Genomic DNA, 144,179 nt, shown 5'->3' with positions numbered 1-144,179 from the left:
TGTTATCAGCACACCAGCCAGCTGTGTCCGGGCTACACAAACTAATTACAGCTGATCATCTACACCTGGTAGTGTGTGAGAGACAGTAGAGGTGTTATCAGTGTGGTGCAGCAGTGTCGACGTCAGCGTGATCCCATCAGTGTTATCAGCACACCAGCCAGCTGTGTCCTGGCTACACAAACTAATTACAGCTGATCATCTACACCTGGTAGTGTGTGAGAGACAGTAGAGGTGTTATCAGTGTGGTGCAGCAGTATCGACATCAGCGTGATCCCATCAGTGTTATCAGCACACCAGCCAGCTGTGTCCGGGCTACACAAACTAATTACAGCTGATCGTCTACACCTGGTAGTGTGTGAGAGACAGTAGAGGTGTCATCAGTGTGGTGCAGCAGTGTCGACGTCAGCGTGATCCCATCAGTGTTATCAGCACACCAGCCAGCTGTGTCCGGGCTACACAAACTAATTACAGCTGATCGTCTACACCTGGTAGTGTGTGAGAGACAGTAGAGGTGTTATCAGTGTGGTGCAGCAGTGTCGACGTCAGCGTGATCTCATCAGTGTTATCAGCACACCAGCCAGCTGTGTCCGGGCTACACGAACTAATTACAGCTGATCATCTACACCTGGTAGTGTGTGAGAGACAGTAGAGGTGTTATCAGTATGGTGCAGCAGTGTCGACGTCAGCGTGATCCCATCAGTGTTATCAGCACACCAGCCAGCTGTGTCCGGGCTACACAAACTAATTACAGCTGATCGTCTACACCTGGTAGTGTGTGAGAGACAGTAGAGGTGTTATCAGTGTGGTGCAGCAGTATCGACGTCAGCGTGATCCCATCAGTGTTATCAGCACACCAGCCAGCTGTGTCCGGGCTACACAAACTAATTACAGCTGATCGCCTTTACCCCACCTGGGATGTTTACCTTAAGCAAGCTTATAAATTTGGTTATATTTTAAGTTTCGCTTTATATAATCCTAAGCTTTATGTTTTGTTTAACAACTTAATTGCTCAACGTTGCTCAACTTGTTTTATAGGTTACAGTTTATAATTATAATAATGGTGTAAAATTTCGCTTGCACTTTATGTACTTATCGTCTTCTAAAGTTAAAGCAAATTTTTATTTGCACAATATAATACAAACAACCCAATTTAAGTTATGTGGTCCCAAATAAAGCCTCATTAGTAGAGCTTATCATGGAATTATTAAAATATTTTTATTCGTCCAAAACATGGATTTTCTCTGCTATCTATGATATTTGTAGAATAGTTACAAATGTTTCTTGAACTTATGACTTTGACAGCTCTTTCTTGTCAGCACTAATTTGATTAAAAACTGAAACCACCTACTTTCAAACTAAACAAAATCTAAATCATACCAAACATCTTACTTTTCACACATTTCACACACCTTAGCCTAAAAACACCCCATCACCATTATTTCTGATATTTTGAATCCAATCTACGATATTTGTACGATTATGAACACATTGGAAATTGGTAACGCCTAGAAATAAAACACTGGTTGATCTGAGATCTTCATTCATCACCATTCGAATATTATTATGTTCAGTCAGGTCCAGACTTATTATTGCGCACCTACAGGTGTATATTGAGCACATCCTCGCAGTCTGTTCATATTGTAGATTGCAGGAACCAGATGGTGACGACTGATACAACGGCAGGTGCAGCAGATTGGTTCAGTCTTATTTTAGATCTACAGTTTAGTTTACAAAGGTCTAGAAACAGCTTCTTGTCTCAGTGATAAAACTTTGTACATTTTTTCATACATATCAATTTGTTTATCTAGGTCGTGTTTTTGTTGGATCCTAATTTAGTTTGGTTAAGTAGGTCATTAGGGTAATGTTGGGAAAAAGTTAAAATTCGCTGAGAAAGATTTAGGATGTGCTACATATATCTGATTGCTATGTTGCTAAAGTACTCGCAAGGTAAACTAAGGTCATTGGTTCTGTCCAACGATCACATAAGACTTGACTGTGGTCTTATGTGATCGTTGGTTCTGTCCATAAATTAATCCGTAGGCCTAGTATAAAATATTTTGAAATTGTAACTAGCCAACTTATTTTGTTGGTCTTCAAATGAATGGTTATAAAAAATACCCCCGCCGCAGCAAACCTGCCGACTAAGCGAATTTCCATTTGTCTGAATTGATTTTCAGTTAAATATATTTTAATAACATTAGGTTTAACGAGTACCTAGGTTTGCTGCTACAAGGAAACTAATAAAGTGTGTTTTTGAGGAAAATATTGAGAGCTTAGTACAAAATAAATAAATTTGCCAAGTTTGATCAAAATATATCCATAAACAAGCAAACTACAACATTTGACAATATTCTCCATTTTAAATTTACAATTTTTTAAATTTTCTCCGTTACTAATAATCGAACAAAAATACTTTTATATACTAAATTATTTGTTTTTTTAAGCTCTTTAAAAAGGTCTAAAGAGAAATCGGGAAATTTTGTATTTTGAGGGTCAAAAGTGAGAAAAAACCAATTTTTACCCCATAAAACCCCCCGTAAAGCCCCGTTTCCATGGTCCGATCGTGCTGGTTCGCGAACTCATTCAAGTTTATCCCGCTTTACACCTTTAAACCAAATTTCATCAAAATCGGACAAAAATTACTCAAGTTATCGCGTTCACGGACGTATATATATATATATATATATATATATATATATACCAGCTGACCCGGCGAACTTCGTATCGCCTAAGTTATAGGTTTCCCCTAAGACAGACCGATGGAAAGAAAGTACCGTTACGTTTAATTTTCAAGATGATCTCGTTCGCATCGCTCAATCACGTCCTGGTTGAAGTTCGTTCGCTACGCTCACTCACCTTTGGGTTGGAGCTCGTTCGCTACGCTCACTCACCTTTAGGTTGGAGCTCGTTCGCTGCGCTCACTTGCCTTCAGGTTAGCTCGTTCGCTACGCTCACTCGCCGTTGCGTTTAATTTTCAAGATGATCTCGTTCGCATCGCTCAATCACGTCCTGGTTGAAGTTCGTTCGCTACGCTCACTCACCTTTGGGTTGGAGCTCGTTCGCTACGCTAACTCACCTTTAGGTTGGAGCTCGTTCGCTGCGCTCACTTGCCTTCAGGTTAGCTCGTTCGCTACGCTCACTCGCCTCCAGGTTGAAGTTCGTTCGCTACGCTCACTCACCTTTTGGTTGCAAATTAGCTGTTGTCATAAATGTAAAAGAAATAATAGTGCTGCACCCTGTTGGTAATCCTTGTAACTTTAATGCTATTGAACATCATAGAACAGAACCAACTTGTTTAATTGAAACAGCTGTTAAGATTCATTAATTCCATTTCTCATAAGGTTAACATGGGAAACTCCAGAGCCACTGGGGCGGAGCCCTTTTAAGAATTTCGAAACGGGAAATAGTTTACGTCCGATTCGCATACCTACAGAATTTACACACCAAATTTCATAACGATCGGTGAAGTCGTTCCGGAGGAGTTTGCAGACAAACACTGTGACACGAGAATTTTATATATTAGATATATATATATATATATATATATGTCTATATATATATACATATATAAAAATTTGAACGAATGGTGTTTTTGGCCTCTGGGGACATCAAAATGAAAAAGTAAATCGGTCCCGGGTCTAGGTCTTACCGTGCCACCTACGGTAATAGCTACTTCCCTATAGGGAAATTCGCTAAAAATGGTTACAACATAGGCATTTTTTAGGCTGTAACTAAGATTAACAAAAAGCCTCTCCCATCGACCCGGTCTTGATTCGGAAGTTACTACTTTCTCGTTCAAAATGTAAAATCATGATAGGGCTCAATGTCAATTTCTATTGTTTCTTTACAATAGATGGATTTAGAGGTTTTGAGAGTTAATTTTAATTCTAAAACTTTGATCTATGTTAAACCGAGGAATAGCAGTTTTACTCATTATGACAAATAGTAAACGTAACCTGAAATAAATTAGATGTCAAAAACAGGTCTCAAGAATGCCTTTAAATTTACCCCAAGGTTGTCTTTAACATCTGCTCCCCCCTCCCCCTCCCCCACCCCTTCCCCTCCCTGAGCCTCAGGGTCCTCCAATGGGGAAGTGGTTCATGTCAGCTGCAAACTTTAGTTTTGATTTGTGATAAAATTTGGTATGAAGAGTTTACCATCTAAGATTCAACTTCATAAAAAAGGTTAAATGGTATCGAGGTTGAATAATGAGCTGCTATTGAAAAGCGTTTCGTCCTTGTATGTTGTACTAATTTTAGTTGTGACATTGAGGCACATCGCAGTACTTAAAGTAACAAGTTAAATTGTTAAATATTATGTAAGGGTGTTTACACACATCCCATGGCATCCAATGTATGGAATGAATGTATATTTAAGCTATGATCGAGTAAATTAATTATAATCTACATAGATACGGTGAAACCATATGATATAGCTTCCAAATTTTTAATTTCCAAGTAAAAATGTTCACAGGATACAAAATCCTGATCCAAAATTGTCCATGTAAAAATAATATTAATAAAAACCTTTAGTAAAATTACTATGTTTTCATAAGTAAAAACATCACATTAGGGATAACCTGACGTGAACCATAAGATTTGTGCATTGGGTTGGTGGCAAACGGAGGCAGTGTAATCATAAATAACAGTATCTGAGCTGTTAGTGTGTGGACACAGGTAATGTAAACATGCTATTGCACATTGTATGTCCTGTGTAAGGGATAGACATAAACATACAGTATTTCCTGTAAATGTAAATGCAGTTTAAATTTATATCGCTTAACGGTTCAGTTCCCTTAAATGAGAATTTTCAAAAAGATACTAAGTTACATTATAAGTTTTTGTTTTTCTTTTGAATATTTGTGGTGATATGAATCATAAATGGTTGTATAATAAAATTGTTAAACTGTAGAACAGATTTTCATAGAGGGAGACACAAAGTAAGTTGAGCTTAAATAGTTATTGGTGTAACTAGTGGGCGATGTGGCACTTTTCTCCTCACGAGAGAAATGATTACGCACGAGCCGTAGGCGAGTGTGGAAGGTTTCTCAAGTGTAGCAAAGGCAGTTTGCACTTGCGGTACAAATTATATTTTTCCTACAGCTACTATAAAGCATATAAATAAGTAGTCTTTCAAACACTGTACAACACGTTTTTAGGTTAGGTTAAATCCAAACATTGAACGAAATGGGAAACGCTGCACCAGATGATCATAAACGTAATATCTTTAAGTATTGCTAACTTATTTTCAAGCGTACACGTTTTACGTGCCTAATAAAAGCACGCTGTTTTGTGCTGTTTGGTTGGAATTACTGGTGTGTGGAAAAAACAAAAACTGTGCGGCAAAAGTAAAAAGTGTGTGGCAAAAATAAGTAGATGCAGCAATTAGCAACTTTCTGTAATCAACTGTTCTGTTCTATAATTAGTGCAAGGAATGCCACTTTATCAGGTGTCTGTAGGAAAAGAATTTTTAGTTTGATAGCTGGACCTAAGTAAGTCTTCTTACCATCCAACGCAAACCTTTTTGTTAGAAACCATCTTTAATTTATAGCCCAGTATCAAATACAAGCAAGTGCAACAGTCCTAGTGCCTTCAATTTGTCTGATGCAATCCAGAGGCAGTACTCATATTGCGTCACGTATAATGAAGGCGTTGCGTTATTTTCTATAATTTTTTAATATTGCTACCACTTCTTATGAACTCAAAAGGGATTACTGTACTATCATTCAAATACTATTCTAACCAGTATTTGTGGAGTTAATTTTATTAATGTTTTGTCGAAACATGTTAACAAATCGTAAAAAATTTGGTTTTTTTTCTACGAAATCAAATTTAGTGAGGAATTTTCATTCCTGATTACTAAAAACTGGACCTTTTTTGTGTGGCAAAATCTATAAATTCCCAACAAAACCAAGGTATCTAGTGGTTATAAATTAATGACTCGAACAGTGTGGTGCGGTGACTTAGGTAACAGGTGAGCATGTTAGAACAGGATGGTGTAGTAGACAATGGATTCATGGCTACGTGTCTACAAGTACCCAACTTTACTTTTTTTTGCATAAACCTATTTTATTGGTTGCTGTAGGACCAAGATCACTTTAACCAAAATACCTTTGAAGTTTATTATTCGAGGTTATCTAAGGTATTTTATACCAAAATCAGTTCTCCTTTTTGTTGGTTTAAAAATTGGTTTAATCAATTTGGTTTGAAAATTGATTTGAAATTTATTTTAGGTTTTGATAATGAATGAATATTTAAAAGCGATTGTATTGGTAAGTCGTCGTTATAAGTTATCAGTAAATCGACGGATTTAAAAACCAAACGGAGCGAAGTTGTGGGGTCAATATTTTGTGCTGCAACATTACCAAGATTGTTAAACATCATACCATACCGGAGCCTTGCTTTGATTCATACCAAAGGTCTTCAAGGCACGTATGGACGGACACAAGTAATGAACCATCATCCACTTCAAAAAAGTGTAAAGGAGAGTCTCTACTAAAAATCCTAAAATCATTATTAAAGGTAACTTTGAGTATATAACCATGTATTATACTTCAGATGGACCTAAAACCACTATACCCAATTTCATTTAATTTAAAAACATTTAGAGGGCCTAAAATTCAAGTTTGCCGATTTTTTCAAGGTTTAAAAAAATCGTTATTCCAAGAAAAGTATTGGACCTACACAATTTTCAAAGGTATCATTTTGTTCAGCATAAAATTTAGTTAAAATCACATATTTTTAGTTATGTAAGCCAAAAATTACTATTTTACATTTCCTTCAAAATATGTACTTTTTCAAATTTTTTATAAAATTTAAGTTTTTTTCATTTTTTCCCACTGATTCAAACTTATTAAAAATACTTTATTATTTAGATAACTTACTGTAGATAATAAAAAAAAGAAGACCGTCACTTTAGTCTTTTTTTTTAATATCAAATGTTATATGCTAGATACAGTCAAAATGCTACTTTCGGTAATCGCGAGTTTTCTAAAGAAGTGTATAATTCATGGAATTACATAACAAAATTAAAAAAAATTATTTATTGATACATTTACAATTTATATCATTGTTACATATTAAATATGACACAGTAATAATATAAGAATGTTAAAATAATTTGTTTGAAGGCTAAATAATATTATTTAAAACTACCATTTTGTACGGTAAATACGAAAACCCCGATTTTTTTTCTGCATAGCAATATGAATATGAATTTTATGCCATAATAAAGTTATCAAAAACTATGAAATGTGGTTTTTTGTATTCAGGAATAAACAGGTAAAAATTTGGTTTAAAAATTGTTTAAATGTTCAAGATTTTGGCAATTTTTTGTAGAAACTCCCCTTAAAAATGACAAAATCATTTCAGTTGTAAGACAGCATAGGGAAAAATAAGCATGTTCATCGTTTCCACAAAACGTAATACAGAAGACTTAAAATGAGGAAACATCTGTTAGACATATAATTAGAAATTTGCTAAAAATAGACCTTAATAGTCCGCAGCCATCAGCAAACTTAACACCTGTTCACATTGTGAGAATCAATGCCGCACCGGACTCAACAGATGATATTGTCTGGGAAACATTACAGAGAAGTATTGTGCTTTATATGAACCAGAGATAATAGAAGCTCTTTGTTGGACCTCTCTCTCTCTTTCTCTCTCTTGTACATTCCCCTTCTCTCTCATTCACAGTGTCACTTCTATTTCCACTCTGGGGTTCACAGAAGAATGGGAATAATCAGAGGTGACACGGTGAGGTTATGTAGATATAAACTAAAACACTTTGATAACTACTTAGATCATCGTTGAGATAAAAACCGTGTTTTCAGAGGTGAGTGTAACACTTATATGAAATAAAGAATGGGGTTCTAAAAAGCAAATGTTTTTGTCCAAGGAAGAGTCAATCGATTAATGAAATCCGTTTACTGCTACAATAACACATAATTATGTGAATGAATCCTTAGTTGTTGCACTATTGATACAAAACTACAAACATTGGAAACACCAGGGTTTGAGAAAATTTTCTCTTAATGTTTCCGTCTAGGTTAAAAATTGAAGAACCAAAATCCCTATAACTTAAATGCGAGCTATTTTTACAGACCAGTTGTTTCTTAAGCCCAGAATTGGATTGGATTAAACGTACGAAGCCGGCACATCAGGGTGCGTATTTAAAGATGAAAATGTAGGGGGGATGAGTGTAGCCAGGTGGTTCATAATCCAGGGACATTTATTAAAATCCTAGTGATCAAAGGCAGCTTGATCCAACTACAGAGCATTAAAAAGCTTTTTGCTTTTCTCAAGATCGAACCGCCAATTTATGATTTACCAATGATCAATGGTCAAGAAAAGCTGGGTTCAGTTTCAAACCGTTGCATAGTTACTGAACGAAATTGACGACCTTCTGATTTGTAGGTGAGTACTATAATGTCTCTGCTAGTTCATTGATCGGAACATGCTTTACAGCATTAATGACAATTTCCCAGCATTAATGACAATTACCCAGCATTAATTACAGTTACCCAGCATTAATTACAGTTACCCAGCATTAATGGCAGTTACCCAGCATTAATGGCAGTTACCCAGCATTAATTACAGTTACCCAGCATTGATGACAGTTACCGTTATCAATTGAGATGATGACGTCACCTATGAGCGTATTTTAACCCTAATATGAGTGAAGGATGAGTGTAGAATGGTGTGAGATGATTTGTGCAGCTTTGTTGAGTAATATCAGCTGTTTTATCAGTCAGGACCTATTGTTGAATGATCAGGAACAGCTGGGTCCAGTTTCGAAACATCAAAACGACACTGACTTTTGCGAGCACTTTCACCACTTTTACCCAGCTAATCAAAAGGTTTTTTGTTAAAAATTAATTTATATACGTGGTTCACATTGCAGATTAACGTAAGTGGTTTCACTTAAATTAGTATGTTTAATTAAGCATCATGCAAATTACCTATTAAAGAAATTATTTAGGGTGAAACCAATCTCCAACTCCCCAGTATACATATATACCAATACAGTGACAGACCCTTTTTACTTTGTTTATAAAAAAAATATACTACGAATATCTTTTGAATATAAGAATATTTTAGATTTGTTTAAAGGACAATAGTTTTAGCAGTATAAGTCAGAAGACATGCGAGTGGATGTTTTATCAACTCGATGTTTGTGTATCACTGAGTTTTGGCGATGGTTTATTTTGGTTGCGGCGGTCAGAATAACACAGCTCGTAGAGTGGCAGTCTCTAATGTTTATATTGTATAATAACTACAAACATATTGTGTTATACAGGGAACTGAACAGCTGTGGACTCGTTGCGCTCGGTTGTTTCAAGTTGATTTTAAAAACTACGACCTGAGAAATTAATCGGAGTTTTTCAATTATTTTAATTTCGTGTGAAGTTCAATGTTTTGACGTGAATTAATCTAAGTAGAAGTTTGTAGTTGGTAAAGTAGGCACAGCGAGAAAATACTACAACGTAGTCATATAGTGGATATAGCCCTACGGGAACGAAATTGGCAACTTTTGACTATCCTCAAGCTAGAAAAATCTCTAGAAAACGTTTATTTGTAGCAGGACAAAAAGAATTAAAACATACTGATCAAGCTTAAAAACCTCACTGACTCATCAGCGTTAAGTTAGTATGTTAGGATTTTTCAGTACTTTTTTGTAGATTACTAACCCATTTTGTGCCCCTTGAAACTTGAAACTTAGTTAGGGTCCAGCCTAATTCATCACCTAAGTATTGGTATAAAGGTCTAACAATAGTTTAGAAAAATCATTTAGTTAGTTGGCAAATTGATTGTCACTTTCTCAATACATTTACTATTTTATTTATGTCTAGTATGACTAGTGGGGCAGCAAGAAGCTACGTTTTATTAACAAGTATAGTTTAAGCTAGGACCTGACTTAAAAACTCCAGTGCGTGATAGTACATAACACCATTTACACAGGTCAAAGAAAAAATGACTTGGTATACAATTACTTATATAGTTGCTGAAGTTTTACTTTGCGTTGGTCCACAGCATAATCGTACCAATTTCGCGATCTATTGGTAAAGAATGTACTCATACTTTTTTATACTCTATCGAAAATGTATATTCAGTTGTTTGTTTATTTTGCTTTCGCTGGAAGGGAGTGTTGGCGTGAAAAGATATTTATGCTAAATTTTTTCATGTTCTTAACGTTTTTTCATGTTTTGTCAAGTAGGCTAAGGATGCAGAAATCCGTCATGTCTTTGGGCGAAGCTTAAAAAAATTACTTACAACAGTTACTGAAGATTTGATCAAAACTCCGTTAAAACCTTTCCACATTGCACAGCAAATAATAATCTTTGTTCCCAAACCACATTATCTAACACTCTTACCAAAAGTCCTTTTTGGCATTAAATGCTTTAACAGATTTTGTTTGGTCGAATGCATAAAGAGGGGTTTCATTGTGTTTTCACCCCATTTTAAAATCTCTCGTAGTATCAACGGTATTACCTTCAAATGGGCAGCAGTATGAAAGGTTTCGAGGTATAATCTGAGAAGCAGTCCACCTGTAGTGGTGAGAGGGTAAGCCGTGAGTCGAAGACACTATTGTGTTCAGAGTAAGAGTGTGGTGATAGGGAACATGATAAAAATGTATTTAAAGGTTGAGACATTTTTCTTCTCAAAGTAGTTGTCCCTTGCGAATCTGTTTAATTATTTTTTTCATTCATAAAACTACTTGGTAAATTTCAAAGTTACTTATCAGACTACTGGTTATAGTTTTAAAAAGACGTATAACTGTTATTAGAGGGAGATCTTAATATTAGAGATAGTTCTCTCCTACAGAGAGCTTTTTAACATTAATAAACAATCAAAAATAACAAAGGTCGACCCAATAATTGACAATTAACTAAACGTGTTGTGAAGGTAATAACTAATAAGGTCCAAACGTCTTAAGTGGAACGTTTGATAATTACATACGCCAACATATTGTTTACTGCTTAAACAGAGTCTCGGTTACTTCTTCAAAATTCACATGTGAAATATAAATATAGGTCGAAGAAAATCTAGAAGCACATTACAAACAAATAATCTGATATACAGAAGTGTCTTATTTCTTCGATAATTTGGTTTAAAATAATAACATTGGTCTAAAAAGTGCTAGGTGAACATTTTAAAACTAAGAAGCAGATTTATATTAGAGTCTTTTTTCGATAAATTGGTTAAAAATCAAAATATTCGTCCAAGGAGTGCTAGGTGAACATTTTAAAACAAGAAGCAGATTCATAAGTGTATCTATATATTAATAGGCAAGCATGTTTCTTTAAAACATTTTTTTCATTTCGTGTGTATCGCAAACAAAATCTACGCATACTGTTAGAAATACATTTTACATTTTCCTGTAGATATGCAGAATCCCTTTATAAATTAAAATATGTTCAAAAATAAGCTCAAACATTGAGTTTAAAGTTAAAGAAAATTTACATGGGCCTTATGGGTTTCCATGGTGACGAAATAACAACGAAATATAAACAAAAAATAAAAAATGGAAGTAATTCCAATCACGTGTTTTATTTACAGTGTGGGGTTGAAAACGAGAAGTCTGTACATTACCTCTAGTCTTATTTATTCGATAATTCGGTTAAAAATAAAAATATTGGTCCAAGAAGTGCTAGGTGCACATTTTCAAACCAAGGAGCAGATGTATATGGGTGTCTTGGAATTGGCGGTAAGACTAAGGACATCTATATCGGCTGTCACTAGCAGACTATACAGACCTTTGGAAATAATGTTCACCTGAGAGCAATGGCGACGCCGATATATAAAAATAACCCGCAGTTTTTGACGATACAAAACATACAAATAGTTGTGACTGTACACACGCATCATCTGTTTACTTTGCAATTGAAATACATAATTGTTAAACGAGTGGATTTCAATTATGGGTAGACTTGTGTTGTCAAAAACAACCGAATGATAATATCGATCGATATATCGATTATTGTATTCGATATATCGTTTGGTTAGTTAGGTTTACCTAACCAACCAAACAAAATATCGAATGAACCAATTGAATTCAAAATATTCCAAATTTTCATTCGGTTTTTTTTGACAACAGATACGGAAGTCTACCCTCAATTATTTGTTTACTATCGTAATTCAACCGTAATGTGGACATAACCATCAAATTTCCAAGTAAAGTTTAATAGTTTGCGGTTGAATTAAGTCTCACAGAGCCTAACTACTGACAGTTATGTGTTACGGATTCCTATTGTTTACCTCAACATTTCAGCCAAGCTGAAGTCTCAACTATGTTTCATCTGAACTAAAAACTGAAAAAGCTAGGTACACATAGATTTCTACTCGGTTTTTGTAAGTCAAATATTCAACTACTATCAAAACACCAAACTAAACATCGATTGATCTGAAGTAACATTATACTGAATCCGTATAATCACAACTACTGAACAATTACTGTATCCGTTGTGTTACGGTTGGAAAGTTGTTAACTTATAAACATAATCAATAGTTATAATCAATATTTAATCTTCAAACATAACCGGTTAACTTATAGGCAATGCTTATTATCTACTTACTGATTGAGACTTGGAGTTGGAAAAAGGTTTAGAATTTAAAATAGAATTTGCGTGGTAAAACGCGACCCCATCCCGAACACCCGAACTACTTGTTGGTGAAATTCAAGATGAATACTCAATGTATGCGAAAAATTTTCTTTTTATTGGAGGTCCTTCAAACAACTTAACCCTTTATCACCAAAGCCTTTGGTTTTGGTTTCTCAACTCTTCTATTGTGAAATAATTGATGCGAACGCCAAAGACGCCAGTTTCTCGGCTTGTCTTTGGGGCTTTTGTTGGAAAACTTTCTTCTTTGTTTAATCCTTTTGTGTTGGGTACCATTGACACCTATAATGCCGCAAGGAAAGGGCGTTTAAAGGTGGAATATTGTGCCATAAATTGTTTGTGAATGACTTGTCGGGGACAATTAAAGTGTTTTTCCTTAAAATTTAATCAGACAAGGTTGCGCCAAGCCCAAAAAATTTTCCTTAGTTGCGCCAAGTCCAAGCCAGGTGGGGGTGAGTTGCCGGCAGAAGGAATGTCTTTGTTTTCATGTCATCCTAACCTAACCTAATCTAACCTAACCTAACTTAACATAACCTAATTTAACCTAACCTAAACTAACCTAACCCAACCTAACCTAACATACTCAATTATACATTCAAAGAGAGCCGCCACTTGGTGCAGTTAATGAACGTATTGGGTGGCTCTCTGGAGTAGTTGGCGCAATTAATGTCCGCCCTCAGACAAGTATGAAAATAAGAATGAAAACATGCATGGGTAATGAAAAAACGCACACTTAACGAGTATATGAAGCAACTTATAGTTATCTCAATTTTTAAATGTTACCCTGAATGCATCAGTAACAAATACACCAGCCAATAAAATGCAGAATTTTGATTATCTTTCAATATTAAAATGTATACGGACATTCCAATGGAAATAAATTATGACTTGGTTCAAGAATTTACAAAGTGAAAGTAAATGAAGTTTTAAAGTGAGAAAACGAGTATAAAATAGTTATTTGTGCAACTAGTGAGAAAAGTGAGCAATTGACTCACTCGAGAGAAATCCTTACTCACGAGCCGTAGGCGAGTGAGGAATGGTTTCTCGAGTGAGGCAATTGTACTTTGAACTCGAGTTGCACATTATACTTTTCCTACAGTTACCATAAAACAAATACATTTGTGAAGAAACATAACCTATTTTTACACAGAAGTGAACTTTTAATATAACATTTAATGTGAAGTGACAAATACAACAGTACAACAGCTGACCAGCTGATTTACAGCCAGTGCTGCCAACGTATTTCGCGCGCATACGACGTTGCCTGCATGTTACGCGCTCACTATTTCGTGCCTTCACGTTGCAAATCTGGAGTGAGACAAAGTAATTAGAGTGAGACAATGTTAACATTGTCTCACTGATGAGCGAATTGGTCACTTTGCTTTCTCAAATCAGTGAGAGAACATGTACATTGTTAGGTAACTGTAGGAAAATAGTATTAGTTTTAAGTTAATTTAGTTAAGTACATACTAGAGAAAGATTAAATCAATTTAACTAATTATTAAAACATATAGCACTTGTAAAAGTCGTATTAGAGTTGGTAAAGAATATAAGACATATTATTAAGATACATATTTAAATTAAACAAACTCAACTCAAACAGTTTATTTCAACAGTATCAACGTTTGTGGAACGAAGCTGAGGTATTATAGGAGATGTTTAGATTAATGGCACCATGGCAACAGAGATGGTTAAAAATAACAGGTGTTACTACAGATGGTTGGTTCACATTAGGGGAGGGAAGGGTGGGGGGATGTTTTCAGATGCTGAGGTTTATATTGTACTAGCTGTTGTACCCGTGCTTTGCAACGGGAAGAGGACACAAAATAGAAACATTTTAATCTTTATCTCTTGCATATAATTGTTACACATCCGCCAACGCTTTTAGAAACAAAATTCAAATTTTATGGCCTTAATAGAATTGTTTAAGTAATGACTTTTAAATCTGGTAAGTAGTGGATATTACCATTTTGGTTTTGATTAATTTTAAATCTTGTTTAGGCTGATATGAGAAAAACTGACCAAATCTTCGAGTAAAACTTTTAATTTATTATTGACATTTAAAATTTCAATTTTGAAGTTGCAAAAATACTAATTATTAAATTTAAATATCTTTATATCAAACTCTTCTTTATATTAAATCACAAATCCTTTCATCTTCAGTTTTTTAACTCACAATAAATCAAACTAAGTCAGCTGTTATAAACTTTAGAAATATTGCTGTGCCTTATCAATACAGTCTTTTGAAATATTAAAGAAACTATATCTATAGGTAGGCCTACTATAAAAAATGTCAAACAACTAATTTAGCATTAAAGACAGCAGACAAAACTAATATGATTATCAAAGCATCAAGGACTAAAAAATGTAATAGCATATACAGTATATGTTTCATTGCATCTCTGATTCTACTATACAAAAATATCAACAAACAACATATATACAAACCAGTTCTTTTCATCAGTTCCATCGTCCATTGCCTTTACATTTTCACACTTACCATTAAGAAAACATAGTAACAGATATTTAATTGATTTTAGAAACAAAAGAACACTGTGTACTGCTTAGTTTTATGATATTTTCCTTGGTTTAATTTAATCAGTGGTGTGGCAAAACACAAATAATAAATGTATCAAATAAAGTAAACGTGAACTGAAACCTGTGTTAAGATAAAATAAGAGTATTTTGTATTACCATTTGATAATTAAATATAGTTACACATATACAACAGATTTAAAAAAACAAAAATCAACGACAATTTAGTTATTGATGATATTCTTTAGTTTAATTTAAGCATAGGTTTAGCAAAAACCTACTCCATATTTATGGAATATATTATACTAGCTGTAACCCGCGGGCTTTGCCCCGTTTAACTTCTTAATTTTCAAGATTATCTCGTTCGCATGGCTCAATCACGTCCTGGTTGAAGTTTGTTCGCTACGCTCACTCACCTTTGGGTTGGAGCTCGTTCGCTACGCTCACTCACCTTTAGGTTGGAGCTCGTTCGCTGCGCTGACTTGCCTTCAGGTTAGCTCGTTCACCTCCAGGTTGAAGTTCGTTCGCTACGCTCACTCACCTTTTGGTTGCAAATTAGCTGTTGTCATAAATGTAAAAGAAATAATAGTGCTGCACCCTGTTGGTAATCCTTGTAACTTTAATGCTATTGAACATCATAGAACAGAACCAACTTGTTTAGTTGAAACAGCTGTTAAGATTCAATAATTTCATTTCTCATAAGGCTAACATGGGAAACTCCAGAGCCACTGGGGCGGAGCCCGAAAGGATTTTTGAAATAAGAATATGCCTATATGTTAATCGGGAATGTGAGCTATCATCATGCCAAATTTCAGCCCAATCCGACCAGTATTTTTCGCGTTCACTTGTCACAAACATACATCCATACATCCATACATCCATACATCTAAACTTTCTCATTTATAATATTAGTAGGATTAGTAGGATTTAATTTCTTTGTATCAGCTGCCTAAAATTGTGAAATATGCAGATTAGCAGTTCTTCTTGTTTATATTTAAATGTCAAAGCAAATGTAAACAAACATTGTTAGTGTTCTCATCACAGCCTTGGAGACCAATCAATATTTACTTTTAAAATGTTCACCTCAGAACTTTTAAAGCCAAAGGGGCAAAGCCTATGGTCAGTATCGAAATGTGAATAGTCCTATAATGGTCCTTGGTATGGTAGCTATATTTTTGTAAAATTTAAGCCCAGTTGGTTCAGTAGTTTTTGCACCTATTAGTAATACACATACAGACACCATTAGATTTTTATATAATAGTATAGATTGTTTATGTTGTAAAGGTTCATATTGTATTGTTGCTATATTTTTATTGTGTTGTTTGGTTATCAATAGATACCTTGATCAAGCACAATCAGTTTATCTGAGAATTGATCAAACAAATTAAATTATTGATATACTTGTATGTCATAAAGAATTGTATTTTTCAAAACTTTAAAAACTTAGTATCTGTAAACAATGTTATAAAATAAATTTAGGTCTAGATTTTCTCAGTGAATCTGTTTGTTTCAGGTGGGATAAAGCAAAGTAGCAAATCGTGATCATAATAGTATATTACGTTACTAGTCTGGCAAACACATTTTGGACGAGTGACGTATGATATTTTTCACCATTGACTATGGGATGGTTAAAGAAACTACTCATGACTTCTAATATAGGTACCTAATGTTTTAGTTTATAACCATTCATTTTCAATTATAATCAGCTGGTGTACGGTAAAGATTCATTACAGGACAGTTCGTAATTAAAACGCCATTTCATTAAGCAAGCAGCAAAACAGCTGTTTTCTGGGCTTAATCCTTGTGTGGAAGTCCATTAAAACAGTGTAGTGTGGCAAAAAATAATGTATTTTAAAATATTGTATATTTTGCGTTGCAGTTAAAGGGATCGTTAAGTTCATAATACAGCTGTTATTTTTTTATTAATGTAAACAAATATTATGACAAAATTAAATTTTAAAAATCAATCAGATTTATTTTAAACTTTAAATTTTGCTTAGGTGATATAAAACTCATTGTATAGACAGTAAATCTATGGTATGATACATCGTCCATAATAAAATACCGAAATTTCAATTACAAATTTGGACTCGCAGAATACTTTGCATTAATTTGTCCTTGAAGTCTAAGCTTACTTAGAAGGGTGCCCGCACCAGGTGTATACAGATGGGGGCACCACCATTGAGAGGGTACACACGTTTGTTGAAGAACTTGGCAAGATTGTTTTTGAATATCTTGAAATGATTCTTTTACGTATAGTAGCCTAATTATTTCTCAGCAAACTTGATTTGGGGCTTTGGGGATAATGACGAGACCAATCGTTCATTGTGAAACCGTTAAATTTACTAGTTCACAACGTTTTTTGGGTCCCATTATTATTACAACTATTGCCAAGTTCGTTGTCTTTTTTAAATAGCATAATTTTTGACCAAATTGGCCCAAGAAACAGCTGATCTTAGCGAGTAACATGACATACTCGCTAACATCGCTAACTTCGAGTAACATAGCTATGCATGTTTACTCACTCCATTCAACTCTCATCCTAATTATTACATATTACATTCCATGTTGATACAAAGATGCGATAATAACCATGATTATTGCCAGTAACATCTTCACTAAAATTAGAAAAGTAACTCTTGAAAATGACATAGCAAAAAACTATTTACATATAAAGTGTAGTTGAATGTACAAACCTTCTAGTCATTGATTATACTATTCATAATTGAGATGATGACGACAAACATCTTAAATAAAAATTTCAAAATAACCAGTAACCTTATAAAACAATTAAAATTATCAAGATAAATATGGGTGCATGCTATTAAACTATTACAGTGATACAACAATGCCATGTTAATATTCGTCAAGCAATTTTATATTGTTATTGTTCGCATGACCGTGCATCTGGGGGATGGGGGGTTGGTTTTGTTGACGTGTTATGACTGGTTTGAAGCTTGGCCACCAGGTGGGGATTTTCTCAGCTTAACCCCCCCCCCCTCCACCCTTACCACAAGTCTGCTGCGACCCCCTACAACCATTTGAAAATAATCGGACTTTAAAGATTATACGAATTCAAAGACTTTTAAAACATTATACAAAACTTATCAGTTTTGGTATGAGAATAGATAAACTTAAGACTGAGAACCAAGTTGTTTAATTTGCCAGATATTTTTAGTTTTGAGTTTAGTTTATGTGCGAATTGTTTTGATAAAAAACTAGAGTTTAAGATTGATGATTTTTATGGCAGATTTGCGTGTAGACAAATTTACAAGTTACCAAAGTTACCAAGCTACTAAGTTTGTAGGCTCAAGTTTTCTCAATCCACAAGTGTTTTTGCACTATGACTGTTTCGGAGTTTATTTGTCGTCGAATGAGAAATTTACACTAAATTAAATGTTTTGTTTTACATTTCAATGCAAATACAAAAACAAATTTTGGTTACGACTACGCACGATAGATTAAATTTCGAAATGGCTGTAGTGCAATATATCTGAATTGCGAAGACAGCAAGTAACTTCTAGGTTTAGGGCCTAAGGATTACTAGATCAAGAGAAAATCTATTCCCCATACCTGACAGCCGTCGTAAGACCAATTAATTTTTTCGAGAAAACGTTTTAAATGGTTTGTTTTTCCTTTTAGAGCATTAGTTCATACGCCAGGAATTCGCAATTAAAAATTATGAGCGTTATATAGAACCTTGGGAAAACATAGTAGTGATATTTTGTTAAGTGAATAAAAAAAATTATAAACAAAAATAGACCAAAAACAATTCAGTATTCTATACCCAGAACATCATTTTCGAGTTTTATTCTTTTACAATTTGTGCTTCCAATCAAACTTACGCAACAGGGAGTTTTTCATTTTTCGAACGGGTAGCCTCCGGATTATCAAGATACAATTAATTAAAATGGTAAACCCACAACCTGTAATGATGTTAAAACTAGTTTCGGCTCACAATGGAGCCTTCTTCAGGGTTTCCCAAGGACATTGTCGCTTCTTCTGAAGGTCGTCAAAGTTCATAAATATTTACATAACATAGAACACATTTAAAAGCCACCACTGTTTTAGACGTAAACTCCCACCGGTCGCATCGTTAAAGCTAGGCCTAGTCTTGTGTATTGTGTGTTTTAAATGTGTTCTTGTTTTGTAAATATTTACGAACTTTGACAACCTTTAGAAGAAACGACAATGTCCTTGTTACCTGAAGAAGGCTCCGTTGTGAGCCGAAACTAGTTGTAACACAACCACTTGGATTATCATAGTTGCAGGTATTCAAACCACTTTAATTTAACAGTTTTTGTAAAACACGTGTGAAACTTTGATGGATCTAACGTGTTTGGTGCGATAAGTAAAACACTGATGCTGATTGAATGTTTATACTGAGGGATGTTTTAACATTAAGGATCGATGCGGAACGGACACATGCTTGTTGGGAACCACGGCACCTGCCGTAGGAAAACGCTGTGTAAAATACATTAGCATACAACCTTTGTTAATTCAAATATTAGGTTGGAATCAATCAGAGAATATTGTGAATACACTAATTTCATATAATTTTTTAGGATTACTATTGTAAAATCTTTTGTAAAACACCTACACATGCACAGGTAATGGTTTATGTTAGATTTATTGTAAAACATACGTGGATACTCTACTATGCTATAAAATGACTAGGTTAAACTTTTTTTAAATTTTAACTTTATTAAGTACTGCAACGATTTTCCTTACAGGCTTAGGAAAATAGCCAAGCTGTGATTTTGAAATGACACAATTAATTTACGAGTCCCATGGCTGAAACTACTTGACGTTTGCCTACTACAAGAAATAGCCATCATCTAAACTTACCACTTACAAGACTTACACTTACACACAATAGCTACAAATATCTTAGTATAAAATTTTTTAATAAATTGCCTCCTTCTGCACTAACGATTCCAATATCAAAACATTCCTTGATTCATGGTTAAAATTCAAATATTTTTACTCTTTAGATAAGTTCTTGTCCTTGGAGGTTTTAGATATAAGTTGTTAAATAATTTAAGATCAAGGATCCTGTTATTTATTCTATGACTATGTTCAATGCTTTAATGATAAGATACCATTCGACAATGTCAATTGCTTTTGTAGAGCTGAAAGACTATAAAGAGATTTGATTTGAGTTGATTTGCAAAGTTAATAAAAAAAAAACGTTGTGGTAATTAAAATAAGAAGTTTGTGGTTTGCACCAGCTATTAATGCAAGATTGAAGTTTATGTAAAAAAAAGGAACAAACAGAACACCTAATTATTATACAGTAAGATGTTATAAGTTTTATTTTTAGGAGATCTATAAAAATTTAGTATTGCACATAAGATATGATGGGTTTGAGCATTATTAACGCAAATGTACCTATAACGATTGGAGTTTTTATCGTTCCCTATTAAAAAAATAACTCAGTTTAGTACAATTACATAAAAGTAAGCTACGCGGTCACTCACGGAATGATTTGATACAAAAATCCTTCGTAGGCGTGGAGAATAAAGTAGAGGAGATTATTAGAATCATCACAAAACCGTTAAAACGTTTTATTTTGTTGTACTCTATGATGAGTATAACGAAGGTTGAAACTGATTATGTGTCAGTTGGGGGCAAAACAAGTTGCATTACCTGATGAACAACAAGAGATTGATCGGGCTTAACTTTTTAAAGCAATTTTGTAATTTTAAACTTTTCTCAACAATTATCGTCACTGATTGAAGCAGCTGAGACTGAATTTAAAAATCACTTTTAGAACAAACTTGGTAATAGACATTCAGCAAAATGGACGGTCTTTTAATTTGTTTGTTTCTTTAATTTAGTTTCCTTGGTAATTTGTTTTTCTGGAAGTGATTAATTTTTAATAGTTTCTGTACTAATACTAAACACATGTAAAACTAGAGCAAACATCCATGACTTGTGGAACAGGAAACTTGTTGTGGTAAATTTTATTCGCACGTTAAGTATCAATATTTTTGGAAAAGTATCTTTTAGAAAATGACTTAGTCATGCTTACTTGTCGCTCACTTAAAGCCACATAATCAAAGTTAAATAGCAACAACTTTTAGAAAATTCTCAAAAACTGAATTAGTTAAGGAGCACAGAGAATGCTATTTTTTTACCCTTAATGTTCAATAACCCTAATAAATTTAAATCGAATTCGGTACAAAAGTGTGATAAAATATCATACATTATCAAATAATTCTTTGATACAACGACGCACACTAAGTATGAATGCAAAGTGAGTTTGTAATAAAATAAAGACAAGTGTTTCATCAGTAAGAATCATTTTAAAGCCTGATGATCAGGGACAGCTGGTTTTAACCCTTAGCTACCCAGGTATATGTTGATCAATCAGCAAAAAATGGTTATGTTCAAATATCCAACGTCCACAACAATGGAGAAAAACGTTTAAGTTATCGTCTTTGTACCCAGAAGAGATTTGGCGAAATGCGTCGATTCCAACAGCCGGTTGCCGATAGCAAGGATTAAGACTTGGGCAGACTGGTCCTTTTAAACACATTAATTAATGCTTCTTTTGTCAAAACACGAAAAATAAATAAAAGACAGCTTTGGGGAGCGTTGTAAAGGAATGTAGGGCGGTTGCAGGTGGTTGGGTTCACAGATTACTTAGAAGGACGAGGGGTTACCCGTGTTACCACTAGCCATGGACACACTGTGGCTCACGGCTATGCTTTGAATTACGTAAAAATACATACACTTAAAGGCTCAAAGGTACTTTGGTATTATACCAACCACACCGATAAATCAACTTCCAAATAAGATTTTAATTAGTTTAAATAGCAAAATCTTCCTAACCTAAGCCAACCTAACTTAAAACATAGTTCTCTCTTAGGTTGGATTAGGTTAGGTTATAGTTATTAGATGTGGTCAGTGTAAAATTAAATTACCGGCTTAAATACATATGGAGAATGTAATAATTACAATAAACTGTCACCTTCATCTGCATTTTATGAGCCTTGCGTTGAATCAATTACTTCCAGATTGGTCTGAAGCATCCAACAAGGATTACAGATTTAGGTGGGCTAGTGAGTTCTTTGACCTAACCTAAGTTTTGATTGGAAACTTTATTAAATGAGATGAAACGTAGTTCATTAGGTACGTCTTCGGCTGTTTTGGCATAACCTATCAATAAACAAGAAACTAGTGTTTTTAAAGAGCCAAAAAATAGTTCAGCACGTTTTTAGCAATTTAGACTATCTTCGAACAGGTGTTTAAGTATGCACACAAGGGTAGAAGTTGACCAATTGCTTTCCAGTGATTTGTCACAATGATATATAGATAACGCAGCAACTCAGTTCGCCAAGATTCCGGTGATATTTAACAGATCAATGCTAGTGTTCCAACCATACGAAGAAAGACAAAAAAGTGATAGAGCTACACTCAATACTGCCTCTATGATAGTAAGTCCATTGCTATGGACACTGTCACCGTGATAACAAGCCAGCTACCATTCCTACTGGCAATGTGTTAAGAAACAAGTATGTTGCGATTTATAATACAACTGTGATTAGGATCAATCCGTTGCCACTGCCATCGTCCTTAAGAAATTACTTTACCACTGCTAACATGATAAGAACATTTTGTTCTTCTTTTACTGTCAATATGATAAAAGAAACTTTGTTGCCATCACAAAGGCCACCAAGATAGTAAACAAGTCCATTGCTACTGCCATCTTCATAAGAACGTCAGTTCTATTTCTACTGCCACCTTGATAATAAGAAGTCCATCGCCACGGTGTAGCGAGCTATCTATCGAATGTCGCGGTGCCGAGGTTTCAAAACGGGGCTTAGTTTTGTGTTGCGCCGCCAGGTGTCGCCGCTCCCAGATTAACCCCCCCCCCCTTGATGGGGCTTTCAATCCCTAAACACACAACACCGATGTAATATATCATAACCCTCCTGACCACTCCGACAAAGTGTGTTTTATGGCCTCTTATTCATTGTAGTTTCTGCATACCTTTGGTTTAACATGTGTCCATCAGTAGACATTCTCATTAGGAATTTGTTGATTTTGAATTGTTTTTGCCGTAGGATTGTAGATATATTAAAATGTCTGTGATTGAGCTAAAGATTAATTGTGTCCACGTAATATAATAGACATAACTTGAATTTGTACTCGTGTTGTCTAATAGTCAAATGGAATGGTTGGTCTAAAAAAAATCACTTTTTTGTTTCCAACGCCAGTGACATTTTTTACGTTTTGAAAGAGAACGGTCCAAACCCTGGTCTTGCTTCTATCGAGTGTCGACCTTTTTGTTAGATAGCATCATTAATTCATAGCCCAATGTCAAATAGCATCTGGGTCTGGAAACTCTCTTGGACACTGATCTTTAGTTTTAGATTTTGTCTATAAGTACAACTTTGTAACTTTGTTTCAGTTTGTTGTAAGAGAATTTTTTTACGCCATTATGCAATGTGTAACTGTAAAAAATAAAGAGACTTGATTTGGACTCGAACCTATGATCTTCAGATTTGAAGGCGAACACTATAACCACTCACTACCCAGGCAATATTGGACAATTGTTTGGCGTCTTTTGTGGTTGTTTCCCCCTCTTTGGTCAACACCTTTTAAATTAAGTTAAATGCCCTAATAAGTGTGTTAACCTAACAACAATATAATCAGATAAGATCATGAATAAGGCTCATAACAGCAAAAAAGTTAGTTTTTAATTATTTAGATATTCCAAATAAAATCATAAACTAACTTAGACAGACAAAGTGTCAACCATTTTTAAAACAACGTTATAATTAAAATTTAATGATTGGTCAAATACAATTTACAAACATTAGAAATCTATTTTGCTTTTTCTTAAGCATTTCCATTCATTTTTAGGGAATTTCTCGATTTATAACTCAAATGAACTTTGGCAATTACAGGGTATTTATGACATTTTTCCTTAAAAAAGTCTTTCAAAACAGGATAGTGAATTTGTAAGTTTAAAGATTAAAATACATATTTAAATTAAAAGCAACAAAAAATGTATTGAAACTGTATATAATATCAAAACTACAACAAACCTTAATATCTATTTACAGTGTGTGGCGGTTGTATAGGTGAATGTGTAACCGATAACACATGTTGCGAGGGATTATCCCCGTGTTCACGGTTACAGCATTGAGCATCGTCAATGATCTGTGAATTGTAGGGCTACATACACAATCAGTCGGGCTGCATACACACAAGTAGTAGGGCTACACACATAAGTAGAATGGCTACATACACACAAGTAGTAGGGCTATATACATAAGTAGAATGGCTATATACACACCAGTAGTAGGGCCACATACACACAAGTAGTAGGCTACATTCATAAGTAGAATGGCTACATACACAGGAGTAGTAGGGATATATACAGATAATATTGTTACGTTATTAACCGAGATGGTTATATAGTCCACACATTTCCAACTATAGTAGGAAACACACAAATTTAGTGTGGCTACATAGACAAACTTTATTACAGGCACAACTAGTAGGCCAGAGGCAAATGTAAACAAATATTAGTGAACAAGCAACTAGTTGCGTTAAGTACTGAATTTGTAGAGCTACATATTCACGTTGAATAAAACAATATGACTTATTCGTAGTTTGTATTCTGGATCAATTGCGTCGTATTATTATAACAATATCCGCTATTTCGTCTGCGTTTTATATCCAAGGAATAAGCTGATTTCCAAAACTAAGATTATTAAAACATTATAGCCAAATAACATAAAGTGCATTACATATAAATACACTAAGAAAACAATATTCAAAATATCAAAATATGCATATGAGATAGTATCTAACATCTAAAAGCGTTTTAGGACTTCATATTAAGGACTTTACAACGGAGTGCCCGAGGTTATGTCCGATATATATTCATCCATAAGTATATATTTATCCAGATTGTCTATTTTAGTATTTTGATATAGTGTGTTATAACAAAGATTCCTACCTTTGCGACATCTAGGCTGTGTGACGGACGACACCTCCTTGACCACTGGAGTCTCCGGGGCTTCCTCCTTGATCGTCTTTGTCTCCATCGACTCTGGAACACAAGAAGTTATTGTAGTTTGATAATGTAAAACATATACATGGTTGGAAACAGTCCCGGGTTTAATTTCAAAAACTGATAAAAATAGAGCTTTAAAATTTGGTTCACAGTTACTGGGCATTAATAGTACAGTAGTTTACACAACGATTGCGTAAAGATAGTGTTAACGACACGAGTAGAAAATTTAAAGCATTACAATTTTACTTATTCTCTCTTAACCCTTGAACCTCATTGGTCCGTTACCCGTGTTGTTATGAGTAAAGCTATGCTGTTATGAAAGTAAACAATGCTGTTACGAGAAACTTTTCATTTCTAAGAACTGAACTGAAACAGCAACTTTAAAAAACAGTCGTTGGTAAAATCATCTTAACACATGATTTAGTGATACACTACCTCTTCAGGGGGAGAAGTAGTAGTAGGCTTACTAATTACCAATATTTTGTACCAGCAAAGCTACATAGTATTTATGACCAGTTCAAGTGTCACCGTGTGTGTAGGGGGTAGGGGGGGGAGGGGGTCGCCCCCCTGTGTTTGTTCTCCCTGGCCATGTCAGATAGCAGGCTGTACGTGGCCGATTATAACAACCCTGGATATACTTTAGTCTGTTTGAATTTTAAATTGATCCCCTATTTGTAAATATAGGGTTGACGTTAAACCTAATAGCGTTGAATTGGTATACCTAGACTTTAGGCTGTACGTAAGAACCAACAAAGTGTAACATTGCAAAACAAATATTAAATATTTTATCACTGTAAATAATTTATCAATGTGTAAGGTAAACCTATTCTTGTTCGATTCGGAATTTAAAATATTTGTCTTATATTTATCCATAAAAAATATTTTCGCACAAGATCTGTTTCTGAATTTGGTTGGGAAAAATTAACAAGTCACATGTAAATGTAATCGTAACATATAATGTTTTAAGAGATAATGACTTACAAAAAACGAATATACATACAGTAAATTTAGCCTTGGAAACTGATATGCAGTCGAGTGTACCCAGAGAAATTCCTTAATTAAAATTTCCATTAAAAAATAAAGTAATGAATGAAGCATAAGTTGAAACTTTCTCTGCTATAGACCTGGTCATTAGGCAACTAACCACTGCTCCACAACTATTGTAAGGATATGTTACGTCAATAACAATTTTAAAAGTGTACCTATACTAAAAAAGGATTCAAAAATCTATTGAGAAATTACGTCGAAACAGCATAAACACAATACGTTGTGCAATGTATGGATTAATAATAGTTTGCCGTATTGCGAAAAGTTCACATCAAAGCAAGTCTTTAAGAAGTCTTGGATCGAAGCCCGCATTACTGGAGCAATTAGGAAGGCAATATGACGACAGCTGGCGGAACAGTTGTGACCCGAGAGTAATATCAGGGCGCTGTCGTAGGCAGCAGGTGGCGCCGTGGCGCCCCACACTACAGGTATAGCTGAGGGCGCCCTTACACATACATTGTATTATGTCACACTGTATGCAACATTAGGGCGCTGTCGTATGCAGCAGGTGGCGCCGTGGCGCCCCACACTGCAGGTATAGCTGAGGGTGCCCCAACACATACATTGTATTATGTCACACTGTATGCAACATCAGGGCGCTGTCGTAGGCAGCAGGTGGCGCCATGGCGCCCCGCACTGCAGGTACAGCTGAGGGTGCCCTAACACATAACTTGTATTATGTCACACTGTATGCAACATCAGGGCGCTGTGTATAGGGGATGTGTAGGGGACATGCATTGTATACTCTCACTCTGTATGCAACATCAGGGCGCTGTCGTAGGCAGCAGGTGGCGCTGTAGCGCCCCGCACTGTAGGTACAGCTGAGGGCTCCCCTACACATACATTGTATACTGTCACTCTTTATGTAACATCAGGGTACTGTCGTAGGCAGCAGGTGGTGCCTTAGCGCCCCGCACTGCAGGTACAGCTGAGGGCGCATCTGCACATGCATTGTATACTGTCGCACTGTATACAACATCAGGGTACTGTCGTAGGCAGCAGGTGGTGCTGGGGCGCCCCGCACTGCAGGTACAGCTGAGGGCACCCCTACACATACATTGTATACTGTCACTCTTTATGTAACATCAGGGTACTGTCGTAGGCAGCAGGTGGCGCCGTGGCACCCCGCACTTTAGGTACATCAGGAGCTGCAATAATTGATTTTTAATTACGTTCTTTATAATAATATTTCAAATTTCTAAACCTGTTTTAAGTCAACAAAGTCAAGCGTAAGCTTTATTAATTTACAAATGTTGAAATTCTATATTAAGTGTCTACTTTAATTATTGTCTTTACAGTTGATCGTGTTTTATTTGTTATTATTTAGGCTTTTTCCAACAAACTTATTTTGAAATCTTAATTATTATGTGTGCTGTATTATATTTTCTTCAACACATTTACAATTTTTATTAACACCAAAACAAAAGTACATATGTTATTATTTTCACTAAAATAGGGCAAAAGATAAGCATAATTTCTTTAATAAAAAGATATGAAACAAAGGCCATAAAATCCTGTATTGGAAACTGGTCAGATCCTAATGTAGGGGCGCCAGCTGATAACAAGGTCGTATGAAAAGGACGTTAGTGATAACAGCTGTTGCTAATGACGTCACAGCCCCAGCTGACTGCGGTCATCCCGTTACACAATCTTGGGCGAGGGGAGGGGTAGTACAAATACTCAATATCTAGTTATGACAGTCATGTGGTCAATGGGGGCTAGAAGATTAGCAAAGCCCCCGTCACCGCAAACCTGCACACCGAGCGAATATCAGTTGCTGCACCAAATGTTATAAGTTATACGCTTTACTAATAAAATAAAATAAAAAGTGTTAACTGTGTAATTCAGAGAGTTTGAACTACCCGGTGTTTTATTCACTGGTAACATAACCTAAAATAAATTTACAAAACTTCTTGGTACTATTAGAATGGTACAGTGAGCAGTTTTACTAAATTGTATGCATTACTTGCAGCTATTTAGGTTCAAAGTTATTATAAATGATTCCGCCAGACTTAGTTTTTAGCCGTAGCATGGAATGTGTGATTGGAAATTGACATAGTTTCATCGTAGTATCTGCTTTAGTACATTGTATCTGTTATTTTGCTTATAAATCAGCTGTTGTAAATGATACTGACTTTTTTTAATCAGTTCTGAGTTATAAGTTTTTACTTCTGATTATTAATTGACAATATCAGTGACGTTTTCAGATTCATAATTTATGATTTTCAATTTACGATTTCTGATTTTATAGTTTTATTTTGATATTTCAACCTTAGAAAACTTAAATTGACTGATTATGGACTTATAAATATATACAGAACACAAGTCTTACTCAATATTTTAAGCAGCGACTTTATTATTTGGTATAATTCAGGGAAATAGTTTTACCACCTTGTGTTTAGTAATTAAGTTATTATATGTATCCAAGCCCACTATTAAAAACAAACCAACTACCACAATTAAAGTAAATTTTAACACATCACATATAGTGTTTATTAAGTGATCAATAATGTGATTATCGTCTGTGATTGAACCGTCCGCGACGCACGTAATCGTGATCGGTTATATCGCTCAGTTGGTACCACTGGACACTAATGGCTGCAGATGGAGCTCCATTACATGCGCCAATAATATTTAAAACCACAGATTGTTTCCGTTTTTAAATTTACTGCTGCATTAGCGCAGCGCGTGACTCTTTTCTGATCGGAACCCTAATGCGAAACCGACTCTGGTTCGATTGGGGTTGAAAAAGATAAAAAATATGATAAAATTTTATTGGTGGGCAATGATTTTGTGATTTTTTTCTAGTTTAATTAACTACTTAATGGATATTTTTTCACAATTTTAACATACGTACGAAAAACTACTACACAAATCTTTGGACTTGTTAACAAAATTTATTACGAACTAAGAAAGTGTTCAACCACTTAAAATATGGTGTTTGGCACTAGACTTTCAAAATAAAAATGTGCCACTAACTAAACGATTTTAAATACTTTACTTTTTTATTTAAATGCGAGTAGAATGGTATTACAGTACCACTTGACTTTTTTTGAAGTCGCAATATATAGGCAACCTATGTTAAAAGAACCGTATATACAGTTTTTTAGTTGTACATCAGGCACAGTATCGTCTTATTACAGTACGTGTAAGCACAGAAAACATACTAGTAGGACTAGTAGTATTACTAGTAGTACTAGTAGTATGTTTTCTGTTGTGTAAGGTATTGTTTTGTTGCTAGTATAAAAGTTGTCGTTTTAAAACCAAAAATATCTAATGTACAGACTTATCTATTATATCCCTACATTGTAAATAAAACATGTGATTGGAATTTCATCCATTTGTTTTGATTTCCTGTTTATATTTCATTGTTATTTCGTCACCAAGATGACAATAAATAAGGCCCATAATATATTTTTTTTTTAATTTAAATTAATATTTGTGCTTATTTTTGAGCTTGTTTTAATTTATAAAGGGATTCTGCACATCTGCAAGAAACGAGCTGCGTTGTAAACGAGCTGAGAAAAAATGTTTGAAAGAAACATGCTTGCCTATTAATAGATTTGCTATAGGGATGGGGTTTTCAAAATAATTAAAAAACACATTAGACATTAGGAAAATCTGATAGTTTGGGACAAGGCATAAGTTCGCAATATTAAAACAGTACATCTGCAATATAAGTTGATTGACAACAATTTCTCTATATGCTACGTATAAGGGAGAAAGTAAATATAAAAACACCATATACAAGAAACATTAAAATCTAACATTAAAAACTATCTTTGTAGTTAGCATTGTACGTGTTATTAATTTTACTTAAAGTAAAATTAATACATTTAATCACCCTCTTGAAACATATGTCTTACGCTTTTGGGGTTTGATGATGATTGGAGCGTACAATCAAAATCGAAAACCACTTACCATATTTTATACATATTAACCGTATTGTGAGTTTACAGTGTAATTGTAAATATATGTTTTGAGAGTGTTATTACACGTATTTTTATTTAGGCCTTCTTGCAGTAACATTCGACTATCTTGCAAACAAAATTTACGTACAGTTCAATACGATTTTATACGTTACTAGTGTACATGTTGCTTGAAATCGAGTAATTGCAAAGAAGTACAGGAGTTATTTATAAACAAATAACTTGTTTAAAAATGATAACAGTCATAATTTCCGATGATTTTAAAACAGTCAACTAAAAGATTATTAACTAATGGAAATACTCACAATTTACATAACAGTCCTATTCCAGTTTAAATGGTTAATTTATAACAATCAAACTGCCGATGGACGGGAAAAAATAAGCTTACAATTTAAGTCAACGTAAAAAGGCTGTCAGCTTTTATAAAATACCGTACCAAAGATAATTAGCCAATTTGTAGACAATAAGGTGTAGGCTACTTTAAACTCTACAGGACAGAGTTAGGCAAAAACTGGCAGAACTCTGAAATGGTGTTATTTGTCACAGGCTTACTCATATGCCAAATCCTTAAAATCAAAATTCTATAATAATTAATAACTTACATCATTAAACACAAACCAACATCCAAAACTATACACATTTTTAATACAACATAGATAATTTACACATTGGCTGTTTACAATTAACATATGTTCTTCTTCTCACTTTTAATTTTTCTTCGCAACGGGAAAATCCGTTTCATAATCATTGAAATAGATTTATAATAAATAATCTTACTAATATTGTAAATATGTGAAAGTTTGTGTGTTTGTTTGTTTGTTTGTTTGAAGTTCAATCACGCATTAACGACTGGACGGTTTGGGCTGAAATTTGGCATGATGATAGCTTACATTCCCGATTAACATATAGGCATATTCTTTTCTCAAAAATCCTTTCGGGCTCCGCCCCAGTGGCTCTGCAGTTCCCCATGTTAACCTTATGAGTATTCATATTTAAATGGAATGAAAGAATTTAGTCAGCTGTTTCAACTAAAAAGTTGGTTCTATGATAAGCAAAAGCATTAAAAAGTTATTAGATTTACCAACAGGGCGCAGCACTATTATTTTGGTTGCATTTATGATAACAGCTTATTTGAACTATAAACAGCAACAAAAAACTGTGATACGCAATGAGAACTGTCAAAGTAGGATTGTTTACAGTTATGTTTATGTTTTTCATTGCATGAATAATTTGTTATATTTTGCAAACTTTTAATAATTTATTTTTCTCTATTGTTTAGGTGAAGTGGTAGAACATTATGGCTATGTTAGATGTGTAATACTATGGTATATGGTAAATTTAAAGAAGCAAATTTTATCAAACTGTGTCCTCCCCTATTGCAAATGCTCGAGTATAACTGCAATAAGGGGTTTATACGTATATTCCGTCCCCGTACGAAGGACGGGTACTCTGCTAGTCTATCATAAAGTATATGATTAAATAAACCTACCACATAGTTGTTTTATTTTTTCTTTGGATCAGCTGTCTGAAATTGTGAAAATAGGCATTTGACAGTTCTGGTTGTTTAAATCTATATGTCAAAGCAAATGTAAACATTGTGAATTTTCTCATGCTTCCATGGAGACCAATTATTAAGTGAGGTTTAATTTCTGACAACAGCTGAAGTTTCAAAACAATGTTTGTTTCCCATGTTAATCTTATGGAGAAATACAAAACTTTAAAGAGTCCCAGGGCCTCACTCTCTAATTATTTACCTAAAAAGAAAGTTTCCTGCACAACTTCACGTTAAGCTCTTTCCAATGACACCAAAAACATGTCAATCGGTTCAGTAGTTTCGGAGGAGTAATTGTCACAAAAATCCTGCTTGCGTATTAAATAAGTATAGATAAGTGTATCTACTCATGAGTGTTCATCCAAATCAAAAGAAATAAATAAATAATCTAATTTCCATAACTAAGATTTTCAGAAGAATGTAAAGTATGAATTAAATTTTAGGTTATTCAAATTGCAGTTAAAGTTTCGTTACCGTTTGGATAAGTTACTAACGATTTCCAAATCTTGCACTAGCTCAAAAATAATATTACAATAAAAATTTGAGATAAAAACTGATTGGTTTTCACTCATGCCATCTCCAAATGAAGTCAGAGCGGAAGTGGGTGTCATGTTCTGATGTGTGACAAAGTTTAAGAAATGATACGCCAAAAGAGGGAGACTTAGCTGGGAGAAGTTTAAAAGTTAATCCAAAGTCAGCGTTTACCGATTTTCCACTACATTTGTGGCGCGTTTCGTAGCCGTTGGAAAAACTTAAAAATCTCTAAATAGAATTCTTTTTGACGACAAGTTGTAAATATACTGCTATTATAATGTAAAAAGTGTAAACGAAGCTTTTTATTGCAGTTCGTGTACTTTTAAATTAAAAGAAGATTTAATTTTTGTGACTTCATGATATCTCTTTTTTGCAATTTTGATTTCAATGACAATTTCCCACAAACCTAAAATATAACAAAAAAATACAATTTTCTAAAAAATGTCCCAAAACATAAAAAAAATTGTAGTATGTTATAGCATTAAATTCTAAACTAAATGTTATAACTCAAAATCCTGTAAAAACTACGGTTCAAAAGTTATTATATCTTCCCATAAATTTACAAAAAAATGATTAAAATTAGTATGTTATGGCCCTTATAATTCTAAACAAAATATTGCCTCATTGCTGTAAAAAATATGGTTCAAAACTTATTGCAACTTTTGTGATTTCCCCTATAAAATGATAAAGGTTTTTGACAAGCTAACGGGAGAAAGCATGTGTCAGATTGCTAATACCATTTATTTTACATTTACATTCAAATCTAACATTTGGTGACAACTGATCCAGAAATATATTGTAGTATTTGGAGTTATCTTAATTTCAATTATTTCTTTGGTGAAACTAACTGTAAATATTGTTTGTATGGAAGAGTCATTTCATATTATATTGAATCCATTTTAGTTTAGTTTCGCATTGCGTGAATAAATTTAATTTCAATCTGATGTTTAGAGTAACAAAGTTTAAATAATACGAATCAACTAATGATCTGTAAGTAAGTTCAGCGTATTTTATAAAATGTAAAATATTTCCAGTACACAAATGTTGACCAATATTGAATCGATTTGCTTACAGGTTCATACTAAGAGGTGAGATTACACTTTATCTTGAGCAAAGCTTGGCCCCCATGTACAATGCCCCAGTCAACTTCTACATGTGTTAACAGACGCCACATTCAACATCACATTCCTTCCACAAACTTGGCAATGTTACACTCAAGTCTTTGTTGGTCGAGGCAGGTGACTACAACTGTTAGCCTTTGTCTCAGCTAAATCTGAGCTAACTGCTAAACGGTTAAAAGGACACATTTTGATTTTGAGATCAAGCATTTTAAATTTTCTGTAAAACTGCTGCAAGATAAAGTTGTTTTTCCTACTGTAACCTCAAAAAGTGGGCTTCCTTGAACTGATTATAGTACAGAAAATTGCTAATATCTAATACATTTAGATGATGCCTATGTCTGCTAGGGCGGGCATTAATTGCGCCAACTCCCATGAGTCAGGTAGTCGGGTATTCCTGAATTGCGTCAACTACTCCAGGGAGCCACCCGATACGTTCCTTAACCTAGCCAAGTGGTAACCCTCTTTGACTGTATGAGTAGCCTGAGTAGGTAAGGTTGGTTAGGATAGGTTAGGTTGGATTAGGTTAGTTTAGGTTATGTTAGGTTAGGTTAGGTTAAGTCAGGTTAGGTTGGATAAGGTTAGGATGGCACTTAAACAAGGACATTCCTTCTGCCGGCAACTCACCCCTACCTGGCTTGGATTTGGCGCAACTAAGGAAAATTTTTTGGGACCTTTTGAGGGCTTGGCGCAATTAAGACACGATCGTCTGCTATCATTGTGGACGTTTTCTATCTTATAATAGTTCCGACTGGTAGGATGCATCACCTCTTACACTTACCTAAGTGCATTTCGTTGAGTCTGCTATAATTGCACTTTATGACTCAAGGTAAGTGTGCAGTTACGACGTAGAACGTGTTACAACACGCCTCAACACGTGGTGGACTCAGGTGTGCCAACCTCGCCTTCCAGCGTTGCCAACATTAATTACTCTAGCTCTAGACGCAATACTTGAGAAAATTTGAGATTGTTTGAAAACATGATGTGAAGAGTTTTTATTAATTTCTGCTATTATTATAAGGTGCTAGAAATTACAATAAAAGACAAATTGGTAAATGTTGAAAACATCAATTTAGTCTAGTTGCTCGTAGATATTCTAATTATGTGTTTATCAAGATTAGTATTATTATGATGTGCACTACTTTTTAATTTTATTTATGTACACTACGGTTTTGTTGCTTAATTTGGTATATTTGAGTGGCTTAATTTTTTTAATTAAACTGTGTGCACTATCTGTAGTTCTGTGTAAAAATGTATAATGTAATTTTCAAATAGGCCTATTCATTTGAAATTTTTTCGTCGAACTGAATAAAGGTAGAAACTTATTTTTTTAATTTTCCTACCCGTAACTCTTTGCAGTTTAATTCTTGACCATTTTTTCAATCGTGTTGCTGCTTTTTCAATGCATTTATTATATGTACTGTGATTTTGTATAATACAGTATATATACACTTCAATTAGGCACTAAGATTAGTAGGGTAAAGTGAATTGATTTCTAAGGTATTATTTTTAGAAATTGTCATAAATTTTTTTAGCTCGGAAAAAGTTCAATAAACACAATATAAGAAAACAAATTGTGTGTGCTATGCACTTGAAACAGGGGAGTTTGAAACCCAAATAATTTGTGGTGAACACAGGTGGCGCACTCGAACATTTCACGTTGTAATTGATAGCAAAATGCCGGTTTTGTGGCACATTTTGTTAATGACCTTGTTTTGCAGGTTTATCGTCAATATCGTGTCCAATGTTTGTATTTGCAGTTTTAATCCGCCACAGAGCCATGTTTGGTTTTATACGTTGTGTATGTACGAGGGGTTGGTTTTGTAGTGTTACAGTTGTATGTTTGAACCGTTGGATGTGATTACAATTAATAATCCTATCCTATCTTTTTAGCTAGTTTGGAGTACTTCTACCTGTTTGACCTCATACAATTAAAAAAAATTCATAAAATGTAATTTTGAAATAAAAATATAGGTTGTAAAGATAGATTTAAGATAAGTTACATGATTTTATTCTGTGTACCATTTTACGTACTTAAGAAACGAAATGATGTTACTTTTTTATAATAATTAATTAATGGAGGTAAACATTTTTATTTAACCAAACCTGATTGATGAGAATTAGTCTCTGATCATATATTTACAAGTAAACTTAATTAAAATCATAATAAGAACCAAACATAAATAAATGAGTTACTTTGCACCAGTACTGTATTGGTATTTTTTTATGAACCAATGTGCCAAGTAATTGACGATATGCACAATGATAACATTTTTGTGTAGTTTAAAATTTAATTTTGGGTAGAGAGTTCTATAAGATATGGTGGAACACTCTTTTCAAGATATTTGATTTTGGTTACACATTTTCCACATAGATTAAAGCTAAGTATGATCTATACGCCTAGAAAATGTTACTACTGGTCTCTTTTTGAAAAAAAAAAATAAATCAATAACACCTAGCACTTGGCATTGAATTTGTTTAAGTAAAATAAAAGCTAAAATGAAACTGAATGCGCACATTAACAAACCCAATCATACATTTCAGTCCAATTATTTATTCTTCTCAAATATAGTCTATGCATTAGTTTGACCACATTTTATTTTTATCCTGTACTAGACCAGATTTTTTCAAATTTACTTTGTATTTTTAAGTATAGGTCTAAATAAAGCGGTTTCTATGGATATGAATCATGTTAGTAATTTTTTAACGAATAGTCTACTGTAAGTATTTAAATCTGTGCTCCATTTGTTTACTAAGTAAATTGAATTACTTGAATTCAATTAATTACGAGCTGTGCTTCGCAACGGAAAGAGACCCCAGGAGAGATTAATGCTGTTCTTTAGATCTGCTGTATAAAATAGTACACGTATATTATTCATTTTAGAATAAAAACTTAATTTAACCTCTGAGTGGAGCAACATTCTTTTCTTTACATATAGATAAGAATTTAAACTTCCTTGACAGTCATAACAGTGTATAGTGTATTAGTGGTGCTTACGCGTGTTTAAAAATACTCTGATTTATTTTGAAAAGATAAACTCATTTGTGTGTAAACCTTCTTACTTTCAAAACTCTACCTATACACATTTGGCTCCTTATTTGATGTAAATATATTCAAAAGAATCTAACAACATACCTTGGTAAAGTTCAATTTAATATTGATTCTTCATGAAAAATATGTTTTACAATAATTTTTCAATTTTAGTGGAGACGATTTTAAATAAAACTGTGGAATATTATAGAATATTTTGTACTACGTTTCTTTTAACCAAACATAACCCTTTTACTGAATAACATAAAAATTTACAAACATCTTTTTGAAGTAAATAAACAAACACCAGGTAATTGCATCGACCAGCTGTATCAATCAATTAAATCAAATCATTTAGATTTTGGAAACATGTAAGACGTAGCCCTTTTGAAATCTGCCTGTTGTAAGTCAGAGCCCTTAGGAAATTTGTTCATACTACTACTTGGCTATACCTGCGTTCGTATGGTCACCATTTCAGAATAAAGTAATTAAAGTACTTTCCGGCAAATCTATATTCTCTAATAAGCTTTATTTTGATGTGACATGCCTATAGTTGATTTGGTAAAACACAAATTTGAGTGTATCACTCTATTTAATAAATATTGCCTTTAGCATCTAGATTCACTATTGTGTATTATGAATCCTCATTCAATATGAATCATTTCACCAGAGTTTTCCTTCATTTAGATATGCTGGACCAGTAGGGGAAGGGAGGGTTTATACAGGTTATAACATTGGCACACCTGCTGTCTGCAGGTTTATAATAGCTATAACGTTGGTACTCCTTCAACACCTGGTACCAACTACTATTTTTTCATCAATTTCCATTCTGCTTTCATATTTGCCAATATTGTACTATTGCATATATAAATAACTAGCAGTAACCCGCGGGCTTTGCCCCGTTTAACTTCTTAATTTTCAAGATTATCTCGTTCGAATGGCTCAATCACGTCCTGGTTGAAGTTTGTTCGCTACGCTCACTCCCCTTTAGGTTGGAGCTCGTTCGCTACGCTCACTCACCTTTAGGTTGGAGCTCGTTCGCTACGCTCACTCACCTTTAGGTTGGAGCTCGTTCGCTGCGCTCACTTGCCTTCAGGTTAGCTCGTTCGCTACGCTAACTCGCCTCCAGGTTGAAGTTCGTTCGCTACGCTCACTCACCTTTTGGTTGCAAATTAGCTGTTGTCATAAATTATGTAAATGTAAAAGAAATAATAGTGCTGCACCCTGTTGGTAATCCTTGTAACTGCTATTGAACATCATAGAACAGAACCAACTTGTTTAATTGAAACAGCTGTTAAGATTCAATAATTCCATTTCTCATAAGGTTAACATGGGAAACTCCAGAGCCACTGGGGCGGAGCCCGAAAGGATTTTTGAAATAAGAATATGCCTATATGTTAATCGGGAATGTGAGCTATCATCATGCCAAATTTCAGCCCAATCCGACCAGTATTTTTCGCGTTCACTTGTCACAAACATACATCCATACATCCAAACTTTCTCATTTATAATATTAGTAGGATGATGATTCTCTAGGATTGATTGTGAAAAACATACAAAACAGTGGTAAAAACCTTGGAAATATACAAATAAATAAGGGTCGTGCAGTAACAAATCGTAAAATTGTAACGTGATTGTAATTTACATTAATTTTACTTTCTGAAATCCCAGCGGTTCCATGGAAAGGGTCCGGTCCGGGTTGAAATTAGTCTTATTTAAGCTATAAAGTTGGCACACCTGAGTCCAGCAGGGTATAACAGCTATAAAGGTGTTACACCTGGACGTATCACCTGTTGCCAACCACTTGAAAGTTCCATATTACAACGACATACTTAACCTCACTCGTAAACTTAGACCGTAAACGTCTCTCACTTAATGGCTGAAATATTCTTAATTTATTTGGTAGAGGAACACGGGTTTGAAGTAAAGCAGTGCTTATCCGTGTTGGAGTAACTTAAACGTGTCTGAAGTTAAAAGATTCTAAGTGATTTAACATGTGTATCTAGGTTTTAGGTGGTTTAAAACTCAATGAAGATATATTCCAAGGTTTGGTTTGAATTTTGTGTCTTGATGCATCCGTTAAAGTGTTGAGAAGAATTTTAAACAAACCATTTAAGTATTCAGCAGTTTGCAATATATTTAACTAGCTCAGATGTATTTATTTAAGATTAAAATTTACATAGCCTGATTCAGAAACAATTTCGCTAAGGTTTTACCTGCTGACAAAGACTTATTGAACGCGAACGAAAAATATTTTAAAAGTAAACAAGTCCTTGTATTGTTCAATCCACTGACGTAATTCGTTTTGAAGTGCAACTCAATTTCTCTAAGTAATCCTACTACGGTTTAATGAATGTATCAGTTGGCATACAGCAGCAGATGTTAACATTTCAGCGACGGCGTGCTACACTGATTGAGGACGTAGAAACAGCTGCTGTTGTAGACATTACCGACAATGCAACACATGGGGCTGCTGGCGTGATTAAGACTCTCCTCTCAACAGCTGATAATTTGATATCTTTAATTTACTATTTCGCACATATATTTTTGGTAACTATATACACGGTATCAGCAAACTAGTATCACATACATTCTAGTATAAGATTTTTCAGAATTTTAATGGAGTAAGCGGTAAGAGTAACTATGGTATATAATGGGGAAAATTACAAACATTCCAATAAGTTTTGAAACGCAATTTTTACAACATTGAAGAATGTACAAAATTATTTAGAATTTAAAGGACCATGATATATTGAATTACCTTTTTCTGGCTGTTTCAGAGCATATGCTGTAATTTAGAGTAATGCACAGTCTGTTCCACAGCAGGTAGTGTAATTTAGTTTTCAGTGTAGTGCACAGTGTGTTCTTCAGCAGTAGATGGTGCAATTAATGTAGTGTACACTGTGTCTGTTTTACAGCTGGTGGTGTAATTTAGTATAGAGTACACTCTGTTTCACAGCAGGTGGTGTAATTTAGTTTTGTATACATTCTGTTTCGCATCAGGTGGTAGGTGGTGTAATTTAGTGCAGTATACATTCTGTTCTACAGCTGGTGGTATAAATTAGTATAGTGTTCTGTCTGTTCCACAGCAAGTGGTGTAATTTAGTGTAGTCTTACATTCTGTTCCGCAGCAGGTGGTGTAATTTAGTGTAGTGTACATTCTGTTCCACAGCAGGGGGTGTAATTTAGTGTAGTGTACATTCTGTTCCACAGCAGGGGGTGTAATTTAGTATAGTGTTCTGTCTGTTCCGCAGCAGGTGGTGTAATTTAGTGTAGTGTTCTGTCTGTTCCGCAGCAGGTGGTGTAATTTAGTGTAGTGTTTCTGTTCCGCAGCAGGTGGTGTAATTTAGTGTAGTGTACATTCTGTTCCACAGCAGGGGGTGTAATTTAGTATAGTGTTCTGTCTGTTCCGCAGCAGGTGGTGTAATTTAGTGTTGTCTTACATTCTGTTCCGCAGCAGGTGGTGTAATTTAGTGCAGTGTACATTCTGTTCCACAGCAGGGGGTGTAATTTAGTATAGTGTTCTGTCTGTTCCGCAGCAGGTGGTGCAATTTAGTGTAGTATACAGTCTGTTCCACAGCAGATGGTGTAGTTTAGTGCAGAGTATACTGTTCCACAGCAGGTGGTGTTGTGGTTCCAATGCACTAATGCAGTGATTACAAAGGGATTCAATTCGTCTGAACCTCGCCACGTCACGTGATTTGAGGATAAACAGCTGGTCTCTATCGACCCTACGGTGACGATACGTACTACCACCATGTGTACAATAAAATTCAACTGTAGACATCCAAACAATAGACTCAAGTATGCATTACAATTTTGTTTCTTATACATTCATTATATGTAAAACTGGGTTGACGGTTCAATTTGTTTTAAGAGTTTGTTACAGATCTTTGCCACATACTGCGAAACAAGTTTCAACTATATTGCTGCAGCAACCCCTTCAATTTTATTAACGAGTTACACCAACGAAAAGTGCGATTTCATGTAATTAAAAAACCTTATTCTGCATGCTATAAAGATGTCCCATAAATACACTAACATTAACTTATCCACACTACTATAACTACACTAGCATTTTTTATAGCTGTTATTTAGTGGTGTATACACATAAAACAGGTTAACTATTTGCCGTTTACCCTTGCGTTACTACTTTTAAGTTACTTAATGTAAAAAACCAACGCCGTGAGCGCATACGGAGTATCGCGTAGTGAAAATATTGTGACGGGAAGCGAAAAATTAACAAAAACACGACGTTCAAGCGTCCACGTGGCGCTTAAAACAACAATGGCGTAAAAACACGCTGTTATCACCAGGTTGGCAAAGTAAGCTTGGCCGGTAGCGTTTTGAAATTAGTGATATAAATATTACTTTAATAACACGTTTGCTTAACTTAGCTTTGACCCCTTGGAAAAGATTAATCATACACACATATTTTCCTTCTTATTAGGGATAAAAAAACACACAAAGGTTGAGTGTTGGAATAACGATGTGATAGCTTTCTTAAGGCAAACATCAGCGGGTTTTTAAGCTAGGACCGCTATGTATTATAAAATTATTTATTTCAAACATTCTAAACGAAATTGTCTAGTACATAAACTATGTTTAAACAGTTTTAGTAGTCATTTCATCTTGTAAATGATGTAAATGATTTTATATTGCAAGTACTGTATTTGTAAAAGGTGGCAGAATGATTTTTCCCATGTCGATTTGAGTTACCTACCCATATTATTTCATAGAATAATTTAAGTGGATATTTTACCATACACCTTTTCAGTAACAAAGATACACAAAGCTTTTTTCGTTAATATACTTATACATCATGCATTTAAAGTCAAACTAGTGTTGTGCCCGTGCTTCGCAACGGGACAATAATACTTAAGAGAATGTAGGTCTCCAAATCTACTGTAAAAAACACAAACAACAAAACAAAACAGTTACACACACTTACCATAGATTGAACAGGCAAATCCCCATCAAACTTATAGCTTAGGCCTATTTTAATAAAATCTCTTGTGTATTTGCATTCAAGTATGTAACAAAATCTAAAGAACTCAGAGAAAAAAGTAAACAAACCATGAATCAAAAGAAATTGCAATCAAAACAACAGCTGATTGCATCTTAAGTATTAAAAAAATTTGATTAAATACAACTTCAATAATTGAGGTTTGTTCCTTTAGGAGAGGTTTGGAAAGTATGCGGTTGATAGATACGTGACGTACGGTTTTCCCAAAAATTCCGGATCCTAATTAGCTTTATTCATGTTAAAATAAGCCTAGCTGGGTCCCTTAGTTGGCAATCATAAACAGACAGAGAGAGATTACATCTAAATTATGTGCAGCATTCTAATCAACAAAATAACTCGTTTTACTGATTAATAACAATAACTACCTTAAAAATGCTGAGAGAATATATTTACCTAAACACTTGTACAATTAAGGGTTCGAATTTCTACCTAAAATGGGAAAATTCCGCGAAATGAAAGAAGTGCACACTTGAACAAAATGCAAGAAACCGTTACAATTGCGGTAGTTTAATAAAACCCCAATATGTGGTACTGGACCAGGGTGTAGTCGACGTACAGCCACAGCTGTTTCTACTTTACCCCCCCCCCCCCTCACCCCTGGGGTGGTATGAATCCTATATTGGTCAGCTACTGTACCACCTGCCACCACTCATTTAAACACTCCTACTGCCCTTATATTTGTGAAATTTTATGTAAAAAACCATCAGTTTCCAGGAAAGTTCAATATCGCCATTGAAAAAGGTTAGTGTAGATTTGCAGAAAAAAAGTTGCAGATAAAAAGTTATACAGATCCGAAACAATGTTTACATCATACTTCACAGAAACAGGTACTTTTCCATCAGTATTGATAGGCTGGAAAGTTACCCTTTACCGTGTATAAACACGGAAAAGTAACGTTATGTGCTTTTACTGTGCACTGTACAGTCAAAAATGTGTACCGTGCACTTACTCAGCTGATGAAATAAACAGCTAACTGCAACGGCCTATTTTATTTATAAAAATATTATAATTTATGTTATGTCCTAAATAAATTGTGTTATGCGTTTACTCACTGGGCTAGTTACGTAATATACTATTAAGTCATACAGCACCGAAAGGATTTGAAGTTATGGGATTCGGAAATAAATATTCATTTTTGTTCATTTTAAGAATTATTATTAATTCGGTACTGTAAGTCACTGTGAATGTTTATTCAGCACTTTGGTAATTCATAACAAGTTATTCGGGGCTGTGACACAAAATATCGTTTGGGGTTTGGGTGAATAAGATTTTTAAATTATATAACACCAAATGAATTAAGACTCGTCACTGTGGCTATATTGTGATTAGGGACTACGTGTTCTGTCCCCCCTCATGACACAATCTTGAAAATGTCCTTTTAAAAATATGTTAATTCATTGAAATTTGTAAAATTCCATACAGCTTGTTTATTTTTTTATACAAGTATTTTCCACCATGGACAATTGATTGTAAAATTCAATAAGCAAAAAGAAAACAGCTGACTCGACTGCTTTACTGATTATCACTCTTTTTAGTGATAGAAAAGGTAAATTTTAAACCACCTTTGCCCGTGATTAAAATATTTTATACAGACCCACTAATACCGATGTGATCGTACTATTTACACCAATTAACCAAGAAAGAATTTTAGTGATTTATTCTGTTATCGCTCATAAGTTAGCGAGTTTGTTGATACGGTTTATCCGATGTAATGTTTGAGCACCTGAGACCGCTGGCCTCTGTAGCGTGTTTAACTAAAACAAATAATGATTTAGGGTATAACTGCACACCGTATTGTGACCGTAAACACAATAGATGATTTATTGTCACTTCGCTCGGGTTTTTAAACACTGTATAATTAGTATATATTATTTTTGTATCATGATCCGGTGGAAATGTAGTATAGAACCTTTGATAAAAAATTTACGGTCAAGTTAAACCGTATGCTGAAATTATGATATTTTGTTTGATTAAAATCACATAAATGTATAGCCTATTCAGTTTACTTATCTCGTCTTTTAATCGATTAAGAAGTTAAGCTCGGGTATGGAAAATGGTGAATAATTAGGCAATTAATTACCAACACAAATTGCTTGGGTTAAAACATTGACCAATGGAAATGTGTTTTCCAGGAACAACATTATATTGGAATATAACTGAATCCGTGTTGTTAATGCATTCTGTGGCTTACAAAATCATTGATTTATAATAATTTACAAGGTGTTCTAATTCCGAAATACTGTATGCACTTATTCGTCTTCATCACAATTAGGGTTTCTCTAAAAGACACCTTGGTGGTTTAAAAAACTGTTTTATTTTACATCCCCACAAAATGTACAGCTATATTAAATTTCAGAAAACTCAAAACATGAAACATTACAACTCTTTTTGTCCATATTTCCTATCATCATTTGAAAACGTGTATACTAATTAATTTAGTAGGCCCATTTAGTATAAAACGTCGTCATGCAATGCGTTAAATTGTTTAGATTATGAGAACATTTTTTGAAAAACATCTATTATAAGTCAGTATTACCTATTAATAAATTTGGGAACACATATTCTTTAATGTTGTTCAACATTCATAAAAACATCCCTACACTCAACTCCATTAATACTTGGCTTAAAATACCTACGTAAGATCGCCATTTCAAAACGTATTTTAGTAAAGTATCTTCGGAAGAGGAATCCAAAGCGAATAAACAGTTAATGTAACAGTAGTTTATGTAAATTCGAGTAAAATTCACGAAATGCTCACAACATTCTAGCGCAGGTGGGACACTGGAACATTTCACGTTGTAATTGATAGCAAAATGCCGGTTTTGTGGCACATTTTGTTAATGACCTTGTTTTGTAGGTTTATCGTCAATTTCGTGTCCAATGTTTGTATTTGCAGTTTTAACCTGCCACAGAGCCATGTTTGGTTTTATACATCGCCTCGGTCGTGTTGCTGTGAGTTTGTAGGGTTTGTTGTTTATGTCCTTTCTGCAAATATGTCCACCAGTGCCGTGTTTACAATTCTGTTACAAAAGGTAAATACTTTGTAGGAATTTGAAATTGATTTGATTTGATCGCTTTGCTTGTAGCTTAATCGAATTTTTTATACTTCTGAAACATAATTAACGGATATTTGACTTTCGTTATTGCAAGTACAGTTGTTACCCTATTTGAAAATCTTTAAGGTTTGGTGCATGTGTTTTGTCTGGTTTTGTTTCAAAGTACTGCTATGCATTTTTTTGGTGTATAATTTACAGTCTGCACTTTATCTTTTAGTTATCATACAACAGGAAGAGCAATGTGTAAAAAATAACGAGTTATTTGATAAAACAGGTTTTCTAAGTGGTACCTATATACTTAATGCTGGCTAAGGCAAAGATAATAAATTTATTTTGTGTTTTATACCCCAATGAAGTTTTTACGTTTTAAAAGGGAACGGTCCAAACCCTGGTCTTGTTACTATAACGTCAACCTGTTAGATAGCATCACTAATTCATAGCCCAATGACAAATGGCATCTGGATCTGGAAAATATCCCTCTTGGATTCGAACCAGCAACATTATTATTATTATTATGACAAAGTCTCTAAAATTTAACATTACTGGTTTGTTGAACGTTAACTGGTTTATAAATATATTAGTTTATGCTTAAATTTCCAAAAAAACATTCTTAGAAAATGTGTGTATAGTGGAAAAATAGTTACGTTTTTTCGTTGCTCTAGTTGTTACGGCGTCTACTGTCATTTTCTAGCGTCACTGACAGACACACAAACAGATTCATAGAAATTGTAATTTTAGTGCCCTCATAATATATCACAACAAAACAGGCAACTTAACGTCAAAACTACATACTAAAATTCGCTTCTTCCACATTAATAGATAAATCCTGTTATCAAACATTACTAAAATACAGTCTTATAATCATGACAGCAATTAAGATTGTAACCGACCTGTATTCAGCCGCTGGATGAGCCTCCACTAACCGCTAGTGTATTGCCTGTATCACTGTCTGTCAGCCACCTGTACACAACAAGTGTGGACCAGGTGCGATGTCTGGTGGTATACCAACTGTGTCAGCCACACAACGAACAGTTACAATACTTGTGAAACCTTCCAATGTTCATTCCGATCATGTTCACATACGATCGTATTAGCGCTGATTTAGTAATTTACTAGCGAGAACCAAAAATTAGCTGTGGTTAGAAGTCTAGACCGAACTTGGTAGTTCTAGGTGTCGAGATCGCTTCGGAAAACATATCAAGAAACAAACACAACACACTCCCTCACTATTTGAACATGTGAAATATTAGTATCGGTAGAATCACTATATGAGTCAGAACCCCGGTGTACGATTCCCTATTTGAAAATCTGAAATTGTTCAAACGTTTATTTTAGTTTTTTTCATATCGAGGTTTTAGTAAAAAAATAAATAAACTATCAACACACGTTTTAACATACAAATTATGTCAGGAACAATAACAAAAACAAATAATGTGTTTATCACTCTAGGATCAGATGGTTTTGTAAACATTATAAATACATTTATGAGGAAGTATAAAAGAAAAGATTGATAAAAAGAAATAAAGGAAAATAATTTTTATATACTATCTCAAATTTAGACCAGATATTGTTTCAGATGTTAGTACGAGTATTAACATAGACTAACCAACAAAAGTAGAACTGTCATCCTTTTGTAAATTTTGAAGCTCGTTTTTCGTGTCAGTTCATGTCTGGTGACACTGATCACTAGTGTCGACGACATTTTGTTTCTATTGTTTTAGGGATAATTTCATGATTTGTGGCATTTGTGCGTTACTGTTAGTTATATAACTAGGCGATGAGTTATTGTTTATGATTAGATAATTTTATTTGGTTAAACTATGTTAAAATGACTGAAATAACAAGAAACAAATTGTAAACAAAACACGATCTCTAAAGTGCACCGGGCAGAACTAACAACAAAACTGTCTTTAGCTGATCCACAAGGTTGAGAAATCTACTAAGGGAGTATGTTTTTATCTACGATATTAATTGATAACCTTGCTGTCTTAGTTTTATGTCTGACGCGTCTTTGGCTAATTTTCTAATTCCTTTTAGTGAATAACACCGTTGAAATGTTGAGAATGCTCTCTCGCATGAATAGCCATAGGTTTTTGTATATCAGGATTTTTAAACCATAGCTGTGGCCAAGAGCATTTATGTTTTTGCAATGTGCGGACAGTTATTGTTAGTTATATTTAGTATATGCAGTATTTTTAGGACAGTTGTTGCATGAAATTTTGTAAACTATATTGGGCAATGACTAGTAAATTGACATTTTACCAGCAGCCAAACTATAAATCATGATATACATAGGTGATTACCAATGACATTTTGTTTCGTCTATCTATTTAAAGAGAGACAGAAGTGCCTACATTTCTAGAACGCCCAAACACCCCTTGTTCATTTGGACATGGTGAATTTCCTTGAAGAATCTACCTTAACCTTTATGCATAATTTAAGTATAAACGGTAGAAGTTTTTTGCACAAGCAGTATTACACACGCTATCTGCTGCAGAAGGTTGGCCCAGCCTGAGGCACACCGCTGCCGCTGACGTATCTGCTTTTACATTGCTGCTCGCTGTCTTATGGTCAAACGTACTTTTGAAGTGGTTGTGTAAGTATAATTACCTCGTATACTGTATATAATGAACACAAACGTTATGGGAATGTAGCAACTTTATGAATAAACGGACTTTATGTATATACATAAATGATGTGTGTTATGTGGATCTACGAACGTTATGTGGATAGACAAACATTCGGATACTCAAACATTATGTGGATACACAAACATTATGCGAATACACAACCATTATGTTAATACACGAACATTATGTGTATACACAAACCTTATATGGGTACACGAACATTATGTGGATACACAAACATTATGTGTATACACAAACCCTATATGGGTACACGAACATTATGTGGATACACAATTTTATGTGGATACACAAACATTATGTGGATACACGAACATTATGTGGATACACAAACATTATGTGGATACACAAACATTATGTGGATACACGAACATTATGTGGATACACGAACATTATTTGGATACACAAACATTATGTGGGTACACGAACATTATTTGGATACACAAACCTTATGTGGGTACACAACATTATGTGGATACACAAACATTATGTGGATACACAAACATTATGTGGATACACAAACATTATGTGAATACACAAACATTATTTGGATACACAAACATTATGTGGGTACACGAACATTATGTGAATACACAAACATTATTTGGATACACAAACATGATGTGGATATACAAACATTATGTAGGTACACAAACAGTATGTGGATACACAAACATTATTTGGATACCTTGTTAGAAGGGGCTAGATCAGTACTTAGTTCCCACTCGATATGCATGGATTATTGCTGGAATTACATTTTACAGTATCCGCAAAGTATCAAACTGTATGGTTTAAAACATTTACCTAAAGTGTGAATATGCTGTACGGAAATAACAAAATTAGAATAGTATACTAACCTTTCCGTTTTGCGACACAAGCGATGAATAGAAGTTATAAACTAAAAGCTAAACAAATATTTTATATGTTTATCAAATTTAATTCAAAATAAATGTTAAAATCTGGGATCTTAAAATATTCTATAGCTATTTATGTACATCCAATAGTCAAAAGTACAACCTTATGTTACTTGGATAAATAACAGGAAACTAGTAAACACGTTGCTCGAAATCGAGCAATTGCAAAGAAGTGAAGTAGTTATTTAAAAACAAAGAAAAGTCATCATAATTTCTGATGAGTTTTAATGTCTTTGAATTGAAAAATAAATAACTGCAGATAACTTATACAGCTGATCAAAATGTAAACAATAATGTTATTCATAAGGATAACATGGGAAATTTAACAGCCACTGGGGCAGAGCCCAAGGGACTTTTTTCAAAATGTAAGGTCAGTTTGCAAATCTACGCGACACGCTCTTTTTAATGAGACGTCAACGGATATAATCGGCTAAAAAATGGCGGAGGAGTTCAACCGACGAAGTTTCGTGTAGCGTATTAATTATATAGATAATCACTACTACGTTTGATTATTGAATCGATATGAGAACATACATTTCACATTGTGACATTTAATGGTTTGGATTTTATCTACATCATGTAATAAATAGTATGATGAGATAGGCATCATCAACATCTTTAGCTTGTACATGCACTGTTAGGTTGCCCTGTTGAGGATCATTTTAAGAGTGAATAGCACAAAGAAAATCATTGTTCTTTAGTGAAAAACTTGTTATAACACTGACGGATAAATAAACAATAAAAATTAATTTTCATTCAACCGATGGTTATTTCAAATGGCCCTTGTTGTCGTATCTATTATGGGTCTTACGCATTAGAATAGTAATAGTGATTAAAATAAATAAAACACTATAAATAATACAAAGAGATACTTTAGACACAAGAAATGTCCGTTGCACTCATCATGCGTTGTCGAGTCTTTGAGTATTCAACGTACGAAGTGACGACATTCGCAGATTCGCCTAAAGCTTGGCAGTTTCTTTGACTTAATCTCAGGTACAACGTAACGTACACAAATCTCCAGGAAACACGGACATCTTTGGGTTGGTAAAATCCATGAGGATGTATTGTATTAAGATGAATAACACACAGATAATTTAAGTGATGGTTAACTAGTTGCGCTCGGTTTTAACTTTACTTTTGGTGCTAGTTAAAAGTTACTACTTATGCGCGGAAAAGGTGAGATTCAGTGTGTAAGTTTAAGGATGTACTATAGCTAGGCATAAAAGCTCTTCCGTGAATTTGTCATTGTTTTGTTATGTCCATCAATACTTCGTTATAAAAGTTGCAAACCGAATACAGAATAGAATAATAACGTAATCGTCGCTTCGTATGGCTTACAACTGCCATCGAGTTCTGGCAGATATTGCACTTCTAAGGTGAAATGTAGCCATTCTACATCTAAAGTGTACTTTCTTGCGTAGTTTTTGTCCACGAGATGTGATGAAAAGGTTGCCCACTTTTAAATATTTTTACTGTAATTTACGAATAAAGTTCGATTCACCACATCAGTTTTGACACGTTGCAGTCCAGTTACTTCAGGCACGTCACAGTTAATAAAAATATTCTTTAATGGATTTTCTATTCCGCTATCTAATCTCATCCGTTGCAGTTCCGTCAGTCACTCTGCCGGCGTCCGTCAGTCAATTTATAGATTTCTTTTCACCGATATTTTTGGATTGTTCAGACGCCTGACGGACGTGTTTGAGGATAGAAAATAGTACTTTTAGCGAATTTCCCTATAGGGAAGTAGCTATTACCGTAGGTCTCATGGTAAGACCTAAGCCCGGGACCGATTTACTTTTTCATTTTGATGTCCCCAGAGGCCAAAAACACCATTCGTTCAAATTTTTATATATCTATATATAGAGATATATATATATATATATATATATATGAACGAGCTAACCTGAAGGCAAGTGAGCGCAGCGAACGAGCTCCAACCTGAAGGCAAGTGAGCGCAGCGAACGAGCTCCAACCTAAAGTTGAGTGAGCGTAGCGAACGAGCTCCAACCCAAAGGTGAGTGAGCGTAGCGAACGAACTTCAACCAGGACGTGATTGAGCGATGCGAACTAATATATAAAATTCTCGTGTCACAGTGTTTGTCTGCAAACTCCTCCGGAACGACTTCACCGATCGTTATGAAATTTGGTGTGTAAATTCTGTAGGTATGCGAATCGGACGTAAACTATTTCCCGTTTTGAAATTCTTAAAAGGGCTCCGCCCCAGTGGCTCTGGAGTTTCCCATGTTAACCTTATGAGAAATGGAATTAATGAATCTTAACAGCTGTTTCAATTAAACAAGTTGGTTCTGTTCTATGATGTTCAATAGCATTAAAGTTACAAGGATTACCAACAGGGTGCAGCACTATTATTTCTTTTACATTTATGACAACAGCTAATTTGCAACCAAAAGGTGAGTGAGCGTAGCGAACGAACTTCAACCTGGAGGCGAGTGAGCGTAGCGAACGAGCTAACCTGAAGGCAAGTGAGCGCAGCGAACGAGCTCCAACCTGAAGGCAAGTGAGCGCAGCGAACGAGCTCCAACCTAAAGTTGAGTGAGCGTAGCGAACGAGCTCCAACCCAAAGGTGAGTGAGCGTAGCGAACGAACTTCAACCAGGACGTGATTGAGCGATGCGAACGAGATCATCTTGAAAATTAAACGTAACGGTACTTTCTTTCCATCGGTGTGTCTTCGGGGAAACCTATAACTTAGGCGATACGAAGTTCGCCGGGTCAGCTAGTATATATATATATGTGTGTGTCCATCCGCACGATAACTTGAGTAATTTTTGTCCGATTTTGATAAAATTTGGTTTGAAGGTGTAAGGCAGGATAAACTTGAATGAGTTCGCGAACCAGCATGATCGGACTATGGGAACGGGGGTTTATGGGGGGTTTTATGGGGTAAAAATAGGTTTTTCCCATTTTTGACCCTAAAAACACAAAATTTCACAATTTCTTTTAAAACCATTTTGTAGAGCTTAAAAAAACAAATAATTTAGTATATTGAAGCGTTATTATGCGCCTAATTGTTACGGAGAAAATTCAAAAAAATTGTTATTTTTAAATTTCCATGCTATTCTTATGGAGAATAAGTCAACTGTTGTAGTTTGCTTGTTTATGAACATATTTTGATCAAATTTGGAAAATCCATTAATTTCTTACTAAACCGCAGTACCTTTTAACATTTTACATAAAAAAAAACTTTTTTACCCTACCTGTTGCAGCAAACCTAAGTACTCATTAAACTAATTCTGTTTAAATAGGGAATAAATGTGATAGGTATTTTTAAGGAGACATTTTAGTTTAAATCCAATCAGGCAAATGGAAATTCGCTAAGTCTGCAGGTTTGCTGCGGCGGGGGTATTTTATTTAAATTAGGTTGAGATATAACAATATTGTGTTTTAACGAAACATTTTTTCTGCAACAACACTGCAAATAAAGTGACGGAAGAGTGACTGGAATGAAATGACTGACAGTATAACTGAGAAATTACAGATGCAACTGTGACTGGACTCTAACGTAACTGTGATTGGACTGATATGTGTGAATCGACCTTAAGTCATATAGTAGTTGTAAAATCACGACTTTTTTGCAATATAATTACAAACTGATGATTTTGTTAAGTGACGTTAGCTCCGTAAAAAAGAACGATGAATGGACAACGTAGAATGATACTTGAATTTTGAAGAAGAAAAATTCTTCTCAATCGAGGAAAATGACTTATGAATTAATCATAGAAAATACGTACCTTCAAGAAGTACATAAACGAAATCAAGTTTTCGTGTTTTGTGTGAACTGATAAGAAATATCAAACCCATCAAAAAGTAATGAGAAAATCAACACTTATCTCAAAGAATCCTAACTTCGTTACAGTTAACAAAAAGTTCATTAGGAAGGCTTCGCAAATTTATTTCAGAATTATAAAGCAGGGGGCAAAAGGGAAATATATTTTCAAGACGTAGAAGTGTTTTACGACCAAACAAGCTGGCTTCTGTAATTACGATTCACGAGCTGCGAGCTGCGACACTGTAAATGTTAACGTCAATCATCTGTAGAGTTTATAACTACAACTACTGGTCATAGGACACCGGTGGCGGGCGTTAAAATATCGTGGACACGGCGGAACTACAAACTTGGCGAATTTACCTTTGATAAAATACCAGTGAGTGGCTTACTGACTTGTATTAGTCAGAGAGTCTTCAACCAAAAATTACACCATTATCGTCGTATTTATTATCATCTATCTATAATTTTAAGATAGTAAGATTTTGAACTTTTGAGAAAACGGTACGCCGCACATAATCAACCGCATAGTTGAATGAAGGGGTGTGAGCTGGTCTAGTGGTTAAAGCGCGGGACTTCGGTTCCCGAGTTCCCGGGTTCCAATCCTGTTAGATCACCAATGGATTTTATCTAATTGATAATGCCACAACCCCTAGGTCTAGCCTGAATTAATGTGAAAAACAATCCCAGGCTCGTAACTATGTGCATAGCGTCTTAGGACAAAAAACATAAATAACTGAATGAAAGGTCTTGATGTGAAACTTCCCCGAAAAATATAATTTATTCTATAAACCCTCTCCTAAGGGCAGGAATTTCAACCAAACGGCTGTATTTAATTACATTTAAAATATTGAAGATGTTTCAGCTGTTAGATTTGTTTTGGTTAGTATGTTTGTTTGCTTTTCCTTGAGTTAACCTTTTGATTCTAGTATGATCTTGATTTCTATATTATTGCATCAAGGGAATTCACAGTAAGTTTTCTTATATTGTAGGATAGTGCTCAAGTCTTTGAATTCTGTTTCAATTACTTGAAATAGTTCAGTACCTAAAAGTAGTATTTTAAAATAACATCAACTGATGTTGCATACGTGTTTAAGGGACACAAGAACCACATAGTTTGGAAGGAGACTTATGTGTTCCAACTGGAAAAAAGGCAACTGTAGAATATTTTTCCTCGTGACATGGACATTGACAAAATTAATTTACCTACAAGTTTGAATTGAACAAGACAGTGAAGAATCGCCATATCTTCTCTTTTCTCTCCCCGTGGCAAGGCACGGGTAGAACAACTGGTATATAGTATAGTTATTTAGTAACCAGTCATAGTGGTTCGCACACGAATGTAGCTGGTTATATACTTTTGTCTTGAATAATCAACAATACTCTGACCACCAAGGCCTTACATGGCCTTAACGTTCCCTTTGTCATGATTCTAGAGGTTGTCAAATGTAATGTAAATCATAGTAAGAAACAGAATGATTTGCCATATAGTGTAGCCTCTTTAAACATTTTCACCCAATTGTTTACTTTTCCTGCAGTAGCCTGACAAAGTGAGTTTCCTTGCACCGATTATAGCACAGCAAAGTAGCTAAAGGCTGCATTTACTTATTTTTGCCGCACTCATTTTTTGCCGCATTCCAGTATTCCTACCAAAGAATAAATAAGTTTTTATAAGAATGCAATACGTGTACGCTTGAAAATAAGTTGGCAACACTTAAGGATACTACGACTTCGATCAGCTGGTGCAGCGTTCCTCATTTTGTTCAACGCTTGGATTAACCTTGCCTAAAATCGTGTTGTTTATTTAAAAGACTATGCTTTATAGTAACTGTAGGAAAAAATCTAATGTGTAACACTACAACAATATTATCTATTTATTAATTGATATAGATTGTTTATTCTACCTTACTACCTTTTCTCTCAATTGTGACATGAAATTATTACTCTCGCAAAGACCGCGTGTTTCCTCTCGTCAGTTCGACACCAGATGCCCCGACCAGCTGGTACACTTCCGGACCAGAACCTTTGCTGGTAAATATAGTTACACTAGTTAATTGCTGCCAAAATAAACCTTGCATTTATCAGCTGTTTAGTATCAACTTTGTTATTATTCTTCGGATCAATGCAAATCTTGCACTTCAATGTGAAAAGCTTCAAGAGGGGTGAGATTTGTGAATAGAAACTTTCCACTTTCAACTTACATGATGAATTAATTCCCTTACAGGAAATTCGTTATTTTACAACTAAATTATGACTCATTTGTAAATTACACTAAAAATATTTTAAAGTGGACAATCTTTTCATCACATCTCGTGGACAAAAACATCGCAAGAACAACATTTGCATGAAGTCAAGTACACTTTAACCAAGACGTAGGACGGTTACATTTCACCTTAGAGGTGCAATATCTGCCAGAACTCGGTGGCAGTTGTAAGCCGTGTGAAAATTTAGCTGGCCGTTAGCGATTCATTGGAAACTTTGGAACTAGTATTGGCAAAGTAACGGCTATTTGTCATCAAGCCTGTCTAATACAAGATCGAGTACATGTTAGAGCTGTGAATTTTGCTGTTACAGGTGTTGGGAATTGGGAAACCAGTTTATGAGAAATATCCTTAAATAAATATTCGAATAAAATATGAACTTTTAATCGTACCGTCTGTGACGATAAGTCAAAGGTGCTTTGTTAACATACCTCTCAAATTTAATATTAGTTATAATATATTTTTGGATTGGAAATGGAACATCTACAGACAGACAGTTTGGAAAAGTTTTGTAATCAGCTATAAATACACGGCAATGTGCTGGATACCCACACTATACACTATACGCAGCTGGTTGTGTGTTTTATAAGAACATCCGCAGACAGACAGTCTGGAGAAGTTTGGTGAACAGTTATAAATACACGGTTGTGTGCTGGATACCGACACTATACACTATACGCAGCTGGTTGTGTGTTTAATAAGAACATCCGCAGACAGACAGTCTGGACAAGTTTGATGATTAGCCATAAATACACGGTCGTGTGCCGGATACCGACATTATACACTATACGCAGCTGGTTGTGTGTTTGATAAGAACAAACGCTGACAGGCAGTCTGGAGAAGTTTGGTGATCAGCTATAAATACACGGTAGTGTGCTGGATACCGACATTATACACTATACGCAGCTGGTTGTGTGTTTGATAAGAACAAACGCTGACAGGCAGTCTGGAGAAGTTTGGTGATCAGCTATAAATACACGGTAGTGTGCTGGATACCGACATTATACACTATACGCAGCTGGTTGTGTGTTTGATAAGAACAAACGCTGACAGGCAGTCTGGAGAAGTTTGGTGATCAGCTATAAATACACGGTTTTGTGCTGGATACTGACACTATACACTATACGCAGCTGGTTGTGTGTTTTATACGAACATCCGCAGACAGACAGTCTGGACAAGTTTGGTGATCATCTATAAATACACGGTAGTGTGCTGGATACCGACACTATACACTATACGCAGCTGGTTGTGTGTTTGATAACAACAAACGCTGACAGACAGTCTGGAGAAGTTTGGTGATCAGCTATAAATACACGGTTTTGTGCTGGATACCGACATTATACACTATACGCAGCTGGTTGTGTGTTTGATAAGACCAAACGCTGACAGGCAGTCTGGAGAAGTTTGGTGATCAGCTATAAATACACGGTAGTGTGCTGGATACCGACATTATACACTATACGCAGCTGGTTGTGTGTTTGATAAGAACAAACGCTGACAGGCAGTCTGGAGAAGTTTGGTGATCAGCTATAAATACACGGTAGTGTGCTGGATACCGACATTATACACTATACGCAGCTGGTTGTGTGTTTGATAAGAACAAACGCTGACAGGCAGTCTGGAGAAGTTTGGTGATCAGCTATAAATACACGGTTTTGTGCTGGATACTGACACTATACACTATACGCAGCTGGTTGTGTGTTTTATAAGAACATCCGCAGACAGACAGTCTGGACAAGTTTGGTGATCATCTATAAATACACGGTAGTGTGCTGGATACCGACACTATACACTATACGCAGCTGGTTGTGTGATTTATAAGAACATCCGCAGACAGACAGTCTGGATAAGTTTGGTGATCAGCTATAAATACACGGTAGTGTGCTGGATACCGACACTATACACTATACGCAGCTGGTTGTGTGTTTTATAAGAACATCCACAGACAGACAGTCTGGATAAGTTTGGTGAACAGCTATAAATACACGGTAGTGTGCTGAATACCGACACTATACACTATACGCAGCTGGTTGTGTGTTTTATAAGAACATCCGCAGACAGACAGTCTGGACAAGTTTGGTGAACAGTTATAAATACACGGTTGTGTGCTGGATACCGACATTATACACTATACGCAGCTGGTTGTGTGTTTTATAAGAACATACGCAGACAGACAGTCTGGACAAGTTTGGTGAACAGTTATAAATACACGGTAGTGTGCTGGATACCGACATTATACACTATACGCAGCTGGTTGTGTGTTTTATAAGAACATCAGCAGACAGACAGTCTGGAGAAGTTTAGTGAACAGTTATAAATAAACGGTAGTGTGCTGGATACCGACATTATACACTATACGCAGCTGGTTGTTTGTTTTATAAGAACATCCGCAGACAGGCGGACAAGTTTGGTGATCAGCTATAAATACACAGTTTTGAGTTGACATTTTGAGACTATACAGCCAATTTATAAACTTCAGGAATTATTTTTTAATGAACTAAATTGTTTTACTACATTTGTTCAGCGAGTACGGTAATCTTTGTATTTGTTGTCCATTCCCGTAAGTACTTAATAAATAATCTTCCATTATTTTTACGGATGCACGAAACGATATTTTACTTCATTGGTATGCATCTCCACAATTAACTAGGCCTAGAATAATTCCTCTGAACCTCTTATCCATCATAACAAACATGCCTTTCCTTATTGATTCTTAAGTATCTTATTTGTTATATTCTTACTAAAAAGCAGTTTGCGTATGTAAGTGTCATTTTATCAATCAGAAATAATTTAGTACGAATTTAATTTGATTTCTAATAAAATTTGGTTAGGTGCGACCTGCAGTTTACCCCTGAACCAACCTCACAAACAGAATCTCATCAGTGATTCTCAACTGGAACAATTAGTGACACAAAACACAATCCTATTATCTGTTGCCAGGAACTCACCTATGTGTTTGGAACTTGTGGTGCAATAGTTGAGCCATCACCATCCGAGGAAAAAATTTTAATTATAATTATGTTATCACTAAATAAATGGTATAATACTTGATCATCTATGCGATGTATGTTTAGTTAGCTAGGGAAAACATGGCTCAATTTTACATTAGTATTGAACAATTAATTGTAGTTTTATAAAACGCAGTGGGTTTTTGTTTCTGTGTAAAATGTTAAAACTTTTAATAATATTAAATGAAAGTCATAACATGTATATACCATTCTTACATTCCGTGAAACCATTGAATAGAAATCTTATTTTTTATCCACGGTTGGAGGGATTTTCAAATGTCTTACTTTCTCAAACTTTATAAGGTTTTTGAAACATATATGTATCAATTTATGCTGATAACTATATGAAGTTTTTACTACAACCTAATGCTTTAAAAAATTAAATCACAAGTACTGTAATATATTTGGAATGGAATAGAATAAATTGAATTCAAACTATTCAGAAACATTATTAAAGGTTTGATCATTTTCTCGTCTATAATTTAAAGGGACAACTTGAAAAGGTTTACCATAGCTATAACGTTGGCACACCTGCCACCTGTGCTCCTCCACTGGTACCAAACTACCGGGTTAAATTACAAAATGTGTGTATAATGTGGTTCTAAAAACATTAAAATATATTCTGAAAATTTGACATTCTGAATTAGTCTAGTAATATTTAAACTACTTTGATTAATATTAAAGTTAGCATAATAAATTTTCCAAATTTAGCATGTCCAGTTCAAAAAGTATTATCAGTTTTTCTAGTAAATTTTATAAAATAGTGAATAACCTATTAACGTATGATGCTTTTTATAGTGCTACCAATTAATTATACTGTCTATCTAGAAAACGAATGTTAGATAGTAAATAAAAATACCCCCGCCACAGCAAACCTGCAGACTAAGCGAATTTCCATTTGCCTGATTGGTTTTACACTATAATGTCTCCTTAAAAATATCACATTTATTCCCTTTTTAAATAACATTAGTTTGATAAGTACTTAGGTTTGCTGCAACAGGGAGGGTAAAAAGGGGTGATTTTTTTGTAATATGTTAATGGTTTAGTATGAGATGAATGCATTTTCCAAATTTGATCAAAATATGTTCATAAACAAGCAAACTACAACAGCTTACTAGTTTACTGATTCTCCATAAGAATAACATGGGAAATTTAAATTTACAGTTTTTTAGAATTTTCTCCGTAATTTATAGGCGCATAACCACGCTTCAATATACCAAATTATTTGTTTTTTTAAGCTCTACAAAATAGTTTGGAAAGAAAATGCTAAATTTTAAGTTTTTTGGGTCAAAAATGGGAAAAACCAATTTTTACCCCATAAAATCTCCCATAAACCCCTGTTTCCATAGTCCGATCATGCTGGTTCGCGAACTCGTTCGAATAAACGTAGGTTTACACGTTTGTCCCAAATTTCATCAAAATCGGATGATTTTTGCTCGAGTTATCGCGCTAACAGACATATATAAATATATAGGCTATATATATATATATATATATATATATATATATATATATATGAATTTGAACGGATGGTGTTTTTGGCCTCTAGGGACCTCAAAACGAAAAAGTAAATCGGTCCCGGGTCCAGGTCTTTCCATGAGTACTACGGTGGTAATAGCTTATTCCCTATAGGGAAATTCGCTAAAACAGTATAGAAAAAACTTAAGAAAGTGCAATAGCATATAAAACACACACGCAAAGTTATTTAATGTTCTACATGAATTACAAAAATTTAGATTTAACATTCGGTTTTGACAGATACACGTTTTACCCAAGAGTCGCTGCCGGGTAGCAGCATAGGGGTTGTAGTCAATAGGGGCAATGTTCAAACCATCATAGTATTGTATCATAGACATAGAGTCAACAAAGGTCTGTACTATTACAGCCTGGGCCGCAGAAATGTTGATACAACAAGGACTTGGTCACTGTCTGTTGTGTGATGGTTGAAAATCAATTAGGTATTGTATATCGTTGATGCAGCCGGTTTTTAACTAAAATAGTTCAGAAACTAACTTGGAGTAGGAGAGTGAGAAGTATTAGGTAATCACACATTTTGTACATTTTAAACAGTTCTTAAAATTACATCTATCTATACTTCTATACTATTATATAAAAATCTAATGGTGTCTGTCTGTATGTGTATTACTAATAGGTGCAAAAACTACTGAACCAACTGGGCTTAAATTTTACAAAAATATAGTTACCATACCAAGGACCATTATAGGACTATTCACACTTCGATACTGACCGTGGGCTTTGCCACTTTGGCTTTAAAAGTTCTGGGGTGAGGATTTTAAAAGTAAATATTGATTGGCCTCCATGGCTGCAATGAGAATACTCACAATGTTTACATTTGCTTTGACATTTCAATGTAAACAAGAAGAACTGCCAAATTGCATTTTTCACATTTTAAGACAGCTGATAAAATGATATTTAATATAATATTTCATACAATTATGTGGTTGGTTTATTTAATCTAAAAATTTATCAAAGATCATTTTTTCAAAAACTATGTCAATGATTATAGAGTTTTAAAAATATTCTAAAACCATTGCTGCATCAACTCAGGCTCTACTTTCGATTTTTAAGGTGTCTTGAGTGTTATGAAAATAATGTTATTGATATATTTTCATGAAAAAAATAAGAAAATTACAATGTTTTATATGAATTTGGAGTCTACTTTAAATAAATTCGAACTGCTTAACATGTGTTAGATTAACTTAACATAACTTCAACATCACATTGTTTTTTTTTTTTTTTTTTTTTTTCATAGCCTATGTATATTTAGGTAAATTTAGTTATTGTGTTTTGCTAAACTAAAGAATATCATCAATAAATAAATTGTATATCGTTGATTTAAATACTCTTATTTTATCTTAACATAGGAAGCTTTCAGTTCACATTTACTTTATTTGATAAATTTATTATTTGTGTTTTGTCACATCACTGATTAAATTAAACCAAGGAAAATATAATAAAACTAAGCAGTACACAGTGTTCTTTTGTTTCTAAAATCAATGAAATATCTGTTACTATGTTTACTTAATGGTAAGTGTGAAAATGTAAAGGCAATAGACGATGGAACTGATTAAAAGAACTGGTATGATATTAAGTTGTTTGTTGATATTTTTGTAGAGTAGAATCAGAGATGCAATGAAGCATATACTGTATTTGCTATTACATTTTTTTGTCCTTGGTCCTTGATGCTTTGATAATCATATTAGTTTTGTCTGCTGTAGTTAATGCTAAATTATTTGTTTAACATTTTTTATAGTACAGAAATAGTCTATTTAATATTTCAAAAGACTATTGATAAGGCACAACAATATTTCTAAAGATTATAACAGCTGACTTAGTTTTGCTAATGATTTATTATGAAGAAACTGGATATGGAAGGATTTGTGATTTAATATGAAGAAGAGTAAAATTAAAAAAATGTTCATTTAAATTTAAAAAATTGTATTTTTGCAACTTCAAAATTGAAATTAAAAATGTCAAAATAAAGAAAAAAGATATGTAACAAAGGGCGATGAAGGTAAATCATGTATGTGAAAGTTTTATTCGAAGATTTGGTCAGTTTTTCTCATATCAGCCTACACAAGATTTAAAATTAATCAAACCCATAATGGTGGTATCCACTACTTACCAGATTTAAAAGTCATAGCTTAAACGATTCTATTAAGGCCATAAAAGTTTAATTTTGTTTCTAAAAGCGTTGGTGGATGTCTAACTGTATTACATGCAACAAATGTAAAGATAAAAATGTTTCTATTTTGTGTCCTTTCCCCGTTGCAAAGCACGGGTACAACAGCTAGTATATTTATAAATACTACAAGATCGTGCCACTCATCCTGCATTTATCCTTCACTCATATTTGGGTTAAAATTCGCACATAGTGGCGAAACACATCTAAATTTTACCATAAAATGAATAGCGGCAGATGAGTAAAAAATGCTACTTCATTTCTGTTCCAATATATCTTTAATTAAAGATATTGTCCCTGTATAACACAATTTTAAAATACTATTTAATCACACGCTCATTAATTTAGTATTAACATAGCAAAAAATAAAAGAAAACAGCATACTGAATCCTCTTAGTCCATAAACGAAAAGTAGCAATTTCGCAATTTATTGTGAATCTTTGCAGGCACGAATGTAACAGAAACAATCATTTCATCGAACGTTCAGATTGATATCTAGTAAATGGTTTTCGTGGACATTTCAAAACGATAAACCTACGTTAGATTACATACCTTTTGTTTCGTAAATTAACTAAACCGTATACAATCTTGCGAATGGCTATTTTACTGTAATAATTGTCTGGTTATTTGAGCTGCCTGCTATTGTATATTTTTTTGTAGAATGTGTATATTTAAAATTTTCTTCTTGTTTGAATATTTGACGTACAAAGTTAGGTTTTAAATATTACGTACCTAATGCAGATTTGTACTACACTGAATCATAAGAATGTGTATATTAAGGTGAATATGAATAAATGCTAAAAGGGTTGAATGAATCGGGAGCTTTGTTACTGACTAGGATCAGCGTTTTTTTTTTTTTTTTTAGCCAGGACCAATAATTTCACCGAAATCCCAATCAAGACTCGATTAAGAACAGCTGAGTCCAATTTCGAACTGGTAAAGCTACTGACTTATCTCAAACCACCAACCATTTGAAAAAAGTAAGTTAATTAGTTTACTAAGCTAATTACTATCAGTTTTACCAATTACTTAAGACGGGGACGCCACTATGTGCGAATTTTAACCCAAATATGAGTGAAGGATAAATGCAGGATGAGTGGCACGATCTTGTAGTCTTATTAGTGACTCAGGCCGACATGTTCCTTAGACACAACTGTTAATAGCCCATACAGCCAATGGCAAATAAGGGACCTATAGTTTATAGTGGAATCCGAACCACAATTTTCCTTGTAATTAACGAATTAGTCTAATTATCAGAATAGTATGAGGATAGTCGTAGTACTCACTAGTGCGGACGTTAATCCACCAGGGAGCATCGCATCCAAAGTAACTATCCCAAACATTCACTTTACCTGTCTATAAGGATATGTTAAATTTTAACAGATGAATTTCATGAGTAACTCACAGTTTAATAGTCAAAATCTCAGACGGCCTCCTGCTCACTCCCCTTCCACATACCATATAGAAAGAGTCTAGAGGTCTTACAACTCTGTCAGAATTATTGTCTTTTACTTCTGACTTTAATTTCACTTAGTTCTCTGTATAATTGATTTTTCTCACCTTTGCTTTTTTAAAGCCCGTAGTTCGATACGGATTCTGCATTGATAATTACTGTTGAAACAGAAGGGAAGGTTCACAAAAGATAAAAGGCCCGTGATGGACAACCCGATGTCAATAACAGGTACTGGGCATCACTGTGTGTAGTCTATGACGAGCGAAACAGACTGTACTTTGGTGACGTCATTCAAACAACCAACGTCCAAAGTACACGGTCAAAAGTGACCGAATCAGATACCCAACGTTGCCAAAGCATGCTTTTATAAAGTGACCTATTTATTTTTACCTTAATCTAATAGTTATTTTACCTATTTGTTGTTTTAGTATTTAGATTAATTCCAGCCGCCAGCCAAAAAGAGTAGCCTATCAGTTATATGTTTTTATTATGTTTTTACCTTACAATTTAAGAAGCAAAATCTTTTTTACTATTGTTTATTTCCTAAGTTATTTCTGTTTTGCTTACCTCTAGTTATATGAATAACATTTTAAAGTATTTTTGTGTTCCCTCAAACAGTTTTAAGTATGTTGGATTCATTTTTGTATCGAAAAATTATTGCCAACTATTTTTAACATTTCTTATATACAGATAACATACGTTTATATAATTAATCGTGACTTAAACGGGATGGAGATCAGCTTTTTTTCATGGCTGTGTTTTAAATAAGTGGCTCTAGCTAAAGAACAGCTGATCTCAAGACATCTCATTATTTTATACACTCATCCTTCTGTCATACTTATATTGAGTCTTTTTAACCACTAATATGGTATTTGGTGTTTTGTATGAGAACTGTCCAAATGGTATTCATAAAAGGAAGGAATAGTTACTTTTACTAATCAGGAGGTTTTATTTTCAAAGTTACCATCATGACCAGCATGAACATAATGTTTTCGATTGGTACACCTTCTGTACACAATTTCTTATAAGGCTGTGTATGAAATAAAACATTTACTATGATAAAACATTAAGTTCACGCCTTTAGAAAAATGTATTAACTTGAAGATCGTGTGGAAGGGCAAATGAGTATTTTCACCAAGCAAAGCTTGATCCCCAATCCTCAGCTGTTTTATAGCTTGTGATATTTCTGACGAAGTGACAGTGACAGGCGCCTACTGCGGCAGTCTGGGAAGTATCAGCTGTTGTCGACGTAGAACAGACGTCGTCTGCTACTAAATGCCAATATTTTATTGATTAAAACCATGTAGTTTATATTTAAAACAGTTAACATATAATGGAAATAAAATTAATGTAATAAAACACTATTTGATATAGAACTTGTATGTTTTAGAGTTGTATCAGTATTGTTTGTATGCAAAAATTTACAAAATTACATTAGGAACTCATATTTTAAAGCCTGAACTTTAAAAACGATTTTGTTACCATACAATTAATAGTAATTGTAAAAATTTACTATAGGATTTTAACCAAATTAACAATACCGGAGTTGAACCGTCTTATTTTAAACCGTTATAAAATATATCTTACGTCGAATCATGTTGGGCGACTTTTGTGCAAGCTAAAATAATAATAGTTAGATATCCTGATCTGTTGCGATATAAATTATAACTACATCTGCATTCATATTGAAGCAACGGCTTAACTATTCCAGGTAAGTACATGTTTGAGATAAGTAAAAGGGGTTTGAAATTTACATTTTAGAAAAAAAATATATATATATTTATATAAGTATACAGGGTGATTGATATAAGTGTGCCAGCCGTTTTATTCGAAAACCATAAGAGATATCAAAAAAAGTTAAATGGTAAGTGCCTTGGATTTTTTATTAAAAAAATTATAGTGAAGTAAAAAAAAATATTTTAGCCACCATTTTTCCAATATGGCCACCAACTTTGATTTTTCTTATGGAACACCCTGTATTTCATGATGTATTCTGGTAGAAAATGTAATTTTAAGACGATTTTATTCTTGTAATTTGTTTCATAAACCTAACCATTTCAACGATAATAATGGTTAAAGTTTTGAAATTTCTGCATGAGAAAGAGTTTCGATAAAGGCCTAAGCAAGCATGCCAGCTGTTTTATTCGAAAACCGTTCAAAATTTCACAACTTAAACCATTATTATCTTTGAAACGGTTAGGTTAATGAAAAGAATTACAAGAATAAAATCGTCTTAAAATTAACGTTTTCTACCAGAATACGTCATGAAATACAGGGTGTTCCATAAGAAAAATCAAAGTTGGGCGCCATATTGGAAAAATGGTGGCTAAAATATTTTTTTTTGACTTGACTATAATTTTTTAAATAAAAAATCCAAGGCACTTACCATTTAACTTTTTTTATATCTCTTATGTTTTTCGAAAAAACGGCTGGCACACTTATATCAATAACCGTGTATATAATATATTTATTGATATATGTGTCCGTTAGCGCGATAACGCGAGCAAAAATGATCCAATTGTGATTAAATTTGGTACAAACGTGTAAACCTACGTTTATTCGAACGAGTTCGCGAACCAGCATAATCGGACAATGGCAACAGGGGCTTATGGGGGGTTTTATGGGGTAAAAATTGATTTTTCTCATTTTTGACCCTAAAAACTTTTAATTATTCTAAATTTCTCTCTAGACCATTTTTAAGAGCTAAAAAAAACAAATAATTTAGTATATTGAAGTGTTTTTGTTCATTGTTCATGTTCATTGACTATGAGAAAACAAACAAAAATTTAAATTAAAAATTCCCATGTTATTTTTATGGAGAATAAATAAACTGTTGTAGTTTGCTTGTTTATGGATATATTCTAATCAAATTTGGCAGTTTGGTTTATTTCATACTAAGCTATCAATATTTCAATAAAAAAACACACACCTCAATATCTTCCCCGTAGCAGCAAACCTAACATTTACTAAAATTAATGTTAGTTAAATAGGAAATAAATCTGAAAATTTATAGGGAATATTTTAGTAGAAATCAAGCCGGGTAAATGGAAATTCACTTAGTATGCAGGTTTGCTGCGACGGGGGTATTTGAATATGTGACGGAATTTGCTTGAGCAGTTGAAATAAAAAGTTATAGCCCGTCTACAATCATAATACTCATAAACTATTATCGGGGCGAAGGTTTGTTTATAATGCGAGCACAACCAGATGCCAATATCATTATGACTACCTGAACTTTGAAGGACCACAAAATATGATATATTTGAACCTGATAACATTCTTATGAATACGAAACTGCATTCACTGTAACTGATCGTTTTGCAGGAGAATACGATTTCAAGCTAGGTGAAATAAACTTCCCTTTTAATTGTATGAATTGGTTATTTCATGATTGAAAGACGCTTTTTGTAACTCACTAGGAATACAACGATGTCTTATAGTGAAATAAAACACTCGAAACACTGAAAGCTTACATTATAACTGCTTAGCTCAAATATCAACAAAATTTCGAATTGTTGATAAAAACCTCGTCTATTTCAACGAGTTTTTGTCTTCTCACGAGAACCACCCTGTCAGTCCATCACCAGGTTTGGCGAAAACATCACCATTATATATCAAGTAAATCACGCTGAATATTTGACAGCTGTCGGGGGAATGCGTTTGTGGGGTTTAAGTTTAAATGACGTTGTCATTCGGGTGAAGCCAACTTTGGAAAAATGACGCCTGTCAATCTTCAGACTGGGCAAATGCATCCATATCAGGCACTCGCAGGGTTGAAATGTGCAGTCAAATGTGATTAAAAAAAACCCTTGGTTATGTAAATTGGTTATAATGTTTTGATTTTTGAATTTGTTGTTGTTGCCAATGAATATGGATGGAATCAGTCATTTCATTTGGTAATTTACTACCCTGTTTTAGAACAAATGGAACTACTGTATTTAAACTAAGCCACTGACATAGCTTGATGTATATTACCGATTTCCGCCGAATCAAGTTTTTAAAATCTGAATGGACAACTTATTGCAAACCGTTACATCGTTTATGTCACATTATTGGTAAAAACCAAGAGGAAATTTTCCTACTTACATTTGATTTGTTGTGATGAATTTGCCTCAGGGGTTCTATACAGGGTGATTGATATAAGTGTGCCAGTTGTTTTATTTGAAAGATATAAGATATCAAAAAATGTTAAATTGTAACTGCATTGTATTTTTTATTTTTACAAAATTGATAAAGCTGAAAAAATAATTTTAGCCACCATTTTTTCAATATGGCCGCCGTCTTTGATTATTCTAATGGAAGACCCATTAGAATAATCAAATCAAATATATTTGATGCATTATAGATGAGTGAACGAAGTGAACGAATCTATGTATCGTGTATAGCGGAGTCGGAGAAAAGTTGTCCGCTGGAGTATGTGTGTGTGTGTGTGTGTTCGCACCTAAAACTCAAGAACCGTTGCACTTATAGCGTTCAAATTTTGCACAAATAGTTATGACACCAGTGTAAAGACACCATTAAAATTCTAGACGATTCCGCTCAGTAGTAATTATAAAATACTTAAAAAACATTTTTAAATTTGTCCCATAAGAATAACATTAGGAGCTACCTTCTTCTTCTTTTTAATTGTTTACGTTTTGCGACCAACAATTTTGTTGTCTACTTAAGACAGAGAGAATGACTTTTACTCTAAGCTCTTACATTCATGGAGTAAACAGTTTGGCGTCTATGAATATATATCATTATAATTTCACAGCTTTCAGAATAATGTTATTTAAGCTAATTAAATTTCACAACTTTCATAATAATAAATTGAACTTAACAATATTAGTCGGCAGTTATATACCGGTTATGTTCAGTATTAAAATTTCGCCTTTTAATTAAAAGTATATAGGTATGTATGTACTTGGAACAAAGCAGCTTTTTACATTATTCAATTTAATGTTGGCATTGATTATTAAATATTCAAAAATGTTGGTATATTTTTATACTAAAATGCTATGCGAAGGGGGGGGGGACAGGTCCCCGACATAGAGAGTAGTAAAGAAAGCGGAAAGGTGAGCAGTGAAAAGAAAGGAGTACGGAAACCCTTTATGACTGTTAAATTAACGTATCTGTAATACTTAAATGCTATGGAAAGATAGGGAAACAGATCTACGATGTAGGAAGTAGTGAAGGAAATAGTGAAAAAAGTAGTCAAGGCGAGCGCTGCGGAGTGTGGGGGACCTTTATGACAGTTAGAATAATGTATCTGCAATTCTAAAAATGCTATGGGAAGGGAGAGAAACAGGTCCACGATGTAGAAAGTGGTGAAGGAAGTAGTCAAAGTGAGCAGTCGAGAGTGTGGGAAGCCTTTGTGACAATTAGAATAATGTATCTGCAATTCTAAAAATGCTATGGGAATGGAGGGAAACAGGTCCACGACGGAAGAAGCGGTAAAGGAAGTAGTCAAGGCGAGCAGTCCGGAGTGTAGAAACCCTTTGTGGCAGTTAGATTAATATAACTGCAATTCTAAATCCAATAGGAAGGGAAGGAAACAGGTCCATGACGTAGGAAGCGGTGATGGAAGTAGTCAAGGCGAGCAGTCCGGAGTGTAGAAACCCTTTGTGACAGTTAGATTAATATACCTGCAATACTAAAATGCTATAGGAAGGGAGGGAAACAGGTCCACGACGTAGGAAGTGGTAATGGAAGTAGTCGAGGTGATTCTGGAGTGTAGAAACCCTTTGTGACAGTTAGATTAGTGTAACTGCAATTCTAAAATGCTATAGGAAGGGAGGGATACAGGTCCACGACGTAGGAAGTGGTGAAGGAAGTAGTCAATGTGAGCAGTCCGGAGTGTCGGAAGCCTTTGTTACAATTAGAATAATGTATCTGCAATTCTAAAAATGCTATGGGAAGGGAGGGAAACAGGTTCACGACACTTAGGAAGTGGTGGAGGAAGTAGTCAATGCGAGCATTCTGGAGTGTGGGAACCCTTTGTGGCAGTTAGATTAATGTATCTGCCATAATGAAATGCTATAGGAAGGGAGGGAAACAGGTCCACGACGTAGGAAGCGGTAAAGGAAGTAGTCAAGGCGAGCAGTCCGGAGTGTAGAAACCCTTTGTGGCAGTTAGATTAATATACCTGCAATACTAAAATGCTATAGGAAGGGAGGGAAACAGGTCCACGACGTAGGAAGTGGTAATGGAAGTAGTCGAGGTGAGCATTCTGGAGTGTAGAAACCCTTTGTGAAAGTTAGATTAGTGTAACTGCAATTCTAAAATGCTATGGGAAGGGAGGCAAACAGGTCCACGACGTAGGAAGCGTTAATGGAAGTAGTCGAGGCGAGCATTCTGAAGTGTAGAAACCCTTTGTGACAGTTAGATTAGTATAACTACAATTCTAAAATGCTATAGGAAGGGAGGAAAACAGGTCCACGACGTAGGAAGTGGTAATGGAAGTAGTCAAGGTGAACAGTCCGGAGTGTGGGAACACTTTGTGAAAGTTAAATTAATCTATTTGAAATTCTAAAATGCTATAGGAAGGGAGGGAAACAGGTCTACGACGTAGGAAGTGGTGAAGGGAGTAGTCGAGGCGAGGAGTCCGGAGTGTGGGAACCCTTTGTGACAGTTAGATTAATGTATCTGCAATAATAAAATGCTATGAGAAGAGAGGGAAACAGGTCCACGACGTAGGAAGTGGTAAAGGAAGTAGTCATGGTGAACAGTCCAGAGTGTGGGAACTCTTTGTGCCAGTTAGATTAACGTATCTGCAATAATAAAATGCTTTGAGAAGAGAGGGAAACAGGAAATACATTACGTGTATTACCAATGACTTTGGTTAATTAATGGACGAGAAGTTAAGATTGTTGTTGACTGAGATTTGGTTTTTTTTAAGAGGTTGATCCAGCCTCTTTTAACCTCGCCCGTGCCTGGATCGTTTACAGCAAAGCAATTGGTGAGCCGGTACAGTACAAAGGTGAACTGTACTGATAAAATTTAGTGGCAGTGACCAGGATCCGAACTCACGACATCGCTGCCTTGGACCCGAAGTTCGCGTGACGCTACCGACTTGAGTCACCGACTCACCATTATTTGCCCCGACCCATGGGTTGATTTGCCCATACAAATAACATTATTGTGTACACCAGTGACACCGGTAAGTGTGCTAGGTGTGGGTGGACTCTTTCATTATTGCGCTCATGTTCACTCATCCTGTTACGCGCAGAATAAGCGTACTACTAGTTTAGAAAGAAAATGTGGGGAACTTCACCTCAACCAGTCTAAATCTTATTAACAAACTTTTTTAAATAGAAACTCGATCAGCTGGTTAAGTTAATCAGCTGACTTCAATCGTTTTACGATTATACTCTTTCTGCTCTTCGAGAAATGGAAGCTGGTAAAGTGATGCTGGTACTTCCAACAAAGACGTGCTAGTGTTGAGTTCTGCACCTGGTGTTCATCTATTTTCATTAATGGTTTCAACAATCTGTCTTCGCCGCGCGCTGACGAACACTTGACAGCTGCAGCAGCCGTGTACAAACTAGAAATACTACACTTTGGTATTTGATTATATGATAGATGTTTCTACTTCCTAACTTCAATCGGTGTCTTAGAAAACAACCCCCAAAATAAGTTAAAACCCTCTATTTGGAATTCAGAAACGTTATTTTAGATTAACTTAGGAAGGATGAAACCAGAACTAATACTTCAAAACAAAGAAAATTTTGTATTTACTTTATTAAATAAGAGTTGAACGAAAGAACCGAAGATCTGATTTTTTTGTGATTAAAAGTTATTTTAAAAGGGATGTAATCTTGGGAATTTAATCTGTATTTACCATAAAACACACATTACTCTCATTTATTAGCTTTTATCTTTTATAAGATTTAAATGTGCTAAGAGTTATGAATTGTGAGAGATCTTTTTCGACCCCTATATTGTAGCTATGTTTGGTATATTGGTGCACTTTGGTATATTAGAATTCGTTAACAATAGTGGTATGATTTGTTGACGATCACTTTTCTTACGCTGACTTGGTACAATTTGAAGAAGGTATACACCATAGTTAGGTTTATACCATAGTTGTATTTTCTTACGCTTAATTGGTTCGATTTGAAGAAGGTATCGAAGAAGGTACGATGTTCGATGTTGTATCAATATGATTGATGGTATGATTTGTTAACGATACATTTTCTTACGCTGATTTGGTACAATTTTAGAAGGTATACACGATGCTGTATCAATATGATTGATGGTATGATCTGTTAACGATAAATTTTCTTACGCTGATTTGGTACAATTTTAGAAGGTATACACGATGTTGTATCAATATGATTGATGGTATGATCTGTTAACGATAAATTTTCTTACGCTGATTTGGTACAATTTTAGAAGGTATATACGATTTTGTATCAAGATTATTGATGGTATGATCTGTTAACGATAAATTTTCTTACGCTAATTTGGTACAATTTTAGAAGGTATACACGATGTTGTATCAATATAATTTCAGTTTGATGGTATGATTCGTTGACGATCGATTTTCCTACATGCTCTATTGAAGAAACGAGGCGTACACGATTGTAGCGATATGGTTGCTTCTTCAGTATCCACTCGTGTCGTGGTACCACGTGTCCGTCTGTCTCGTGCCGTGTACAACACGTGTTCCACAGCTGTCTCATCGCCTCCCTCGCCCTCACGACGATGATATTTATATAGCAACACGACAGCACGCGTGTCATAGTAGCACTGCCGCAACCGCTGCCGACAAGACTTTTAATTTCGCATGCCTTTTAGATTTGCACGATTTTTGATTTATTTGCTCGAATAATCTACTTGCATTTTGAATTAACCCCCCAATGTAAGCTGAGTAGCTGAGTGGTTGTGCTCACCTGGTAAACAAAAGCTCACTGGTTCAACCTGAACCCATGGTGGACCCAGCTGTTATTGATCATTGGGCTTTGAAACAGCTGATCTTATTCAGTACAATACAAAGATTATCTCACACCATTCTACACTCATCCTTAACTCGTATTTGGGTTTACGAACCTAGGTGGCGTCCCAATCTCAATTAGTAGTAATAAGATTGCAACAATTTTTCTAAAAATATCAATTCAAAGGTCTTTCAAAACAGTCCTGATATTACAGAGTCCTTGACTATCTGCTACGATATTTTATGATTCTACAGAATACATTTGATGTTAGATGTTGTATTTATCAATTTCCTTAGGTGTTTACTGAATAAAAAGTATCGGATAGAAAAAATGTTGGATAAGAAAAGTACATTAAACTCTTTAAAGATTTTGAAACGACGTTCAACTTATAATCCCCGAAATATTGAATAGAAACTTTTAAAAATAAATCTCTCCCCTGTAGAACATTAAAAGAGGACTAACCAATTACAGGCTTCGAACCACTCCAGGTATTGTCTAACAAGTTAACTTTTGATGACTAGAGAAGATTTCAAACTTTAACTCTTCACGGATAACAAGCACGTGGTTATTTTAACTCGGAGATTATTTAAACCAATAAGATACCCTTAAAACTTAATACATTTTTAATAGTTTACTTACCTTTGACTGGCTTTCAACCTTGCCAGATTAACATGCGAAGATTTAAATTGAAACTGTAAGATTGCATAGTAAGACAACGCGTGGTTTACTTTAGGCTAAACATTGTCTATTTTGCTCACTAACAACCTAAACAAATATTACTTCTGTAACTTAAGAAAAGTTTTTTAAGAGTGAACTTTGACAGGTTTCCAGCATTTTTTGATTTCACACAATAAGTTAACATTGGGTAATTCAAAGTAAGATACATACATACAAATATTCAACTACAACACGAGTTTTACAAGCCTACTTCTACTATTCTGGTCACTAGAAACTTTCACTAGAATTTCTACTTGTCGGCTTAAGAATAATCTTACCAATATTTTATTTATTAAAGGTAACACGTGGTTAACTTAGACTCTATACACAGACTTGTGACCACTAGAAACATTCACTAACAAATTTCCTTTACGTAAAAATTATAAGTGAGTATTTTTTAACAGTAACTTACTTTGAAAGGCTCCGAACCTCTCCAGATTTTATCTAATAAACATTCAATTTTAGAAATAATTCAAACATAAACATACACACGTGGTACATCTTTACAACTCTACTATTCCCTCAAACAATTCTCAAATTTACTTCCGGTAAAACTTAATAATATTTCTAGTAAACTTACCTTTGTCCGGCTTCCAGCCTTTGCGGATGAGTAGTTTAGCCACTCTCGCCAAGTGTGACGACCGCTCCGGTACACTAGACGCGGGGAGCGCTGCGGCTACAGACCGACTGAGCCGCTACCGAAGCCGCGCGGCGCCGACGCACACACTCACCGCTCAACCATTGATTGATGCTGGCCGATGTAGGTTTAATTGAATGCAAATAAAATATCGCTTGTTCACGCCGTGCCTTAGACCCCGCCCACCCACAGTGGACGATATGCTTGTGTTGTTTTGGTGCGCGTTTGTCAGCATAGTTGTAGCATTTTTTCTTTAATTGATTAAGTACTTCTTTTGGTATTCAATTTACAAAATGTAGTAGCCGATGTAGGCAAAACGCAGTTCTCATAAAAAAATGTTGTAGTTTGCTTGTTATGAATGGTCGTGCATTAATTGCGCCAAAGACTTCGTTAATTGCAAGCCCTCAAAGGGTCCCAAAAAATGTTTCTTAGTTGCGCCAAGCCCAAGGTAGGGGTGAGTTGCCGGCAGATAGAATGTCCTTGTTTAGGTGTCATCCTAACCCATCCTAACCTAACCTAACCTAACATAACTTAACCAAACCTAACTTAACCTAACCTAACTCAACCTAACCTAACTTAACCTAACCTACTCAATTATACAGTCAAAGAGGGCTGCCACTTGCGGCCCCGTTAATGAACTTATCCGGTGGCTTCCTGGAGTAGTTGGTGAAATTCAGGAATACCCGACTACCTGACTCAGGTCATTTGGCGCAATTAACGCCCACACTTATGAATGTATTATGATCATGCAAATTTATTAATTTTATACTAAACAATGCACAATAGGCCACAACACAAACTTAACGTAATTGGGTAGCAAATCTAAGACTCGTCAAATTAAATGTTTTTTTAAATAAATTTGGTTGAAGGCAATATTTTAGTAAAACTCCAACAAAATTCGCGTAGTCTGCACTCTGCAGGTTTGCTGCGGGAGTATTTTGGGACATATTAGGTCTAATAAAAGTTTTAAATGTTTATTTTGTAGCTACGTATTTTTATCAAAGATTTGTGGTCTTTTGGTAATTTTTAAAAAGCCACTCCACTTTAGACTTTTGGTACTCGGTTCACAATACAGATTAGATCAAACACTATATACATTCATAGAGTGTTTATGGGGTTACGATTTTGTTTGAGTGTATTTACCAGAATGCTTAAAATTTGTTTCGGTACTTATTTAAAATATAAAGGAGTGGACATATTGTTCTCTTTAATTTACAAAAAATAAATGAAAAGACGTATATACTGTAGTTTGTGCTCCATTTTCGTTTTACAAAACCAGAATGGTGAAGGTTGTCATTTGTACATCTGTGGAAACATTTGTTTGGAAAAGGTTAAATATATGTTGTTCAGTGGGAAATGAGGATATGTTTACTTTTCCAGCACAAATTTAACAGTGCGTTTCCACGCGTTACTTTGGGCGTTTTCGTAGGCGCAAAAGATTTAAAATATCATAATTTGGTAAATATTATAACCTATGATTTGTACGTATTAATCTAAGAGTAATGAAAGCTAGACTGGTTCAATGAAATCATTAGAGCATCAAAGTATTCGCGGGAAATTTCCCTCCATAAAAAGATTTTTCGGAAAGATTTTTATTGTTCTAGCCATGCATAATTGGATCAAAAGATCAGCGATTCAACACTGATGCACCAACGGTTTTATTAAGAAAACCATTTTTACAACATTCTTATTTATGTATTTAATACCCGTGTTTTACCAGCACGATGTTAACATTATAAATAAGATTATCACAAAACACCGTTTAAAGATTAAGCTATCAACACAACACTTCTTAGACACGTACTGTTAACCGTTTCGATGATACAGTATTGCATATTTTTCTGAGTTCCACATTAATATTGCACTTAAAAATTATAACTTGATATACGACTTATGGGAAAAATTAATACAACAAAACTTACAAATTTTGTAATTATTTTTGATGTCAATAACTTTCAATGGACATAATTTTAAGCTGTTATTCAACCATAATTTAAATCAGAAATTCTCAACAATAATGATTCCTCATCAATACAAATACGTAGAAATCAGTCAAGTACAAGTTAAAACCTAAATCTGAACCATTAGATAAGCTAATAACACAAATTTACTGCACTTCAAACAATTACAAGGATTATGCAGAGCCTGTAAAAATTAGACGCAAAACACATACAGAGTTCACATTGCCGCTATCGCCTGAAACGGTTTTTTCCTACAGTCAGCCGACAAAGTTGGCTTCCTTGTACTGTTTATAGTACAGAAAGCTGCTAATTGCTGCATATTTATACTTTGCCGTACGGTTTATACTTTGTCGTACGGTTTATACTTTGCCGCACATCAGGATTCCAACGAAACAACACAAAACAGCGTGGTTCTATTATGCACGTAATCCGTGTACGCTTGGAAATAGGTTGGCAACACTTAAAGATAATAATACTATGAGCAGCTGATTGACTATTATAACTACGATTTAACCTGTAATTTCGTGTTTATCGTTTCGGTATTTCTGAACTTTCTGGACTTTTCTTTTAAACGTTTTTAAAACATTCTTACTATCTTAATAAACAAGAAAATACCTTTAAAGCATTTTTTTAGGCGAGGAAACCACTTCAAATTACAAAAACATACGGAACTATATTTTTAAAAACGCGGAGCACATTTCTTGCCGAGGAAAAATAGCGGAGTGATACGGACCGGGTACTACTTTCTCTAGGGCACCTATTTGTGTTGCCAGCTGAACCTAAAAACGTGTTTTACCTACGACCGTTTTTTAAAGTAGCCATTTCAGTCCAGTTCTTAGAATTGAAAAGTTTCACTTTACAGCTGTTTACTTTCATATCCTCATAGTTTCATTTCATATCCGCATAGTTTTCTCATATCCACACTGGTAACGGACCAATGAGGTTCAAGTATTGAGAGAAAAGAATTAAAACTGTAATGCTTCGAACGTCAACTAATCAGCTGATCAGCTGATCAGTTGACCAATTTAATTGTTGATCCGACTTGTTCATGTTGATACTCGCGTATTCTTAATTAAGTTGGTGGAAGTCCAAAAATAAATTAAATATTTGCCGAATTGTACCTGATACAATATTATTTATGGTAAGAATGCTGCTAGCAATGTAATATTTAACGAAGTTTAACAAACACGTAATTACAGGAAATCAGCTGATTATACAACAAGTCGTTGCATCACTTTCAGTGGCAATGACAATACACGAACACATAACCTCTCTAAAAAGTTATCAGTAGTTATTGTTAGTAATTAAATCCAGATTGATAGTAATTAAAAAACGGTCGTAGGTAAAGTAGTGTACGCAACTCGCGTTAATAGTCTTTACGACACTCGTAGAAGTTTTTAAGGCACTCGCCAAGGCTCGTGCCTTAAATTTTCTACTCGTGTCGTAAAGACTCACTTAACGCAATCGTTGCGTAAACTACTATTATAGTGTTTGAAAGACTAATTATTTATATGCTTTATAGTGACTGTAGGAAAAATGTAATGTGTAACACGAGTGAAAAAGGCCTTTGCTGCACTCGAGATCATTCCGCACTCGCCTGCGGCTCGTGCGTAAACATTGCTCTCGTGTGCAGCAAAGTGCCACTTTCACCACTAGTTAAACAAATAACTATTATTTGGGGGATTTCTATGCCTGTGGGGTAAAAGATAATGGTATTGTTAGGAAAATACTAAATATTTACATATTTGGAGAATTGTTTCTATAAATGCATGAAACCAGCTTTACTTTGTGCGATAAAAATATGGGCGATTTGAGTTGGTATATACATTAGGATTTCAATTGTCAATTTTATGATTAAACGAGTTACACCTTGCCTTGATAATAAGAAGGGTTCAGCTATGTTCTAACTTTCATACTAAGTGTTATAGGACTTGTAATAGAACTATAAAATAAAGTTCAAGTATTGAGACAAAAAAGCAATATGATCTTATTTTAGATCTTAATTGAATCGATTGCAAAATTTGTACCGAACAGACAAGAAAGCGAGCTAATAAAAACGTTTTAAAATAGCTAAACAGATCATCTCACTCCATTCTACAACCATCTTTCACTATAATATTTGTGTTAAAATACGTCCCCATCTCAGTATAACTGATTTCAGTTAATCTCAGTTAATGTACAAACCTTTATAATAATTGTATGCAATGTTACAATTCTACTGAATTAATCGACACATAATTAAACAGCTGATTCTCTTAATAACAGCTGATTCCTATCCCAAAAATATATAACTTTTGTGACATGCTTCGTAGACCACACTTAAACGTACGTTATTTTTACAAAATGGTGAAAATTAAACTGACCAACTTCTAAATCAAATCCTAAAAACTAATGTTTTCCCCATCGAAGTTGTCTGTCTTATTAATAGGTAAAAACTTAACTACACATTTTTAAAATATACGGTAAAGCGATACTTATAGAAGCTCTAAAGTAGATTAATTCAGGGTTGAGTGGGATATTTAATGCGGGTGGTGTGGTGAGTCTGCTCATGGCAGGGTATTGATAGTGTGTGGTTGGCACCACTTATTTCAAAGACGGCGGAAAAACTCAAGTGGCTATGTGTTTAGCGTTAAATCATCCGGCACCGTGAATTTATTTTTATTTTTAACAATAGACGATATTACATTTATTTTAACTGTGTTAAACAAACTCATGAAAACGAGAATTTTGTATATTTGTTAATTATAATCGATGTGATGGATGGTTTATAAACTCTTGGTGTGTCACTAGAGGAAATTAAATTAATTTTGCTACAGTCACCCGAAAAGTGGGCTTCCTTGCACATATTATAACAGAAAGCCTGACTTTGGCACACAGTTTTTTTTTCTTCTTTTTACTTTGGCGCACACCGATATTCCAATCAAACAACACAAAACAGCGTGCTTATGCACGTAATCCATCTACGATTGAAAATTAGTTGGCAACACTTAAGGATATTATGACTACGATCAGCTGGTGCAGGGTTTCCCATTTCTTTTAATGTTTTGATTTAACCTAACCTAAAAACGTGTTTTACATTGCTTGAAAGACTAACTATTTATATGATTAAAACTGTGGAACAAATATAATGTGTAACACGAGTGCAAACTGCCTTTGCTGCACTGCCTTTGCTGCAAGGTTAAGTTAGGTTGAGTTAGGTTTGGTTAGGTCAAGCTAGGCTTGGTTTGGTTAGGTTAGGTTAGGTTGGGATAATTTAGGATGACACGTAAACAAGGACAGTCCATCTGCCGGCAACTCACCCCTACCTGGCTTGGGCTTGGCGCAACTAAGGAACATTTTTTGGGACCCTTTGACGGCTTGGCGCAATTAATGCACGGTCGTTTAGATTAACCCTAAACATTACCGTTAGGAATAACTAAGATAAAATTGGCATCAGTCACGAATATTAGAACAGAAACATGGATCATAATCATAAACAAATGACGTCACTGACCCGATGTGACGTCATTTCGTTACGTTTCCATAGAGTTTCTGTTCCAATATTCGTCGTATCAGTATTTTCTTGTTGAAGACGGGACACAGGGACCAGTGGTGCCAATTGCTATCAAAAGGCTGTCAGGCGCAGGTTGGCCACATCACCGCATTAAATATCCCAGTGACCGGCCACATTAATCTACAAACCTGTCAGAAGCAGTAGGGAGTGTAGAAAGCCTATACCTACGTGAGCTGGTCAATATCAACCGACTTGGTCTTCGAGGAGAAAATTTATACATATCAACCCAGTAGACACTTTGTTCCTTCCATCAAAGTAATTTGAAAATGTTCAAATTGTTTATGTTTCTAGACAAGCCATAAGATCGTGTCGCCCCTTGGGACAGTTGCAGACGCGCACAACTTGAGGGGTTTAATAGGGTTTGTTTGTTATTTATTTATTAAAGTCTTCGCAAATGGCAATGTCGTGGAAGAATTAAAACGCCACCAAGAGAAATCGGTCTAAATCCCTTAACATTTTAAGGATGTACCGAGAATCGAACCCGTATCCCTTTGCACCGAGGTCGGAGACGTTAACATTTACAAGGTAATTATTTAAGATAGGGACGCCACTAAAGCGTATAACCCCGAATATGAATGAAGGACGAGTGGCGCGATCTTGTAGTCTCGTTAGTGACTAAAGGCCGACATTTTCCTTAGACACAGCTGTTTAATAGCCCATGGAGCCAATGACAACTAAGGGACCTACAGTTTATAGTGGAATCCGAACCACATTTTTGCCTCGTAATTAACGAATTGGTCTAATTGTCAGGATAGCACTGTGGGTAGTCATAGTACTCACTAGTGTGGACGTTAATCCGGAGTATCGCATCGTATCCACAGTGCATGCATTAAAATATCCACAATTCGTGATCTCCTAGTAGCTGGATTACAGAACGACGCCACCGTCCCGATCAGTTTTTTTTTTTACATTTAAAACTATTTTTTACACTTAACAGTATTTGGTAGACGATTCCTAAAACGAGTTATTAATACAAATGGTACCAGTAAGAATTTACAGTTGTAAGGTTCTGTTTTAAGATGGATTTATGTCTCCAATTGTAAGTTTTTTGTTAAAAGGTCGAGTTAATAAGTAAGTCAGTTTTGTGGACCATTCGTTCTAGATTGTTTTGCTGGTATCATTGAGTTGATAACATTATAACGTAGATTTACAATCGTGCTGTTCTTGTTAGAAATATGTCTTAATATCACATTCTGTTGATTTCAAATAGCCTACCTCTTACTCGATCGGACAATCAAAATCTATATGGACAGTCATCAACAAACATAAGTTTGATTACGTACGTTTGTATGAGTTTTATCGTAACAGAATTTGTTCGGAAGGATTTTACAACTTCTATTTAGTCTTCTATTCTTGAATTTTTTATTAAAATCTAGGTATAAATCTATATTAGGGTAGAAAAATGGTAATCAACTCACTTTATCATATTCGCGCTCACCCATAAATTAAAATTTGTATTATTATTTTGTGGTTTAACTAACGTAATAGCTATTTACCTTACAAGTGTAGTAAGAGCGTTTTTACATCACGCAGGTGAATGTTGTGCAACGAGCGGAAGCAAGTTGCATAATTTACTTAAGTGATGTAAACACGCTCTTGCGTAACGTGTAACGTACAAGATTTTACCTGACCCGACAATATACAGGAGGTTACGAACAATATTTTTCATTATCCATTTCACTCATCTTCTAACAGTAACGTTCATTTACAAACAAAAGCTAGGTTAGGAAAATTCTTCAAAACATAACAATAAAATACAAGCGCACAGCTGATTTCTAGCGTTGAACGTAGTTGGCTCCATAGAGGTGTATTTTTTTAGTTAATCACTCAATGTTATTTAAATGGGTTTCATTACATCACCGAGTGAGTTTTTGATACTTTACATCACTCGAGAAGTAATGAAGTTGTATACATCACGCTTGGCATAGGGAAGTTTAACATGGCGGGTTAGGTAAATATTTTAACCGTATCATTATTTTAATAAGCAATACTCATAAAAAATTGCTTTAAATATTTCACACTCGTACACCAAGTAACTGGCCCCAATGTGGATATAAATTAACCACAAAACGCCATCAATATGGCAGTGGTAAAAACACAACGAGTACAACAGCTGACGGGGTTCTTGCAAACAGCTGTTTGCCCCCTCCCCCACAACTACCCCCTTGCTGCGATGCACTGCACTTTAGTGCTGTTTTGGGATGCTGCTTACCTTAAAAATAATGTTACAGATTAACTATGTTTCCTGTTTGTAATCTTCTGTCTTTAGATGAGCTTATTCACTGATTCTTGTTATTTTTAATATCTTAAGGTGTATAAACAATTTGAGCAAAACATATGGTTTTCGTAGTAAGGGATTGGAAACTCGACAATACTGCAATCTATTTGAATGATAAATATTATTGAAAGTCATTACTGAATAGTGAATGAGTCGAAAATTATATACAATAAGTTTTACTTATTAAATGCATTTATAAATGTAAAGTGTGGATATAAAATTAACTAAATTAAGTCTTAACCTATTATAATATGAAAAAAAAAACACTTTCACATCGTATTGCATAATGCAATTACTCATTGATAGAAGTCTTTTAAAGAATGTACTCTGAGAAATACAAATTTTAATTTTGTTGTGTGCCATTGTTTGAAATTTACACCATCATATGCCAAAAATAATATTTTCACTGTCAATGAAAATTGTGTGTGTGTTGGTTTGTATTAGAGAGATTTAGTGAGTGAGAGAGAGTGAGAGAGAGTTAGAAAGGGGGTGACGTATTAGAGGGGTGGGTACACAGCTGTTTGCAAGGACCTTGCCAGATGCGTCTGTGTTTTTGTTACTGCACTACTTGCAGAGATTTTAGCGGTTAATTGCAATTTAGGTTTTTTAACATATCAAAAGTAGTTAAAAACACTAATAATTTCCAATTTAGTTACCTAACCATAACAATGGAACACGGGATTTATCCTTCACATTTAAAAGCATGTTGTAATAAATTAAATATTTGCACATTTTAAACTTTGTAAAGTAACATAGCATTTAGAATGAAATTTAAACGTCGCACAAACAAAACGAAAACACCATCCTTCTTATCTTTAATCTAACAAAAAACCACAAAGTGGTAACACTTTCCCCGCCAAGTCAGCAATAAAAAAAAGATAATAAATCATTACTTTTTCCGCCAAGAAAAATAATGTAATGTATGTAAGTTTGGCAACTTGGTGGCAGACTTTTGCTTGGGTTTTTCATTAAAGTTACGTTCGTGGACAATTTCACAAATCAATTTCTCTAATTAATTAGTCCAACTGAGTATAATAATTTCGAGGTAATCAGTAAATTTAAAACCATCACTATTATGATTTTATGAAATGTGGCACAAATAAGGTCAAATTTTGTAAAATAAGCTCTCACCTAGCAATGTACTAATGGGAGAGATAATTGCTCAATGAAACTAGTTTTATGGTATTTTTTTAAAGTGATCGAGCAAAAGTCTGCCGCCAAGTTGCCAAACTTACATACATTACATTGTTTTTCTTGGCGGAAAAAGTAATGATTTATTATCTTTTTTGGATTGCTGACTTGGCGGGGAAAGTGTTACCACTTTGTGGTTTTTTGTTAGATTTTATTTATTTTTGTAGAAATTTAACAGTTAAAATATCAGTTTCAAATTTCATCAATGGTCATCTTGAACAACATAAAATGCGTTGGTGTTACATAAGTGTCCTGATAATTAAACCCGTATATCTAAAGACTAGTGTAAATTGAGCCCTTATTAGAGAAGTAAAAATGTAATCAAACAGATTAGGATTGTTAGAAATAGCATAAGACAATCAAATATTGAAAAACTCATTTATCCTAAATTTACATATCACTTTTTAATTGCTTGTTTAACATACGCAGAGTGAATTTCCCGATTGTATTATTTGTTTTAGTGTATCAAAACATAAAACAAACCTAAGTCCTAGTACTAAGTTTCAAGTTCCTAGGTTTCATACGTTTTGATAAGTAGTATTAAACTGTTAAAAATGACGAGCTGCTGTACCAGTGTACCATCGGTACAATGCATTTTTCAATGGAAAGTATCGGGGAATATCACTGCTCTAAGTAATTTTATATAGTAAGTAGTTCAAATCATTCGGTATACCTGAAAAAATACTTAATAAAAGTTTTCAAATAATTTTTCAGCTGTTCCTATGAATTTCTCTAACATTGAAATTGATTGAGATTTAATCGCAGCTGGCCCTTCTTTTGTTTTGATTTTAATCCCATGTTATTTAAATGGGCCAAAATCGTACTTTGAGGGCTTGTCAAGGGTTTATGGGTCAACTCACCGACTTGAGACCCTCAAAAGGCACATCTACACGTTAAGGGCTTTCAAACAACATAAAGAACATTAAAGTTGAGCCAGTGGTTTGGGCTGTAGGTCCGTCAACATTCAAGGAGAAGGAGGAGGAGAAGGAGAACACGGAAAATTTGCGAATTTTCAAACTAGTTTTTCTTGGCTCAAACACAACCGTTTTTTAAATTCTATTTTTAATTTTTTTTAGAATGAGTGCCCCTATCCAATAGATGGACAATTATTTTAATAGCTTTTGTTTCTTCAGAGCTATAGACGAGTGAAAAGGCCACTTTGTCATGTCATGTATATATACACTGCAGCAGCTGTGTACCGCTGGGGGCTTGGCGGGGCGGAACGCTGCCGCGTTCCTTAATAATGATTGTACAAGAATATAAATTATAAATATATAAATTTGCATTATTTAAGTAGGCCTTACTACTAAATATGGGTTGGAGGGAGGAATTTACATTACGGCTGTATATTCTGTCGGTGGCTCTCATCAACTACGACTATTTGTATTAAAAAAACCGGCGAAAACCGTAACATGGGGATGGAACGTCTAAGGTTAGTGACTGTTGATAGATTTGACTTTGTTTTATATTGTTAGTCGTAAATTTTCAAAAGTTAAGTAGGTTAATTTCTTTTTTGCTATCGGTATAAAATATTAAAATTGTTGGTAAAATTCAGCGTGTATCATAACACACAATTTGGGCGGATTTCTGATTTTTGTTGGATGAAGAGCAATATTTTAACATAAACTTTCCCCGAAATAAATAAACTCATTTGGTCATTTCGCACAGCCAGATTCCAAGTTTCCTCCTAACTATCAACATAAAGTCAGGACGGTATGTTAGTTGAGGGTTGGTATCAGCTGGTTTCAAAGACCACGCCAGGTGGCACCGCTGCAGCAAACCCCCTTCCCACAACTATATTCTGTGGTGAGTTTATAGACCATCAATCAAAAAGAAAATAAATACACTATATGAGGTATTTATTTATATATGACCGTTAAGTGTATCTTACCAACATAAAATTGTGTGTTATAATTTTTCACGTTTTATGGTTCAAGCCCTGGTCTTCTTAAACCATATACCGTTTTTAGGCTTTTTGTTAGTAGTAAGCTATTATCATGTCCTCAATTGATAGATGAATTACATCTGGTGCAGAATCGGCTCCACTTCGATCCTTCAGGCTTTATAGGAGTAATGTAACTATACTGTACTAGGTTTCAAACATAATCCATTTGGTAGACAGATTGATAATATTTGTTTTCGAAATTGAAAACTACAGTATATATTTTGTGTTGACCAATGTTATAGCCCTTTTATCTCTAAAACAAATATTACAGCTTTGCTCCCATTGATGTAAAAATTCGGTTCAAAGCTTAATTTTAGGTTTTGTGATTTCCCCATAAAATATCATAGTTACTCTCACCGCTTACCAATGATAAAGGTTTTTGACAAGCCAATGGTATAAATTATGTGTCATATTGCTGATACCGTTTGTTCTAATCCTCTTAAAATATACCATTTTTGTTTTGCGCCAACGAGTTTCTTAATTGCGTCAAGCCCAAGCCAGGTAGGGATATGTTGCCCGGCAGAAGGAATCTCCTTGTTTACGTGTCATCCTTAACTATACTAACCTTACCTAATCTAACTTAACCTAACCTAACCAAACCTCAACTATACAGTCAACGAGGGCCGCCACTTGGTGTATTTAATGAACGTATCGGGTGGCTCCCTGGAGTAGTTGGCGCAATTCAGGAATACCCGACTACCTGACTCGGGTCAGTTGGCGCAATTAATACCACCCAAAATTTGCTGGATTTTGGACCACTTTCTCTTAAAACATTTGTACTCCCTTGCGTTTTAAAGCCACTGGCGTAGACACTAAAAATAATTGAGTAATCTTTAATAAGTCTTTGCTATACACAATTTTCAAGCTGTTAATTTTAGCTGGTGGGTTGACCCAGTGACATGTGCGATTGTGGTGAGGCAAAACAAAGAACAGCTGTTTCATGTACGAAACGCAGCATGCCAACATCTGGCCGCTCTAATGCTGTTTACGTTGCTTTCTAAATAACATTGTTAGTTCACCTGTTTTCTACGAGCTCCTAGCTCAGCTTCTTCAATTTATCAGGTTTTATTTCCAGTCACCATGAAAATTACGAAACGAAAATGAAAATTACTAGGTGAAAATTACGAAATGAATGGTGGATTAGATATTGAGAATATGCCATATTTTTTATACGTACACAATATTTGTTAGCATACATATTACATGCCATTGTTGACGAATATTATATTTGTGTTTTTATCAGTGCTTTTTAACGAAGTGTAACCACAATTAGGACAAATGTCCCTTTCAATTAAATAAGAAAATAGTCATACTATTACTCATTTAATATCCTATAACTCATATTAAGGTATTAAAATTAATGTAGGATGATTGTAAAACAGATTTTATCACTATGTAAAGAGCTTATGAACGAACATTTCAGTACCGGTAACATAAAGAATCTTTCTACAAACAATTGATTGGCATTTAATATAAGGCATACCTTATGTATGTCACAAAACTGGATTTTTGAGTGATCATTATTGGATGTAAAATGTAATGCCTTAGGTAAAAAGCCAAGACATTCTAAAAATGTCAGTGCATACAGAAAATAATACCATTTAATCTGGGGCTTGCTAGTTTTCCCGGGATAGCCCGAGTAAGCCCAAATTACAATCTTAGGATTGTGATATTAGGTAGCCATTTCAAATTAAAGTATTAAAAAAGAGTCCCCGACGGACACGCATATACAGATACACAGATTGGAGAACGATGAAACGTACAGAAATTGAGATGAACTCATTTCGGTTTTAGGATATGTTAAAGTTCGTATAACCGAAAACTTCATAACCCTACGCAATGTACAGACAAAACTGCATTTTCATGTCAATTTTTAATCAAACAAACTTTATTTATGAGCTTGGTTGTAATGTACGTGTTTCCTGATATCTTAGACAAATCAACACAAGTATGTTAAATCTATGCTGCTATTGACCATCAAGCAAATAATAATAATTCTATAAAATTTGTTTTACAGTTTCACATATGTTGGCAACACTGCGAACAATTTCCACAGCTCACATTGTTTTGATTAAGCTGGTTGACAGCTGGTTTAATTCTGCTGTTTTTGTTGACTTTAAAAACTTAATTTGTGTAATTTTGTTATTTATTTATCTTTTAAATTTGTTTATTTCCAGTTTATAAGCGTAACTATCTGAGTATTATAAAAAAGGTACTGGATATATATGTGCCTTAGCGTATTTCCTGTATAAACTGTTCCGATTTTACAAAAGATATAGGTAGAGTCCCTTGTCTGTGGTAGAGTTGATCCAAGGTAAGCACAGTAAAATCAAGAATGGAAGAAATCATGTCAAACAGTGTCAGTTTTGTCAAAAACGCATTGATTGAAAATGATAGTCCTGACCAAATGTCTGATAGAACTACTAAAAACATCGAGCACTGTGTAAGTTCAATGGAGAATACACAAGATAAAGAACTTGGTAAGTTAAAACTAACTATTGCCCGAAATAGGTTTTACTGTGATGCTTCAGATACCGAAAACGTAAGTGTGTCATCGACACAAGAAAGTGCATCAATTGAAGAGCATTCAGACGGAACATTCTCGGAAGAAGAAGATGACCAACTAAGCTACATTGAAGAGGAGGATAGTGAGGAGTTTGTTGTCAGTAAATATATGGAGAGTAAACTAGCAGCACTGGAAAAAACTCGATTTGGAGTGTGGAAGGTTGAGACACAAACCAACCCAGACAGAAAGGCAATGGACCTTGTGGGTAGATCTTCAACAACTTGGAAAGTTGACGGGTGTAGTGATAGCCTTTCTCCACTAAAACTTACTCTGAAGAAATCACACACAAATTTACTAAAAGTAAAAGATAAAAAGCCGCCAAAGGTGAAAACTGAAAAAAGGAAGTACAACAGAAAGAACAGTTTGAGTGAACCGAAAGAGTCTAAGCGAGGACCAGGTCGACCACGTTCAAGATCTTGTCACTCCAAAAGCAAACAGAAACTGATCGATTTGTTTAAAAGGAAATATTTAAAAGATAGAAAGCGCAGGTCGAGCACTAAGTCTACCAGTTACCTACCTCCTACGATTAGAAGCATAGCCAAGCCATAGGATTTTCGTATAATTTTGAATTGTTGTTACTTTTTCCACTTGTAATAAATATTTTTCTCAATCTATTAAAAAGTCCCTTGGTAAGAGATTATGAAAAAATCAAACAATTGCTTTGTTACTTTGTCGATACACTATCAGGTGATCCCTATTATTATTGATGTACGCTATGCTACATTTCTTGCAAAATAGTTAATCATCTTCATCTTAGGATTGTACTGTAGCCAACACAATTCACTTTCAAAACTCATAGCCTAACTTATTTTATGTTAATTGACCTTATTTTTAAATATAATATTAAAAGCCAATGTAAAGCCTTATTTTGTTATATGGTTCAAGAAGATCTAGGTCTAAAATATTATAAAAGGTAGGTAGATATGGATATATGCATCTGTCTCATTTTTCATTATTTAGTCCTAAAATAGATACATTGGCCGGCCATTTTATGTACCTAATTGTATTTTCTAGTTGTGATTTTGCAAATAAATTTGGCTTGAATTGTTGGTTTAGATCTTTTTGATTTGTTTAAAAAAAATGTATGCCAGGCTTGATCATTGATAATAATTATTGAGCGAAGCTCTTATACGTCGACTCTTATGCATTTCGTAATACGCAAACTCCTCCTAGACGGCTGAATCAATCGTTTTCAAATTTTGCATGGTGATAAAGACCATATCGGTGAGTGCCAACATCTATATGGCGTTAAAAAAATCTCTCAGGAATCCGCCCCACTGGGTCTCAAAGTTTCAATGTAATCCTTATGGAAGCAGTATTTGACATATAAACAAAAACATATGATCAGCTGTTGAATTTTGAATGCAGTAGATTAAGAAATAGCTGATAGCATTATTCCACAGATGTTAGAACAGAAACGGTATGGATCATAATTATAATCAAATTACGACACTAGCTTGAGGTCCGTGACGTAGGAAGAAGTAAGGTGAACAGTCTGGAGTGTGGAAACTGTTTATGACGATGAGATTAAGGTATCTGCATTCCTAAAATGCTATGGGAAGGGAGGGAAACAGGTCCGTGACGTAGGAAGTGGTGAAGGAAGTAGTAAAGGCGAGCTGTTCGGGTGTGGAATCTGTTTATGACCATTAGATTAAGGGATCTGCAATCCTAAAATGCTAAGGGAAGGGAGGGAAACAGGTCCGTGACGTAGGAAGTGGTGAAGGAAGTAGTAAAGGCGAGCTGTTCGGGTGTGGAATCTGTTTATGACCATTAGATTAAGGTATTTGCAATCCAATAATGCTAAGGGAAGGGAGGGAAACAGGTCCGTGACGTAGGAAGTGGTAAAGGAAGTAGTAAAGGCGAGCAGTCCGGAGTGTTGGAACTGTTTAAGACGATTAGATTAAGGGATCTGCAATCCTAAAATGCTATGGGAAGGGAGGAAAACAGGTCTGCGACGTAGAAAGTGGCGAAGAAAGTAGTCAAGGCAAGCTGTCCGGAGTGTGGAAATTGTCTATGACGATTAGATTAAGGTATCCACAATCCTAAAATGCTATGGGAAGGGAGGGAAACAGGTCTGCGATGTAGGAAGTGGTGAAGGAAGTCGTCAAGGCGAGCTGTCCGGAGTGTGGAAACTGTCTATGATGATTAGATTAAGGTATCTACACTACAATCCTAAAATGCTATGGGAAGGGAGGGAAACAGGTCCGTGACGTAGGAAGTGGTGAAGGAAGTAGTAAAGGCGAGTTGATCGGAGTATGGGATCTGTTTATGACCAATAGTTTAAGGTATTTGCAATCCAATAATGCTAAGGGAAGGGAGGGAAACAGGTCCGTGACGTAGGAAGTGGTGAAGGAAGTAGTCAAGGCGAGCTGTCCGAAGTGTGGGAACTGTTTATGACGATTAGATTAAGGTATCTACAATCATAAAATGCTATGGGAAGAGAGGGAAACAGGCCCACGACGTAGGAAGAGGTGAATAAAGTAGAAAGGTGAGCAGTGTGGAGAGTGGGAACAGGAAACCGTTTGTAGCAGTTGGGTTAATGTATCTGCAATGCTGAAATGCTATGAGAAGGGATGGAAGCATGCTCACGACATAAGAAATGGTGAAAGAAGTAGTAAAGGCTAGCAGTGCGGAGTGTGGGGAATGTATGTGGCAATTAGACTAATGTATCTAAAATACTAAAATGCTATGGAAAGTGATGAAAACAGGTCCACGTAGGAAGTGGCTTGGGAAGTAGTAAAGTATGAGCATTGAGTGAGAACCGTCTGTGGCAGTAAGATTAATGTATCTTCAATCCTAAAATGAAGGTAAGGAAACAGGACCGACGACGTAGGAAGTGGTGAAGGAAGTAGTAAAGGCTGGCGGTGCAGAGTGGGGGAACCTTTTGGGCAGTTAGATAAATGTTTTTGTAATACTTAAATGCTATGAGAAGGGAAGGAAACGGGTCTATGGCGTAGGAAATTGTGAAGGAAGTAGTAAAGGTGAGCAGTGTTGAGTGTGGGAATGGATTAATGTATCTGCAATGCTAAAATGCTATGGGAAGAGACTGTCTAGACTATAGGTTAAAATGATTTTTAAGCACGAATCTATACATATTTTCGATACATTCAATCGTTACAATCGAAAATTACAACTGAGTTGACAACAGCTGATTTTTAGTCCATAGAGGCTAAAAACTATTTTTACTTCCTAAAGAGTAAAAATGCTCCTTTAGACCCGCAACGCATGCATTAAAAACGACTGTTTTTACTGCAGTATGACGAAAACAATATAATATAAAGCTTTGATGACTCCGCTCAATTTTGTGGATGCCTATGCGATCGCCACCTAGTTAGTTCCACACACACCCACACACACATACATCACTTCAAAAACTACTTTTTCCAATCAAAACAAATCCACTCAACAGTCAAAACTTAAACTCAAAAATTTTGACAAAAACGATACTTTCTCCATACTGTTTAAGAATGGAGAAAGTGAACATGATCCACTCATACAAAACTCATGGTCCATTCATGTTTTGTTAGAAATAAGCCACATTAATTGTGTTCTCATACAAAAGTTGTACTAATATAGTGATTGTGAAAGCAGCAAGTCAATTTTTATTTCATATAATTGCAATTTAGCAGCAGAAGAATCATAGCCAGACAAGATGGAGGTAATCATCGACCTTCATCACATAGTTTATCCACATTTACTTCAACTAGAGTCGTAGACACACGCCACATTATGACAAAACTAGATGGACCATGAAATGTTTGACAGCTTAGTTTTGACATTACAGTAACTTTTCCACTAAGATCTGTAACATGCTTATAAGTTATGGAAAGTAACCAACCATCAGTCAAAGTCAAACCAATAATCATCAATCATCCAATGTCAATTAATTTATGATATGGAATTTTAGGCAAAAACAGTTACCGTAAAAGATTTGATGAGTTTTGGATATATTTTGTCAAAAACATTTTTCATACAGTACTCTGTTTCTCAGTTTCTGTGAGCAGGTAATAAGTAATAACCGTATCAGTTATTGTTCAAACTCAGATTTTGCAGGCTCTGTCAAACCTCCTAGACCACTAAGAGCCTCAAAGATGATGAAGAAAGCATAAGAAACAATGTTAGAAATTACTAAAAATTAATGGTTAATTTTTTTACTAAAAATCCTTGATACACCTCCCACATTTCCCACAGGGAGGTGTAATGAAACGGGAATGTGTGGGAACAACATTCCTATTCTTGCTTTTCTGAAGGTCTTGTATACTAAATAAGCAGCCTGTTTTTCCTAGCTGATGTTGTGAGCATTTCCGCGCTGGAAGATTAGAGTACATCACAAGTTCGCAGTCAGGCTGTATACTTACAATAAAATGGTGCAACAGCACTTTAAAGATCAGCACTTGGTTTAGAGTGTTCCATTTTTTATCCACCATTACTTGAACCAAGTGGATTTATCCAAGTGACCATTGATTTACCTTTAAGATCTCATTATTGTTGTAGATTCTTATCTAAAATAGAAACTAAAAAGTGTTTGAGACGATAATTTTTAATAACAGGCATTAATCTCACTCAGCAATTGATTAACAATAATTTAACTGTGTCTGCATTAATTTCATGGCTGGAATTTCTAGGAGGCTGAGGAACAGTTTGGCTGCAACTGCGGAGTCATGATCTGCATCCACCGCCACCAAGTTAGGTACGGTGTCGCCACTCGAGTCGGGCGGATGTTGACTTTTGCGGCACACACTGTAACAAATAGACAGTTTACAATAAACTAAATCACTTACATACTTGAGCCATGTTGGATTATCAGTAAGAAACATAGTTTCAAAACCAAAAGGCATTATAAATTTTCACTGAAATCAATTATTTTTGGTAAGAAACAGTTGCAAACCTAAGTCACAGTTAAGCTCATTACAAAAATAAAACAATATTACTCTGTTAAATAGAAGAAAATGATATAAAAATGCACATTAACCACTGAATTTGTAATTATACTTTTTTTTACCATTAAAATCAAATATGTCTCCACCTTATAATTCTGATATACAGGCCAGGAGGCAGTGAATTCTATATCCATGAGTTGTATAAATGTTTCTAGGATGACTTACTTCAGTTTATGTTATATCAACCCCCCCCCCCCCTCCACACACCAAGGTAGCCAAATTGTATGATTTATTTGTGATGTATTTATTTACCTCTCACATTTACATGCTTAACCCCATAACCTTGGTGGATTTTAAGGATATTTAATGAAAAGTTAACACCCACTAATCAATATTTATTTACAACACTGAAAACCCTGGGTGAAATCTCCTATAAGTACTGTACTTAAGACTATAACTAGAATAGCAAGTGTGGACAAAAAGGAACTTAAACAAAACAACAACTGGTCCTTTTTAAAAACCACCTCTTTTACCTTGGTCACTCAGTAATTTTTTAGCGAATTTCCCTATTCGGATCTTTGCTACTGGTACTGGTACCATGAAAATAGAGTATGAAATTCCAAATTATCTCTGTTGTATACCCCCAAACCCCCAACCCCCAAAGAACCCCCAAAGAAAGCAAAGAGCCAACACAAAAGCTTCCGACGAAAGGATTCTGGCAAACTTCTTTCGACTTTGAGAGTTACTGCGACTCACACTCTTTCATTAATTATGCCACATCAGTTTACATTTGGACAGAATAATGTAGTTTCATAATTTTCAATGAGTCTTAGGTAAAATAAAGAAGAATTAATTGTAAAATTATGATTTGTTCATAGACTCAAGTTTGTTTAAGTGCTTTAACCAATGTTATATTTTATGTTAGCCTATTAAAAAAAAATGTTTCTCTCAATTATGCTAGAAACACAACATTGAACTTTATCAACAATAAACAAATTCTATACCAAAGTTCATCTTTTTATCTTTCATCTCTCTTTTATCTTTGCCTCAAATAATTGTTTTGGGATTAGTAAAGATTGTTTATAATTACTTTGATCTTGTTCTCCACCTTCATGTTGATCACCATTACTTTCCTCCGCAGGGGGTTTCTTCCCAAAACAAGCTGTAATTGATAGCACATTATTAAATAATATCTTGATTAGCAGTGTACATGCTATTAAATTTGCGGTAAGTAAATAAAAAATATGTCTTATATATGTCCAACCAACCTCAACTACCTATAGACCCAAGGTCCCTGTAAGCACCACTGGTGGGGGCTTGGGTTAAAGGTAACAAGATACATGCTTTTATCAGTTGCCCCTCTAAACATGCATATATGGCCCATTTTGACTTATTCTTACTGGGTGTGTGAGTCTACCTAAAACTTATATCATAAGAAGTTTGTGTTAAAGGTAAAAGTAAAACATTAGGTATAATTATAGGCATAACTAAACAAGATAATTTTATCTTTAGGGCTGAAAGAGTCAATTGTATGTTTAATACTTTAATACTTTTCTACTTTTCAATGAAGTGGCGACCATACAAAGTAGGTAGGAACTATATGACCTATTTTAAGCCAAGTATGAATGGTGATGAGTGTAGGATGAGTGGCGCGATCTTTGTAGTCTTGTTAGTGACTAAGGCCGACATATTTCTTAGACACAGCTGTTAATTAATAGCCCATACAGCTAATGGCTAATAAATGGGACCTACATTTTATAGTGGAATCGGAACCACTTTTTTCCTTGGTATTAACAAATTATATGGTCTAATTATCAGGATAGTACTGCGGAAAGTCGTAGTACTCACTAGTTCGGAACCCACACCAGGGAGTATCGTATCCACAGTGCATGCCTATAAATATCCACAATCCGTTTACTTTTATTAGTATGAGTATTTTTTTAGTTCATCTTTTAAGTCACAATTTTGTAAACTGGAAGGAATTGCAGTGTAGTAGCAGTCCCAATTATTTATGTATCAAACATTACCTATCACTGATATCCTACATATAGGTACATGGATTTATTTAGTATCAAAAAAGAGAACTATAAATATTATCAAATATACACTTAATATACTTACCACCCATTGCAGATGATGGTATTAGGCACTGATGGTCTTTGAAGATTTATAAATTTAAAACTATTTTCACTGAAAAATATCCACAACTCCTTTATATCCTAGGAAACACTAGTTTGTCAACAATGATTCAATTTACATTCACCATATGTTCTTATTATTATACAATGTGACTGTTATTAAGATTTAAAACTCACCAATGTTGACAAATACTTCATATTGAAATTTGTTATTAACTAGTCTGAATAATTGTATCTTGTTTTCTAAATAAAATACATACTTTTTATATTAAACCTACTAATTTTTACAATACAGTAGAGTTATTCCTGATTTTAATGTGATGACAGTAAATGTGAAGTTAATGTGAAGTAATTAAATACATTACTTTGTAGTTTCATGCTTATGATATTTGAGCCTGATGTTAACCTTCTGTTGAAACCAATAAAAATTATATACAGGGTGAGGCAATGAAAGCGCCCCAAAAGTACAAATTCAATACTATTTGACCTATACAAATCAATAGCACATGGAAACACAGCTTATATTTTGCCATTTTAACTTAACAAAGTCATTTTTCCATTTCTTGAAAACGAAATCCTTTAAGTGACGCCCTTGTCCTACTTTACATTAATTTTCAGTCACTTCAAAATGCCATTGAATAGGTACCATTGAATACTCCTTCCAGCATTTCTTCAGGAATCACTTTGGTTTTTTGTAAATAAAAAAAAATCTCTAGGGCAACTTTGAAAAACCTTAAATTTCAAGTAGCTTATAGGGAGAACCCCCAAAGAAAGCAAAGAGCCAACACAAAAGCTTCCAACGATGAAAGGATTCTGGCAAACTTCTTTGGACTTTGAGAGTTACTGCGATTCACACTCTTTCAACATTATTGCTGGTGTATAAAGAGTTTTGCGGCAACCACTGATTGTTTTCATGGTTTAAGCTGTTATCCCCCAAATAATTTTACCCCGTTCCCTATTATGTTTTCCAATCTGGAACAGCAGCATATTGACCAAGTATGGAATGTGGTCCAAAAAATATCTGAGTGTTTGCATAAGAATCACTATATTTTAAAAATAGGTTCCTACATCAAAATCTCAGTGTTGTTACAAGCGCCAGGCACAATGTTTACTAAAATTTCGTAGTTTGATTGATGTTATAAGCACACAGCTGTTTGTTCATTGTTGCTTTATTATAATGTGACAACGACAGAAAATCGGGGTGCTACCTCACCCTGTACTATATTTACATTTTCCAAAGCCTTTCCTCTAAACCATTATTTTAATATAGCCTATCTGGTGAAACATTTACCTGGATTTAAAGTTAGAATGTGTTTCTCGACTTCCATATTGTTTTTATCATCTCATGCTGCCCCCCATTTTATGGCGACACTCCAAATGCTCCGGTATTCTGTATAATGGTGAAATCCTGGGAACTGAGACTTTTCATTGATTAACAATTATTTGCATTAGCAATTAGAAGGGGGACGCCACCTCGGTGAGTATTTTAACCCAAATATTGAAATTGAATGCGAAGGATGAATGTAGAATCAATGGTGTGATCGGGTGTGATCTGTGTAGCTGTAGCTGTGTTACTGACTGAGATAAGCTGTTTCTTAAGTCAGGATTATCATAAGGATAATTTATTCAAAGCCCAAGATGAACATATAAGATTTTTAAGAACTAGCCAGACTTTAAAACTCACAATAGTGAGCAAGAGACAAACAACTTTGTGCCAGCTGTTGGGTACCCATCATCCATATCATCATGAAAACCATTCTCATAAAATTAGTATCATTTTATTATACTTATTTCACTAATAATATAATAACTATTTTATCAACTGAATGGGGTATTCATACAAGAAGACAGTTCAATCTTTTTTCGTAAGAAATCGTACAAGTCCTCCTAGTGTATATTTATTACTAGTATGATAATATTTTCTCAAAATCAACGTTTGGCTACCATGTTTCACATTTGGTCTGCTTCCTTCACCACAAGGATTGCTGCCGATGCTGCCGATTGATGACGATTTCTCTCGAACTCTGCTTGGCTGATGCAATAGATGTTGTCAATATCAAATGAATGTTAATTTGCCAACATAAGCTACTGTAATTCAGACCGAGAAATTTAGAATATTTACTTAGCTTTTTAAATTAAACATCTCCATAATGACAGAAGAGGAGTCGGTATGTTACAACCATTTATAATTAGGTTAATTTTGTTGGTGAACTCTCATTTTAGGGTTACCGCTCCACACCTACTTCCTTCATTACAACTCTTATGCACAGCCTTTAAAAAAAAATATAGGCCTGTATTAAAACTTTTATAAAGTTATCTATAAAACAAGTTTCAACTTGGACTATGCCTTGGACTATTTTTAATGTGTCCACTTTTTAGGTAATTGGCCTAACTAAGGCCTAGTCTTGGTGTTTTTTTTTCAGACCTCTAATAGGCTACATGGTCCACCTACCCTAGTTCAAATGCTAATGTGTTTATTTTTCTTAGTTTATTAAGTTCTATTTTTAAATAAGGGACTCAAATGTCTAAAAATTAGATTTATAATCTTGTCCTGAATCTTCAACTTGCCACCTCACTTGCCCTATTATTATCCATATGGAACCATTAAATATGGTGGTTTTTTGTAGCATCACAGGCAAAGGCCTATTAATACTTACACAGTAAGTTTTATCACACACAATGGCATAATTCATGTTTAGGTTTTTATCTAAAGAGGCCTAGAATCCATTTTCCTCATCACAACTGCAAAATAAAAAGTTGCGGTTTTGCGTGTGTTTTCTTTAGGCGTAGGTCCAGTCAATGAGTAATGAAATGACTGTATTACTTTGTTTGTATTCATACATCTAAGTTAAGTTAATGTCCCGCTGAATCTAAACCTTTATTGTCATTTTAATGATAGCCTATTTCAAACATTTCCCCTCACATTGGGATAATAAAAGTGATTTTTTATACTACAAAATGGCTGCACTTTACTTGACGTCCTACACTCATTCGAATGAAAATATCGATCGATATATCGATTAGGTAATCGATTGCTTCATTCGATATATCGTTTGGTTAGTTAGGTAAGGTTAACCTAACCTAACTAACCAAACGATATATCGAATGAAAGAATCGAATGAAAATATCAAATCGAAAAAACCAATCGAATGATTGTAGGACGTCAAGTAAAGTGTAGCCTACAAAATTGTTGTTATCTAGACTATCTGCTTCAAAAGCATTCCCACTCGGGAAATAACTTATAGGTAGGGCCTAACTATGTTGATTGACCTCATTAACTTAACCAACTTTAAGTTAAAGATTTTCCAAAACTTTGAGGCTAACTTAAATGTTTCCAATTCTTAGGCTTTTATTTTCATGTCAAGTGTAACACTTTGAACCGGCCTCAAGTAACAATACCAACTAAGCTTAACAACAAGAATACTTAACAATAACTTAACTTAACAATACTTTTAAACTCTATTCAACCATCGTAGAGAGACTAAATTACAAAACAACTGAAAGCCATATCTGCACATACCGGTACGCCTACATATGTGTTGAAGCCTGGAAGTTAAGTTTTTTTTAGAACCACACACTTTATTTTGGGGTTGACCTGTGTTGTTGAAATATTAGGTATAATCAACAGTTAACTAAGTGGTCTAACTTCTTTCTTCCTTAGTCTTTCGCCACTAAGGAAACATCATGGTAGTAGCTTGGGTTGGATCGTCTCAATCTTTTGTTGTTTTAAGGTTACAGAAATTATGAGAACTTCAGTTGCAGAGCATGATTGGAATGGCCCGCTTAAAATTAACAGTGCAAGGCTAATATATACATTTCCTGTATGGGGAATTCTCCATGAGTCGAACCCCAAAGTCCAGGTTTACAGCGTGTAAACAAGAAGTTTAGCTGACAAATGAAAAGAATATTGGTTAACTTACAGTGCTCTATAGTGTGTTTAGTTACAGAATTTAATTAGTATTTTCTCTCTTTGAAACCATTGTAATACGGTACTACAATTTCCTCGTAAAAAAGTACAATCACAAAGCACAAGGACCTAAGTTTTTAGTGAGAATAGCAGGCTTAGGCCTACCTGCATGGGAAAGTGTTCAAACTGAAACAAGAAGCACAACACTTAACTAAGTTGCGTTAGGTAGGGTACTGGGAGGCTAAATAAAGTTTAACTTAATAGTCCAATGTTTCATGTTTCTTGTGCTAATTACTAAGGGCTCTTTCCAATTCAGGTAAGTTAAGCCTGCTACCGTTCCTCAAAATCCTAAAAATTTCTCACGTTACAAGATAACTTGTTGTTTTAAAAATAAGTAACTTAACTTACGTATACCCCTAATAATTGTGTTGCTGTTTTCAGATTTTTGATCCTTCTCTCAAAAAGAAGAAGAAGAAAAAGAAGACCACATTTGATATTGAGTCAGCCATGGCAGAGGGAACTGGTGGTGTAGATGGGGATGGTGCTGATGCCAGTGCTACGGACAAGGAGAACATGGAACCAGCCAAGACTGAGGACATGGACATCGATGGTATGGTTCAAAATTAATGTTTTCTTGTTTTCTAAATTTAGCAGGTCAACAAAACAATCATTGAAATTGGCCAAGGCTGTAGCCTATATTAAAATACCTTAAGTTGTTCACCTTTTAATCCCAGAGAAGTAAGGAGCAGAGGATTCAACGATACACTCAAGTGGTGTCTAGTGTAGCACTAGTGGTGGTTTCTAGGGCAAAGTTACGCACCGCCCTCCTTGCCTCATGCACTCCACAACGTTCACGGTGAAGGAAGACCCTGAGCCCCGTGTGGTAGGAATTTCCACACAGTGCTTGCCGTTCCCCACTCTTCCTTGCTCTTATATCCCCTCCCCCCTAAATACCTGAGCCTATGGTTGTCTCATAAACGTTGACTTGTCTATTATCTTATGTTATTTGGGAATCGGTCATTGACAGTAACAACAAGATACGATGTTTTAACTTTTCAATTTATTTTTTTGTGTTTACTATTTTTGACACTCTCCTATCCTGATATTGTAGTACGGTAACACCAGTGACCATATATTGTGGTCTTGGTGACATTGGTGATCGTCTTTAGCGATAGCAACAACACTCTTGAGCATCGTTTTAAACAGGAGAAAAGTTATTCATTAGTCTATTAATGGCAGGCTTAGTGTAGGCCTATGTCAGATTCTATTTAGTTTTAAAACAAAGTTTTAACACAAGTTGCACGATATTTGTCTACAGTTGATTAGACATAAAATCCTGTTGACATGGTCTTTTATTAGCTATGACTCAAATTGTTAAAATTCAAGTTTGTACTTTCTCCTAGGTTTTATAAGGTACCTACCGTAGTCTAGAACATTTAATACAACATAGGCCTATCTATCTTTTCCTGACTTTGGTTTTTTTTTCATCCCACACGGAAACATTTGTTCTAGTAGGCATACCGATAACTTAAATCTTTAACAACAAAATGAGATATTGGTATAGTTGTATTAGTAGGTATCTAGGCCTACTGGTACAACTTTAAAACATCCATCTCAATTTGTTGTGAGTTTTTTTTTTTCATCAGTCACCAACAGATTGTACTGATCTAAATTACTAGCTTCTGTCGAATACACAAAGTTTTTATCAAATCAAACTAAATAAATAACTTATTGTGAGTTAAAGCAACTGTTATAGCTTAAATAACCAATCAACTTGGTTAACAAAAAAAATTAATAGGCTTTAGAAAATAGAATTTTAGATACTTTAGCACATTCTGTGACTGTCTCACACAACTATAGACTAGTATATTTTCTTTTAACACGTTCGCTACAGACGTTCCGGAACGTCAAACGGGCCACAACATCAAATGGACCACGGCGCCAGGAGCTAGGAACGTTCCGGAACCACACCGTTCATTGATGTTTAACGTTACCATGGATCAGCCAGCTCGTCACGAGCGTCCTATATGTCTTTGCAGCTCGTGGGGACGTACTTTTCTGACAATAAAAAATATATTCTCCCAAAATCACCACCAGGGTCGTTTAGAACAGGGCTTTGTCCCACCTCTTTCCTGCTAGATAGCGACACTACTTTACCGACTGCAACCTGGCTAGTGTTGCTATCCATCTGAATCACTTAGTACTATGTCCAAAGCCAGTTTTATTGCAGAACATTGCCATCCAGTACAACTACTGTTGTTTTTACTGTAATTCAGTGTATCGGCAGCAATGTTTACGCAGCGGCAAGCGTTAGTTCAGCTCCTGGCGTCGTACCGGCATCTAGCGGTCAGCAGCGAACGTGTTAATGAAATAAATACCCTTGCCGCAACAAACCTTCAGACTGAGCGCATTTCTATTTACCTGATTGGATTTTCGATTAAATCTATTTAAATAACGTTAGGTTAAACAAGTACCTAGGTTTGCTGCTAAAGGGAGGGTAATAAAGTGTGTTTTTTTTAGTAAAATATGAATAGCTTACCGTACCTAAATAAATTTGTCAAGTTTGATCAAAATATATCCAAAAACAATCGAACTATGACAACTTATGAACTACGACTATCGAACTATCCCCATAACTTATTCTCCATAAGAAATACATGGGAATTTTAAATTTACTATTTATTGAATTTTTTTGTAACCAATAACATAACTGTATTTATAATAACACTTCAATATACTACATTATTTGTCTTTTCTAAGCTCTTAAAAAGGTCTCAAGAGAAATTGGGAAATCTTATGTTTTGAGCCGTAAAAAAAAAAAAAACCAATTTTTATCCCATAAAACCCCCCATAACACCCCGTTGCCATAGGCCTATTCCGATCATGATGATTTGCGAACCCATTCAAGTAGGCCTATATCTTGCCCTACACCTCTAAGCCAAATTTTAAAAAAATCTGAGAAAAATTAGGCTACTCAAGTTATTGTGTTCACGGACGTATATATAATATATATACAAATTAGAACGAATAGTGTTTTTAGCCTCTAGGGACATCAAAATTAAAAACTATTATCAATCCCGGGTCTAGGTCTTACCCTGCCACCTACGATAATAGCTACTTCCCTATAGGGAAATTCGCTAAAAATGTTGACAGCTGGTCTATATAGATTGGATGTCTTATTCAGCGTCCAATATAAAATCCATCCCATCATTCTATTTCTGTTTTTATTCCGATATAACTAATCAATTTGGTGTTGTGTCTGTTTTCAGATAACTTAGATCTAGACAATTTTGGAAGGAAGAAAAAAAAGAAAAAGAAGGCGTTTAATTTAGAAGAACTCGATGGAGCCCTGCCAGACACCACTGGCAAGACGAAAGAAGATGGAATGGAGGGAGGAGAAAATGAGGAGGCAATTGAGGTATACACTTATTTGTAGGCCAATACGTATTGATTTCAGATTGTCCAAAAGTATATGTGCGAGTTGAAAGATTAAATTGACTCTCCTGTACTAAGTTTAAGACACACTCCTGCAGCAGCTTGGCATACCGGTTGTCACTTGATGGGTCTTTAGATGTTGATAAATCATGACCATGCCTTAGTCCAACAAATATTTCACTCTCAATTAGGTTTTATTTTGTTTTGGATAACAAGAGCAGGTGTTTAGAAGAGCATTTTTGTAGTTAGATTATTTAATTCAATAACTACCCTATATTAGTTCTCAAAAACTCCTAAACCCTAGACATCATCCTCTGGTTCTTATCATCATCATCATCCAAGATTGCGGCAAAAACAAGAACTTTTGACCATGCGATCTTCGGAGACAGTTGGGGACTGGTAACGACTTTTGACAAACGATTCTAGATACCGAAACCAATATTCAAGAATCAGTGGTATAGAGAAATGAAAATCCATAGTCAGATTCATGATCTTGAAACATAATGAAATTCTATTGTAGAAAGAAAAATTAAAACTTTATGAGCTCTAGATGATAGTGTAACCAAAATAATTTACTTCTAAATTTTAGAAAATTCTAACTGTGTGCTCATATTTTTACAGGACAGTTTATCCCTTGATATGGACTTTTCGACCAAAAAGAAGAAAAAGAAAAAGAAGAAGGATCTGGACGAACTTGTAGCTGAAGAAGAAAAGAAGGAAAAGGATCAGGGAGATAAAGACCATGGTATTAAAGCAATCTGTCATTAAGTTTTGGATATACATGAAGGCCTAGATGCGTTGTTTAGTAGGAAACTAGGTGCTTTGGTATCATACCAACCACACCGATAAATTGACTTCCAAATAAGATTTTAAATTAGTTTTAATAAAAAATATTTCTAAACTCATCTAACCTAACCTAACCAACCCTAGGTTAGGTTAGGTTAAACTAATAAAGTGGTCGTTAGGTGTGGTCCGTATAATACCAAAGTACCGGAAACTATATACTATTAATTGCTTAAAGTTACTTTCCACCCACTTAGGTTTTGTACATTGTAAAGTATAACTATTTTTTTTCTTTTTTAATGGCTGTTAGAGAAATTATAACTCACATACTATAGTCTTAATTTGCTACAATTTGATCACAGAGTTTTTTCTTCCTATGTTTTTCCGCATTGTCATAACTAAGTCAACTCCCATATTTATAACTAACTGTATGGATACAAAATGCTATGGTTAAGCTTGTAGTGTAACATCTTCTCGGTTCATACTGTTTTACAAAAATAAAAATTAGGGATGTAAGATCATCAATCATCTGGGTGCAGGAATGTCAAGGAACAGCTCCTGTTACTTGTAAATAATGTAACGTAACGGTTGGGAGATATTATGCTTGTTTTACTAGGCGAATAACTGTATTGTCTGTTTTTGTTATTTTAGAATAAAACTTTAAATCTCACGCTTCTAAAGCATCCTTTTTGTCATAAGATTCAATTCATTATTTTGATCTATTTACGTTCAAAAGTCCAGTAATTCGATAGACCAGAATTAAGTTAAGTTGGTTGTTTCTTTTTTATTATAAAAAAAAAAATATTTAAGTTATTTTTTGAAATACGGTACCTACATGCAGTGTATCTAACCTAACCTGCCCCAGCATATTGGGTTAAAAGGAGTTAGTGGCAGCTATTGGATTTTGACCTGCTAAGTAATTGTCTAAGGCAAATTTCTAAGTATCTTATAGTTACATAAATTACAAATTACTAATCCAAAGCCCACTAGTTTCCTAATTGTGTAACTTGAACTGCAACTGTGACTAGCAGCAGCAAGAAACCCAACAGCATTTTTGTAACCATTAAATTATAAATGTTGGTCCACTCCGCTATTTAAATTAGATGTTCACTAACTTTGCTTATTTCGCCTACATGCTGCGCTGAAATTGAGCGAAAACTGGAGCCTGGTAAGAATTTCCTTGTTCAATTTGTGTTAACAAGTTTGTCTGGTCAATTGTCCAATTTAGCTTGCACACATTCAGCAACACTATACTATTGTTGAGTAGTGTGAGTATGTAGTGTAGAGAGAATGACTAGATTTTTTAAAGCAATATAGTTCAGATAGTTAATCTGAGAATATTAGAGTCCTTGGGCTTATTGATGCACAATAAAAGAACACAAAACCTAATACTGATATTTCGTCCTGATGTAGAATTTCTTCAGAGAGTAGGGTAATTTCTCTTCTAACTACTCTCTGAATGAGTCTTACATCAGGATAAAATATCATTTTTATGTTTTTGTGTTCTTTTTACTGTGCATCTATTGGCCCATGGACTTAAGTTTCTCAGGTAAGCTAGCTGATCTTTATTCCTTTACATTCTCTAACAAATTTCATAAACTGATCCTTATTCCTTTATACCTATTTTAACATTAAGTTACAAGTTTTAATATGAATGCATGGTGAGTGAAGAAAGGAGTGAAATGACTTTACTTATTGTTTCCTTTGGTTGTTAAGTATTGGATGCTTTCTCTACACTTGACTAAGTCTTTCAGGGGACAAAATGTTGTGTGTCCAGTGTCTCTTCTGTATGTTCTATGGCCTGCCTACACTTCGAGCAAAGCTAGCTGATATCCTCCTTTGTGACAACACACATAACTCACACCCTCAACCAAAACACCCTGGTTCCTGGTTTTTAGTTTTGTGATTAGCTTAAGGGCATCTTAAGCTAGGATCATTTTTCAAGGACAGCTGGGTCTAGTTTCAAATCATAAAACAACTGATCTTTCTCAGGATCGAATCGGCAACTATTGCATCACTTGGCAGGCAACCCAGCTACGTAAACCCTCTTTTAACTAACCCTCACAAGACTAATCTTAGGTTGGTGCCTAAAAAAGGGTCAAAAAGTCAGCAGGTTTTTGTTTTTCATATTACTGTTTTTTTTTATTTATTTTTTTTTTTTTACTAACCTGTCAGGTCTAGCCAGTTTTGCAGATAAACCGACCTCTGATTTCACCTGAACAAACAGAAGCAGGTATCTAAGCGGCAGTTTATTTACGGTTGGTCAAGAAGGTGTACTTTATGTTTTTTTCTTTAAATATATCAAAGTTTTAGTTTCCACAATGATTTTGTCATGTTTGCGGCAGCGGAGGATACCTGGCTGGGCTCCGACAGAGACTACACCTACGATGAGCTGCTCACCCGAGTGTTTGACATCATGAGAGACAAGAACCCAGACATGGTCGCTGGCAAGAAACAGAAGTTTGTCATGCGGCCTCCACAGGTCGTGCGAATCGGCACCAAGAAAACATCCTTCGCTAACTTTACAGAAATCTGTAAAACGTAAGTTGTTTGAAAATTTTTTTGATTTATTGTAATTTTACAATTGTGAAAGATTATTTCAGATGTACTGTAAATATTTATGAAGTCCATCATATAATTGTGTAAGGCCTCTGTTGTTTTTTCCACTTTTCTTCTGTCCAAACTTACCCATTAGGGCCTAGGCCTCTTTTGAATTCTATAAAACGGACAACAATCAAAATTTCTGTAGCTTGTGGGACACTGCGTCTTATGTCATGTTTTACATGAACAGAATTTCATGCATTTCATGCATTTAAATTGATTTGAAATATTATTACAATAGGGTCTAATTATCTCTCTTTTAAGTGTTTAGTTTTAGTTTAATATATTTTACTTAGTGCACAGGATTTAGAACATAGAAATCCCTTGTCAAACCAATTGTTCTATCTCAGCCCTTATCTCTTCATGTCTAAAATAATTTATCAAATTCTTGTTGATATTTTTGGATCTTAACACTGTTTGTTGTCTTTTTACACACTTACAAAGCAATTAACAGCCAAGTATTTTACCCTTCATGGTATTTATTATGCTTTCTCTTCTCTTATATTACCCTTCTTGCTATTTATTTTGCTTTCTATTCTCTTATAAAAGTGTTGTGTGATAGGTTACATCGACAACCGAAGCACTTGTTAGACTTCTTATTGGCCGAGTTGGGAACTAGCGGTTCCGTGGACGGAAACAGTCAACTCATCATCAAGGGCAGGTTAGTAAACAAAAGATAACTTTTAAGGTAGAGTAAAAAAAAGTGAAACCAAAATGTTTAAGATCATTGTGGGATAATTTGAATACGTCACTTTTAAAATTCAATAAAAAGACAAATTTTGTAGTGCTAGTATTTAGATGCACGCACCTTTTGACATCCTGAGGTCGATAGGATGTAGTTAGGGGCGCCCTGTGATGATGGGAGATTTCACTTGCACTGTTACCTAGTTCCGTAGTTTCCTAGTTCTTTGCAACACTGAATTTAATAATGTCCAAAATAATAAATAAAACAAAAAACTGCTGCTTGCTTAACAAAAATAATAATAAGCTGATAATTTATTAAAAAAGTGAAAATAAAATGGCAACTGATGGCCTTAGAAAGGGAATTTAATACAAAGTTACTGATGAACTTAGTGCAGTCGGTCCAGTCTACGGAATTGAAAGAATTGGATTGGGACTGAACTGTTTGTATTTAGTACTATTGTGAAATAACATGAAATATGATTGAAATATTCTTCTAAGGCCAAATTGGAACTAAAAAATATAATCAAAATCCTTGACAATCATAGTTTTGAATATTTGTTGTTTTTTTTTTCAAAAGTTAATCCAATAATAGTGTATATTATTAGGTTTTAAAGTAATTATTCTCAACTCCAGCTTAAGTTAAAAGACCAAAGCCGAGGTCGGAAAATGAGCAAGGGTCAAAAAGACATTTTCATACAGAGTGATTACGGTATTTATTTTTGTCATACTGTACCTTTCATCAAACTGCTTTCATTTTGACAAGTGTATAACGTTTTACGTTTTATGTAGATTTCAGCAGAAGCAGATAGAGAATGTGCTGAGACGTTACATCAAGGAGTACGTGACTTGTCACACGTGCAGATCCCCCGACACCATCCTGCAGAAGGACACTCGCTTGTTTTTCCTGCAATGTGAGACTTGCGGCTCCCGATGCTCTGTGGCCAGCATCAAATCTGGTTTCCAGGTACGGCTGTTTTTTGTTAAATCTGTGTTGAAATAGAGTAAATGGTTGAGGAATGTTAAAACGGTTTATACTGGAGGTGGAAGACCTCTGTTTAGCTTAAGTTACTGTAGTTTGGTGAGTTGGTAGCGTCACGGACTTTGAGCCCTAGGCACGACTTCAATGTCGTGGGTTTGGATTTTGGACACTGCCGCAAACATTTTATCAATACAGTTCACCTTCGTACTGTACCGGCTCAACCCTTCCTTTGCTGGATTTCATTTCATATAACTTTATTCATTAAAGTACAATACATAGATACAGGAATGGCGTCAAGAGGATACGTTCCACGTACAGATCTGTCTATGTGGCAAATGCAAGGTTAAAAGAGGCCGCCAACCTCTTTAAAAACTAGTCAATAGTGGTCTTATTGTGTCACTGTTTGGACCTCAAGTAGTTTGTAAATCTTTTAGTTTTAATGAGGCTCTAGCTTTTTATTTCATGTCCATGACTTTCTAATGTATAAAATAAATTAAGGCGATTTCCTCTTTGTCTAGAGTATTTTTAGTTTAAAAAAGCTCTATTAAATGTTATCATACCTCTGTGGTTTTCATTCTTTAGTTTAGTTCTTTTGACTTGAGTGAAAAAAAAATCACAAAGAGTCTTAGAAAAATACTATATCAAATGTACAGCACATAAATGATCTTCAGTATCCAGTAAATAAAACTGCTCTTTGGAAAGGTTTGTCAAAGAGTATATGGGTACATTTATCCACTAAAAAATGAAACGGAACCATAACACTTTTTCTTGCAACTTTTTTAGGTCATATCCCATATTTCTCTGACATGAGTATTATAAAAATAAAAATATACAATAATAACCAAACTAAAGCTAGGTAAAATATTTAAAATGAAAGAAATAAAGACTATCCAAAGATCTTGTGTCTAGATTTTCTAAAGTAATAAAGTGTGTGTAAAAAAAAAAAACAAATGTCTCTTAATCCACTGGCAAACTTGGACAGAACATTTCTGTCCTGCCACTAATGAGCTCAAGCATTCCTGTCCTGGGACATTGCTACTAGTTTGACATTATTCTGAGGGATAACATTACTTGTTGGGACAATAATCATTTTCTGTGAATCTGCAATAGTTTTTTGTTTCTTTAGTTGTCTAACCAGTTTTGGAAGAGAAAAAGACTAATAACAACAAGAGGGTTTTAGGATATGTTTTGTGTTAAAATCCGGTGACTGTCTAATTTACAATCTAGTGTAAACACTGGTGTATAGATATTTGAGAATTGTTTCCTAATCTTTCTAAGGAGGAAGACAGTAATTTATGACAAAATAAAAAATGGATGAGGAAATTATAGCTGGTTTTGTGGACGGCTAAGGGAGAAAAAAAATCCCTGTGTGTGATCAGGTTGTGCAATTTTGGTATGCCAATGAGTTAAGCTAAGAGCCTAAGGTTTGGACTAAGTTGAGTGCTACAAAAGGCCAACAGGTGGAAGTAGCCGGGGATAGCTGTGAGCTTAACAACCCACAAGGAAAGCACTTTTCTGAGATCTAATCAAGTTGTTTGTTTCAGGCTGTGACTGGAAAGCGAGCGGCAATACGTGCGAAAACTGCCTAATCACCTCCCAACACTTGTACATTAACGTAACATCTGTGCTGCGTCTCACACTTCTGCTGTCCCCCTTCGCTGCTAGACAACGTGTTTGGTCATCCTTTGTTTTGTATTTATATATTCAATTATAAATGCGCATATGTAAAAATTTATAAGTTAATATACGATTTTGGTAACTTAATTGGTTGATTTTTTCCCCATACTAACACTTTCAGTTTAACATTGGCTAGTTTTAAAGGGCTACCGTTGACCCTTGAATACCAAAGTAGACAACCCATCTCCATTTGATTTTCCGGTTGCATTAAACCTATAGATAAAGTGAATTTTGATTTTTATACTTACAACTCTTTTCAGTTTAAATTGCCTGCAATGAAAAATGTGTTTGTATAAAATGTTTTATGGTACTACTAAATAAAATCATATATATAACTTTGAACGGATACCGTAGTGTTTTTGGCCTCTGGGGACCTCAAAACATAAAAGTAAATCAGTCCCAGTTCCAGGTCCTACCATGAGCCCTATGGTAATAGCTTATTCCCTATATGGGAATTTCGCTAATACTGTATTGATATTCCCTAAAACTAGTTTTTGAAAATATTAAAAACGTCATTATAACTCCCTCATTGTGGTATGGATTTGGTTTGTTTTGTTGTGAACTCAGTGTTCCCCACGACTTCAATTAAATAAGTAGGTAAAATAATGCTAACCCACTGGTGATAAGTAGTTCATAAATTGACTATTGACTATTTCTACATGCGCGGGTTCAAATCCCGTACATGTGTAGGTTATATTAAGCTTATTACTAATGTGTGGCTTAATGTGAAGGGTCCACCTTAAAAAAAATGCTGTCCGGCTTGGGTGGAAGTTGGTGGCATTGGTGAGTTTAATCACGATTGCACACAACACCTTTTTTGCTTCTTTTTCATAAGTGTAGAGGATGGAGACAGAGTTTTCCTCTTTTACTTTTATTTTGGTTAAATGTACTCATGTGTGATAAAAAAACATGACCCAAAAAAATAATTGATAACAATTCATGAACTTTTTTGTAAAAATTGGCCATTAGGGCTGGCGCGCACTAGCTCGACCACGACCATGACCAAACACCCCACCGGTCGTTGTCGTTCACCATGCGACCAGAGCTCGACCCGAACACAAACCGACCAAGGCAATGAATGTTTACCAAACTTCAGTGTCAAGATGGATGTTGAAGAAGTAGTTGAATGAGTTAACATTCTTACATCCACTAAACATCATTGTGATCTCCTCCAAATTACTTATTGTAAATATTTACCTTTTGTTCCAGTTTGAACACAGCAAGTGCTGCAACCGCTCCCCACCTCTACTACTAAGCTCACTATGGGGGAAGATCCTGTGCCCTATGCATTTCTGGAATTTCCGCTCATTGCTCACCATTCTGACTCTTTCTTGCTGCCACAAAGTATTTCTGCCCCAACACACAAGAACTGAAAGCGCACTGTTGTCCCATTAGCTTGTTTCTTCAGTCCTCTCTACCTTACTTCTTTATGTTGCTGGCTAAACACAAAAATGTTAATAAGCCTACAAATTTCAAATCTACCATTATGAAAATATTGAAATATAGTAGAAAACTAAACACCCCCACCACAGCAAAACTGCAATCTAAGGGAATTTATATTTACTTGATTGGATTTTGTATTTAAATATCTCCTGATGGAGATAAGATTGGGTTTAATGAGTTAGGTTTGCTACAGGGGAGCTAATAATGTATGTGTTTAGGGAAATGTTAATAGCTTAGTAGGACTGTATTAAAGAAATATGAATTTGATCAAAATTCAACATAGTGCTAAAACTGGTTTTGGCTACTTTAATTTCAAAACATTTGGGGAAAAAGCCCAAGATCCCGGATGATACGGTTAGGGGTGACAAAGCTATCAGTCTGAACCCTTGCCTGCCCGCCCCCTGTTTAGTTTTCATCTCAACAAATATTTTCAGACAGACCAACAATCTATATTGAAAATGTCTACACACAAACTCATGACATGATATTTTAAATCCGGAGTTAAAGGTGGCCCGGTGGCCGTGTAAACAACACACTTGCGACTATGCCAATGCCGTGGTACACCCACCGATGGTAACTTTACCAGCGAATCAGTGACATAGATAAAATACCACCGCCGCAGCAAACCTGCAGACTAAGCGAATTTCCATTTGCCTGATTGGATTTACACTAAAATGTCTCCTTAAAAATATCACATTTTTATTCCCTATTTAAATTGAATCAGTTTAACACATACTTAGGTTTGCTGCAACAGGGAGGGTTAAAGTGTTTTTTTATGTAAAATGTTAATAGTTAGTAAGAAATAAAAACATTTTCCAAATTTGGGCAAAATGTGTTAATAAATAAGCAAACTACAACAGTATACTTATTCTCCATAAGAATAACATAGGAATTTTAAATTTAAAATTTTTTGAATTTTCTCCGTAACCATTAGGCGCATTATAACGCTTCAATATACTAAATTATTTGTTTTTTAAGCTCTAAAAAATAGTTTGGAAAGAATTGCAAAAATTTAAGTTTTTTGGGTCAAAAATGGGAAAAACCCATTTTTACCCCATAAAAGCCCCCATAAACCCCCGTTCCCATGGTCCGATCATGCTGGTTCGCAAACTCGTTCGAATAAACGTAGGTTTACACGTTTGTACCAAATTTCATCAAAATCGGATCATTTTTGCTCGAGTTATCGCGCTAACAGACACATATATATATATATAAATATATTAATAAATAATATACCATAGTACCCTTTTTTTAATTTTTTTTTTTATTTATTTTTTTTTCTTCTTTTTCATAAGTGTAGAGGATGGAGACAGAGTTTTCCTCTTTTACTTTTATTTTGTTATTTTATTTACAAAAAAAAAAAAATAAAATAAAAAAAAATAAAAAAAAAAAAATTTAAAAAAGGGTACTATGGTATATTATTTATTAATATTAATTACAGTAGCCCTAAACGTGAACAATATCAAATACAATATATAAATATATATATTAGATAAATAGAGCATATATATAAATATGAATTTTAACGGATGCTATTTTTGGCCTCTGGGGACCTCAAAACGAAAAAAAAATCGGTCCCGGGTCCAGGTCTTACCATGAGTACTACAGTACAGTAATAGCTTATTCCCTATATAGGAAATTCGCTAACAGAGGAGTATGTTTTATCTATGTCAGTGATTACTGTCATTGCAAGGTGCTATCAGGGACAACATTTTACAAAATACAGTTTATACTTAAGCTCATAATCAACGAATAGACTTATATGTAAATCGATACTGTACAACATGGATGTAGAGATGTTGGCTATCCTGCTAACTTGGCATTGTTTTTTGTTGTACTGGCATTCTGCTGCTAGACCACTACACTACAGACAGGAACAGATAATAATTAATTAATTGAGTTTTTCTAATGTTTATTGTTTTGTTTGAGTATCCCGTTCCCGTTTTCTGTTGTTTGTTTAGTGTTTACTATCACCATACTTCACTTTTTAGTTTTTAATACTTTACTTTACTTCATAGATAAAAGGAGTAGTTAAAAGAGGTGTCTACTCCTTTTATCCATGCTAACACCAGCAGTTATTACAGACTCAAGTAATTAAAACGTTAAGTTTATTATTCTAGCTTATTATCCGTTATAGAAAAAGGTTTTTAAAGAATTATATTTTAGTAGGCTATACTTAGTGAATGTTTAAAAAGTAGTTTTAATTCTAGTTAGTAATTTTATATTTAGAGTAGGCCTATTATGAAGGAAAATAACAACAAAAAAAGAATAGGGTTGTTGATTTCATAAACCACTTAACTTAGGCTAGGCCTACATTCTTTATTTTACCATGGTAAATCTTTTTAGACAGGTGACGTTTGAGAATTTAAATGTACCTATAAAATCCGTTGGTTAAATGTTGGTTTCCAGTTCCCAGTAAGCTTAACTTAGGCCTATGTCATTTTGTTAAAAAACAATAATTTTCATGGTAGGAAATTAACAACAAAACAAAAAGTAGATAACTTAATACAAACACACACAAAGTCAGACAGACAGTCATCATTAGGTTTTCTTAACAGCCTACAGATAAAACTTGTGTATCGTCATGGCCTTCTCTAATACCAGGCCGAGGTGAGACATAAGTGTTAACGCCGCAGTCCCGGCCTACCGAAACAGCTCTTGAACTAATTCATATTGTAGTAAGCACAATGTTTATGTTAACAAGTTTTGTCTATTTGACCAAAGAGCAACTAAAATATATAATGTTTTGCTCAAAAAATCAATCCCAATTTAACAATCTTGATATTTAAAAATATTATTGTTAGTTAAGTGAGCCTAAAAACTTAATTGCTATTTACAGATTTGTAATCCTTCTTTTGAAAAGTGGAAGAAGATATTGGACCACTTTTTATATTGAGTCAGCCATGGCAGAGGCAACTAATGTTGCAGATGGGGACAAAGCAGTTGCCAGTGCTACGGATAAGGAGAACAAAGAACCTTCCAAGACTGAAGATATGGAAACTGATGGTACGGCTCAAAATTAATGTTGTTATTTTTGTATAGCCTACATTTGGTGGATCAAAAATCCTAGGCCTAATTAAACTTAGATTATGACTGACTAAGGCTGTGTTGTAGATAATCTTTGTTTTTCTCAATACATCGTTCCCCTGGCTAAATAATAAAAAAATCACCATTTATAATTTTTTTTTTGTAATAGGCCTAATGTAATAAAGTCAACATTTTACTAAGCAAATGTAAAGGGATTTAAGGGTTTAGAAATCTTTAAACACACATTTTACATGATTATGAAACCATATACTATGCCTGGGCAGTTGGTTTTCTTACAAACCAAATCCAGTTGAATCTGGCCAGCACATCAGGAATGCTGTTTTTCTGCTTGAACAGAAATAGTTTTGTCTAGGCTACAGTGTTCATTCAAAATAACTGGTGTTTACTCAAGGGATGTAGATGGGCCTACGATGACATCATTTGTTTCATTTGGAGGCTTCTGATTAGCTGAGGGAACACCATTACCACAACGGTACAATTTACAGCCATCGGCTTTGGTGGTCTAATGGATAGCATGCCGGGCTTATAATCTGAAGGTGCCAGGTTCGAAACCAATGGGTAGTAAAACTAACCTTTTGTCCAAGATTTGTTCATTATCAGCAAGTTTGGTTAGTTTGATTAGACTATGACAGTTTAATTTTATAATTAAAAAACATTATCAAATTGAATTTGAGCCATTTCTAGTTTCATTTTATGAACAGAACTATTTTTTCGATTAGTAAACCTTCATTATATTTTTCATTATCAATAAGTTTGGTTAGGTTATGACAGTTTAATTTTATAACTAAAAATTATAAAATTGAACTTGAGGCATTTATAATTTTATTTTAAGAACAGGAACTATTTTTTCGATTAGTAAACATTCATTATAGCCAAAGTGCTCCCTACTACAGCGGTGTTCATGGAGGAACTTTGAACTAAACTATGATATCATCGATGCCTCATTTATACCTCCCGTAAGTCAGACCCAAAATAACTTATCATAAAGTAATGTTAACTATTAAGTTTAAAAGCAGTGGCACTTTTGTATGAAACAAGAAAAATGTAGACACAATAAAATGACTCTAATTAATTATAAAATAATTACCGGTAATAGAAACACGCATATCCACTCAACACAAATTCTGTTTCATGAATGTTTACAAAACAAATAGGCCTACGGTACAATAGAAAAACATATAATGAAACAGTGGCGTAACTACGGGGGAGGGGGGGGATGAGGGGGATAGAACCCCCCCCAAAGGCAAAAAAAAAAAAAATCTTAATAACCTACTCCATAATGAACATTGTTCACAGAGGGTGGATCAGGAATTGTTGCGGGTGATTTCATAATCTTTGCGAATAAAATCGGGGATTTCCAGTGGCAATTACGTGGGAAGTCATCATATTAGGTTGGCAACACTGCCGCTCATGCGCTGTAACTGTAAGTTCCCGCTCAGTCTGTTCTGGGTCTGGCGCGTTTCCCTGTGCTTGTCGCCTGTGTGTTACTTGTTATTCAGTGATGATGTGTGTAACGGCCTAGCCGTTTATACTCCTAATAATTAAATTCTAATCGACTACTCAGGAGATATAATAATTAAATGAGGAATTGGCAGGGTAGGGGTAACTGCCAAATTTGTATAAATGGCCTGGTTTGGTGTTAACATCGACCATCACACCTTTATCAATACATTAGTATCAATAATTAATCAACATGATCATCGTCCAAACCAGTGGTCAGAAACTTAAGAAATATTTATTTGAGTAATTATTTGAAGATAATTGAGTCTCCATATGAATATCCCGGCCTCACCAAACTATCTCCAACCTCGTTTAAATTATAAGAATATTCTAATGGTAAAAGTTATGAAGCTGGAATATGCTCATTGCCGGTGCTGACTCGGGCTTTCTGCTGATGGAGCTAGCCTCCGTTGGGGAGTGTATTTGGCGGGCAAAGAGGTCGAGCCTTGCGCAGGGTGTTGCTCAGTGACTACGCTGAACGCTGATTGGCCCACGAGGCGCATCAGCACTGCCGACAACAAGGCAGTCCGCGTTGAAAACTCAATTAAAACAGTCGCGACTCCGCGCTCCCTCTAACCTAAATTTTATTTCTTAACTTCAAATTCGATATCTAAATTATTTTGTAAAAAGTGATTAAACCTTAATTGTGTAATTTAAGTGAGTTCTTGATTGTATAATTTTAGTGAATTAATGAAGTAATAAATCCCATTTTTGTCGAATTGTGTGCGTGAATCAAGCTCCCAACAACTCTCTCTCGGCTAACGCGAAGTTTGAAGCCACGATAATTTTCGGCTGAAGAGGCTACGGGTCTCGTGTGTTCTGTTCACAATGTCTAAGAGGAAAGCATCATCATAGCAAAGCTTAATAACAGATTTGTTTAGAAAGCGTATGGTAACTAAAACCATTGACTAAGGAAATTTCCCTTGTCTGTGCTAAAACTGAGCATACTGAAAGTGATGACAGTTCCTGATAACAAACAAAAACATTCTGCCTTGCTTACTTTGCGACGACGCGTGGTGTAGGGGCGGGTGGGGGAGGGGTATCTGGTGCCTGGGGAGGTTCACTCTTTCCACCCGATAATTTTACCTACAGTCAGGGTCATCGCACGAAAAAAATATTTTGGGGGAGACACTGAATTTCCCAACTATTTTACTCGAACTAACCCAACTATATTAGGCTACACGAATTTCACAACTATATTAATATCAAGTTTTAACAGTTAGTAGCCGAAGGATATTATTTTACGATTAAATCCTCTTTACAGCTGACATACACAAATAACAAGAAATTAACCCTAGATCTGGCGGTCATTTTATTCACCAGTGGCGGGTATATTTTGGCGCTTTTGTAGTGGTATCATATATTTTGCCACAGAACATTTATTTGTGAATATAAGTACACACATATATATATATTTTCTATTTCAGTGATGAATTTGTAATATAATAATATAAAAATATTCTTTTTCTAGCAATGCGTTTAGGCGTAGTAGCAAAAGGTTTGCAAATTTTTGGATTATGCAAATTAGAAATTTCAAAAGCAACCCACAAGAAAACCACAAAATAATTTTTTTACACATTTTATCTAAATGTAAAGTTTGTGTGAAATATGATTCCCTACGTAGAAATATCAATGTTTTTTTAAATACTCATAAAAATAAAATTATAAAAAAATTAATTCTTCATACATGTTTTCTTTTTTGAAAAACTAGAAAATTTTTTTGTCATGTAGGAAGTAATAGAATGCATCAACAAAAAATGAAATAATACTGTACAATAGGTAATAAAAAGATCTTCCTGAAAATATATAGTTATATTTAGTTGAAATCTAAAATGTCGGAGAAATTTACGTCGGAATGTAAAATTTTGAAATTTTTTTTACAAAAAAATAATATTTATGACATTTTTAAAAACAAATAAAATTTTTACAATCAACCTTATAGATTCACAGGGAATTGTAGGGAATTTATTGTAGTTTCAGAATATGTACTAATATTGTATACAATTTAATTGACAATCACCAAAAACAGCTGTTGTTGTAGTCAGGTGACCAAAACTTTCCACCGCCAAAATCTATTTTGAACTCTCTAGTTTTTCAAACTACCGTTTCTCGCTGCATAATACTCATTCAATAATGTTTTATGCATGAAAATGAATCCTCAGAATCTCATCTTTCTAATGGTATAAGATTTATTGTGTTTTAAAACTGTTTTCATATTTTAATAATAGAAAAACCCGACCCATGTCATCTTGGTCTATAATCGACCAGCGCCACTGAGAACTCACGTTTTAGTGGTCGAAAATCGACCAGCGCCAGATAGAGGGTTAAGGGCTTTCTCACAATATTGGTTTTGACTGTCAATCTTCATTGTTGATTGTGTTTTAAGTGTCTCAACAAATGTCTCAACACACTGTAGGTCTACTGATCAATAATACATTAAGTTTTCAGCCTGTCAAAATCTATTTGAAATAAAAATTCAGTAGATACGGCTCTTCGCACGCAGCACAGAAGGCTACAGGACAACAACAACTTAATGATAATTTGTTCGTTTGTTGTGTTGTGGTTTTGATTTATTAGTTACTTACTATTTCCTGATACTGACCGGCCAAAGACAGCCTCAACTGGGTAGATTTTTGGAGTTCTTTACACCTCTGGAATGCCTGAAAAAGCGAGTTTGGAGTTCAAATTTTTTAACATTTTCCGGGGGAGTATTCCCCGGACCCCCCTTTTTGCTGGGGGGTTTTTTTTTTGGGGGGGAGGCCCCCCGGTATTGGGGCTCCTCCATCCCCCCCCCAAAGCCATGTTCTAGTTACGCCACTGTAATGAAATATTGTACAGTCTTAAAGAAGTTACAACACACAATAGCTTACTAAGTGTGCAATTTTATGGGGTTTTAAAAAGAAACTGCACAAAAATCTCCCATTCTCGTATGTTTGATTTCGTCCTGGAAATGATTGTCCTTTCAGAAACAAACTAGGCTACATGTTGGAACAAAATCATCTGAGATTTGATAATTTTTGTTTTCTTAAATTTCATTCTCACACTCAGAACTCCTATCTCCAGTAAATCCGTTCCATTAATCTGTTTCTTTCTTTATTTATGTGGCTATTCATTGGGCTTTTGTGCTTGTTTGCAGATAATTTAGATCTAAAAGAAATTTTTGGAAAAAAGAAAAGAAAGAAAAAGAAAGGAAAGGAGGCATTTAATTTAGAAGCCCTGCCAGATGCTATGGACAAGACAAAACAAGATACAATTGACAGAGGAGAAAATAAGGAGGCAATAGAGGTAGGTATAGAGATCCCAAAGAAAGTGTTAGTTGAAAAATTGGGTTAGGTAACTCTCTCACTTGCAGCTTGGCTTACCACCAGTCATCATTTGAATGGTACCGGTACTTCAGCTGCTGAAAATCATACCATTTCATAGTCCTCTAATCTGTTACTATTTTAAATGTTCAGATTGTTTTAATTTTCAAACTTCTAAGTTCTAGTATGTAACCAGTGGTGTATTCGTAATTTTTTATTTTGCAGTGAGGGAATGCTCACTAATATCGTAGATGAATAAGGGTTGCCTATCAATATATTGATTTTTTTGAAAAAGCAGAGCGGGAGCGCCGTGGCCGTTCCCACTTGTTCCCGCTCCACTATACCACTGTATGTGACTAAACCAAAGTTAGACTGGGCTCCGTGTGAGTTTGTCTAATAGTGATAGTTAATGAGGGACACTTGGACACATTATTAGCAAAAGAAATTTTTCAATGTCCTTTTTTTCTTTTTTAACATTTTTTCTTAGTAGCCTATGTACTTTTAAATAACTTTCTCCACAACTAGTTAATAAACGAGCATGGATTAACACATTCGCTGTTTTTGCTTAGTGGTCGGCTACCGTCAAGTATTTAAACAGTTGTACGGATGAGTGTGAGAAGATTTTCAAATTTTGTTTGAACAGAAGAGCAACAGTACCTACCTGTAGCAACTGCGTCTCATTGTGGTTGTAGTTAAACGAGAAAAATATAACAGCACTGAACAATTGCTTATAGGTCCTCCAGTACTGCCAAATGTAGGGAAAAAGCTGGGACAAAAGACCTGTTTACACAAACATAAAATACTGTGAAATCCCATACAAAGCAGTGAATGGCTAAACCAAACCATCATGCATTGTTCTGTTGTGTCTGTTGTGTCATATCCATTGACACAATGGCACAATCGGTCGCAACCCCTCTCACTGATAACTATGCCATGCTGTATGTTAATACCATGAGGGCCTAGCTCTAATTACAGTATTTATATAGCAACTTTGAATGTGCATTTACCAACACACTACACTACAAATACAATAAATCAAGCAATTAATTATAGCTAAATATGATTTTTAAATAAAAAATAAGTTTAAACAAACCGTTGGAAAGAACAAAATAGTATTAGGCTAGGATGAAAAATGGGAAAAAACATTTTAGTGGCCCAGAATTACCCATTCACTTACTTACTTACTGCTGTGGCCACTGGTAGGCCTACCCCAAATGGTACTTGGCCTTCCCAACACACTGCCTCATCTTTTTTTCAACACATCTCTGCATCTTGTGTCCTCATTCATTTACCTACCATTAAATTTAATTCCTCTACGCTAAGTTAGGCAAAAACCCAAGGCAACACTAAATAAACAGGCTGTAATGCTCCTCTGGAATGACACCATCATAGGGGACGGCAATGGCGTAATGTTTACCGCTTGTGATCAGCTGCTTGTTTTCTTGGGAAACAAAAATATAACCTTAATCATACAAACGGCAAACATTACGTCATTGCCGTCGCCTATGATGACAACATGCCAGAGGAGCATTACGGTCTGTTTATTTAGTGTTGCCTTGATAAAACGTTTTTAATTTCGGTGATCTATAATTTAACATTGAAAAAGAAATGCACTGTTGGAAAGAACGGAACAGTATTGGGCACGGTAACGGAACGGTAAGAAGGAAAATGGAAACAAAAATTTAGTGGTCCAGATTGCCCCATTTACCTACCATTAAATTTAATTCCTCTACACTAAGTTAAGTTAGGCCTATAAAGTTTTTAATTTTGGTCATAAATTGATGCTCTTGAAACATAATATTTATTGTTATTGTTGAAACTCATATATTTATTGTTTGTCGTTCATTTATATTTTCACTTACTATTCTTGTTTGTTGTTCTTGTTCATTGGTTGTTATTTAAAGTTCTGCTTTGTGTACGTCTATTTTGATACTGCTCAAATTGTATTTACTACTGCATGTCATTGTCAAAAATTATTTTGTATGTATATGTTTAAGTTAGATAAAGTCATCTATACAACATATTGTAAATTGGTTCTTGACCTTTGGAAGGTAAAATTAATAAATAAATAAATAATGTAACTCTGTTTTAGGAAGAGAAAAATACTAAAGCATAAACCTTAGAAAAATGCTTCTGACTAAAATTTAATTCTAACCGTGTGCTTATGTCTTTACAGGACAATATATCCCATGATAGCCCTATTGACTTTTCAACCTTAAAGAAGAAGAAGAAGAAAAAGAAAATGAACATTGAGGAGTTCGTAGCAAAACGTCTTGCTTTAGAAGAAAAGAAAGAAATAGATCAAGGAGATAAGGATCATGGTAGGCCTTTAATTTTAAAGAAATCTTTTGTAAAATATTATAGTTGAATACAAAAGCTGTTCAGAAAGTAAGGAAAGTTTCTGACTGATGCTGATAGACACACGTTGCACAATTTATGGAACAGGCATGTTTGCCTCCTTAATGACAGTAGCCTTCACAAGGGAAGTGTCTAATAAAAACCATTGTCGCAAGTTTAGGAAGTGTGATTAAAAATCCTGCTAGTTGTGAGGTCCGGTCTGTAATACAGTTTTTATTAGCCATAAAATTAAAAACTAGCGATGGACGGGATCATATTTTTAGCTTGGAACTGGATTTTTATTTCCTTCCCCATATTTGGGATAAGACAGGAAGGGATTTTTAGCCTTAAAAATTCTTTATTAAATACTCTTATAGATAGCATGATGACAAACAAAACCAATTTTCATCGTAAGAAAACCAATAATAGTTCAAATGTACAAGTGACAAAAACTGACGAATAATTTTTTGATGTAATTAACGAAACACAAAAGCAATTACAAAATACCCTAGCTAACCGCAACCAGGGATTTAAACTGATTAGGTGTAACTACATTTTTAAAAACTAAGAATAGTTTAGGGGCATAATATGATTAGCAGCAGAAAAGAAGTACTTTGCTCTAGCAATCATACATTTTGTAATACCTAGGACAATGTCATTATGTCTATAAACTGAGTCGCGGCACCATCAGGAACATCTCCTTCAATCACGGTGCCATCGTCAATGTGTTTCACAATCAGGGCTCAATTGTCAACATGTCTTGTGGTAATGGTCAGGTGCCATCGTCAGCATGTCTTGCGGTCACAGCTTCTTGGTCAACATGGCTTGCGATCAGGTCTACTACTTTAACATGTACCACATTTATGGCACCATCATCAAACTGTCTCGAGGTCACAGCAGCATCGTCAGCATATTTGTCGGGCACGGCTTCATCGTCAACATGTAACACGATCAGTGCGATTGTGAACTTGTTCTGCAGTCACGACACCATCATCAATATGTCTCGTGCTTGCTACGCCATATTTGACATGTTTCGCAGCCATGGAGCCAGTGTGAAAGTCCTTTGCTATTTGTTATACTCGTCATACTGGGGACATCTACCGCGATCCCAGAGACTTCATCACAGTCTCTCTTGACACAGCAAATCGCCAACGTTGGGATTGAATCTAGTCTTGAGAAAATCCCGAGTCAATTGCATCCCGATAATAGGGATTACCGGTATATTTTTCTGAATTTTCAGGACCCGTCCATCTCTACCATAAGCATATAGAAATTGATTAAGTGTATGGAAATAACTGATCTAATTAATGCAAGCTATGTTCTTTATTTACTACCATTTCTTGGTCTAACATTGGCTCCCATTGCATTTGTATTTAAGTTTTTCCTTTCAGTGTAAAAAATATAAAGTCACAACTAATGAAGGAGTATATGAAATCAAAACACTAAATGACAGCTCATGTTACTTTTAATGTAACAGTAGAGACGTCACACTCGTTTTACCAGGAACTGTTTTCTCTTTTTGTGAAGAGTGGGTCAGTGATCGGATGATGTTCTACTAAGTAATTGTCAAAAACAAATGACTAAACTTAATTAAATAAAACTACTTCCTCAATTTGTCCTGCCACAAATAAATTAACGTCCTATATTTTGAAATGCCAACACAATTATTTTCTCACAGCTGCTCAACCTTTGGGAGACGAAACACCACTATTGTTCGCCCGAGATTGTTGCAAAGCTGAAGACTCCGGTAGAGTCGTGGCAGCAGTACAAAGCGGAGTTGAGGAGTCAACACAACGAAGCGGTGCAGAACATCAACAAAAACACAAAGACAATGTTATACAGCTACCAGAGTCTACATCAGATGTTTGTGACACACACGCTGCAGCAGATACAGGTGAGCTATCTGCGTCTTGACAAGCTGCAGGGCGGTAAATACCCAGTCACGGCAAATTTCATTAAAAGTTATTGAACAATTTTAAACACCAACTGCAAAAAGCGGAAATGTAACATCAATACTCAAATAAGCTCCATTATATTGCAATTACGTTGAAATCTGTGACAAAGTACTTAGATCGAAAATATGGTAGTAGCTAGTAAATATGGTAGTTAAGGAAATTAACTTAAAGTAGGCTAGCCTGCTCATGTATGTATATGTATTTAGTTACTTTACTTAGTAGATCTGCACTAATGTAGCCCTGTTATTTCTCCATTCCAGGAAAACTGTTAAATCAGCAGCCTCCCAAAATGGTCAAAGACAAGAAATCTCTCATTTTCAACTCGGAGAATGAAAACAGAGAGAAGACCATTATCATCAATCAAATAGCATTTCAATACGCTCTAAAACCTCCACCATGGCTAGAACGCATGGAGTCCCCGCTGAAATGGGTTACAATACTTGAAAGAAAATTAACCTACTACCTAATGCACCAGAAGCTCCATGATTACAAAAACCAAGGAGCTTTTTATGGATTTGAAAAGTTTGTATTCACTGGTTATACTGTTTACATCTACATAATACGTATATGGCAATCTATAAACACTGTGTTTGCTACAGTAGTTTTAATTATTATGGTGTAAAAGCGAGTGTAATGGTGGTTAAAACGAGAGTGTTTTGTTTCTTTTATGAGCGTCATTAACATGGGGTCTGCCTGCACAGCCCCAAGGCCCAAAAAACTCACTAATTTCTTGACCACTTGTGAAGTTTGGAAAGAAATTCAATCTGGAAGGGTTTATTTTTACAAAACACTGTCCTCATCACAATCGTGAGAACTTTTAACATGTTTGAACTTTCAACAACTCAAGATAGTTTTAAACTTTGGTGTCATAACTCACAATGGAGTTTTCCACGGGCGCATTTATTTTTATGGAAAAATGTGTGTTATCGCCATTTGGCAGTTTTAAGAATAACCGTACCTCCTTAGAATAGCTCTCCCCCTTTCCCAGTACTACGGTACCCTTATTAATCAATTAAAGAGTTGCGTAGCACAGAGCCCGCTCCCGTGTATCACCACTCGTTCATATTTCCCTTGGGCTACGCCCCATGGGCTTGTTTTTATTAGCTCACTTTCCTACAAATTTTGATATCAATTTTAAACGAAGTTCCCGATGAGCTAGAGACTTGAAATTTGAAACATAGCTCACAAGTGGATGACAATGCAATATTATAGCATTTAATTTTCATATTTCCCTTGGGCTACGCCCCACTGGCTTCCAAATTTTTCATGTTTACATTTTGAATGAATGTGATATATATATTTTGAAAAATAACTGGTACTCCAGCCCCATCTTCAAACTCTCTAAGGGTCCTCCACTTCTTCCTTGTCCTCCTTAGACACATGCTGCTGGCCCTTAACGTCGCACAGATGGTTTTTACCCTTATCCAGTTCATCACTAAACTGTAGGGTTTATTCCATTTTTCTGTTAGGCGTTCTGCCATTGCTCTGAGCAAGGTTTAAGAATATTAAACTGTCTCAGAATATTAAGAAAGGGCACCTAAGTACAGTTAAGGGCTAAAGTTTGGGAACGGTGGCGCTGTCTGTTGACATTAGATCAAACCATCAAACTCAATTCCCTTTGTTTACAACTCAACATTTGGATGTAGTTTGAAATAGTTTTTAAGTTTAACCACAGACTGCAGTAGGACTTATTACATCCAGAGCAAAGCCGGAATGTTATACTATATTTTTATTTAAACATCCTTTAACTAAGTCTAGTTCATAAATAAAGAGGTTCCTAGCAAGACCTAACAACAAATTGTTTGTAATAATTGAATTGATTTAAATTACATCGTATTTTACTGAGTTATTATTAGTTTTGGTTACAGTTCGGTGTGTTTAAGTGAATGTTTAAAAGTGATTATTCACAGTGCAGTAACATTACCATATTATCATGTTATTTACAATGTGTATCAAAATTCCTTTGTAGTGTTTTTTGTTGATTGGTTAACTTTCATATTTTAATTCAATTTAAAATTAAGTGCCCCCAGTAAGACGAAGAACTGTGAGTGGCTGGAGGGAACGCAAACGAGACCGCTGGCATCGAACCTCCCAATTTGACGGATACATAGTGGCAGTACTGCTGTGGTGATTAATACAATCTCGGACAAATGAACGTTACATTTTTACACTGTGGTGGCTACATTTTAAGCAAAAAAAAGACTGGCCGAGACTGTTCAATTTTTACTCTTTGTTGCCATAAACGAAAGGTTTGTTTGTAACATCATTTGCGGAATTCACCATACTTTCAGGAACTTATTTGGAAACTCCCAATCTGAAAACAGGGCTGTGAGCCTTGAATCCAGAAATTATCTAGATAAAATTCGTCAACTCAATTCCGCCTTTGCCATGGTCAGCTCTGAAGCTCATTGAAATTACTTTAGGTTTAGAGTGAGTCTATAATTGAGGTTTTACTGTTTATGTTTTTTGTTCTTCATTATTTTATTACAAGTTGCAGTTTTGCTCAATTTCAAGCAACAGGTTATCTAGTATAGATTACTAAGCAACAAAGCATAACAGCTGATTGGCATTGATAATGAAATGAATACAGGGATACCAAACTGCCAAAAATGAAAAACTTTCAAGACCATTTAGTCTCTGTAATTACTGAACGACCTCCTTATTTTACTTATTTTTTAGGTTTGCCATACTACTGGTAATTATTTCCAAAAGAGCGTTGATGCATTTATGTTTTAACGAAAATTCTCAAGAAAGAACCGAGTCTGATGAGTCAAAAGATCAAAATACAAAAGATGAAAATGAAAGTGGAGAAGACGAAGATTTTGAGGGTGATGAGGAAGATCAGTTGATGAAATATTATTATGAATTAGATGAGGCTCTTGCCAAATGTGATGAAACAGTTGAGGAAATGGCAGCTGCAAAAGATGTAATGTACTTGAGGATTGGGCCTGTTTTTCATCATGTTTTGCAAACTACTAAAGCTCACATATTGTTTCTCCAGCAAAAAGTTACAGAATCCCGTGAGGTTTGTATTATTTGTATTTTTATGCTTTCTGGCATGCATTTGTGTAATGTGTTCAGTTTAGCATAAAGCTAGCAATTACAATAGTTCCCCGCAGTCGTATAGAAATTATCATCGTCTTCTGTAATCGTGGCAAAGCTCTGATTATCCCTTGCGGCTGTGTGTAGACATATTTTTGTATCCCGCAGTCATATTAATATCACTGTTGTCATGCGTGATCACGGTAAATTGATAATTCCAGGTAGAAATACAACATTCAAGCATAATTCCCGGTTCAAAAAAATCCACACATAATTCCTGGACTACCCGGTTGGTGGTCACCCTTTTATACATATTGCAAAAGGGCGCTACTATTAGTTGTGCCTAGTATGCTGACATTGTCAATAACGGGCCTATTTCTTAGTTAATCATTACTATATTTTTTTATGTTTAAAATCACACCACTAAGTGAAATCTCATGTTTCAGTTAGCAAGAAAGATTCAAAATGTGGATGAGATGTCTCAAGAGTGCAAAGCAGGAATTTATGGACTTAGAGTTAAGTTCATCATGTCAATGTACCAAGACTACACTGTATTGATACCCCTTTTGTCCAGAGCGATAGAACTGGACCCAGGATTTGGTTACTGGTACTATCTCAGTGGAAAAGTAATAAGTATGTTATTTCACATCAACCTATTAAAATATTTGTACAATAAACTTATTTCAAACAGTATAAGTATTGATTTAAATCTAGTAAAATCACTAGTTTGCAGTATCATTCCTTTTGCTTTCATTTATATTGGAAGTGGTTACATTGTTAGACTAGCATCAAAAGACAAAGTTATAGCCAGGCTTTAGTTATTTGATCTCATTTTTTATTTTAAAACATAAATACTAAACTCTTAGCTCAAATATGAACCAACTCTTAACTCTAATTTATGTGGGCTCTATCGTGCCTAAACAGTTGAATTAGACAAAGCAATAAAAATAAACAGTATCAAAAATCTGACACGCTTTCTCCCATAAACTTGTCAACAAGCTTTATCACTGGTAAGTGGTGGGAGTAACTATTATATTTTATGGGGGAAATCACTAAACTTACAATTACTTTTGAACTGTAATTTTTACAGCAATAGCAGATGCACCATTTTCATTGGAATTGTTAGGACTGTAAAATAATTAGTTTATTTTAATCTAAACTCTTCATGGAGTTTTTAAAAAATCAGATTTTTTCCTTTTTTATGGGCTTTGTAAAAATGCACGTAAGTTACAATAACTTTTGAACCATAATTTTCACATCAATGGGGGTTGTACTGTTTTGTTAAGAGTTAAAAGTATTATAATATACTAAACGTTAAACAAAATTGTTTTGGGAATTTTTCAACATATTAAATTTTTTCTTTATTTTATGGGTATTTATGAGGAAATCACCATTAACAAATTTCATCGTAATTGGACCACAGTTGTGGTCTGTAGCTCTGTACACATCTACACACACAGGCATCGCCGAAACACCATTTTATTGTTCCATGGGGACCTAAAACCGATATATCCACCCAAAACTCTAACTCGAAAATTTTGACAAAAACAATACTTTCCTAATACATACTATGTATAGGGAGGAGAAAGTAAAAGTTCAAATACTTCATTGTTTCCAAAATTTTGCTTTGTGTTCATAGTTCTGTTGTTCAGTTTTGATAAGTCCCTACATTTGCAGTATGTTAGGGAAAACATACATTTTCTGAAATTATATTGTGTTTGAAGTCACGACAAGAAGACATTCACAGTTTGCATGAATCCAGAAAATAGGAGGGGATACAAACTGTCCTTTTCTGACTACAGATATTTTGTTTTGTAACTATTTATGACTGCAGAGCCTTTTTATTTAATCTATTTAGTGTTTGATCTTTAATTTACAGGTCATACTTTGAATCAATCTTTAGAAAATGAACCATAAAAAATGTTTATTGCAGGGCGACTAAGAAGAGAGTTTAATGAAAACATGGTCATAGAAGAGTTGGATCACTTTGCAAAGGCTGTAGAGTTAGAAAGAAACCCAAAGTTTTTAGTTTTTCTAGCTCAAGCATATCAAGAACTTGCAAATCTTCTGTTTTATTCCAAAGATCCGAGCGTAACAAACGCTGTTGATGAGTTTCTTCAAGAGTCTTCTGAGTTGTTTAGGTAAGTTTGTGATAAGATTGAAATATGATATTGCTAGATTTTTTTTGCCTTCTCAGATTTGCTCCGATAAGTGATAAGTACTGCAGTTATTATTGTAATACTTATACTTCGTTCACAAAATTTAGGCGGTTTTAGGGGAAGAAATCTATCCCCTTCTCTTGAACATCCTATTATTAAAATAATAGCTCAACAGCTAATGTTTGCCAAAACGTCAATCAGCTGCTACATAATAAGAAAAAAAGTGGTCGGGGAACTTCACTTCAAACCACCTAAATTTCGTGAACAAAGTATAAATTATTGATGGAATAACCCTTTCAGTGCTATGTAAACAATATATCGTTGTGCGTCTTTTACACAAAACCTACTATGGAACGATATATCGTCACTTAGCGCTTTTCGGATGAAGTGCTGGCATGACTTTTGTTCATGTGAGTTTAAATGGGCATATCTGTTGACTTGGTTGTTATTTTGAAACAGCAATGGCTTCTTTTGATTCCTCATACGATCGTGGCCCAATATATCATTCCTTAGCACTTTTGAGGTGAAAAATTTTATTTTTACCGATTCTTTTCTCGCACACTAAACTTTGCCCCCGTGGCAAACCTAGAATTTTTCAGGCGCAATAAGTAAATAACTATGAATTTTTGGAAAATTACAAAAAATATTCTAGCGTTGAAAGGTTTAAGTGGTAAACCTGCGGTATTTTGTATTCTTCTTAAAAATTTACTGTAATTATTTTTTTTTGTGGTCCAACCCTTAACCACTGTGTTATTGTCGGGACCACATAAGTTTGCAGTTGAGGGCGGAGCCTATTTACCATATGGTTTAGAATGAACCAATGAGAACGGTGTGGTGTTGCCAAATCTAATAATACCAGCTGATTTGAAAATATTGCTTTGTATATTTTAATTAGTGTTGGCAATGGGCGATGTGGCAACGTCGCAATAGCCTTGTCTTGTGATTGGCTGCCACCAACTGCAAACTTACGTGGTCCCGACAATAAATACTCAAGAAAATTAATATTAAATTAATTTCAAATTAACTCAAAACCCGATGGTGATCAACAGTGCCACTGAAATAAGACCATAGCAAATGTAGCAAAGAAATTTACCTATGACCGTTTTTTTTAACTAGCCTCCTCAATTCGATTTCTAGAACTTAAATAATGCACCACACTTGTGTGGAATACTTTTCAGCACTTGTGTGGTAAAATAACGGATCAATAAAAGAAGTAAAATTATTATGCTTCAATCAGCTGATAACGACAAATTCAATAGTGGATCTATTGACTTACACTAGAAATCACACATTCTTTCCTTAACCTGAAAATTGAATGATTTGATAACCAACAGTTGCAAGAAGGTTTTTTGGAAGATTTTTGAAAATCTCATATAGTTCTAGTGAAATAGACTACATACAAGTAGTCGAACTGTTAGTAATAATCTTTTACCACCTTAATCAAATAAACAATACCTACAATAAAATAATAGGAGTACAAAACTTTTTATTAGTTATCCTTTACTGATGATAGTAATAATTTAAAAATAATTTAGATTTAGGCCTACTTTAATTTTTTTATATTTTGATTTAAATTTTGTAGGCTAAGTAAACTGTAGAAATTTTTTTTAAAGAGATTGGCGGCCTCTTTTATCTTTGCATTTGCCCGTGTGTGAATTGTATCCAACAAACAAGGGGTGAGCCAGTACAATGCGAAGGTAAACTGTACTGATCAAATGTTTGCGGCAGTGACCACGACATCGCTGCCTTGGGCCTGTGAATTCATTCAGTATTGCTAAAAAATATCAATATCAATATGAGTAATATTTGTCTACTTATACCTGAATCAGTATCAATATTTGTGGTAAGAATGCTGATAGCAGTACCTATTCCCTGAAAAAGCTACAAAAAGAGTATTTGTAAAGAAGTTTTGCAAAACAATTGATCGTAGGTAAGTAGTGTAAGCAACTTGCCTACTTAGCCTTTACAACACTCATAGAAGTTTTTAAAGCAATCACCAAGACTCGAGCCTTGATTTCTACTTGTGTTGTAAAGACTATATTAACACAAACTAAACCATTATTTCAAAATTTCAGTACCTACTTGCAAAAATATAATCCAATCTCCAAATGATCCTTTTTTAAGCATATGTGAAAAGTAAAATCAACTTGTTGACAGGGGAATGACACTGGGAAAAGGATTTTTTCCATTCTTGTCTGGTAGAAATGGTTATGTTCTAGGGAATGTTGGCAGCTAAAGAATGATTCTGCTTCAATATCAAAAAGAGTTGGAAATGGAATGATGAAGATGAAACGTGGATTTTTTGATAAGAAAGTAGCAATAGAAGCCTTACTAAAAGCCAATGAACTTTCGTTTCAAAAACCAAACTTGGCTTTAGGAAAGTTTTACTGTATACATGAACAGGTATTTTTTAGTTTTCGATAAAGAGTCATTCTAATATTTTTGTTCAAATCATAACTGATGTTGTAGGTTTATAAGTATAGATTCTAACTTTAGGAAAATTGACTGCAAATCATCAACCTCTGCTGACCTGTGTTCACCTGTGTTAGTAGTGTTTAAAGTTTTAATTTGAATTCATTGCAAAGGGTAACTAGAAAAGACGGGACATTGTAGTGAATTTCCCATCCCATGAGGGAATAAGCTACTTCGTACGATGCCAGTAAATGGTGATGAGCATTGTTGTGGCGTATAAGCAAACTACGGATTTTTACGCGAAACCAGCCCTTGCTTAAAAAACAGCCCTCTTGTGTTTTTGTTGTTTTAGTTACTCAGAAAAATTATATCAAATTATTCTTTGTAACTGTTTTTCAAACTCACGTTAAAATCATGTGATGCTATAGGGATAGTATATACCCTAGTTTTAATTTGGCAAGGAAATTTAAGTTTTTTTTTTTTTTTTTTTTTTTTTTTGTAATCATACATTATTGCTTTTTTTTACAGAATATTGAAAAGGCTTTGGAATACTTTGAAAAAGATGCTCCCAGTAGTTTTGCAAGTTCTGAAATAATTCGATTGAACCTTATAAAAAATCCCAACTATGATTCTGAAGAAATTCTAATTGAATGGGTGAATGCGGATCAAGGAACACTGAAACAACAATCCGCCCTTTGTGACTACGGATGGTACTACTTGATGTACAGAAACGACTTGGAATCAGCTGTTAAACATTTTTGGACAGTCTTGCAGGGGGATTACAAAGCCTATAAGGTTCTGGTAAGTTTTATAGTTCATGATTTGTGATATCCTAATTTACTGAAGCAAATTTTTTACTTCTTGTTTTACATTTTATAATTATTGCTGCTAACTTTGCTTGACTGGCAATAATTATTAAAATCCATAAAGAATTTATTATATATTCCAAAGTATTAAAAACCTTTATACTAATTTAACACTATTAGTTTAACATAACCACTGACATTTCAATTTTTCTTACAGGAATTTCAAAGCTATGGATTCATGGTCCAAGGTCCCATAAACATGGTCAAGGTTTTAGTGAATGAAATTTTACTAACAAAAGAACAAAATGAGAACCTGCCTCCTGAAAAGAGACAGAACATAGAGGAATTAGATAGATTCCTGGACAGGATGTTAGAGAAATACCCTGATCTCAAAGATATCACTCCTAACCCAAAACTACTTGACCAGTTAAGGAAAAAGGTTGAAAATTCAATCGATTTTCATAGAAGAAGGTTTTTTGGGGTCAATCGTAGCTATGGTGTCAATCCTAGAAGAAACGAACTAAAAGTAAGATCGGATGAGCGGCGTAACTGGAGAGGAAAAACTAATCCAGAAGACAGCAAAGCTCAGGAACTCGAAGAACAAAAACCCAACTGGCAGAAGGAAGAACAGAGAAATTTAATACTTTATTTGACTGATACAAAAGATAACAGACGTGATTGGAAGAACACATTCGATAATGGAGACAACGATAGAAAAAGCAGAGAATTCAATTGTAACCGGAGCTCCGAAAGAGATGGTTTCAACTGGAGAACTAGAGATCCTAGAGAAGAGATGGGTCAACAAAGTAGAGTGAATACTACAACTACATCTTATAATAACAATAGAGGGCGAAGTAATAGTAGATATGATGTAACAGTAACAGACTGGCGTAGGGAGGGCAAAAACTGAAATACTAAATACCTTAGTTAAACTATTGGACAAGAATTGACTGACTTGTACATAGACTAATTTGCTTTAATATGTTGACGGTGGTGGATTATCTATGCAAACCAAGTTTACATTCCAATCTATATCTATATTATTGATTTGGAAGGGGTTATTTTGTAAACAGGACTCTTAGAGTTTTTAGTCTATTTTGACATTTCTGGTGTCATTTTAAAGAGCTCACTCTGCAATTTTGCTAACCATAAAATGAGCTCATTGTATGGTACGGGCTTTGCCCCAGTGGCCCTCAAATCTTCCATGTTAACCTTATGTAATAATAGTATTGCAATCATCGGTTCATTTGTTTGTTTTTATTTTTAACATTTTAAGTATTTTTACTTTCATGGCATTTTACATTATAATCTTTTTTTGTCATACTGCAACAAAAACAGCTGTTTTTAATGCAAGCACTGCGGGTCTGAGGTAGCATTTTTACTCTCTAGGGAGTAAAAAGCAATTTTAGCCCCTAGGGAGTAAAAGTCAGCTGATGTCGACTTTGTTGTAAATTTTGATTGTAGCTTATTGTTGCCTTATTGTATAAATAGTTCAACATATCGATAGTATAATGTACTCTAACATAATCGTAATAGACAAAACGATTGAATCACTTACTAAACAGCTGATTGTTTCCATTAGCAAATTAAATGGAAAACAAGCTAGAAGTAGTTTTCATAGGTTATATTTAAATAAAAACTATTTCAGTTTTGTAACTTAGTTTGATGAAATAATGGTGCGATATGACGATAAATATAGTTCATCACACGGGCAAAAAGTATCTCTTAAACCCTCGCTCATTTTCCGACCTCGGCTTATTTGCCTAAAAAAACTCACGTTGAAAAAAGAGTCACTTTAGGCCCTAGTGATGAAATATAGTAGGCCTATTATATTAATCCAATCTTTGTGTTGGGTATAATTAAACGTGTTGCCTTAAACAAATTACTAAATTGCCTCAAAGATATGTTTGTATTTTGTACAGTTTATATAATGATGTTTAATAAAAAATATCTATTGTTATATTTTTGCTTTTCTTGACACACAACATACAGTTAATTCTATGTAGTAAGTGCCTCTTTGATGCAAGTCTTCAGGAATAGATGTGGGTTTGCATTTTAGATAGTTAACCTTTTCAAAATATAAAAAGTTTTTTACATGTTTACAGGACCCATTTGAACACTTTGTTTGAAGTTATAATATGGCCATATAAGATTTTTGTGTTCATGGCTTTGTTTTTACACAGATGTGTTTTCACTAAAAAAGCACACCCTCGCGACAAAGCCCACAAAAACTGAATGTGTAAAAAAACTTGGTCTAGTACATACAATCCTTTCTTGTTAGTGCCTGTCCATGTGCCTTATTTAACGTCATGGACGGACTAGTATGACAGTTTGCAAAATTTGAAATTCATGAGAAACAAAAAATTCAACCAGAATATTTATATTTTCACCTAGAAGGTAAATAAATCATTTTTGTTGCAAACTACAGTTTCCTCACTAATTCAAACCTCAATAATTCGAAAATCTCTATAATTTAGTCGTGTTTGTTTTTTCCCTCAGAAAACCTCTAAAAATCTAAAAATAACATACTCATAATTCAAAGTGATTTTTACGCTTAATGCAGCCTCTACAATTTGAATTTGCATATAGGCCTACTGGAGCCTCTACAATTCAAATTTTGTTGCCGTGATTCAAACTGTTACCTCCAAAATCTGAAGTCGACCTCAATAATTCAAACTGCGTTACCGTAAAGCCTCTGTAATTCGAATTCAGGACAAAAATGCGCCTGTTGAAACATGAACTAACACTCTTATTGATGTCTCTGTTCTCTCAAACTCTCTACACTTAAAACTGCTACCTCCATAATTCAAATTTTTTTCTTCCCTCTAAAATTCAAACTCTTTTATATTCCAAACTTCCTATCATTCAAAATACAGGGTGATTTGTACTCAGTGTGACAAAATTTTTTTATGTAAGTACAAAGTAAATGAAGTGTGATGATGCATATCAAATGTTCCAAGTCTCAAATTTAGCGTCCCAAAAAATTATTTTATGTTTTTGAAAAATAACCATGCTTTTAAACTTAATACAGCGATTTCTCAATTACCTGTATATGGATTTTCGTGTTCTACATTAAATTTTGAACAAGAATAATGGAAAATGACGGAGGATCAGTTGTAAAAACTCCATTGTAAATAGATTCAAAGATAAAAATTAAGATATTTGATAAACATTTTAAAACTCCATTGTAAATAGATTCAAAGATAAAAATTAAGATATTTGATAAACATTTTAAAAACAATGGTCTATTGCATTTTTCACACCCTGTATACAAGAAAGTGTCGGAATATGTTAAAAACTGCGCCATTTTATAAGCTTTCCAACCATATGCTACACTATTGAGGTTTAGATATATTTTTGTTTGGTTTAGTGATTTGAATACCAGAAAACAGGGAACTTTTTTACTGTTTTTACTGTTCAAGCTGAATCAAAAATACAACTTTTGCTTAATATATGCCGACTTTCTATGTTTTAAATGTTAAAGACACCATGTTTTGTAGTCTTCAAACCATTAAAGCGTACATAAACAGACATAAACCTCAATAGTGTAGCATATCGTTAGAAAGCTTATAAAATGGCGCAGTTTTTAACATATTCCGACCCTTTCTTGTATACAGGGTGTGAAAAATGCAATAGACCATTGTTTTTAAAATTTTTATCAAACATCTTAATTTTTATCTTTGAATCTATTTATAATGGAGTTTTTACAACTGATCCTCCGTCATTTTCTATTATTCTTGTTCAAAATTTAATGTAGAACACGAAAATTACATTATCTACTCAAATCCATATACAGGTAATTGAGGAATCGCTGTATTTGGTTTAAAAGCATGGTTATTTTTGAAAAACATAAAATAATTTTTTGGGAAGCTAATTTTTAGACTTGGAACATTTAATATGCATCATCACACTTCATTTACTTTGTACTTACACCAAAAAAATTTTGTCACACTGAGTACAAATCACCCTGTATATTGAATTTCCTCAGACATTCATTCTACTTTTAAAGAAGAAAAGAATTTATTTATAAAAATAAACACATCTGCCTTAAAAAATAAGGTTGCCAATGACACGGAAAAAATATACACTGAAATATATAGGTATATATTCTGAAATTGTGGTTTTAATTAATTGATGCAATGGATACAATTTTAATCTCCATTTGAGCACAGAAAACATACTAGTAGTACGTTTTCTGTGATTTAAGTAACCAATGTGAACTCTATTCCAATATGGTATTTGTAATGATTTTGTTCATATTAATGACCACCTAAACTGCTTTGTCCTAACTACTCTGGATGCCTATGATTGGATTTATAATTTCTTATTATAGTAAGCTTAACAATTTCCATGGACTCACAGCAAGCCTCAGTTACTATTTATCCAAATTGGGGTGAACAAAAGTTATTTGAAGGACAGTTTGAGCGCATGCTTTCTCTTGCAACAGCCAATCTGGTGTGCATATCCTAATCTAACCTCTAACCTAACCTCGGGCGCATCGCGCATGCGCTTCACCAGAGTGTATTGCGCACGCCCGACAGATGCGCCGCGGAGACGGACTACCGATATTTACATAATTAGAAAGCAACGCAAGCACCGCGATTACACAACCGATAAATCGTAACCGGAAGTTATCTTAAATCGGGAGAGAGGTAGAAGAAGAGATGAACCTAACTTGGACACGCGACCTCTGACTGCCCTTGACATTTGGCGGGAACGTTCCCACAGCCACAGTGATCGGTATTTGCGTTGCCAAATGTTCGATTATACTATAATTACACCATCCAGCTTCACAATGACGATCGCTGCAATACCCGTGGCTGTGGGGGATGTAGCGGAGTCAAGCTGTTAAAATAGGATTTAGATCAATAATCAAATATAATTATGCAAGTTGTTTTAGCCATCATCTCTTAATTGCGTCGGTTAGCATTGACTATTGTCAAAGGTTATAGTGGTCGGTTTTAGTGGCCATCAGGCCATCGCTGTTTCTGACGTCATCTGCGACGTTAGATGTGGTTCACTGATAAAATTTTTGCTGGGCTGAGATTAATAACACCAATGACACCTAACATCAACGAATTTTCAAGTCCACAGTTATTTGTTTGAATCTCAAAATATTATTTACGTTTGTGATTTACGTAACAGACTCAACTTATAACTCTACCAACGATGTCAAAAATCTCACCACTCTTATTTACAAAAAATCGCCGGTGGGGGTAGTCTGTTTTCAACTAATCATTCCCCAAAACACTAAGTCTAATATTCTTTGGGTTTTCACTCCGCCATTATACGCTATGTGAATACTCGTACTATGACGCCCCGTCGCTCAGTGTTCGACAACAATGCGTGGAGCTCGCACGACGTGCTTGATGCGTGGCTCGGTATCATGGCTCAGCACGCCGAAGAAGCTCAATCAGCCGCCCAGACAGACAGACGGACACTGATGAAGCGGAACAGTTTTGTTCTCCCACACTTTCACGTGTGACGTCATTAACTCGTGACCTTCTCTGTTAATGAAACCCTTATGGCGGTTATTAATGAATGGACTGTTTCAATGCAACATTCGCTAGTTGTTTTCAGTTAGAATTTGCGAACAAAATCGAATGAAAATTTTCTACATAATTCGCGCAAACCCGGTGTAGTCTACTACAGATAAACAGATGACAACAGGAAATTTCGAATGGACCTTACAATCGTTATTGTACGCCCAAAGGGTAAATAACCTGATTCATGATATGATTTATGATTTAAATCTTTGAAACACTTACGAACAAATTTTCGTGAGACGCCGGAGGTCGGTATTAATTAAATGTACAAAACTAAACGGAACACGTTTTAAGTGTTCAGTGAGCACATAGTTGGTCTGCGATTCGTAAAAATTTGGTATTTACAATACATTTGAGTATCCAGTATCGCAAAATAAAATCAATAGTTGTCCGTGTGTATTTCGGTTCAATTGCTTAATCAAAGGTACAATCTGATCTGGTTACTGATCAATTCAGTAGTCTGTTGAATTTTGTCTCAACTATAAGTGTCTGAAAAGTGCCTTTTTCTCTTCCCGACGTTATTGGCATTTCATAAGAGCACAAATCTGGCCAAGCCCCTGCATCTGTAATATGCCGGGGAGCGAAGTCATCCCGTCTACACAAAGTCCAAAACTAACCACTAAGCAGCACACCCCTCTCACAAACAGAATCCTCTATTAAGCCTGGTATTGAATATAGTTGTAAAACGAACACTTCTGGAACACATTGAGAAGTCTCGGTGTCCGTCGATACTACAGCCGTTGAAGCATTCTTGTTTGCCAATCAGCCTTGCACGCAACAGCACGTTAACAGTCTTGGATGAATATTGGCGATGATCGTTATGCCTCCCTACAAGGAGAAGTAACAAGTGGTTATTCTCAGGTAGCTGTGACGAAACACGGGTATCTTCTCGCGTTTGCATCACTTGAGAACAGACTGATGGAACTCTCTAGTCAGGTGTTTGAACAGATGATTCAGCTGAATTACTTACCAATCTTTGTACAGAGAGGTCTGAGGAATGTTAATCAAACGAAGGTGGAAAAATAATAAACTGTTTATTTACTCATACTAGTGTCCGTGTTGCTCGAAATCGAGCAATTGCTAAGTATTACAGGCGTTATTTTAAACGAATAACCGTCATAATTTTTGATGACTTTAAAAGATTTGACTCAAAGATTATGGAATACTCAATATGTACATAACAGATCGATATAATCAACATTTCTTGTAAATATCTTATCATTTTTCAAAAGCGGATCTTGTTTTTTAGTATTTTCTACAAATAGCCTTACTCATACCCGCATTAGGTTGTCCTTAATAAGGATTATAAATATAAAAAAAAAAACACATTGTTTCTATTTCTTTTTCTTGGTGGTGTTCTATGACTTTCCTATGTTTCCATAGTTTGGAAATCGACTCTTTCAATGATTACTAAGAAATGCAGCACAGTGTTAATTCAGTTTTCTTTTTAGTATATAAATTTATCCAGGCTCTCTCGCTTTTTCTATAGTAATATTTACGCCAACCCAAATTCGAATACTAAATATTTAATTTCAACCAAGCCAGCAAATGTTTCTAGCAAACTGTTAAATTAGCAAACTTATTGACTGTTTAAAATTAACATATGTTCTTTTTCTCACTTTTAATTTCTGACAACAGCTGATGGAGTTTAAACTTAACAATATTTGTTTCCCATGTTAATCTTATGGAGAAATACGAAACTTTAAAGGGCCCCAGGGTCTCACCCTCTAATTATTTCGCTAAAACGATCTTCACGTTACAAACGCTCTTTCCAGTGACACCAAGAACATGTCAATCGGTTCAGTAGTTTCGGAGGAGTAATTGTCACAAAAAACCTGCTTGCATATTAAATAAGTATAGATGTCTCGTGTTCCGTCCACGAGAACCTTTTATTTTAATCTAATGTACGTGTGTGTTTATGTCCGTGTCCGTGTTTGTGTAAATATGACGACGTCCAAGCGACCGACTATGACAAGATACTTCTCGACTTGCTAACTACGTGACCATGACGCAACTAGCGTCGAAACCATGGTTGTATATATTACAACTTTTTATTGATGAAAGTAAAGGTAAATAAACCACTATTATTTTATAATGAAATGTGTATTAGCATGCTTTAGGAAGGATGTGAAATGATCAGCATTAGGGATCTGATACGTGAAGACAGTAGTAATGTTTGTTTGACATATACTGATGTAAGTACAGAGAGGGGCTAGTTGGTTATTATTTTTGTCATCTGATCCTTTTACGTAATACGAACAATATTTTTGTGAAACATTTCTTGTCCTCTTTTATTAAAACCAACGATGAGAAGATCACATGTAAGATCTACCCTAAACCATAGATAAAACATACTCCTAAACTAAGGGAGGGAAAACTGGTCTATATAGCACTGAAAGGTAAATTACACAACACATTATAATAAAACTACTGCACCTGTTGCTCGAATTCGAGCGATTGCAAAGTATTACGGGCTACGGGCGTTATTTCAAAACGAATAACAGTCATAATTTCCGATAAAAGACCCAACTCAAAGATAATGTAATCAATCACTCCACTCCAGTTATCGAAACTGATATGAAGGAACGCTCTTGTGTTTACTATGAACAGCTGTAATTAATACAAATTATTCGTCCGTAAACAAAATCTTTTATCTATAAGAAATACATTGGAATTTTGATGGTCTGTGGGGCAAAGCCCGAGGACTTTCATTACAGGAATTGGTGAAAGGGGGCATCTACACAAACAATACTTCATTTTGACACATTGTTTGTAAAAATCAGTCAATTATTAACGGGGGAGTAGTGTTTCGTAGAAATCGCCTTCACGTACTATATATAAGGATGCTTCAGAATTTACCGATCATTCTTAACTGAACTGGGAGCATTTGCTGAGAAACTTTCAGCTTTTATAAAATAACGAAGGTCTGGCAGTAATGGGCTCTTGCTCTACAAATTTTCGTGAAACGCTGGAGTTCGGTATTAAATGTACAAAACTAAACGGAACACGTTAAGTAAGCATATAGTTGGTGTAATGCGGTAGGTTCATAGTTATGCAACTTTGAAACTAAGGTAAGACTTGTTTTCAAATATCACCCATTATATTAAATTTAATTTCATTTTCGTGCTAAAACTTATCTTGTCTATCTATTGGAGTTATTCTTACAGATAACTCTTATTATCAGCTAACTAAATTATCAGCCCCCACATATGATTTTGATGTACTACAAAAAATATTTTATATATATTTTTTCCTACCATGCTGATTTAGCAAGATACCGGTAAGTGTTTTTGCATTATTTAAAGTTAATGGCTCAAGTGATTTGATTTTTACAAAATATGTAGATGTGCGTCTTCACCCCAGCAACGTCAGTAAAAGAACGAAAGTCCCGTATAAGTTTTATAAATTTGAGTAAACGTGGTTTTTCCAATTTACTCTACATTTGGTTAAGGCTGTGACACTGGTTTAAAAGTAGCTTGGAATGTTGGAATTGTTTATGCAAATTTAAAACATTACTATCGCACTTTTTCCAACATATTTTTGAATATAAAATTTAACGAAAAGGTTAATAAACTTTCAGAATTTGAAATTTTAACAGGTTTACCTACATAAAGAACTAATACTCTTGCGCTTATTCGGTTATCTCGTCGAATCTTATACTTAACTGTTCTATGCCATAAACAACTCAGAACACAGCAACCACAAACTAAATGTAAAATCATGGAGACTGTGTGTATTTTGGAAATTATAGCTATAACCCCGGAAACAATTCGACTGGGAGAAGAGTTCAGAATGGATGATCGACAAGTGAAAGTGCTAATAAATCGCAATTTAACGAGAGTGCAGATAAATTCAATGATCGTGTAGATGGAAGATCACTGGGGTCGCCTCTCTCTCGGGGTCTTGATCTGCCCTTGGGGTCTTCGGGGGGTTCAGCTCCAGGGTCTTTGAGTTCCTGCTACTTCAGCAGAGTTTAGCTAGGTGCTTTGAATTTTAAACTCAGCTGCTTAAAAAAGGATAACTTCCAAGTTAAGGATTCATTGTGGTTTTTGGCGTCCGCCACAATGGATCTCATGGCACCGGCCGTGAAAGCCTACGTATAACGAATAAATGTATTACTCCAAACATTTGATGTTTGATTGACTTAAAGTGTAACGTCACTCGATTTTTGAAGTATCTGGAACGATTTTCAGCTCTCGTCGTACACATTTCAGAAAAAATGAAAAGGCTGCCTGGATTTGTGGCTACCTTCATGCTGATTGTAGGTAATGTGTTAAACTAATGGGCTCTAGAAAAAATATCAAATACTGATACGTTCCTTGCTTATGAGATCTGTTCTCTTGGTTCCACTCCGTATCGATGGATATAAAAACTAGGGGCATAAGTTTATAGAAAAGATTATACGGTCGGTTGGAGAGAAAGTGATTGGAACCCTTTTAAAACACCAGTTATCGGTTTATACTTTATACCAGTGACCATGATGTAAACAGAATTCAAAATTTTCAAAATAAAAAGCCAGACCAGCCCCCAAGCTAGTAATGGTCCAATGAAATCAAATAATTTTTATTAATGCACATTTCAAATCTGGGTCACTATACCCGGGTAGATTTAGGCACCGAGGTTTTCATAGGTCCTGTAAAAATATCAGGAACGTTCTCATGTTTGAAATGTTGTCAAGTGCGTGCTCGGGGACTACAGAGCGTAAACAATTGTCAATTCCCGCATCCTATAGAACTTCACCTGATAAAGCGATTAGTTTCTTCGCCTCAAGCTCTTGTCTCGCTCTGTTGAACGCTGCATTTCCCTCTGAGATGTCATGATAGAGGGAAGTGGTAGTGACAATCTGTAGGAGAGTGCTCCAATAAATCTGAGGGGATGCGATCGCAGGAGGTTCACGAGTAGTCGTGCCTAGGATCGTGAGAAGAAGAACTCCACGACCCCGCGCTCGCTGGCACGACTGACATTGTATTGTAATACCCCCAGCTCGTTATGATCGGGACTCACTGCAGATGCAAAATATTTTTCAACTTATAAATGGCTAGATGCAATATTGTTATCTATATAAATGATACTATAGTAATTATGAGAGTGCTGGCAGTCGATCAGCAACGGCTAACCAGTACAGTTGAACCAGTGTTTGACAAAAAAATTGACCTCTGATTATTTTAGCGGAACGGATTTTTTCACGTTTGGTTGCTCTGTTTACCTAACTTTCCTCTCACTGATAACTAATGCCTATATACTTAAGAAAGATCGAACATAGTTTGAGTGATCTTATAATTCCAATAAAATTAAGGATAGTTTTTCGTATATGTAACATCTAGGGTGAATACATTATTGAATTCTTCAATGGGTCATAGTGTGTCACTATTGTTGAACAGCTGATTAATTCGTGTTGAATATTTAACCTCGTTTAATTTGATTTAAACAATGCCATATGACTCCCCTAACGAAGTTATACACCTGTGAACTTTCAAATATAAAACAACTGTATATCACGAAGATAATCTCGTATTAACTAGCAAGCTGTTAAGTCTCCTTCACTTTCACTCAATAAAACCTCAATAAAACACATGGAGTAATCATAAACACATTTGAGATATCCATTTTAACCACATGCGTTGGTGTGTGCGTGCGCAGTGTGTGTTGTTGCATGCTTGCAAGGACTTTCTCCCTGTCCCCAGAACATTACCATAGGTCACAGGAGCCTGGGGGCTCGCGACACCTCTGTGCCGTCACAACTTCCGCCCTTAATAAACCCGCTGAGTCGACTTAAAGAGAAATTGTCACAGAACTCGTTCAATATCGCTTACAATGTCGGAAGAACTGCTTGGCCAAGCTCCAACGACACAGCGTCTGTGCGGAGACATTGAAACTGGGAACTATTGTAGTCCTGCTTTTATTACGATTTGAATCGTGATTGTTATCATCCATTAGGCTTTATAATTGATATCCAAACTAAGCATTGAAAGAGTATTTAGTATATTATTCATGTACTCAATCAAGTCTGGTCATAATTAGATAGTTTTGATCAATATTTTTTCCTACCATGAGTACTACGGTAATAGCTTATTATTATGGGAAATTCGCTAATAAAACGAATCTTCATACTTATAAAAGTCAAATATACCTCTCGATCACTATATCTCAAAAACTACAAGCCATAAAAACTCAGGTGTGCAATAAGAAGCGTTTTCAAGAAATTCCATCAGGGCTCTGCCACAGTGGCTATCAAAGTTACCATGTTATCCTTATGGCGAAAAAAATTGTTTACATTTGAACGAATACTTTGAATCTGTACTTTTAATTAAAGGAACAGCTGGCTATATTTAATAAGGTGAAATGTAAATATTTACATTATTTTTGTGGCTTGAAAAAATGTTTAACTGTATAAGATATTTTTTTTTAATATTAAAATGAAATGAAAACTCAAGATGTAGTCTATTTGTTGTGGTTTTTAAGACCTGTGTGTCCTCTGAAATGTGTTCGGAACGTCAATGTCAAAGGATCAATTATTTGCTAACGAGTTTTAATCTATAGAAGGGATGGCACCTGCCTTCTCCTATCACTTAACGGTGACTATGTGTAATAATTGGTGTTTAAGAGAGAAGATCATAAGGTTTTGGTAAGTACAATCCCATCCATTCCTTGCTAGATATGGTATTCTGAAATTCCACAATCATGCGAATGAAGAATGGTGAGTAGGTATGTTGTGAAATTGGAGTTAAATTATTTGACGGATTAAGTAAAGTATTATCGGTTGGAGTAAATTAGTTTCTTATGTTTTTTTAGAAATTGATTATGAGATCAAGTTTTAGTAATTCCTTTTACTGTAGGTTGGAGAAAAGCCAATTTTATGTGTACATACACATTCATATAACGTCATTGGTGAAAACATCGTACGATAGTAGATACAATACAGTAGACCTGCAACTATTTAAGGGCTTTAAGGGTTTTAAGAACCTCTATCAAAAAACATCGTGCAAGGTTTTATATTTTAGGCCTACTTTTAAATAAAATAATGGAAGAACTTACTGTCCTCATAACTTATTGGAGAATTAAGTTAAGCATGTAGGGCCTACACCCTACACCTAACTGAAATAAGATACAACGGGGATAAAATCCTGGCCAAAAACATATTTTGGAGCTGGTTTCAGAGTGAGTAACTTAGTTTTAAGCTCTTGGTAGAAGAGAAGTTGATATTTTAAATGTTTTCCCTTGGTTTTAACCTCGTTAGTAACATGCTTAGCTAAATTAAGTGATCAAATATAAATAGAATTAGGTTTAATAAGTTTTTTCAAATTATTTTGATGGCCCATCTGATTAAACACATAATTTTCGTGAGTGAAGCCACAACGGGTTTGCTAGTAATCCAAATAGCTTCCTCACTGAGTCACACCTTGATTTCGTCTCACAACTCAATCGTGGTTACCTCGGAGATTGCATCGTTAGTTCCATGCCTCCTGTAATGCGGAAAACACGGTTGCACGAGTAAAATGTACGTGGTCCAGAGTGTGAGAGAGTGGGTGGGGGGGGGGGGGGTGATAAAGAGTGGGGGGGGGGTGAATGTGTCGTGACCTCTCCGTGAGATCAGCTTAGAATGTCCTCAACATCTTCATCTGATAAGAGATATCACCGTGACAAACTAGTCTGCTAGGGTACTGTTTTGCCTTTTGAGGAAGGTCAGGTTAGAGTTCTGGCTATTTCGGGAATGTTGACAAATCACGATTATCTTGACAACGTCTCCGTCTAATTTACCAAGAGTGGAAGAATATGTTTTAGGTGGAGAGGACTGGAGGTACTGTACAGGTTGGCAGCTGAATGCTTTAATGACCATTGGACATTGTTACGAAATTTTGCAAAGCTTCAGATTTAAGTGGAATTGTGTTCTTATTACTATGCAATAATGGTTCTTTCCACCTCCCATTCAGCCAATTTATCATCGAGTAGGCCTACATCCTACGTTACGGATGTTTTAATGCAATATAAATTAGGAGGCCGACTTAAACAAATAATTTAAATCTTCCTTGACCGTCGTAGATCAATAATTTATATTGAGTAGCAAATATTTTATTTGAAAAGAACACAGTGGACATAGTTCCATACATAAAACTCTTTCATAGACATCGTTCTATTTCATCGTTATATTTCCTCTTTCTTGATACTTGTGTTTGAAAGTGATGCTCCTTCTGTTATTTTCATAACGATGACGATTATTTTCAAACCCAAACCTCATAAAAGAAGTGTCATTATCATGGAAAGAAGTAATGATGCATTTACGTTCAAAGTTCAGCCGTTCTATCCTTGCTGGTGCATCGGACTATGATGAATACTCTTGCTGGACTGGTTCCCAGGACTTACGAAAGGGCGGTCGAGGCACGCAAGTGTTTTGCGGTCTTTACGACTATACGTCCATCCAACGAGCCTGCCATTCGACCGTTATATCTCTATCGTATCGAATAAACGACGGGAGAGAAGACATTCATTCAAGTTTATTTTCAATCCTCTTACTGAACTTTAGAAGAGCCTGAACTATAGCCTCGTATAATTTTCTCAAAGTATTCCATCAGCTGTTTATTGGCAGTCTGCAGTCTGCACTCCACAGCTGATGCTTATGTCAGACTCCCACGCCAGCTGACTCTACATCATCATTTCACCTGTCACTCCTTGTACGGCTTGAGGAACCGATGGGAAATATGCATTCCGTGAACAATTTAATATCTTTATAACGGTTATAATGTACCCGGAGACATATACTATTTTGTCCAAAATGTTTGAATGTTGTGTCTCGAAGGGTGGAGGTATAGATTAACACAACAGAGCTTCATAGGCTTTTGAGATAAGGTATGGACATTGGACAAGCGTGTCCGGAAACTGTACCCATAAAATTTGCTAATATAAAAAAAAGGTTTAAATCAAAGTGATGATAAATTGACTAAGTCGCGTACGTCAAAGACATAAAGTGTCATCAAGGAAGGATGCATAAAGTAGTGATTCGAGAAAAAAAAGTAACACATCTCCGAAAAAGCCTGTACCGTTAGATAACATATCATTGTGGTATCAAGACCATAAGGTAACAGATCATCGTGGTATCAAGACCGTAAGATAAGATATTATCGTGGTATCAAAACAGTAAGATAAGAGATTATCGTATCAAGACCGTAAGATAAGAGATCACCGTGGTATCAAGACCGTAAGATAAGAGATCATCATGGTATCAAGACCGTAAGATAGGAGTTCATCGTGGTATCAAGACCGTATGTAAGAAATCGTCTTTTTATCAAACCCGTAAGGTAACAGCACTTCAATGAGGATGTACCGTAAGTTAATCGCAACAAGGGCCACAATAGTCAAGGCCGGTGACTGGAGGCATGAGGCAACGCTGTGACATCACCAGGGTGGGACCGGTGAATCGCTGGGTGTGGGAATGTGTGTGATTAGGATTGTTTACAGTTTATGTTGGCTAATTGATGACGCACCGAGATCTATGGGTTCTATCACTTAGTGTAATTCCGTT

At 34.9% G+C, this 144,179-nt stretch overlaps 3 protein-coding genes and 1 long non-coding RNA gene across 7 annotated transcripts in view; 2 read left to right on the top strand and 2 right to left on the bottom strand.

The window, feature by feature from the left end:
- LOC128995558 (protein CBFA2T1-like) overlaps window positions 1-57,084 on the bottom strand; it is a 145,769-nt gene extending 88,685 nt beyond the window's left edge. The window contains exons 1-5 of the mRNA XM_054420576.1: window positions 57,047-57,084; window positions 27,118-27,284; window positions 26,989-27,070; window positions 26,489-26,682; window positions 25,134-25,226 (exon numbers count right to left, since the gene is read on the bottom strand). Of these exons, the coding sequence (XP_054276551.1) occupies window positions 25,134-25,226; window positions 26,489-26,682; window positions 26,989-27,070; window positions 27,118-27,284; window positions 57,047-57,084 (574 nt within the window). The remainder of the gene's footprint in view (window positions 1-25,133; window positions 25,227-26,488; window positions 26,683-26,988; window positions 27,071-27,117; window positions 27,285-57,046) is intronic.
- Window positions 57,085-90,552: 33,468 nt separating this feature from the next.
- LOC128993795 (uncharacterized) lies at window positions 90,553-93,189 on the bottom strand. The gene is made up of 3 exons (XR_008490825.1): window positions 93,030-93,189; window positions 91,999-92,070; window positions 90,553-90,768 (listed from the first exon to the last, which is right to left on the bottom strand). It is a non-coding gene; the product is annotated as an uncharacterized LOC128993795 (long non-coding RNA).
- Window positions 93,190-95,053: 1,864 nt separating this feature from the next.
- Window positions 95,054-107,199, top strand: LOC128994289 (eukaryotic translation initiation factor 2 subunit 2-like). Of its 2 annotated transcripts, XM_054418707.1 has the most exons (9): window positions 95,054-95,214; window positions 97,395-97,563; window positions 100,223-100,371; window positions 101,010-101,134; window positions 102,308-102,339; window positions 103,517-103,712; window positions 104,335-104,433; window positions 105,246-105,420; window positions 106,980-107,199. In XM_054418707.1, exons 1-9 carry the CDS (start codon window positions 95,197-95,199, stop codon window positions 107,022-107,024), a joined length of 1,008 nt encoding a protein of 335 aa, XP_054274682.1. In that variant the 5' UTR covers window positions 95,054-95,196; the 3' UTR covers window positions 107,025-107,199. The 2 variants fall into 2 exon arrangements, with proteins under 2 accessions (XP_054274682.1, XP_054274683.1); XM_054418708.1 differs by lacking the exon at window positions 102,308-102,339 and having other exon boundaries at window positions 95,055-95,214; window positions 101,010-101,133.
- A 3,231-nt stretch (window positions 107,200-110,430) lies between these two features.
- LOC128995290 (uncharacterized) lies at window positions 110,431-131,076 on the top strand. 3 transcript variants are annotated; one of them, XM_054420261.1, is made up of 12 exons: window positions 110,431-110,645; window positions 111,395-111,561; window positions 116,240-116,388; window positions 118,582-118,726; window positions 120,421-120,636; window positions 120,958-121,219; window positions 123,377-123,722; window positions 124,186-124,372; window positions 125,673-125,880; window positions 128,118-128,301; window positions 128,839-129,111; window positions 129,334-131,076. In XM_054420261.1, exons 2-12 carry the CDS (start codon window positions 111,459-111,461, stop codon window positions 130,024-130,026), a joined length of 2,766 nt encoding a protein of 921 aa, XP_054276236.1. In that variant the 5' UTR covers window positions 110,431-110,645; window positions 111,395-111,458; the 3' UTR covers window positions 130,027-131,076. The 3 variants fall into 3 exon arrangements, with proteins under 3 accessions (XP_054276236.1, XP_054276238.1, XP_054276239.1); XM_054420263.1 differs by having other exon boundaries at window positions 110,431-110,698; XM_054420264.1 differs by lacking the exon at window positions 120,421-120,636.
- The last annotated feature ends 13,103 nt before the right edge of the window (window positions 131,077-144,179 follow it).

The sequence above is a fragment of the Macrosteles quadrilineatus genome, unplaced genomic scaffold, assembly GCF_028750875.1.
Source record: "Macrosteles quadrilineatus isolate MER2022 unplaced genomic scaffold, UCM_ALF_1.0 Scaffold_5__1_contigs__length_97177068, whole genome shotgun sequence".
In the NCBI taxonomy this organism is placed as follows: domain Eukaryota; kingdom Metazoa; phylum Arthropoda; class Insecta; order Hemiptera; family Cicadellidae; genus Macrosteles; species Macrosteles quadrilineatus.
This window is presented reverse-complemented; position numbering and strand designations above follow the sequence as displayed.

Bases quoted from the DNA above. Each gene is read 5' to 3' on its own strand.
- LOC128994289 (XM_054418707.1), top strand. The intron at 101,135-102,307 runs TATTAAAGCAAT...TTCGCCTACATG, and splicing joins CAGGGAGATAAAGACCATGG to CTGCGCTGAAATTGAGCGAA. The intron at 105,421-106,979 runs GTACGGCTGTTT...TGTTTGTTTCAG, and splicing joins GCATCAAATCTGGTTTCCAG to GCTGTGACTGGAAAGCGAGC.
- LOC128995290 (XM_054420261.1), top strand. From the start codon at position 111,459: ATGGCAGAGGCAACTAATGTTGCAGATGGGGACAAAGCAGTTGCCAGT. The intron at 118,727-120,420 runs GTAGGCCTTTAA...ATTTTCTCACAG, and splicing joins TCAAGGAGATAAGGATCATG to CTGCTCAACCTTTGGGAGAC. The intron at 121,220-123,376 runs GTTTGTATTCAC...CTTATTTTTTAG, and splicing joins GCTTTTTATGGATTTGAAAA to GTTTGCCATACTACTGGTAA.